General features: G+C 42.4%; 12 protein-coding genes and 1 long non-coding RNA gene across 66 annotated transcripts in view; 6 read left to right on the forward strand and 7 right to left on the reverse strand.

The window, feature by feature from the left end:
- Positions 1 to 5,650: 5,650 nt before the first annotated feature.
- Positions 5,651 to 9,932, reverse strand: LOC127369397 (uncharacterized). The gene is made up of 4 exons (XM_051410702.1): positions 9,674 to 9,932; positions 6,810 to 8,945; positions 6,607 to 6,708; positions 5,651 to 5,755 (listed from the first exon to the last, which is right to left on the reverse strand). Exons 1-4 carry the CDS (start codon positions 9,924 to 9,926, stop codon positions 5,727 to 5,729), a joined length of 2,520 nt encoding a protein of 839 aa, XP_051266662.1. The 5' UTR covers positions 9,927 to 9,932; the 3' UTR covers positions 5,651 to 5,726.
- A 1,608-nt stretch (positions 9,933 to 11,540) lies between these two features.
- LOC127369402 (bucky ball-like) lies at positions 11,541 to 17,800 on the reverse strand. 3 transcript variants are annotated; one of them, XM_051410764.1, is made up of 9 exons: positions 17,433 to 17,800; positions 16,888 to 17,351; positions 15,388 to 16,835; positions 15,120 to 15,269; positions 13,552 to 15,036; positions 13,330 to 13,431; positions 12,344 to 12,433; positions 11,820 to 11,889; positions 11,541 to 11,697 (listed from the first exon to the last, which is right to left on the reverse strand). In XM_051410764.1, exons 3-8 carry the CDS (start codon positions 15,392 to 15,394, stop codon positions 11,858 to 11,860), a joined length of 1,866 nt encoding a protein of 621 aa, XP_051266724.1. In that variant the 5' UTR covers positions 15,395 to 16,835; positions 16,888 to 17,351; positions 17,433 to 17,800; the 3' UTR covers positions 11,541 to 11,697; positions 11,820 to 11,857. The 3 variants fall into 3 exon arrangements, with proteins under 3 accessions (XP_051266724.1, XP_051266726.1, XP_051266725.1); XM_051410766.1 differs by having other exon boundaries at positions 15,388 to 15,423; positions 15,569 to 17,351; XM_051410765.1 differs by having other exon boundaries at positions 15,388 to 17,351; positions 17,540 to 17,553.
- A 13-nt stretch (positions 17,801 to 17,813) lies between these two features.
- Positions 17,814 to 28,022, forward strand: kbtbd2 (kelch repeat and BTB (POZ) domain containing 2). The gene is made up of 4 exons (XM_051410762.1): positions 17,814 to 17,989; positions 19,036 to 19,642; positions 23,145 to 23,310; positions 23,827 to 28,022. Exons 2-4 carry the CDS (start codon positions 19,470 to 19,472, stop codon positions 25,384 to 25,386), a joined length of 1,899 nt encoding a protein of 632 aa, XP_051266722.1. The 5' UTR covers positions 17,814 to 17,989; positions 19,036 to 19,469; the 3' UTR covers positions 25,387 to 28,022.
- Positions 28,023 to 29,305: 1,283 nt separating this feature from the next.
- Positions 29,306 to 52,561, reverse strand: avl9 (AVL9 homolog (S. cerevisiase)). Its single transcript, XM_051410761.1, has 16 exons — positions 52,247 to 52,561; positions 49,478 to 49,598; positions 45,278 to 45,363; positions 44,846 to 44,917; positions 43,440 to 43,529; positions 43,280 to 43,346; positions 42,638 to 42,678; positions 42,503 to 42,541; positions 42,329 to 42,398; positions 41,294 to 41,781; positions 40,765 to 40,899; positions 40,441 to 40,660; positions 39,870 to 39,987; positions 38,232 to 38,285; positions 32,061 to 32,149; positions 29,306 to 31,450 (listed from the first exon to the last, which is right to left on the reverse strand). The coding sequence occupies exons 1-16, from the start codon at positions 52,328 to 52,330 to the stop codon at positions 31,323 to 31,325; spliced, it is 1,902 nt and encodes a 633-aa protein (XP_051266721.1). The 5' UTR covers positions 52,331 to 52,561; the 3' UTR covers positions 29,306 to 31,322.
- Positions 52,562 to 53,906: 1,345 nt separating this feature from the next.
- lsm5 (LSM5 homolog, U6 small nuclear RNA and mRNA degradation associated) lies at positions 53,907 to 55,725 on the forward strand. Its single transcript, XM_051410786.1, has 5 exons — positions 53,907 to 54,049; positions 54,937 to 55,032; positions 55,168 to 55,195; positions 55,308 to 55,380; positions 55,478 to 55,725. The coding sequence occupies exons 1-5, from the start codon at positions 54,004 to 54,006 to the stop codon at positions 55,508 to 55,510; spliced, it is 276 nt and encodes a 91-aa protein (XP_051266746.1). The 5' UTR covers positions 53,907 to 54,003; the 3' UTR covers positions 55,511 to 55,725.
- On the reverse strand, positions 55,712 to 58,941 carry psme2 (proteasome activator subunit 2). Its single transcript, XM_051410776.1, has 11 exons — positions 58,748 to 58,941; positions 58,435 to 58,467; positions 58,289 to 58,351; positions 57,935 to 58,021; positions 57,495 to 57,543; positions 57,314 to 57,411; positions 57,157 to 57,225; positions 57,000 to 57,067; positions 56,730 to 56,784; positions 56,170 to 56,256; positions 55,712 to 56,073 (listed from the first exon to the last, which is right to left on the reverse strand). Exons 1-11 carry the CDS (start codon positions 58,793 to 58,795, stop codon positions 55,993 to 55,995), a joined length of 738 nt encoding a protein of 245 aa, XP_051266736.1. The 5' UTR covers positions 58,796 to 58,941; the 3' UTR covers positions 55,712 to 55,992.
- A 1,133-nt stretch (positions 58,942 to 60,074) lies between these two features.
- Positions 60,075 to 75,052, forward strand: LOC127369396 (E3 ubiquitin-protein ligase RNF31). Its single transcript, XM_051410701.1, has 24 exons — positions 60,075 to 60,272; positions 61,545 to 61,750; positions 62,681 to 62,827; positions 63,000 to 63,155; positions 63,273 to 63,329; positions 63,747 to 63,912; positions 64,245 to 64,406; positions 64,535 to 64,685; positions 65,200 to 65,351; positions 65,452 to 65,594; positions 66,742 to 67,020; positions 67,830 to 68,171; positions 69,087 to 69,272; positions 69,447 to 69,653; positions 69,832 to 70,005; positions 70,822 to 70,920; positions 71,793 to 71,882; positions 72,031 to 72,145; positions 72,326 to 72,438; positions 72,703 to 72,816; positions 73,169 to 73,217; positions 73,357 to 73,453; positions 74,306 to 74,471; positions 74,563 to 75,052. The coding sequence occupies exons 2-24, from the start codon at positions 61,547 to 61,549 to the stop codon at positions 74,608 to 74,610; spliced, it is 3,417 nt and encodes a 1,138-aa protein (XP_051266661.1). The 5' UTR covers positions 60,075 to 60,272; positions 61,545 to 61,546; the 3' UTR covers positions 74,611 to 75,052.
- Positions 75,053 to 76,177: 1,125 nt separating this feature from the next.
- Positions 76,178 to 84,413, forward strand: irf9 (interferon regulatory factor 9). 3 transcript variants are annotated; one of them, XM_051410769.1, is made up of 10 exons: positions 76,178 to 76,309; positions 76,719 to 76,785; positions 77,960 to 78,082; positions 78,172 to 78,352; positions 79,850 to 79,992; positions 80,105 to 80,177; positions 80,687 to 80,746; positions 80,981 to 81,370; positions 81,915 to 82,036; positions 82,511 to 84,413. In XM_051410769.1, exons 2-10 carry the CDS (start codon positions 76,729 to 76,731, stop codon positions 82,676 to 82,678), a joined length of 1,317 nt encoding a protein of 438 aa, XP_051266729.1. In that variant the 5' UTR covers positions 76,178 to 76,309; positions 76,719 to 76,728; the 3' UTR covers positions 82,679 to 84,413. The 3 variants fall into 3 exon arrangements, with proteins under 3 accessions (XP_051266729.1, XP_051266731.1, XP_051266730.1); XM_051410771.1 differs by having other exon boundaries at positions 81,915 to 82,030; XM_051410770.1 differs by lacking the exon at positions 76,178 to 76,309 and adding an exon at positions 76,368 to 76,388.
- On the reverse strand, positions 83,332 to 88,973 carry emc9 (ER membrane protein complex subunit 9). The gene is made up of 6 exons (XM_051410780.1): positions 88,810 to 88,973; positions 88,334 to 88,536; positions 85,930 to 86,006; positions 85,723 to 85,792; positions 85,478 to 85,572; positions 83,332 to 84,666 (listed from the first exon to the last, which is right to left on the reverse strand). Exons 2-6 carry the CDS (start codon positions 88,526 to 88,528, stop codon positions 84,486 to 84,488), a joined length of 618 nt encoding a protein of 205 aa, XP_051266740.1. The 5' UTR covers positions 88,529 to 88,536; positions 88,810 to 88,973; the 3' UTR covers positions 83,332 to 84,485.
- Positions 88,974 to 89,866: 893 nt separating this feature from the next.
- LOC127369398 (uncharacterized) lies at positions 89,867 to 112,521 on the reverse strand. Of its 50 annotated transcripts, none has more exons than XM_051410734.1 (18): positions 111,758 to 112,521; positions 111,628 to 111,674; positions 111,416 to 111,561; positions 110,844 to 111,311; positions 110,494 to 110,604; positions 107,047 to 107,238; positions 95,578 to 95,646; positions 91,731 to 91,769; positions 91,515 to 91,652; positions 91,329 to 91,484; positions 91,113 to 91,190; positions 90,888 to 91,082; positions 90,771 to 90,857; positions 90,663 to 90,740; positions 90,321 to 90,545; positions 90,261 to 90,290; positions 90,019 to 90,230; positions 89,867 to 89,951 (listed from the first exon to the last, which is right to left on the reverse strand). In XM_051410734.1, the coding sequence occupies exons 1-17, from the start codon at positions 111,772 to 111,774 to the stop codon at positions 90,033 to 90,035; spliced, it is 2,274 nt and encodes a 757-aa protein (XP_051266694.1). In that variant the 5' UTR covers positions 111,775 to 112,521; the 3' UTR covers positions 89,867 to 89,951; positions 90,019 to 90,032. The 50 variants fall into 50 exon arrangements, with proteins under 50 accessions (XP_051266694.1, XP_051266688.1, XP_051266668.1 ...); XM_051410728.1 differs by having other exon boundaries at positions 90,321 to 90,584; XM_051410708.1 differs by having other exon boundaries at positions 90,321 to 90,857; positions 110,844 to 110,936; positions 110,976 to 111,311.
- LOC127369416 (uncharacterized) lies at positions 103,585 to 103,945 on the reverse strand. Its single transcript, XR_007886070.1, has 3 exons — positions 103,928 to 103,945; positions 103,798 to 103,844; positions 103,585 to 103,731 (listed from the first exon to the last, which is right to left on the reverse strand). It is a non-coding gene; the product is annotated as an uncharacterized LOC127369416 (long non-coding RNA).
- Positions 112,522 to 112,629: 108 nt separating the features above from the next.
- On the forward strand, positions 112,630 to 118,018 carry LOC127369405 (neutral cholesterol ester hydrolase 1). The gene is made up of 5 exons (XM_051410773.1): positions 112,630 to 112,851; positions 114,237 to 114,459; positions 114,662 to 114,731; positions 115,213 to 115,384; positions 115,976 to 118,018. Exons 1-5 carry the CDS (start codon positions 112,717 to 112,719, stop codon positions 116,594 to 116,596), a joined length of 1,221 nt encoding a protein of 406 aa, XP_051266733.1. The 5' UTR covers positions 112,630 to 112,716; the 3' UTR covers positions 116,597 to 118,018.
- Positions 118,019 to 129,994: 11,976 nt separating this feature from the next.
- tnfsf10 (TNF superfamily member 10) overlaps positions 129,995 to 138,943 on the forward strand; it is a 9,476-nt gene continuing 527 nt past the window's right edge. Inside the window, exons 1-6 of the mRNA XM_051410775.1 lie at positions 129,995 to 130,226; positions 131,219 to 131,344; positions 134,257 to 134,302; positions 134,728 to 134,844; positions 134,938 to 135,182; positions 136,716 to 138,943. The exon at positions 136,716 to 138,943 is cut by the window's right edge and continues 527 nt beyond it. Of these exons, the coding sequence (XP_051266735.1) occupies positions 130,119 to 130,226; positions 131,219 to 131,344; positions 134,257 to 134,302; positions 134,728 to 134,844; positions 134,938 to 135,182; positions 136,716 to 136,925 (852 nt within the window). The 5' untranslated portion in view covers positions 129,995 to 130,118 and the 3' untranslated portion in view covers positions 136,926 to 138,943. The remainder of the gene's footprint in view (positions 130,227 to 131,218; positions 131,345 to 134,256; positions 134,303 to 134,727; positions 134,845 to 134,937; positions 135,183 to 136,715) is intronic.

A 138,943-nucleotide genomic window follows, 5' to 3' on the forward strand; every position in this document is an offset into this window, starting at 1 on the left:
GGGCCACCCGGTGGAAATCAAACCCTCAACCCTGCCGATGTCAGTGCCACTGAACCACACAGGACCACCTCTCCACTGAAAAATGACCACACACTGTACAACGACACACACACACACACACATGCCGACACACACTTTCACTGTATTCCTACAGGACACTTTGTTTTTAATAAATGTACCATTTTCTGGTGTTTTTTCGGAGCTCCACCATGCAGACGGTCTGCAAAGGCATTAGCACGCACACTGGAGAGAACTACAGCATCTGCCGTCCTCACAGAGTCGCTTTTGTTGCAGTGACCAATGGGCTACAGCCAGAAAGTCAGTGTGGTCCACTGAGTGAGTGATGCTGCCCTCCTACCTCTCAGTCCGGAGTGGCCAGCCGTAGCCGGGCCCTAATTGGGCATCTGGATGACAGAAGGGATCCTTCAAAGCAGCATCCATCATGTCCTTCAGGAGCCGCAGAGAGCAGACGGCGCTGTCACGACACCGGCCGGGTGTTTGTCTTCGGCTAAAGGAGAGAGTGAGGAGCTGATACACAGTTTTTACTCCCAGACGAACTTTATTCTTACAGTACAGGTGTAAAGAAACACACACACATACTTTAATTGACGTTTGCTGACAGTCAATGTGTCTCTTAATAAACTGTTTTAACTTCAGTTACCAACCGAGTTAGCCTGCCGGCTAGAGCCACTGTGCATGTTCCTAGCTGGCTAGCATGTTAGCAGTTAACTGGCCAGCTACAGTAGTTTTGTTTTTGGGCATTCGCCTTCATTTATAGCGATAATAGATAATAGAACGTAAAGAGAGACGGGGGGTCACAGGCCAGAATTGAAACAAGGTCAATCCAATTAGGCAAATTATTATATTAATTATAATGCAAATCATTTGTTTTTTGGCCACTAGGGGGCAGAATAACTCCAAAACAAACTTGATGACTGATGGGATACACCTTAGTGTGTTGGTACAGCTAACATGTTAGCCAACATTTGTGTATTTACACATTCAGAAGACACAAAGCAACATTATCATTCCAAGAAGAAAGAACCAAAGCTTTTTTGCCTTTATTGGATCGGACTCAAGAGCGAGAGTGGATGACGCAGCAAAGGGCCACAGGTCGGATCTGAAACCCGTGACCACTGCAGCGAGGACTCAAAGATTATCACCTTCAAATCAACAGCTGAAACACCTGTAAGAAATATTGTGGGCGATACTCTATTTACCAAACTTATGTTTTGCTGTGATTTAGTTCAGGGTTATTTTTATTTCCCTGTAAAAGGAGCAAAGAGCACTCGACAAAAACTCTCCTCTAAACTAATCTTGTGTTGTGATACCACTTAGTCATCTATGAGACGTCTGTCGATGAGGAGCATTTCAAAACACTTGAACCGTGTGGCACGCGCTCTGCTGTTCTCCAGGAAAACCGACAGCTTGACAGGATCACTCCGAACTGTTAAGGAGGCAGAATAGATGCTCTTAACCTCCCACGGCTCTTAAAGACATCTCAAGCAGCTATGCACACCCACACAGGCTGCGCACACACGCACATGCAGAGGCACACACTGACACTAACTGCTGAAACACACGAAGAAGTTTTCATCTTTTATACATCTGTAAATACACAGATATGCATGAGTGTATTTATGGCAAACAAGACGTATCCATCTCATCTGTCATCTTATCTCATTGACCCTCCACCTTCTACAGCTACAGCCATAAATTAGACCCTTAAAGGGATTTATATTCAACATACTGGGAAATACAGTTTATTTCCCAGAGCGAGGTTAGGTTACGGAGCTGGAGTCAGGACGCGGTTAGCCTGGATTAGCATAATGACTGGAAGCAGGGAGAAACAACAAGCCTGGCTCTGTCCGAAGTCCATAAATACACCTCTAAAGCTCACTAATTAACACATGTCTCATTTGGTTAACCAGTACATAAACTGCACTGTAAAATCTGCAGTTTGTGATTTTATGGGGATGAAAATGTTGAACTATTCCTTTAAAGCAGTGGTCGCCAAAGCTTTGTGATGGGTTGTGAGATTTTAAGGGGTGTAGGAAAAATATACACAGCAGGCTTATATCTCAGCATTTGGTTCACTTCTGTGAAGAAATCTAAATTTAAATGTAGAGTAAATTGTCTAATAGAACAATGGCCAAGTAAATACTAAATTTGTCCACAAAAAAAAGCCTATTAAGTCTGTATGATTATTAAAAATGACTTAAAATACATAACACAGACAGAGAATTGTATAAAAAGTTCCCTAAACAGGAAATAATCTGCTCAGAATTCATCCAAATCACTTGTTTTACACAAACTCCCTGCAGTTACTGAGTTCACTGTTTTGGTTCATTGTACAGTTTTGAATATAATATGAAATATCCATAAAATATGTCACTTAATCAGCGCTTGTCAGTTTAAGACACGATAGAAAAAAGGGTCCCTTAAGGACAAAGGTTGGGAACCACTGCTTTAAAGGACCATGCTGCTGATTTTTGTGTGTTGTTAAAATAGCTCCTTTCTAACCAAAGTTGCAAAGCGCTTTACAGTAAAACCACAGATGAAAACAGAGAAAAACAGCAGAATTGTGCTAAATTAATAAGATGAAAATATGAAATAGTACAGAAAATAGTACAGTACAAAACCCACAGAACATTAAATATAAAAATAACAAAGGTTAACTAAAGTAACTTTTAATATGAAAGAAACTTCTGTTCCTGTTCCTCAGCGGGAGTAAGTTTGTGATTTAGATGAATCAACTCTTTAAAGGATGCGACTTCATAATGAACCCTTTTTAAAACATCCATATTTGTGTGTTTGTGCTGTTTTATTTATCAAGTTCATACAAACAGTGCATTTAAAAGTGCTGCTGCTGAAGTGAGAAACTGTAAAATGTCCTTACTTCTGAGACTTTTCTCCATTTTTCTATCCTTAAGAGGAAATGATGGTGTTCATGCCCCTGAATACATCGACTCACACCGGTCCTGTAAAGGGAAATCATCAGTGCAGGATGTTTTTTCCACAGAGGCCCAGACTGTTTATGTCGTGCTGTATGAAATATATAAGACTCCTCCAGCTTTACGTGATACACACGGCATATCAGACATCCTGCCACCACCACCACCACCTCATACTGTAAATCCCCTCGGGAGCCAATCACGCTGAAGCCTTTCACATTTACCCATAATGCAGGCGTCATGAAGATGGAGCAGCAGCGTGGAGAAGGAGTCGACGAGATATGAGCTCTGAGACCGTCCAAACGGCGCTGTCCATCCCCGCCGTGAAAACTGAAAAAAATCTGAGGGGAAATCATGTGTTGCGCTCCAGTGCCGCAACTTTCCTCATCCCATCTGGCCTCCTCCTCCACACATTGTTAGCTTCAAAAGAACCTCTTGGTCCCGTTAGCCAGAAATCACTTATGAGGGTTGTTTGAAATTGCAAAAAAGCTTTCCCTCTGTCTTCTGTTTCAAACAATGCACCAAAGCAGGCCTTTCTTTCCTCTGAACACCGCACATTGTGTGGGCTTTCTGTGCACATCTCTCCGTGGACGATGAGGAGAAGAAAGCAACAAAACAAAAAAAAAAAGCAATCTGAGGCAAAGTGAGCATTTGTTGGCTCGGTGAGAGACCCTGAAAATAACGCACACACACACACACACACACACATATCGACTCCCACAATTCTCTCACATGAAGCATCTGACAGAAACATGCACTCTACATCCCTGGTATTTACCTCCCCTCCAGCCAGGGAAGCTATTATTGCTGCATATGTCATTACATGTTTCATTTGGAACAGTGTCAGTAAGATTGGTTTCATTACCTGGTATCACAAGCCTGCTGAACACTGCATAAACTCTAATGGTCTGGTCCAACACTATTCATTATTTATTCAATACATTTGTGTGTTTTTTCCCCCCCTTGGGGAGCGACGTTACATATAATCAGTCAATAATGGGGTTTGCGGTCACCTTCACAGCATGAAAACAAATACTATGACTCTAATAATGTCCTTTTTTGACTATTAATTCAATATATTGAGGATAAATTTTTTTAGCACTGTGCTTTCATGTTTTAGCTGACACAGTCAGAAACAGGTCTGAGAGTCCACAGCGGCTTTGTGACGCTGTACAGCACAGTGATACGTTTAGCTAAATCAGCACGCAAACATGCTGACAGTGACAACGCTAGCAGGTGGAATCACGTGTGAACCTATCGTGACGTCACCCACGTCTGGAGTACGTAAGGTAGCTCCGCCCTAAAACATACCCTGCTTTATGGTCTATTTTACTCTAAATGGGACTATAATTTACTAAATGAACATCATGCTGTATGGAAGAAGACTTGAAACTAGAGATTGAGACCATAAACTTATTATGAAACGGTTTACTGAGCTCATAAATCAAGTGAGAAGTCGGCTCTATCGTCATAAGAATCCATTCCCAGTAGCTTGCTGGTAGTTTAATTTCAAGTTTAACTTCATTTTTGTGTCGTCAACGACTGGCTAACACTAACAATTTTAGGCCATGAAAGGAATGACTTTTTCATTTTAATCATTTCTCTACGGTAACTGAACCCCCTTTAACCAGCCTCATACCATTTTCTCTCATCCTGACCGCTGTGAGCATGCCTAGGCAACGCATTCATCAGGCAGCAACCACCACACACTAGACCTTTGTGTAGTGCATGTGCAAAAGGGCGGGCGCTGCTCAGTGCTCACACAGCGACGGCGTCATCACGGATAACCCGATGAGTCTCCGTGGTCATACTTGAGCATAACACTGACTACCCTCCAGCACTCTCAGCTTCATGGTGGCACGACAGGAAACGTAGGAAAAGTAGAAGTCATACTCTGGGGACTGCAAATATTTCATCCAGTAGTTTAGAGTCACACTACAAGCATAGCTTTATCACAAGACATGAAACCATGTGAAACTGCTTTGAAACCAGTAAAGCTACCAGCCTTATTAAGACAAGCTACAGGCCTACTCTGTTATCAAAAGGTCACAGGTTTGATCCCCCAGAAAACAGTCTTCAGACTCACCTGAACACAAACACCCACTGAAAGTCATTCTAGATAAGAGTGTCAGTTTAAAAAGGTCTTATGCAAATATGTGATCACAGCGGCATGTTTAATGAATTATGTGCAAACCAGAGATGAAAGCTGTCAGATGTTCACCTAAAAGGTGGAACTGGTTATAATGGACAAGAGGAAGATGGAGCAGTATCCACCTTTAAGGAAAGAACATGACAGACTGCATGAGGTTTCATTATCTTACCTCCAAACTGTCCTATATCAACTTTTATATAAAATATTTCCATTTAAATTCAGCTTATCAAAGACTACTTTGAACATTTTCCTGTAGCATTTGCATTATTTATACATGTTTATTATTCTGAGTCAAAAAATAAAAGCTGAATTTTGACATTTATCATCTGATGGGTTGTGTAGTTCATGTAGAAATACTTCCACCTAGTGTACAAACGCAATTACTGCATCTTTTAACCACAATTTTACACCAGAAACATTAAAAGCTGGAAGTGCAGGTGCAAAAAGAGAAAACAAACAAGGACTATCATAAATCTGTGTTTATTATGTTAATAAATAGTGAACATAGTGATTTATTATACAATTCATTTACGTGGAAATAATTTAAATTAAGTGTACAACTTTTTTTTAATAAAAAAACAAAGTGTTTTTCACTTTGTTAAATTGTGCTCATGTGCAAATCAGCATCTTGTGTCTTTTCTACGACTTCCTGTGGAGAGAAAGACAAATTAAACAGTTGCAACTTCATCTCTCCATATTCATCATTACATACCCTTTAAATCTGACCTGAAATTTCATACACTGGATCTGTTTGCCACATAATGATGGATGCAGGAGGAAAAATATATATTTAAGATATCCTCCAAAAGTACCAAAGTTTAAAAACTACATCAGGTGGTGTATTACTGGGTGAACAGAGCCATGTTTATGAGAGTCGTGTCATTAAAAGGCAAAAATAGGTATGTCAATCTATAATAAATGTAAAGTGACAAATACATTTTTAAAGAAATAACAATATGTACATGAGTCTTAACATTGCTAATCTTATAGTTGCACAATTCCTTATCATGAAGCTGCTAGTAGGGGTAAGAAAGCTTTCACTGGGTGGAAATTCAACATTTTGTCTTTCAAAGCAGAAAGGGGAATAAAATCACAAGTTCTGCCAAGTTTTTCTTAAAGTGAGCAGAGGACAAATGTTATTTTACTTTTTTAAGCATACAGACATTGTTCTGTTCTATAAAATACTTTGATATTTATGTTTTTTAATTTACATTTTTGGTTTTGAGGTAATGCAAAAGAAGCTAATCAAGTTACATTAGTTTAATGTTGTCATACTTTGATTAGGTTACGGACTACATTTTTTAACAGGTAATTAGTAATTTTATTGGATTACATGGGAGGCACTTCTTCCAAGCCTTTTGTGTCCCTCGTGTCAATTTACACCTGTATTTGTGTACATACAAGCGTTCAAAGGCTCTTTTATCCTGTGTAAATCTGGATTTAAATGACTCGTGTTGTGCTGGCGTTAGAGCACAGTAAAGTGAAAAGCTGAAAGCAAACCTTGTGATTGTGGTTGTGATTTCTTGTGTTTATTCAAGTGCTGTGATCTGGCTTCATTCTTGGAGCTGTCAGGGTTAGGCATCATCGCTTTCCATGACTTCTCTGTCGGACGATGCAGTTACAGAGAAAAGGTTAGTGAGTTACAGAACAGCATGTTAAGGGTTAATTTGTCCTGATATAAAAAGAGAAAACCATTCGCTTACCTGTTTGCCACCTGTGTGGCAGGTAAATCTGATCCATGTTCCTCCATTTGTCCTGAAGGGAAATCGGCACTGCACGGTTCTCATCCATTTCTCGGATGGCGTTGCCGTGGGGACAGTGGTGCAGCCTCTCCCATCCAACAGACTGATGCTGTGGCTCATTACACATACAGTTCTTCTCCCTCAGCTTTGGGTATGTTGCTGGAGGATATTTCTCCAAGTTTTGTTTGGAGGCCAGCGGCCTCTTGAGATCGTTGAGCCTCCTGGGATCATCAACTGCCCTCCATTTTGACCCCGTGCGACATGAGCTGTTCTCAGAAGATTCTCCCTCAGTGTCATTTCCATGAGGATGGCCACGAACATCAGGACTGGAACCTGTCTTCATCGGTTGTTTCTTGGAGTGAGATTTACAGGCTTCACATGTCGGTAAGAGTGCGTCATTCCTTTGTTGGAAAGGAACAGCTTTTCTTTTTAAGGTCCGACCTTCGAGTCCTGGACTGGCGGAGGAGCAGATCCTGCGCTTTGTCAGACATCTGGTGCAAAGTCGTTCCCTCTTCGGTGCATAAGGGGCGAATGCGTTCTCATTGAAATTTCTGCTAAGGCAGCATTCGTGGTCAGAGAAGCTTCGCCGATCCACCTTGCCTTTGGGTTTGTATCTCTCCTTTGGCTTGCGAACCGTAGGTGGTTCCTTGAACTCTAGGTCTAGTTTTCTTCTTCTGGAAGGCACATCTAAGCCACGGCTGTTCAGAGGTCTGTTGTGCTTCTTGGGAGTCGGCGGCAACTTGCTACAATAGTAGACATTGTCAAAATCAGCTAGCCAGCTGGTTGAGGGAAGGTAGGCAGGCAATGATTCGAATGAAGTGTCTTGGTGATCCTGAACATTCGTGTCTCGTCTATGTTGGTTTCTATCTGCCTTAAGAGGGGAATTATCCAACAGCAGCAAATAAGGTGCATGGGCCACCACTGCTGTGTGCGTCATCTCAGTTACAGGACTTTCCTCTGCAACGTCCATCATATGGCACCTATTAGCTTCAGACACCATCTCATCCCCTGGACCCTCTACAGTGGGGACCATGTCCTCCAGTTCATCTTCTGTCAGAGGAGGTAACTCAATCATGGGGACAACCTCTTCTGCAAGAGTCTCTCTCATCATCAGCACATCTGTTGAAGGTACTTCAGCAGCCAGTATTTCATCAAGAGACTCTGTGTGGCTTTGAATCAGCGATTCAGGGGAGGAAATCAAAGTTTCCCCCATTGACCAGACTGTAGACTCCATCTTCCTCAGCTCATCCAGGTACTTGGGATCAAAGGGCAGGTGAACAACTTTGAAGTGAAAATTCTTGGATGTCATATTGAAATCTTTCTCACTGCTCGTCTCCTGAACATCTTCATGAGGTGCTGATCGGGAAACAAAGTTTGAGGCAACAGTCGCAGAGTCTGTCTGGTTCCTGGACTCCTCTGGAGCAGGGATCTTCTCACCACTGCTGGGATTCCCGACTAACAGGATGTCAGGACAAGCTTGGAGGGCCTGCTCTGACTGTTCTGCAGGAAGGTGCAGTTCCTCGTCCTGCAGCACATGACCCTGGAAGGTGGAGCTACACTGGACCACATCTTGGGAAAAGCTGTGGGATACTTCTGCAGTCTCATGAGAGTGCAGGAGTTGTAGTCCCACCGGTGTGGTGCAGCATTCAATCCTCACCTCCTCTGTCTGAATCACAAAGCTGGAATTTGGTGGCGTCCTGGTTGAAGAAGAGGGCACCATGTCCTTTAGCTCCAGAGATTGATCCCCCTTCTGTACAGCCAGAGCTGGTGAGAGTGGCTGACTGGTGGGGCTACCAGGGCTGTTGTTGCTGCGGACTGGGAGGCCACGAGAGGCCTCAACATCGCTGGAACCTGGGGTGCTAGTCCTCTGGGTTGCCAACAGTGGCTCGGTTTGAACCTCAGAGCTGGTCATTTCTCTGGTCTGGCTGTTGTGTTGGTAGCGGAACCTGCGGGAGTGGTACGCCATGGTCTGGTAATACTGAGGGTTGAGCATGCGTCTGTAGTCCATCAAGTGGAGGTGGGTATGGGGTACAACAAAGCCAGGGGGCTCCATGTACGGATTTGGCTGATAATTGGGCATCACTGGCATGCCATAACCTTTAATAAAAGACAAAAAGCACATCTTATTAAACATTTAAGATTTTTAAAGTCACACTAAAGTAGAGTTCTGCTACCCAACTCAACAAGTATTTCAGATTAAACTGCTGCATAACCCTTCTGGCTTAGGTTTGGTCATTTATCAATGCAATTTATCAAGAATTCCCTCACATTTCTTTGTGTCTCTGAGCTAAAAGAGGGGAAGAGGGACAATATATTGCATTAGCCTGGCGAGCAATGGATGAAATAAAGCATAAAATATAGGGCAGCTTTTGGTTTCTGAGCCTGTGTGAACCTAAGTGCCAATTAGGTTGAGTTAGGTTACAAACAGTTAAAGCTCTAGTCTCAGTTTAAGGCCTGTGCAAAACTTTACACCAAGAGAAATTAATGGCGTCACTTCAACAGCAAAATAAGATACAAAAATAATAGTTTAAAATAACACTACACTGCAGCCACATATCAGTTCTGTGAGGATGTATTTAGGCACAGTGGGGATTTTAACTAAAAACATCATCATGCTAACATGCTAAGATGCTGCTGTTTGATCTAGTCATTTTTCTAAATAGCATGAAAAAACATTGTACAAGTACATAAAAATAACAAGTTGCAGTTTATATAATTTGTGATATAAGCAACAGTATTCAGAATACACAAGATAAGTATTTTCAGGGAATTTTCACCCTTGAAATCCACCAAATAGACACAGATGTCGGATTAATGGCCCTTACCTAAACCAGGGTAGCCATAATATGGGTTGTAGGACACGGGCATGGGCACTGGCACAGGCCACTGTAGACTCTGCATGGGCAGGTATGGCTGCGAGGGTTGTATGTAGAAGAATGGTTTATGGTGCTGCTGGTGCTGCTCCTCAGGACGTTGTCCTCCAGAAGGCCCTGGAGCCGGCTGATGGGGCCCCTGGCCCTGCTGAGCTCCATATGCTGGGTTCGGACCCCGAGGGCCCAGACCGAAAGTGTGTTGCATGGTAGATGTGGCTGCCTCCATATCTGACAAAGAGACGAGAAGCTAGTTGAAATAGTTATTTTGGTCTTTGTTGGCAAAATAGCTGCAAGAGATTGTTTAAGAGAATTCTCTGACAACAAAACACTCACTGAACAAATAGAAGATTACCACTAACAAACCAACATGGCTTTCAAGGTACGTTTTAAATCGGAAATCAAAGGTGTGGACTCATGATACACGGTAGCTTGTCAAATGCTGCACTGATTGGCTAGGTTTTTGTTCCAGGTGACATTGGTCCAATTAGAGTTTAATGAGCTTCTTTTAAAGCCAATGAATGTTTCCCACTGATTACCTCCCACTGTGGTGCATCAACTCACCTGAGGATAGGTAGACAATCGATCAGAGATAGGTGAAAGAGCAGGGTTGGCTTTAATTAAGGACTACAGACCTGCAGCTTGTCAGAACCACTGGCACAGGTCACAGGTACGTGGCTCAAAGTGGTGCATCCTCTCCTTTTCAGCATCTTTGTGAAGCTCAGGGGTTATTTTCTTGAAGACCGCCTCATTTGCAGGTGAGCAGAGCGAAAGATTCTCTAAAATGTAAGGCACATATTCAACACAGCCTGTGTTGAGATGCAGGTTTGACCCCTGAAGAGCCAATTAGGAGGTTAGATGATAGCTTGTTTGGTAGCCTGGAGCAGTATTTATAGACAGTATTATCTGTGAAGAATAAACATGCTCTGTTTGAGACTGATTTTAAATCTTTGCTGCTGTTTAAAGAGGTTTTCTGGTGGGTGTGCTTTCAGGATGGAGCCATGATATCTACTTTTGCTGGTCATATTGGTCAGAGGAGAAGACGTTTTGTCATAAAACCATAAAGAATGATTAGCTGTAGTGTACAAAAACATGTTTAAAACATCCATTGATGATTAACTGATTAATTGTTTGGTCTCTCAAATGTACAGTGTACAGTGAAAAAGGCCAAATGCAATTTCTTTCTTTTTTTAACCCAAATATATTCAATTTTCAATAATGTAAAACAGAAACATTGACACATTTGAGTGTCACAAAACAATAAAATAAAAAAAAATTACTTAAATGATTAATTTCCTCTCAAACGACCAATCCATTAAAGCATCTAATGAAACAGTTCAAGTAAGGTTAGCCAGAGGGGTGTAAGGGACGTTTGACCAACTTTACAGGAGAGAAACAAAACAAAGATCAAACTTTCTTCTGACTTTATTCAATTCAATCTTAATATTAAAACTTGTGGAAGAAAACATCATGAACAATATTGACATTTATTGCACTTTTGGTCCCCTGGAGAGTGTTCAGGGCTTTGTTGTTGGTGTTTGATTAGTAACTCCTTTTGATTGGTTTAAATTTGATCACTGTCACCCAAAATGTCACCTAGACATCGGAATAACTCACATTATCCCTCATTATACAAAAGTGTAAATCTGAGCACAATGTGAACAGCTGTTAAGATGTTATAATATAAAAATGATTCAACACAACGTTTAAATAATGACAATATTTTATTGGACTGGCCCCAAACAGTGGCACACCATCATCTGCAACACAACCTTTTCAGCCCATTTGCCTGTTTGTGAAATTCATAAATCATGAATAGTGCACGGCAGTGTCACTGCAGAAACTTTATACATTCCTTTTACCATTTTTTTTTTTTACTTTTATCTAACATAAAGAGGCTTTCTGTGCAGTGCATTTCACCTGGTGCTCTAAATATTAAATTACATTATCCTGGAACAAATACACCTTTTGGGGGGGACCTGAGGAGGAAAGAAAACATTTAGTTAAAAGTGGATTTTTGACGAGAGAGAAGTTTGAACATATTGAAAAGTGTGTGTGAACTGATCCCCTGTAGAGTTAATGTTTCATCTTCTTCACCTACAGTTCAACACGTTTTGTTCGAAAGTCAATCCGGGGGCATCAACATCTTGGTTCTCCTCTCACGGTAGAGCCTGACAAAGAATAAAATCACATTCAGAGAAATGAAAGCAAGGTCAGAGATAACAATGTCCCTTGTTTGCCAAAGTTAGGCATTCTGGGTATTTATCCAAGTGATTTTATTGCTAAGAAGAGCGACAAACCACCCATGTCCCAAGCAAGCTAAGAGAGCAATAGCTACACGACGGAAAGACGTCAAGTATGGATCAGTATATTAAGGATCTATCATCATGTGTCGCTATGGAAAAATTAAATCTCTTAAGGAAAGCTGGAGTTTTATGATACAGTAATGATCAATAAATAAAGAGACTGAGGTAGCTGCAATTACTGTATCATCTGTATATTTACCTGTATTTTAATAACTGTTTTTGTTTACTTGCCTTTTCATTTGATGATATATTGTATCTGCTGCCGAGACTGAGCATTAAAATAAAAAAATAAAAAAAATTACAATGATCAGATATTAACCTCTCTCCCAGTGTAATGGTGGCGGCTCATCGTCATCATTGTCCTCGTCTCTTGGCCTGTGGTACATCACTTTCCTCTGAGTGCTCATCTCTATAGAATAAAATAGCAGAGACACAACAATGAAAAGTTATCTGTAATTTGAAGAATGAATTAAAAAGGGAAGAGAAGAAGCATGTGTTATATACAATTTGAAAATGGAAACTGAAACTCTTGTGAGCAGTTTCTTTCAACCGAACTACACCTGCTACATCACAGTCTGTGTGTTATCTTTTATAAAGAGGTCCTGATTTATAAGAGACATTTCTGTTGAGTCTTTCAAAAGTATTTTTTTGGCACCACAAGCCGACGGCCGTCTGGTTCCGTGATATTGGAGAGTCGGCAGACATCTCTACGGCCATTATCTCCAATATTCAGCAACTCACACCAAAACAATCTAGGTGGATTAAGAGCACTACAGGTATGAGGTTAAATGTGTTTGATTTTGGGTTTTAAAGCTGTAAAGTTATAAATTACATCTTCGGACAGATTTCTAACAAAATTTAACTGAATTCATAGGTGTGAGTCATGCTGTATTACAAAAACAGTAGCTTGTTCACAAATTAACTATTTTCTACAGGAAAAAAAAACAGTTTGAGCAATAAACTATGAATCATTTTGTGGCTTAAATTCAGTCACTCAACATAAATATAGTGCAATAAGTACTGCAGCCATTTTTTGGGACCTTTGCTGAGATAATCTTTGGAGCTGGTAGCTGGTTGAATATTGTGCTCACAACTTTAGACTCTGTGGTTCCATCTCAGCATTTCACAAACATTAAAAAAAAGGGGTAAATTAATACGTTTTGGAACAAAACTGCTCTAACTTGGCTGCAAAATTCTAATTATGCTGCACAAGCTGTTTGGGCAGATTGATTAAGACATGCAAAATGATGAGCCGAGTAAACTTTTGTTAGTTTAGGAAACTTTGTTCGAGCGGCTAAATTCAACCTTGTCGTTGAAGAGGGGTTGCTTGTCTCCTCCTGGGAATCACGTCACCGTCTCCCCACCTGCCCTGGTCGGACGTGGTCACATCTTCTCTGCAGAGTCTGTCTACAGAAGAGCTCACACATTCAGCACATGACTCGAACACGATAACACAATTAAAACACATATCTAGGATAGAAGTCGACTGAAGACGTCAAAGAAAAGACATTTGTGGCAGAGACTTACCCTGGCATGTTCTGCACTGCAGCTCACTACTAGTCAACTCTCCAATCTCGCCATCGGCTGGCTCCTGCTGACAAAGATCATGACCTTCCTCCTGGTTGACCGGCTCTACTGGATCTTTGTACTGGCCTCTTTTATACCAAGGTTTTGCAGCATGTCTCAGTGGGGCAGAATGGGGCTTCCTGGGCGCAGTGTGCTTCCTCACAACCACTCTGACGGGCTGCTCACACCCTCTTCCATATCGGCTTTCCTCCTCGGAGTCTCCGGCTTCATCCCTGTACATCTTGGAGGTGTGGACTTTGCTCCTGCTCACCCCTTTAGCGAGGCTTTTCCCACAGCAGGCGCACATGAACCTCTTTGAACCAGGTGGCCACACAGGTTCTGCTTCTTCGGCAGCCTGCGGAGACCCGCCTACGACTTCTGCAAGCCTCCTGCCTGTATACACGCGTTTCGGGAAGAGATCCGTATCGTCCAGGTCTGTGGAGAACATCTCGTCTCTGGAGGAAAGCTCGTCCAGCGACGGACTGAGCACGCTCATCCGCTCATGGGTGGTGTGCATGACGGGGTAGTTGTAGAAGTAGGGCGCAGCGGGGGAAGAGAGGTGGCCGACTGCAGCATCTCCAGGGGTCAAAACCCTCTCGAAGGGCAGCTTGAGGATCTGGTAGTTTTGATCGGCTTTCTGATGTTCTGGTTTTGAGGCTTTTTCACCACTTTTGGTGTCTCGGAGCGCTGGCTGGCAGGCGGTAAAGGAAGATGGCACTGATGGGGTTAAAGGCAGGGTTGGATCCCCTCTTTGCTTCTGGAGCTCTTCAGTATGGCATTTGGGAACGCTTGGATCGGTCACCGAGGTATCTGACTGGATATCCGTGGCCTCCGCTTTTTCAAGAGCGAGGAAGCGTTCATCTGCTGCGGGCTGCTCAAGCTCAGAGCACTCTTCGTGAACAGAGGAGGTGTCGAGAGGCAACTCCTCTTCCAGTCCTCCTGACCAACATTCCTGAGGGCTCAGGCCATCTAAGCTCCTTTGGCTGGACTCGCCGTCGTACACCGCCGTCGTGGAGTCACTGAAGGTCACAGCCGGAGACTCCAAACGGCTGCTGTCATGCGCCGAGGGCAGGACGTGACCCTGCTCCTCTCTTTTCTTATCCTCTCCTGGAGAAAACATCCCCGAGGACTGTGAGGCGACACCAGAGTCCAGTTCTCTCTCGGCTCCCTGCAGCTCACCACCTCGAATCTTATCCAGGCACTCGATGAGCTTGGTTATGGCGTCGCTGGGGTCGGTCTGAGCCTCTGAACAGGCCATTTCTCGCCGGCCGTGAGGCTGCGGGTGATACTGCTGGCGGGGCACGTCACCCCAGGGAGGAGGAGCGTGGAACCGAGGTTCAAACATTCGCCTATGGTCCATTGGATATATCGGGGCGTGTGGGAAAACAAACCCAGGGTACTGCATGTACTGGTAGGGGTTCATGCAGGGACGGCCAAAGTTAAAACCTAGGGAACGTAGATGAGAGTTAGATTTCAGACAATAAAGACTTGTTTAATACAATAAAGAGAAAGTTTAAATAGCTTGATACCTCCAGGAAAACCATACTGACTGTATGGGTTGTTCATCTGCCAGTGCTGGTAGAGGTAGTAAGGCTGAGACGGTGGCTGCACGTAGAAAAAAGGTCTGGGATGTTGAGTTCTCTGTTGTCCGCCAAATGTGTGTGGTTGTTTGCTTCCATCTGCAGGAAGCAGCAGTTTTAAATGTTAGTTTCAAGCACAGTTTACATAGTTTACACAACTCAAACGTTATTAAACCAGTATTTTTAATGTGTAATTACAAAAAGAAAAACCCTTTACCGTCCATTTTCTCTCCCTCTCTCGTGTTTGCTCAACCTGTCAGAAATAAAACGCCGCAGAGGAAAGAAACCCGGTGAACGTCAGCCAGCGTCGGACGAGCAGAGGGAAACTTTACAGTCGATTCTTCGATAAACAAACAGAAGTAGAAACGCTTCACTCTCAGGTGCGCATATCGTCCTACCAACAAAAGCCCCAACATCTCCGCTCATTAAGTCATATAGGAAACACCTGCTGCGGCCTTCAAGTGCAGGCGGACACGTCAGTGCTGAGGGGTTCAATAAGGCCACTTAAAGCAGGATCAGATGGAGATGTTGGATGGAGCAACAAAAACATGAAATAGAGACAATAAAAATCCTGGAGGGAAAAAAAAAAACCACATTTAATTTTAACAGCTTTTTTTTTTTTATATGTCCAAATTGTCTTTTAAAATGTTGGCTGCATCATAAAATGTGTTGGCTGCACAATGGCTTATAAAAACCACATCATAATCGATGCATCAAGGCACCAAATAAACCACATGTTCAATTGTATTTTCTTTCTACAGAGGACAACAATGTCATTATATTTTGGCAGCCAATTTTAGCATAAAAATCCCCCAAAATTACGATTTGCAATAAAGAGAAAACCCCAACAGAAGACCTCTATTTGATTCAAAGTACAAAGCATTCACTTATTTATTGTTATTTTTTTGTCTTTCTTTCTACATTTCTTTCATTTTTGTTATATTGGTGTTTAAAATAGTTTTTTTAATATATATATTTCTCATTCTGTGTTGTCTGACCTAGATACACAAAAAAACCCTAAATCAATAATATATAATAATAATACCAGGCTTTCAGAAATATTCCATACACTTTTACCAAACGCCAAAAATAAAGAATCTTTTTAATCATTATTTTGTTTTTTTAAATGTATTAACTAATATATATCTTAGTGTATTCACTTTAATCTGTTCATACTTCATATATCTTGCTAGCATATTCATATATATATTCTTTTTTATATCCCTGTACATATGTACATTACTCTGCACAAACTTTTTATATTTAAGTTGCACATGTGCAGTTTAGTTTTTAGTCAAACATGCTCAGATATTTGCACCATTTTTACTTGCATATTGCACATTGTGTATATACTTTTAATTTATAGTCTGTATAAACAATCTCTTCGATTGTAGTTTGTAATATTCTTATTTTGTGATCTCTTATTGTACTTCAATACTACGTCTGTACTCTTGCAGAATTCCTCCTACTCTTTCGTCCCCCTGGTCATCAGACTGTACATACAGCGCTTACAATTTCCTCCTCCATTCGCACCATTTGCACTGTTCTTATTTTAATTTGAATGTTAATTTTAATTGTAATGTATGTTTAACGCATGTATGTATCTAGTGTATGCTGCTACCGGATGCTTGAATTTCCCTCTGGATAAATAAAGTATCTATCTATCTATCTATCTATCTATCTATCTATCTATCTATCTATCTACCTATCTATCTACCTATCTATCTATCTATCTATCTATCTATCTATCTATCTATCTATCTATCTATCTACCTATCTATCTATCTATCTATATTGTTTATCTTATACTGTATTCTTTTATACCTCTTTTATTTTCTATACAAGTGTTTTGTAAGCTGCTGGAAATCCAGTTTCCTCAAGGGAGTCATCCCAAAGGGATCAATAAAGTCTAAGTCTATCTATCTATCTATCTATCTATCTATCTATCTATCTATCTATCTATCTATCTATCTATCTATCTACAGGGATCAATAAAGTCTAAGTCTATCGATCTATCTATCTATCTATCTATCTATCTATCTATCTATCTATCTATCTATCTATCTATCTATCTATCTATCTATCTACAGGGATCAATAAAGTCTAAGTCTATCTATCTATCTATCTATCTATCTATCTATCTATCTATCTATCTATCTATCTATCTATCTATCTATCTATCTACAGGGATCAATAAAGTCTAAGTCTATCGATCTATCTATCTATCTATCTATCTATCTATCTATCTATCTATCGATCTACAGGGATCAATAAAGTCTAAGTCTAAGTCTATCTATCTATCTATCTATCTATCTATCTATCTATCTATCTATCTATCTATCTATCTATCTATCTATCTATCTATCTACAGGGATCAATAAAGGAACATCTTATCTAAAGTTGAATGTAACATAATAACTGCTGTAAAATGTCCTTTTTATGGTGCAGTAGAATTATTAACGTGTCTAATACTTGGCCTGAATATAAAGCACAATGAAACTGTGAATCCTCTTCATAAACTCCTCTGTGGTAGTTGTTTTCAAAACTCCCTCATCCGTCCAGCAGAGGTCGCTGTTCCTCTCCTATCCGGGGTACTCGGCGCATGCGCAGTACCCTGATCTGGCCTGTGGTCTTTGCAGGCGCGGAGAGGTTGTCCGCTGCTCGGCGCTTCCACACAAACACTTTAATGTCTGAACTCGGCTTCAGGAGCTCACTCGGCCCTTCCTGCTGAAGAGAGACGGCATCGGGTCGGTCCCCCGGGGGGTTGTGCGGTCCGCCCTGCCCCGCACCCTGAACGCGGGTTCAGCCTCGTTCTGGAGGTAAACTTAAAAAAACAGAAGAGGCTCATTCAGGTTGGCTAGCTTAGGTTTATTTAGCTCTTCTAGCTAGTTGTAGCTAGCAGCATGGCCGCTGTCTCTTTTTTTTTTGTGGGGGGTGAGGTTGGGTGAGGTTGGGTGAGGTTGGGGTGGGGGGGCTTTAAGTGTAATTTGTGGAAACAGTTTTGTCTCAGTTTAGCTGATGCTTCAGTTTGCTAGCGCGCATCAACAGCCTGGCTACCTCGTTAGCAGCTAACAGCTAACGTTACGTTACCCCGGAACTGTGCAGCGAGGGGGGGTAGGGGGGGTGGGGGGTGCTTACGAGCTACCGTAGTTAACGTAACGCTACATCGAAGCCAGCTGATCAGGTTGTGTTGGTCGGGTTGATTAAAACAAAAAGGAGAGAGAGAGAGAGAGACGAGGATGGAGGGGAAGCTAAGCTACAGGGAGTGTGTGTGTGTGCGTGTGTGTGCGTGTGTGTGTGCGTGTGTGTGTGTTGTTGTTGTTGTTGTTGTTGTTTACCATGTTTTTAAGGTAGCAGACAGGGTTTGTTGTGATGGTGGAAAGTGCTAACGCCTCCTCCTCTTTGTGTCTTCATGTTTGTTTTTCTCTGATTAGATATTTAAACTCCACATCATAACACACACACACACACACACACACACACACACACACATTTATATATTTATATAAAGGTATTCTGACTCTCAACGGAGGTGTTGAAGATGACACCAGGTAGGAGGTCTGTGGAGGTATCAGACCTGCTCACAGACGTCCCTCCCCCGGTGCTTTGTGCTTTGTGTTGTGGCTCAAAGTCATTTAGTTTGTGTGTGATTCACTCTTGAGCGATGTCTTATTTTATGTAAGGTCAATCGATAGGTAATTGCCCTCCTTGTAAGATACTCGGTGCCCAGAGACGGGATGGAGGGAGGGTGACCTGCAGAGGGAGTCCAGATTCGGGATGTTTGTTGCTCTGATGTTCCCGAAACTAAAACTTCTTCTCAAACTCATCATTGTTCTCTTTCTCTTTCTCCTCCTGTGTGTTTCAGACGAGCACTGATGTAGCAGTATTGCGACAGTGCTCTCCCTCTACCTCCGCCTCCCCAGTGCCTCGCCGCATGACCTCAGACGGCTAGATAGATCCACGACCGGAGGGGGGGGAAACGCCCCTTTCCTCACCCAGGACGCCGATCCTCCGGACGCCTGACTGTGACGACGCCACCGCCTTCCTCATCTCATCTTTCAAACTCCTCTCCAAGCGGAGGAACCAGCTGAATTGTTGTTTTTTTTTCTCCACATAGGAGTTGAACACCTCCACATGGGCCAGTGGAGGTGTTGAAGAGCTCTCCCCCACCCCCTGCCCCCCCCCTCGCCCGGTTTATCCTTTATTACATCTTTTTTTTTCTTCTCCTGGTTGGCTTGAGTCCGGTTCTGCCGGCCGTGAGACTTTTCAAAACTGGGGCGCGATTCATGGGATGCAACCATGTCGGATCTCAGTGAGCGCAGGCCGGTCAACACGGACTACGCTGTCTCCCTGCTGGAGCAGCTCAAGTTCTTTTACGAACAGAAATTACTGACTGACGTTGTGCTGCTGGTGGAGGACACGGAGTTCCCGTGTCACAAGATGGTCCTGGCCACATGTAGCTCCTATTTCAGGTGAGTGCGACCACACCGATGTCAGCCCCAGTGTGGAATAACTCACGTCGTACGTCGGGGGATTTGTGTTTTTATTGTGGCCATGCTTTGTGTGCTTAGAGCTCATCTGAATTTGTCTCCTACAGTTTCAATAAATAATGCACCGTACAACGTTGGACAGCAATTATTCCCCCTCGGTCTGATTACGACGAGGTGTAGCGACGCTGTCATTATGTAGCACACTTTGTTATGTCTGTAAGTGCAACAACCTCCTACGGTTACAATGAATAATGCACCACATTGTAGAGCAAGTGTTCGCCGCTCCATACGTGGAGGATGGAAACCAAGAGGATGGTGTTTCCTTGAAAGCCGGGGCTCGAGTCTCCCTCTTGCGCCGGTCGTTTTCCGTCTCTGATACATTCCTACACGGAATAAATGAAGCTATCTCTAACCTGTAGTTGCACAGACGTATCCCTCAAGGCCCCAGGGAGGCCTCATTTGTACGCACAACATTGCATAATGAAGTGTGTGTGTGCACTGCGGTGAATATGACAGAGCAGCAGCAGCAGCAGCAGCAGCAGCAGCCCCGGCTCTGGGAATAGTCCATCTGTACATGACAGGAGCTCATGCTGCATTTGAACACCCTGTCTAGCTCTCTGTCTCACCCTTCCCTCCCTACCTCCCTCCCTCCCCTTCCACTGCACACTCACGCACGCATTCCAAGAAAAGGTCCCGACAACTCGATGCCTCTCTCACACCCACCTCGCCGCGATCTTCCCCACCGTTTCCCACGCACTCGTTATCTGGTGCGAACACGCAAAGCATTTCCCCCTCCAGGGTTCAGAGGTGTCACAGCGCTTCCTCTAAACCCGCTACTCCTTCCTTCTTTCTCTCTCTTTCTCTTTCTCTGTGTTGCCTCTCCTTCTACCTCCCCTCTCTCCTCGCACGCCTTGCTTCAGGGGAAAAGGGGGGAGGGTGGGGGAGACTCTGGAGAGAGCTTGTGTTGTGGAGGGGAAAGTCTGGTCACGTAGGTCTTGGTGAGAGATGGAGAGAAAGGGGAAGAAAGAGAGGAAAAACAGGGAGGGGGGTGCAGGGGTATGCCTGCAGGGTTGCGTAATAGGGCCTGGCAGGTTCAGCCCCTGCTGCGAGCAACACATTGACACAGCCACAAACCCCCGTACAGCAGGGCAGAGCTTGTTTTACAGACAAATCATTGGTTAAGAGTAAAATATATATCATCATCGTCTAATCTGTCTTTTAATTTTTCAATTAATCCTTAATCTCATTTATAAAATGTCAGAAATTGTAGAAAAATATAACATAAGAACTTCAAATGAACTGCTTTCAAGTGCTGCCACTCATTATTGATTAATCTGCCGGTTCCTTTCTGGTGTTTTGTCTACAAAATGTCAGGAAGTTGTGAAATATACCCATCGCAACTTCCCAGAGCCCCAAAACAACGTCTACAAATGTCTTGTTTTGCTGACCAACAGTTCATAACCCAAAAATATCCAGTTTACCTTCCTGTAAGACAATGAAAACACATCATTTGAGACCATCTTTACTTAAAATTCCACAAATTATTGGTCGATTATCTCAATTGTTTCTCAATTTACAATAATATTAAAGAGGAAATGGCAGCAGGAACAACACATTTCTGACACCTTTCCTCATCGCCTAATCAATTTGAGGATATTCCCCCTGAAATAAATCTATATTTAATTCACACGATCGTTCAGCGCCCTTCCCTTGGAGCCGTTTACCCGTTGGAAGTGATGTGTTTATACATTCCTCAGCAGCGGTTGTATCTTCTGTGGAATAAACAGAAGAATTGCGTAGTTTGGCAACGATGAAGCTACTGACAGACCCTCAAAATCAGAAAACACAAACAATGAAAGCCAGTATCGCTGGTGCCGGGTCTTTGACGTGTTACTGACAGACACAGCGTGGCGTCGACACATCGCTGCAGACGCGAGCGTTCGGCACCAGAAGACGTCGCCGCGGTGAATGCAAATGATCGGTTTCGAGCCAATAACCGCTCCACAGAGGCATAAAATGCGGGGAAATCGATGTGGTGAAAGAGGTTAAAGAGGCTCTGACTCACTCCGAGCTCCGGTGAATGACAACGTGGAAGTGTAGGCGGCTCGCCAAGGCTGCAGCAACATGGGAGTCGGAGCAGAGAGAAGCCCAGCTGGAGCGAAACTGTGCACAGTTAGCCCGCCAGACAGGTGCCGACTGTCCCTTTTTGTAATTGAGTATTAGGAAACTGGGTTGGTGGACTCTGTAATCAGTGTACAAGAGCTGTCGAGCATCAAGTCAGCCGTAACATCTGCTCCTAATAAAGCAGTGGTATTCAGTCCTGCTCTTTGAGACCAAGTCCAGTGTTGTCTGCTTATAGTATGGCTCTGAGTCAATGACAATAACCGGATCAATAGTTTCTAAAGGAAGAAGAACTCATTAGGAATGTGGAAATGGTGGCCACTGTTTAATTTCACACTCTTAATACGTTTAAGATAACTTTAACTTTGCTTGAAAGTTGTTTTTAAAATCAAAAAAACACCAAAAATGAATTGGATACCAGCTTCTCGTCAGTAAATATGTGCTGGTTTTCTTCATCTTCTGTGAGAGCAGCTGGAGTATCGTTGGGTTGACATCTCATTGACCCAACGGTTAACTGATTAATCAATAATGCTCACCTTGCCTTTGCTGTTCTCTCTTTTCACCGAACTAATTTATGATTAAAGATAAAAACTCTACAAAGTAAATGCTGAGATTTAAGCCTGACATGAACTGCGAGCTGCTTGTCTGTTTTACGTGTTGTATCTTTGTTTTTGATCAAACAAAGACAAATGTCCACCTCTGGATAATAAAGATAAGTTACTTGCTGTCCTATTAGCTTTTGAAACGATACCACAAATGTATCACAATATCCCAAAAGCATCTGGTGTCGTATCAGAGTTTTACACTCTAGATCTTTCTAGTAACAGTGAGTCAACGTTGGGTTTTGCTTTTCGGAGGACTTGGAAAAAGCATTGCTGCAGCAGCCGATTACAGGTCCCCTGATTCTGGTTGGTAACTTTGTCTGTTTTTACAGCCACTTTGGCGAGTGGCCAGCTGTCATTAGGAGGCTCTGTTTATTTAAAAGAAAAACTTTGGAGAGAAAAACAGCAAACAAGACTTGAATTTGGAGTTTCATCACCCGCTGTACTCTTTAAAAAGTCCTCCAGTTTTACGTGTTTATCATGAAGTCAGGACCAAACAGTTTGGAATTAAAATAGAACCCAAGTAAATAAACTAATTTCTCCTCGTTTAAACACATCTTAAACCAACCGTGCCTTCATCACTGTGACTTTGTCTCTTAATCTAAAATCACCACTGGGTTTTATCTCCATTCTGCTGCACAGAAGTATATCTGAAGTGATGTTAAAGTTGTTAAAGTCCGGTTTCACTAAAAGAAATCCGGTGCTGAAAGTTATTACAACACAGTTAACACAATGTGGTGTTGTTGTCTTTGTTCCTGCAGGGCGATGTTCATGAGTGGCCTCAGTGAGAGCAAACAGACCCACGTCCACCTGAGGAACGTGGACCCGGCCACCCTGCAGATCATCATCACCTACGCCTACACGGGCAACCTGGCCATCAGCGACAGCACCGTGGAGCCGCTCTACGAGACCGCCTGCTTCCTGCAGGTCTGAGTTATATTTTTTTTGTCAACAAATCCCATGAAAAGAAAAATATTAACAATGAATTGATGCGGCTAACGGATACATATCTTATTCCTCTGTGCTGCTGAATGGTTATTAATACACCACAGAAAATAGTCCCCAGCAAAGTTTCCTTTCCAGTTAAAGCAAATTACTGAACCTTTTTTAAAATAAATGAAACTTTATAGTAGTTTTGAAAGATTTATGTCTTCATCAGTAACTAATGTATAAGTGGTAGAGAAGTCAGAAACATATTGAGAGATGGACTTACATAAAACATGTCCTTTAAATATGAATGTGATATGAAAATCAAGAAACCTTCATTGTTTCACATTTTGTATCGTAAGAAGTTATTTTTATGAATGCTAAAACAAACCTGGTATGCTTTCAGTATAAGTGTATTCTACCAAGTGGCCAACATTTAGTTATTTACATCTTTTAAACTGGTATGTTCTACTTTTGTGTGTCTGACTGTCGTCTCTTGTCCTCGCTCTCATTCAGGTGGAGGACGTCTTGCTGCAGTGCAGAGACTATCTGGTGAAGAAGATAAACGCTGAGAACTGCGTCCGCATGCTGAGCATCGGCGACCTGTTCAGTTGCAGCGAGCTAAAGCAGAGCGCCAAGCGCATGGTGGAGCACAAGTTCCCCGTGGTCTACAGGCAGGAGTCCTTCCTTCAGCTCTCCCACGAGCTGTTGATAGACGTCCTGAGCAGCGACAACCTCAACGTGGAGAAGGAGGAGACGGTGCGCGAGGCGGCCATGCTGTGGTTGGAGTACAACATGGAGGCGCGCTCGCAGCACCTGTCCTCCGTGCTCAGTCAGATCCGCATCGACGCGCTGTCCGAGGTGACGCAGCGCGCCTGGTTCCAGGGTCTGCCTCCCAACGACAAGTCCGTGGTGGTGCAGGGCCTCTACAAGTCCATGCCCAAGTTCTTCAAACCCCGGTTAGGCATGACGAAGGAGGAGATGCTGATCTTCATGGAGGCCATGTCAGAAACGCAACACGAGGGATATGTAATGCCCGCATCCTTGCCTTATACGGTAGTGTGTTACAGCCCGCAGGCGGAGAAAGTGTACAAGCTCAGCAACCCCCCCGGAGACCTGCAGAAGGTGGGCACCCTCGTTACGCCAGACAACGACGTGTTCATCGCCGGTGGACAGATCCCTCTCAAAAACACTATCACCAACCACGGCAAGAGTGGAAAGTTACAGGCCGTCTTCCACTCGGTCGATAGCTTCTTTTGGTTCGACGCCCAGCAGAACGCGTGGGTACCCAAAACCCCCATGCTGTGTGCCCGAATCAAGCCCTCGCTGGTCTACTGCGAGGGCTACATCTATGCAATCGGCGGCGATAACGTCGGAGGGGAGCTGAACAAGCGCACGGTGGAGCGCTACGACTGCGAGAAGGACGAGTGGAGCATGATGAGCCCCCTGCCCTTCGCCTGGAACTGGAGCACCTCCGTGGTGGCGCACGACTGCATCTACGTGATGACCCACGACCTGATGTACTGCTACTTCCCCCGAGCCGACACCTGGGTGGAGATGGCCATGCGCAAGACCAGCCGCTGCTTCGCCTCCGCGGCTGCCTTCGGCGACCTCATTTTCTACATCGGCGGCCTCCACGTGGTCAGCAACTCCGGCATCCGCCTGCCCACGAGCACCATCGACGGCTCCTCCATCACCGTGGAGATCTACGACGTCAACAAGAACGAGTGGCGCCTGGCCGCCAACATCCCCGCCAAGCGTTACTCGGACCCGTGCGTGCGGGCGGTGGTCCTGCTCAACTCGCTTTGCATTTTCATGCGTGAAACCCACATGAACGAGCGCGCCAAGTACGCCATCTACCAGTACGACCTGGAGCTGGACCGCTGGTACCTGCGGCAGCCCGTGTCCGAACGCGTGCTCTGGGATCTGGGCAAGGACTTCCGATGTGCGGTGGGGAAGCTGTATCCCTCCTGCCTGGAGGAGTCCCCCTGGAAACCCCCAACCTACCTCTTCTCCCCCGACGGAGCCGAGGAGTTCGAGGTGGACGGGGAGCTGGTGACCCTCCCTCACGTATAGCTCTTAACCTCCGCTCCCCTACCTCGCTGACTGAACCAGGAAATCTGTACCGCTGAGGGATGAACACGAAGGGGGAGGGGGGGGGGGGGCAGATCGGATCTCTCGAGATATAAAAGGGTTTGACGTTTGTCCGTGTTGTGGAGGGATCTCTGGACGTTCGGAGGCTGTCGCTGGTGAACAATGCAGCCCAGAAAGATGCCCCTCAGAAATACTAGTAATCTGAAAAGTTTTTTTTTTTCTTCTTATTTTGTCAGTTGTGACATCTGTTAGATATTAAAAGTCTGTCATACTGTTTCTACAATGTGATAATCTAAACGTCAGCTGATTTTTATTTTTTTTGTGATGATGATGAGGGTGATGATGCACTTAACTGGTAAACCTTGGAATGACAATGGCAACTGTACCAAAATCCCCCAGCCCCTCCGATTGTGGCGTCTCTCTCTTCCCTCCTCCTCCTCCTCCTGCTCTTTTTCTCTTCTCTCACCACTGATGAAGGAACACGCCGCTGACAATCTATCGTTTGAGTATCAAAGTCGTTCCCTGTAGGTTTGAGAAAGGTAAACGGGTTCCAGTGGCGAATAATAATAATAAAGTATTTTGATAAATATATAAATATAAACATCAAAATACTCCGTAGAAACTCCTCCAACCACTCCTCCTCTCGCTGTCAGTAAGTCGTTCGATGTGCTACGTTGTAGTGGAGCTTTGTTTCGAAGGACTACGTGGATCGATGGCGTAGACGTCGATAAAGCAGCAGGAGTGGTTCGACAAGTTTGTGTCGATGTGGAGCTTTAAAGGTTCACTACCAGGGTGGGTCTACCAGCTGCTGATGAATAAATGTTCAAACTCACCAGCCACTCAGTAGTCAATAATCATATTCTGTCTGAAATCTACCAGCTGCTCTCATGTACCAGCATTCGGCTGATTTCCCACCCTGCACTGCTCCAGTTTGACTTTATCACACCATTAAATGCGTTTTTTTTTTTTATTGTCCGAGGAGGTAAATTTGTTTCCAGAACCCGTCGATGCTCATAAGACAGTCACTCTCTATTAATACTATGTCTTGACTAAAGCTGCACGGAGGGTTCATCTGCCCACATTTATTCTAATTTCTGTTTATGAAATGTCAGAAATGTTCAAAAGCAAACCTCCACAAGTCGCCAAAAGCCCAAAGCTTTAATCTTTAAGTAGCTTTATCCATCCGACCGACAGTCAGAATCCAAAATCTTAAAACTAAATTCTCCCGTGAGAAGTTCGGACTCGAACAACGTCATCGTTTAAAGTCGTTTCTCAAGCAAAAACTCTGGCCCAGCTTCTCAAACGTGACGATTTTAGATTGAATAACGTCGACTGTCGGTCGGACAGGATGTGAAATAACTCACCAGCCCGCTCAGCAGTGAATCATTACGTCGTGTTCGATCTCTACCAGCCGCTTTACCAGCAGTCGTTCTGGTGCTAACGTCCCACCCACAATGCATCCGGTTGAACTTCTTTTTGTGCTATTTTCTGACATTTTATAGAGCGAACCGTTGATCAGAAGTGAGAATAACCGTTAGTTGTAGCTCCACTTTGGATTATTACTCGATTGAGACGCTGACTGATGTAATCCAGGCCCGCTGCGTCCACTGAAAACAACTAGAAGAGCCACTTTTAAAGCTCACAGGTGCGAGCGTTTGATCCTCGGAGAGATAGATTTCAGAGCGTTTCCTTTTGTTTAAAAAAAAACAGGATCCATCTCTCTGTCTTCACGAGGCCTCGCAGACGAGAGGAAACGGAGGCTGCCGGTTTGTTTTTGTTTGTTTTCTCCGGAAGGGGGCGGGAGGACCGACGGGGGAAACTAGTGAGAGGAGGAGAGGGGTTTAAAAGAGGGGCGACTGCAGGTCCGGTCACCCATCACCTCTCCTCCCTCACCGCTCTGTCCTCCACCCCCGACTCCACTATACCGTCTGTCTGTCTGTGTCTGTCTGTCTGCACACAGGTCTTCCACACAGCTAGCAGTTTACACCTCACTCCATCCATCGTCACACGATCATGATGTTTTCCTCTCTGCAAACACACACACACACACACACACCCCTCCACTCTCAGTACAAACATAGGTTTCGGGCTCATGCATTTTTATTATTATTTTTTTTTTTTCCAAGCTGCTGAAATATATAAATATATATAATAAAATATATATTTTTCATAACTGTTTTAGTGTGGGGAAAATAACCAGGTCTATTTTGTAATTAGTGTCTTTTATTTTTTAATTTAATATCAGACATTACTGTAGTGTGATTGTGGGTAGAAATCCATTTTCCTATCAGATTTAATTTTTTTTTTTTTTTCTCGAGTGAATATTGAGGAATCTTTGCTGCTGATTGGTTGTGAGAGGAGAGGGCTGGCCCACGGCTGTTGCTATGGAAATCGTCTCGGCAACCGCCAGCAGCGATGGAGAGGGGCGGGTTGGGGAGGGACGGGGTCTTCCTCCTACCTTTAAAAAAAAACAAAAACAAAAAAAAAAAAAAAAAAACATGAGCACAGGTGCTTCATGACGAACCTTACTAGCATGTTTGGCTGCATCATATTCCTTTGGCACTGTATTTTGAATGAACGTTAATTTATTAAAAAACATACCAAAAACGTTCCTGAAACCGACTCCTCGTTGCTTTTTGTTAAGTAAACATGTTTACTTGTTTATTTGAAGTGGTCAGTAAGGTTATGGGGGGTTGAATCTCAAAACATTTGCTGTCAAACTGTTCAGGTACCTAAAAGTTGGTATTGAATCTGGACAGATTTTCATGTTTGTTTACTTTGTTTTCAAGCAAAAATTAACAATTATTAAAAAAAATGCAAGTATTACTGTTTTATTGAGGCAGAGTTCGTCTACGTGTGCTTGTGTGAAATAAAAAGCAGGGTTTTGTATTAAAAAACGTATATTTCTGTAAGTAAAGTGTTGGAAAAAGTATAATTTATTACAGAATATCAGGCATCATATTGACATTTCAAACATTAACCTGCAAAGTTAAAAGTGTTAAACACTGTAATTTCAATTCAATTTTAAAAACTAGTTTTATAATTGATCAAGGCAATGAGAACTGAAGTAATAATTTCTGCTGCTACAACTTAAAATGTCTTAAATACGATTAATGATCTTTAAAAATGACTGGATTAATGAAGTTAATGTGTAACGTTGTATTTTTCTCGTTTTTAAATGTGTATTTTTTGGGGGGAAACATTAACACTGATCGACATGCAACCAGCACCGACTGTCCATCGTATCCTTTGTGAGGTTGTCACATATTTAAAATGATACAATACGATCAATCGATAGTATTAAAAGCACAAAAGCTAGAAAACAAACTGACGGCTGCACAGAATTTTAACTCCACCTCAGTGTGTTCACTCATTTTGCTCCCCCAGCATTGTTTGCAGCTTTTCCCCAAAAAAATCTTTCTTTGTATTATGGTATTAAAAGAGGTATTTAGTATAGTTTTTTATAAAAGTATTGTATTGAAGTTAAAAAGTCTGCTATTGCGACATGAAATAGGCCTTAAACTGCATTAATAATGGTCCTAAGTTGAACATTTTTTTGACTTTCTCATGAGACAGAATGAAAATGTGCACTGGCTGTCAGTCAGGATTACTGGGTGTGAATCTCTTAAGGTCGCTGGGTTCACGTGTCCCTGTGACGCCACCGCCACCACCGAATTGTTGTCGGACAGCACATGGGTGCGTTTTTGGGAGGCCACGTGCTTCCACCACAACAACCCTCTCTCCACACACACACACACACACACACACACACACACACACACACATAGAGGCCACCACTTTGTTTGGCTGACCTACATTTGTACCCAGACACACGAACCCAGAGGGATAGAAGAAATGTTCCGGTGTTGTTCGCTAAAAATAAGAAAAAGTCTGCGGTGTATTTCTTTAATTATATTTTTAATACAGCAATATAGTAGTAGAGTATCACTTTCTTCTCAAATACATTAAAAGCATCTGTCAAGAAAATATTCTGTGAATTTTAGTTCACCAATACATTCATATTTTTTTTTTTTTTTTTTAAATACAAAATGAAAATATATCATCAGAGGATAAAAAAAACAAAGAAAAGAAACAAAAAAGCAGCTTTTAACAGCCGATATTTTCTTAAACTTTATCCAGAAATCAAAAAGTCGATGACCAAAGAAGATTTTTAGAAGCGTGAAAACAAGAAATAAAGATATTAAAAGAGTTTTAAAGACAAGAGGATGAAACACGAATTACAGCTGTAAAACTGGACTGGACAGAGCATGCTCACTGGACCACTTTTAATCCAACTGTCGTCGAATATTTGTAGCATGGAGGGAAACAAGATCTTGTAAGCACCTCAAAAGTTACAGTTATACAAGATAAAGAGTCACATAAATAGAATATAATGGCTGCTTTCTGCAAATACACACAGTGGTCCGCAGATTAGGACTTGATCCAGTGTTGTCATGACAAAAAACATGGATATTTATGAGATTACACGTTTATACACAACAAATAAATAAGATATATCTTTAAACTATCTTCAGATTCACTAAATATAGTTCTCCCAATATATATATATATATATATTCTGACAGTACAAAAAGGCCTGGGTGAGCCGGGTGCAGGTTTCCTTCATAGTTTGGGGAGGTTTTTATCACGTTTATCAGGGCACAGAATCAGGCATTAGGTACAAAAGGATTGTAGTAATAACATTGTGGTTATTGTAGTAACAGTATTCAGATTCAGAGCTGGAATAATTAGTGAAGTAATCAGTTTAATTTTCACATTTTAGGTCGTTTATCATGAAAAATGTCAAACATTCAGTTTAAAATTCAACATTTTAGTGGTTTTTGGGCCGTTGGGTACGAGTAATTTAAAAGACGTCTAAGGAGCCCAGAAACTGTCGCATGATCATATCAATAAATAATACTGTTAATTAAATATTTAAAATAAAGAGTAAAAGGAAATATAAACCTTTGTACTTTTCCTTTAAGATCCAATCTGTTGGTAAAAATAGCAAAATAAATGACATTTTCTTTCCGTTTCTAGCAAACATTAAAATTGCATAGTAAAGTAATTTTCCAAAAAAAAGGCTCCTGATTCTGATTATGTTTGAGACATTTGTGTTAAATGCACAACTAGAAACAGGGAAGTGAGTTTAATGACGTATGATTCACTTTTTCGTGCAGAAAAGTTGCAGCGATTAGATAAAAACTGGTTGAATGTGCGTTAACTGTTGCTGGAGGGACTGACTTTTACTACATTTCGTCAGTTTCAGGGCTCCATAGATATATATTGTATATTTCTACACATAAAAAATAACCCACACTGTTACCACGACAACCCCAATGTTACTACAGAGGCATCACTGAACATGAGCTAATTTAAAAACTGTTAAAATCTTCAAGGTGCCACAGCTCATGCTGTCCTGTCAAAATCCTGCAACACGGATGTATTTATTTATTTATTTATTATTATTATTATTATTTATTATTTTTAAACATTATTTCTCAGCAAAATAATCGGCTATATAGATCAAACTCTAGAAATATGCAGCAAAAGAGTGAACACCGCAAACCCAACGACAGCATCTTTAGTGTCTCACAGGAAAGCATCCAGCAATACGAACGGCAGCAGAGACAGACAGACAGACAGACAGACAGGATGCAGCCCGCTGTATTTTCTGGGTTTTGATCGATATCGCCTCACAGTGGATCTGGGCTGTACAGTTAGTGTAACGCTGCCTTCCTGTCTCTTCCTGTTTGCCTCTCAGGTTTTATGGTTCCGACTTTAAACTCGTTGATTCTGAAGATGATGATGATTTTCTCTGCTCACACTCTTCACACGAAGCAGCTCTCGCTCCTCTGACCCTTCAGCCAGAAGCTCAGAGGACGAGGAGACGGTCAGAGAGGAGGAGGGGTTTGGTTTCAGGGTTTGACCTCGGTGGCGGGCTCCGGGCAGCCCGGGGGGGTTACTGCGGCGGGCTGGGCCAGCGTGGAGAACCAGGAGGACATGGCCGACTTGGCGCTGGTCAAAGCTCCGCCCACCGACTGACCTGAGAGCGGAGGGCAAAGCGAGAACAAGACACTTACACATCTCTGCATGTACCTTAACAATGAGACGAGTTTTAGACAACATTTTAAACCAAAAGAAAGAAAAGTGCCAGGAACAGACCTACAGCACAGGGCTCCCACTCTTTTTAAGAAACCCTTTTCCAGGGCTTTTCCAGGACCTTTTCCAGGAGTTTTTCTTGACAACACAGGGCAGCACTTGCTCACAATGGTGGTCAGCGTTTATGGGACGCTCGGCTGTTCTCACCAGAGCCAACTTTTCCTCCGCGGCGTCAGCGGAGCGGAGCTGTTGTCTCTGATAGACAGACTACTTTATTTTTATCTGGTAAACCCAGAAGTGTCCCAGTGTGCAGATTATCCTATCAAAAGTCTAGTTTCAAACTGAATATGCACCCAGGTTTAGGTAATCTAGGTGAGGGGCTAGAATACAATTAAGATTTTTCCAGGATGTTTGGCAATTTTAAATCAGGTTTCTACATTTCCAGATTTTCCAGGAAGCGTGGGAGCCCTGACAGCTTCCTCAGACGATGAAGAGAATGTCTTACTGTGGTTGAACTTCAGTAACTTTCACACTGTAAGTCTGAGCTTTCTTACCCACTACCTTCCCCGTCTGGACCATGCTGCGACTGGTGGTGATCATGGCGTTTCCGATCTTCTTCCCTCTCTCGCTGTTCTGCACCGAACTGCAGTGGAAATAAAGCAGGAGGGGGGGAGACAAACAAACAAAGGGTTCATAAACCATGTACGCATGCACTCCCCTTCCCCTCACCTCCCTCTCTCCCGGTGTGACATTGTACGAATTCTTCCTCCTTTCCGGGAAACAAACTACACAAAAGTGCCACTGCTAAATGTTGCGCCGACCTGTTAGAGAGGATTATGTAACGGAGCTGAGCCGCAGTCACAGGTGGACGATCTGATGATCAGAGCCGACCTGAGAGCGGAAACGGGTTGTTGGACTGCGTTTCACAACAAACGGCACGGCTAAATGCGGCCCCCGCCTGGCTTCATCTGACCAGCGGCCTGGTGCGAGGCCAACGCGCAACCTTTCCCCATGGATTCCCCCCCCCAGCCCCCCGAGCTGACCTGACATTCAGCAGGAATCTCGGCTCTGCATCATCCGGGTCAAACGCTGTTAGAAAGACGGCGTGGATGTGTGTCAGCAGCTGCCACCCTGGGCCTTCACACCCTCTAATGAGCCAATTATTTCATCTGAAAATAAACCACCGGTACACTTCGCACAGTTTGTAATGTGGAAAAATGCTCCTCTAGAGATCCAATCATATGGAAAACCTGGAAGCATCTTCCGAGGTTACTTAAAGAAGTCCAATCAATCAATCAATCAATCACTTATTTCCTCATTCAGTTAAATCAATTTCTCTCCCTAACTGACCGTCCAGTGAGCTTACCAACATGAAATTATGTCACATTTGTTCATTTAGGGCATTTCTTTACAAAAACAGGCAATAAAATGTGCATTAGAGCCCGACTGATCATCACCGAATATCAATATGGCTGCTGATATATTGAATATTTGAGCTGGAATGCAAAATAAACAGATTTGGCACCAATATAAAGGCACTCAGTAGGCTGCTCTCTTAAACAAATAACTATATTAAAGAATATTGAAGTTAAATATTTAATGTAACATGTTAAATAATTTAACATACAGACACACACTGTCAACCAATTCTAGGAACAAACACTGAGTAAATGAACTCAACAGGACTCCCTTTCATATTGGAGCACGTCGGATGACGTAAACGCCAAAATACCGAAACTACATAACAAAATCAAATAAAACATTCTACAAATAAAAAGATAGGAAAACATAATGAAAGACCAAACAACAAAAATGTGAATTAATTGAAGGTTTCAGCACAATTTTCTGTATTTGGACATAAAAAAAAAAAAAAGGGAGCAGCATCAATCTGAGGAGGCGCAGACGTAAAAAGTGATGAAGTCTAAAGGAGATCTTCAGCACATAAAGTCAGTGAATGAAACCTAAAACCAAAGAGAAAGTGAGACTGCTGTCATTCCCACACACACACACACACACACACACACACACACAGTGTTTATCTGACTACAGCACCAACATGACACCGCTCTGTGCACAACGGGCCCGGCGGAGCGTGAACTGGCACCGCGACTCGCTGCCTCTGTGGCGTCTCGGAGCCCGTGGCGGAGGTCCTGCGGCGTCCTGTCACTCACGGGACACCGAGTGGATCCACCAAAAACAAGCTGCGGTTGCTAGGCGCTTGTTGCTAGGATCAATAATCCAGCAGCTCCCACCGGCTGCACATCCACCAGGAATCTGTCCTCGCTGTGCCAACTTCCTTTTGTCTTTATTTTCAAAGTAAGAGACCCGCTGTTGTGCATTCCCAGCAGTGCTGAGAGGCTTAGGCTGTTTTTGTCATTCAGTTTAAAGCCTCTGGGTGTAGGTTTTTGTATCTATTCTGACGGCAGTAGCTTTTTCTCTGCGTGTTAGTGCAGTTTAAGTGTGCTCAGAAAGTTGAAGCTGTTGAGTGGAAATGTGGGTGGAATAATGGAAACTGTGGTAAAAAGATCCCATTTTAACTTTATTATTACCCCCCAACAATCTCATGATAACATCAGTGTTTCCCCTGAGCTACTGTGCACACTGTCAGCTCAGAGAGGAGCCCCCGGCGGACACACGGCGGACTCTCCATCTCGCCAGGCTGACCCAAATAAACAGCTCCTTATGCGGCGCAGTGTGGTTCGCTGACAATAAAGAAAGATTCCTCTAACAGCGAGTGTCCGCCTGCAGCCGTGCAGCTCGTCACATGACTCTTGTTTTCTGAGAGAACATCTCTGCCACCGGCTTGCTCTTTGTCCCGACGCTGATGACGGGGGACACATGAAAAGGGGTCGGCCGTGTCCGCCCCCACAGTGCCTCCATAATACACATGCAACACAGCACATTTAGAAGGATGCGTGGGGGGGGCTAGTTTTTAAATGTATAAATAGAGCGGAGACGGCAGGGCAGCAGTGGATGGACTTTCCTCTTTTACTTTCTCAACCAGCAATCTGACAAGTGGGATAACATCAAACCAGTCTGTCCCACTAACCCCAGTTTGCCCCCCCAACATCATCCAGCCTCAAGTTGCAGAAAAAACGCTCGATGTTTACTGATGCAGGAAAACAGACAAGCGAGAGGGAGAGAGAAAGAGAGAGAGAGCGACGCTGTGGGGTCGGACTCAAGACTGATGGACACACAAAAAAGAAAAACACATTGTAAATCTAATCTCAGTGGAGGGGGAGCAGGAGGGGCCGAGGTTAAGCAAGGACCCAGGTGATAAGATGCTCAGAAAGTGGACATACTGGGTTAGACGTATACTGTAACGCCGTCACCATTACAGAGTTCGCTCTTGACACAACTTCTGCACACAACCAAGCCAAGCATAGGCCTTTCCCACCAACAGGGAACCAGCTCCGTTCTGGTTCGTGCACTTATTTTAAAAACCGTTCGGAGCATTTCCACCAAAAATAAATTGGTGGAACCTGAAAAGTTGGTTCCCAGCTGGTTTTTCCTTGGGAATCAAAGTGATATTCTACAGGTCGTTGTGCATTATAACAGCTCGATTACAATGGATCCACTAAAAAGTGCAAGAACCAGAAAAATTTGGTGGAAAAAACAGGAAGAATCTGTTTTTACGGAGTCGCTGTGATTGGCAAATTACAAGCAACGTAACCCTGATTGGTTGTTTGATTCAGACCCAGTCTTAATAAAGTATCGGACGCTCACAGGCACATATTTATCTCACAGTTAGTGGCATGCAATGGTCAACATTATGATAGAATAATGTTGCCTACTACTTATTCTGATTCCAGTAGCCAAGACAATTAGATGTCCTGTTCATTAATGTGATTAAACCAGCCAATAACAGCTTGTAGAAGCATGTTGGTTATCCTTTTATAGTATGTCAGAACCATGTAAGTACAACATGTCTACTAAGACAAAGCAGATCTGATTGAAGAACTCCACATCCGTATATTTTTATCCTTGATGCAGTGTGTTTAGTTTTTTGTCTGGGTGAGGAGGATTTCAACATCCCTCAGAGACGTCTGCGAGGCTCGAAGCTTCTGACACTCAATAAACACTCGTCTCTGATGTTCAAGGTCGCGGTGGAGTCTGAGCTGTTTATCTGCCGCCGTGCTCTCGCGTCTCCGCTTAGGGAACACGTGTAGGAAAACACACACACACACACACACACTTTTCCAGACCGGCAGAATCCCCTCCTGTTTTAGAGCCCTGCATCTGACACAAAGCCGAGGCAGGAACTGAGACACGTTTATTCCTGAGAAGATCCGATGACCGAGTGCCAAACTTCCTGCCTGCACCCCCACATCATCCCTGCCTTTCTATATCCAGAGTTTTATAGTGCAGCGAGGGCCAGCCGTGCCCCTTCAACCCCACTCCCGGGTCCATAAACACACACCCTGCTCTGACCCCGTCAACACTTTTCAAAATCCTCTCATAAGACAAAGAATCTCATCTCTCCATCATCCGAGATCTGACGAGTGTAAGGATCGCAGTCGAGGCTGGATGACCGGCAGTGGTGTGTCAGTTGGTTTCTAGTTGGTAGTTCAATAATTTTAATGTTCGTTTGATTGAGAGTCCAAGATTTCATATTCAAATTGCTTTTTTTGTTGTTGGACTAACTGTGAAAAATCCAAAGATATTTTGGATGTTTTCCTGTCAAAGAAGAAAAATTTTCATTTTTTACATTAGAAAAGTGGATTTTTTTCTCATTTCTGCTTTAAAAATGATGATTAATCGAGTTTTTTATTTTTATTTTCAATCAGCTAATTGTTTCGGCTCTACACACAATATCAAACTGCAATGTTCAGGGTTGAAGAAGAAGCCCTGCGTTGTTACCTCACCATTAAGCAGTGAGTTATAGTAGGCTAAAACTCAAGCTTTAAGAACAGTATTTAAATACTGTTCGTACATGGTGAAAATGTATGAATAAAATTGTGTTTTGGGGTTGTTGTGTTGTGTTTTTTTTTGCACACAGCAAACCTGTGGAGGTTGCGCTGGTTGTTAAGTATAATGTTGTCATGTGTAGTTTGCATTAAATGGGTATTTGGAGGTGATGGGATAGTTACAAATGTAAAATTAAAATCTTGAATATTTCTGTTATTATAAAAAGTGTTTCTGAATGTATCAACAATGTATTAAAACTGTTATTAAAAGTGCTGAATAAACCTACATATTCATCATGTGTGGCTCAATTTTTGGGGGTTTTTAACACAGAATTTACTCTTTTTTAGGTGCAGATACACTAAACTACAGTTTTTTTCTGTGTGTTTGTTCACTGGAGATTTACAACAAAGTTCACAGAGGCCATGTCACCGAACACCCGGAGGTAAAGTGAGAGCTCCGAGTATCACAGCCAAACAGATCTGCCCGTGTCCTCGCCGTAAAGCTAAGTTAGGGATGGAGGCACACTCAGTCCTCTGTGTGTGTGTGTGTGTGTGTGTGTGTGTGTGTGTGTGTGTGTGTGTGTGTGCTGGGGGCATTTATCTGACGCGTAACACGAGAAGCGGCGCTCCAGCTGTGGTCGGAGTCGCCTTTCATCCACACTCTCCTGGAATGAAACCGGAGCTGAAGCTGAAGAAGTCTCCAGCTCTGTTTTTGAGAATGAAACTCGCTCATAATTAATGACTTCAGCTGATATGAGACCCCCCCCGCCATCCCATGCTGCCGCCACAAAACCACAAACCCCCACGTTCAACATGAGTCCAGTCAGCTGCTACATCCACCACACAAACACAGCATGTAGTAACTGCCTGCTGCTCTCTCCGTGACAGAAAGTATCCATAAAGTATTCACAGTTGGGTGTTAGAGTGCACTGAGAGAGACAACGTTTGGAAATTTAATCATTAGTGGTCTAAAAAGGGTTTAGACAGGACAGCAGCAGTAAGGTATCAACTTAAAAAACTATTTCAGTGACTTTTTCTTTATTTATTTACTGTTTTATTTTAAGAACACCAGTGTTAAAATAAGTTTTTCCCAGTTTAAATCTTTCTCCAGTCTTTTATTTTGAAAGTACAGAGACTAATAATCCTCAAGGACAAAAACTAATTTCTGCTCTTAAAAAGCTTAATTCTTGCTCTCAAATGAATACTCTCTGTGCATGAATCAACAGAAAATACTGCTGAACTGTATTGTTAATATTTTAACAGATATTTAAGGGGTGCAGAAGAGTTTTAGACAAAATCAGATAAAGATATTTCCACATATTTATGTCCAAAAACAAAACAGGAATGAATTAAACCGTCTCAGATCAGGACATGCTGAGGATGCTAGCTCCTTCAAAGTAAAAGCACAGGTGTCTGACAGCAAAGTTGATGGCAGAAAAACAGGATTTACAACTAATTCAAATATTTTACAGTAACTTCTTACATTATATTTTAAAAAGGGACACTGGAATAAAGTGAAAGCCACATTTTATTTTACTGATAAACCTGCCAAATGTCTTCTTTCCAGTGTCATGTTTACTGGCATCTTGTCACCACGAGAGGGCAGCAACACGAATGTTTTAGGGAGCACTACATCAACTGAGCTGGGAAATAAATAGGTCACAGCTCTTCCAGTGTGTCCACATGCTGTTGTTTGAGGCTCTGTGTCTCAAGGTTGCAGTATTTTATGCTGCTGAGGTGTAGCCAAAGACAGATTTCCTCTACAGTGAATATAAAGTTGAATGTAAGCAGTAGTAGAAGTAGTAGTGTAGTACTCACTGTGAGAGTCGTAGTTTCACATCAGCAACACTGTACTGGCCCTGGAACGGGTGTCTATAACAAAAAAAGAGCCACAGAGATCACACATAAATAATATGTAGTAGATTATCTTTCAGCAAACACCTAGAATTAATCAGATTTGTTTTGTAACACATGCACACAAGTCTGGATGATAAATCCAAGCTCTTAACCAGTGAGTGAGCAGTAAACCTTTAAACTGTTCAAACTCCTGTAAAAAGGTCTGTGTTTTCCACAAGAACAAATTATTCACTTCAAACAAATGATGAATGCTTTTAAAATCCATTTGCTCCTTTAAAACAAACATTTGAAACAGCGTGTCCAATCCAATAATCCAGGCCTTAAATCTGCATCTGCTCTAAGAACGACAAAAGGAACCAACATGGAACCGATACAGATTTCTCTTGATACTCTTTGAACTTTTTCTTTGCCAGTATGGATGTAAAATGTCTTAAATTGTCTTCATAATGTTCTTAAAAAGGTCTTTAACCTGGTGAAACCTGCAGAAACCCTCGAACACACTGTGTATTTCATGTGAGGCAATTACATGTTTTGCATGCTGACATCTGACGTTTTATTTCTTTATCTTCAACCACAGCAGAGTGTCAGGGCTCCAGAGTGCGACCAATTTGGTCGCACATGCGACCCAAATTTTTAAGAGTGCGACTAATAATTTTTCTAGGTCGCACTGGTGCACCTGACGCTGCCCAGGTGAAAACATCAATTAATTTCGCAAGCGCATCATCTCTCTGTATTCTCCTGTGACCGAACTCACACACTCATGGTAGGATCATATCGTGTTCTAAACCAATTACAGACAGAGCTCGGGCGGGTCTTTGCCTCTGATTGGCTGTGGTCCTGTTCACCACGCTAAATTGTGTGTGTTTAAAAATTGCCGAGCCCCGGTCCTTCGGCGACAGCATCAGACTCGGAACCAGAGGAGGAGACAACCGAGTCTGGGATAGAGCCCGGCTCCGAGACCCCATTTTAAAACGGCCAAAATATATTCCTTCAAACAGGACTGGCTGAAACAATTTCCCTGGCTGAGGTAGAACAAAGGACATAACACAATGCACTGCGTGTACTGTCAGGAGTGCTTAGTGTTTTAGTTTGAAATTTAGTTTCTATTTCAGCTCAGTGAAGCACTTTAAACACTTTATTTTTCTTTTTATATATAATTGTGCTTCAAATAAAGACAAGCATTTCTCTTCACCTTCTTGTTTAAAAATCATTCACATTATATAAAAGTTATGGAGAGCGATAAAAAGGTGACCTTATCGCGTTAAAGGTGACGCAATGAAAAATTTGGGTGCACCTACTTTTTGTGCTGGTGCACCTAAAAAAAAAAGTTAGGCGCACCACTGCAACCAATGCAAACAGTTAGTCTGGAGCCCTGAGTGTGTTTACATCCGAATGTGACGACCAGAGGAATTCACTGGTTGTAATGAAGAGCTGATTTGTTGCACAATTTTTAATCTTTGGGTCAACTTAAGTACCAGACATTTGGTAACAAGCGTCATTAAGACTTTCTATTCAAATAAAACTCTTCCAGGTTCCTGGTGACTTTAGAGATCTCTCTGGTTCCCTTTCAGTGGTCAGTGTCTCCTCCTGTTCACCTACCCTGGGGTGATGGCGGCCATGGCGGGGTGCTTGTTGCTGTACCACACCCGGTAGTTGTGTGTGATCTTCCAGGCTGTGACGAAAGGCGCGCCGTAATCAGCCAGCAGCCTCTCGTTATCTGAACGGAAACAAGAGAACGAGAGAGAAGAGCGTAACTGGATTTACTGTCATTTTCTCAACAGAGTCAATTACGTGTGATGATCTCTGCGCATGACGCAACCATTACAGCCGCAATCATACTGGTAATTAGTAATGCCTCTGAAGATTACGAGCTCTTTACAGACAGAAAATACAATATTAATGTGGAATGTGTAAAGTAGCTTAGTCCATCCTCCAGTTCTTTACTTTCAAAATGTTAATAATAATAACTTTTCATTTATAAAAGCAGCTTTTAAAAGGACCCATATATGGATTGTGAAAAAAATAAGGTTATAATTTTACTTAATTTTTGATTATTTAAAGATTTATTGAACTTTTTAAAGCCTGCAGGTGCTTTGGATTAACGGGTGAGTAAAATAAGCCCTTAATTAGGAAGCGAGAGGGAAGGAAAGAATGACACGAGTGATCCCACCTTGTTGTAACGCAGAGGACAGTAAGGAGTGGAGGTAGAGGGTGAACTGGGCTCTGATCCACTCGTCTCCGCCCTCCCAGCCTGTCCCGTCCAGGAAAACGTCGTCGCGGTTCTCCGTCACGTGTTTGACCAGGTAGTCGGCGAAACGCAGGTCCGCCGTCGTCAGGCTCAGGATCTTCCGGAGCTCGGGGTCCTGGATATGCACGCCAGCTTCCTCCACCTACAACGCAAATTAAATTAAACATTAAAAAATAGACTTTAAAGTTAAATTAAAGCCCACAATATCTACATTTTTCCATCAAAATAAAAATATTCTATACGTACGTCAACAACGGCATCACTGAGGTGCCTCTGCTGGCGGAAGAGGATGTTGGTCGCCCCGGCAACAAAGCCGCGCACCGTCACGTCTGACAGGAGGTGATGCTGCTGCAGGGCCATGTAGGGCAGACACAGGTAACCCTGGCAACCAGAGGCAAAGGTCAGTGTGTTTATCAGACACACACACACACACAGAGGACAAAGGAGAAGCTGTTTAAAGTGTTAAATCTGAACTAATATTAACTTATTTGGTTATTTATAAACTAATATTGATCTTTTATTAACTGGTGTCTGCAAAACATTCAGTTTCACCTTCACATTCACAGTTTTATGACTAAAATCTCTTCTCTGCCGTTTGAAATGTGTGATTTACAAGGCGATTGTTTATTTTTGGCCACTGGACCGCTTCCTTGTTCCTAAATATGTTTTGAGGAATCAAACTTGTTGAGGCCCTGGTTGCCTTGAACTACACATTTATAGATGTGTAGTGTTGTCTCTCTAATGTCAAATCAGAGATTGTACAGGCGAGTGTTACCTTAGTGAAGATGGGGAGCGGCAGGCCGTACTGATCCTCCTCCAGACCGGACACCAGACCCTGGACGACCGCTCCCTGACCGCCGGCGGCCTGCGGCTGCACAGTGATGGGCGTCCCCGGCTTGGAGTCGAAGGCGTCTGGGAGCTCCGACTCTGTCTCCTTCCCCTCAGCTGCCTCTTTAGAGCCATTTTCCTCTAACACGCTGGGGTCCAGAGTCTCCCAGTCGCTCTCGGAGGAGTCTGGGGAGGTGCGCGACGGCGGTTTGAGGAGGTGGTTGTCCCCCTCGGCGCTGTTCCCGGAGGACAGAGATTCGGCGGCAGGCTGGGCGGTCTCCACCCCCTCCAGCGTGGTGTTGGCGATGATGTCGGTGACGGACACGGAGACGAACTCCTCGGCTCCTGAGACGCTCTCCACCAGACTCAGGTCCTCTGACACGCTGCTCTTGGGCCTGTAGTGGGACGAGTCCACCAGGCCGTGTTCGATCATACCTGCACAAATCAGACAGAACGAAGACGTCAGTCTTTATTTCATTCAGTCACACTTTATCTCCACTAATCCATCTGCCTTTTGCTGTCTGCTAGTTTTCTGTTAGTCAGGTTGCAGGGTTTCTCTAATTAATTCATTTTCCAGACTTCAAAGTGAGACTATGGGATGTTTTAGGAAGAAATAACTAATTTAAATAGATCTTTCTGTGCAACTGTAATTGCCGATTCGATGACTTTTCTCTGGTTGTGTTACACTTTACTACCGTGCTCCTGTTTTAATTTACCATTTATCTCGCATTAAATGTTTTCCGCTTTTTCCAAAATGTTACATAAAGATTTTGGTTGGTTTTTATGGGATTATTTGATTATGCTGATGCAATGAACATATGTTATAACAACATATTTCCATACTTTTAAAACCTTTTTCTCAATTTTTTAAACAGTTTTTCCAGTTTTTTGAAATCTTTTTATAAAAAAAAAAGAAGTAGAAGAAATTTTAAGAGTAAGAGGAGAAAACAGTGTTTTCTTTCTTTCTGGTGGAGTTGCTGACCTGGAAACAGTGATAAAACTGTCATCAGAGCTCCAACCAGCCTGTTGACAGGAGACACATAGAACAGGACCTGCAAGGCATAAGAAACACAAAAATAAAAACAGACATTCGGGGTCATTTTTCAAACCTTCTGACTTGCTAAGAAAGGAGAAAAGCTTTCTTTGTGAGTCGTACCTTCTTCTCCAGCAGAATAAGCTTGAAGAGGATGAGAACCTGTGAAGGTAAAATGAATAAAATTAAAATAATTACTTACATAACTTCTGTTACACAACCGGCAGAAACAATATTGTTCAATCTTTAATTTCCCACCTTGTGTCGAAACTGCAGTATTAAATCTCTTGGTGATAACCCTGCGGGGAAGAAAACAAGCAGAGCATCAACAAATGAGGAATTTGCCCTCAGATACAAATGCATGAACAGTTTTGTCACATGGTCACAGGCCTGACAAGACAAATAACCACAAATATGTTCTATTTATCTGTTGAAAGAATATCTGCATCTCTCTTGGAGCAAACTCACTGTTTTTTAATAACTGTTCAGTCACTTTACTCCTTTACAGACGACTGAGATGTGGTGTAAAGAAGTTATACTAGATCTAAATCTATGAATATGCAAATTGCGTTCATTTCTAAAGCTTTCCTGCTGGGCACAAGATGTCTCCTACTTCACCGTAAAGTCCACTGTGGCTTCAAGTTTCACACATAATAGTCACACATGATTATAAGTTCCCTAATGGACCGGGAGTGACTTCCTAAACTGTTTGTGATGTTACAAATCATGCCTTTCAAATCAGTTTTTCCAGTGAGCAGCAGAGAAACTTTCCGCTTTTCAGCAGATGAATGTGAACACAGCCTTCTAGTGTCAAACCTCTGCACGTGCATCAATCCGCACAGCGACGCTCTAACATTCAGCTAGGGGAACGGGAAGAAGAACACGTGTTCTCGAACCTACCGAGATAAACCTGTGATCCGTCCAGAGCCGAACCCCTCAGAGATCCGTTCATGTGGTCGTACAGTTCCTGCGGGGTCGGAGGAAGGAAGGAGGGTTTATTTAATAATGATAAACAGAAAAAAGGGCTAAAATAATAATTAACAAACAGATGCTTTCTCACCTTTAAAATGGAGATCTGTGAAAAGTCTTTCTCCTCGAAGTAGGCGTGCGTGATGAGCTGTAGCTTCGCTTGAAGCAGACCGTAGAGAGGCTGGAAATGAAAACAAACGCCGTCAGCAGCCGATCATATGTGTGTGTGTTAATAATGCCTGAGTCATTTACAGCATGACCCATAAAAAACACACACTGTGAGCCAGTTTCTCCTCACAGGGACAACCAACTCCATCACACCTCCTGTTTTCTTTCTTTTTACCAGGAAATGGCCAAACATGACGAACTCTATTGTTTTTAGTATTGTGCTCATTTAACTTCTCTCAGGAAAAGTGTGGAGTGGCTGATGGCTGGCTTTCAGTAGCTCATATATCCCAGGTTTTTTTTTCACAGTAAAGGACATTCACTTCATGCAAAGCACCCACTCTTTCTAAGAAATCGTTTTCCATGATGCTAACTTGCATATGTTGGGCAACTTGCATAATTATATTATTATATTTCCACATGTGTTTGTTTTTGCTGTGCAGAACTGTGTCATTGACCTGTGTCTTTGTATTAAGCATATAAATACTCAACTCCCAGTGGGCTGAACTTGAGGTTATTTATATGCTTAATGCATAAGTGCAGCAGTAAAGACAAGGTTACTGGCAAAATGCTACATGGCAAAAGAAAAAGCAGAACTGAAGAAGTTTGAGGAAATATTACGTCTAAACATTCCCACCAATAACACTGAGCTCTCTTGTTTCCAATATGCATCTATTAAGTATATAAATGACCTCAAAATGAATCCAAATCAGCACACCGGGAGTTAAAATGTCACCTCTTCCGCTCTAAAAGGTTATTTTGTACTTCTCAGAAATAGATTCACAATCCCTGATGATGCTTATTAATGTTAACGATGCAATTAACATATTGCAAGTTCGCAACTGTACATTTCTAACATAAAACATCAAAGTTGGCTCTCCTGGCCGGCTAACAAACAATAAACCTGCGGACGGTGCAGGATTTCACCAAGAAACTTTGGAATAAAACAAGATTTCTTCTCTGACGTTCAGCTCAGAATATCTACCGGCTCATTCAGCATCACGTAATTGTTTCAGAGCCTGCAGCGCCAACGTAAATATACCTCACAGCTTTAAAACGGTGACTGCAAGTCACTCAAAGCTCTGTGGGGACACATGAAAGAGAATTTTACTTCTTTTATCACTCTGTATGAGAGGAGACGGACACTTTGGAGCCTCACTGGATTCACATTAGAGGAGAATATAGCAGAAAATAAAAAGTCCTTATAGACGCTGATTAATTTAAAGCCTTTCCTGCTATCATATAATCACTGCATTATTTCATATATAACTCTTATAAGCTACAGAGAGTGAAATCTTATTCTAATGTGCTGTAAGGTAACGGCTGACTCACCACTCGACTGAGGACGCAGACGCTCTTCTGAACGGTCTCCCTGGTGACGTCAGCCTGTCGGACCTTTAGGGCCTGAAGAGGGATTAAAAACATTCATACGTAAATAAATATAAAAGGCCACAAACCAAACGTTGTGAGGCCGCTGTGTGACCTCTTAAAATAAACTGATGTCATGAGAGACAGAAAATAGAACATGTTGTCATTTTATTTGCTCTGTTTGCTTCAAATCAAATCAAGAACACACACAAAAAAGAGAGCAGTGGTGTTTTGTGTACACCGTACTACTTATTTCATTATTTAATTTAAAAGATGTGAGCTCCCGCCACTGTTGTCTACATACTTTTGGCCATACAGTAAAAATATAAGATGTATTTTCTGAGCTAGACAATAAAATCAAGGCTCCGGCGTTAATAAAAACTACATTCAACTGACCTTTGCTTCTATTTGGCGATAACAGGAAACTCCGTAGACACACTTCATGTCTCCGCTGAGCGGCGGCAGGTGAAAATACACAGTGTCTGCAAAACAACAAGAGGGGTCATGTTAAAATGCATTCTTTCATATAAGGATCTGCAAAATACTCCTTCATGAGATTCAGCAGCCAGTTAGATAAGATACACTGTGTGTGTGTGTGTGTGTGTGTGTGTGTGTGTGTGTGTGTGTGTGTGTAGGATTTAAACTGCGCTCACACTGCAGAATAAGCTTCAGCAACCTGACAGTGAGTTCAGAGAGAGGATGGTGGTTATATAAAAGAGAAGGTACAAGAGGAGAGAGCAGCTGAGGAGGGACGTTTCAGTGGTTATTTTACAGCAGGGCTTTTAAAACCAGCCGTCTATTCGCTGTCAAACTGGATAAACTTGACCAAATTGACAAGCTTTTCATTCCTGGCTTATTTCCAAGCTGTCAACCAACCGATTAGCTTCAGTTAGAGAACCAAAACGAGTTGTTCTGCATGTTTAACTACAACTACAAAGGGCAATTACTCAAGTTAATATACTTGTGTACACATCTGAGGCCCTTTCTTGTCTTTCTTTTCTACTTATATTCAACTACATTTCAGAATTATTGTACTTTTTACTTCACAAATAATATCTGACAGCTATTTTTACAAACAAAATATTCAATTCAATTCAATTCAATTTTATTTGTATAGCACCAATTCATAACAGAAGTTATCTCAGGACACTTTTCAAATAGAGCAGGTCTAGACCGAACTCTTTATAACATTATATGTTACATATATACAAAATATGATCTTTTGTTATAGATTAAAACTACCCAACAGTGTATAGAAGCACAGCTTTCTCACCATTTTTACAAACCAAACAATCTTTTAATTATGGAGAAAACAATCAGATCAATCCATAATGAAAACAGTCGTTCGTCCACTTCATCAGTCATGTTGTTTTGAGTCGGGTTTGTCTTCTGAACTGATTCGTTTTGGTGCATTCAAAGACATCTGAGACACCTTCTTGCTGCTTTTAGCAAAGTTTGTTTATTGTTTGTCTTAAGGTTTTATTTCCTCATGAATAAAATACTGTTCTGGCAGCTGACTCTCACATTTTGGATATTAGAGCTCTCCAAAAACACAAAAAGTTAAGTATAAATGCTTTATCAAGCAGTGCAAATGCTGCAGTAAACTGTCACTGTGATGGATTTCCTACTGACTTTCCTCCGGTCTGCAGGTTAATTTCCATACTGTACTGAAATAAACACAAACTGGTGCTTATGTGGAATCTAAAACCTCGAGTACAAAGATTTGGAACATGGCCAGCAATAACGTAACATATGGTACAGTTGTTAAAGCTGGGGATGCACTACAAAACTACAGAGATAAACCTCTCTGCCTTGAGAGCTGAACGGCCCGCTCACTGTCCGTGCCGCCGCGTGGAGCACATCTGTGTTTGTGTGCAATTTGTACCAGTGTTGGAAAACGGAGGTGATTTATTTCTCATCACAGACTGCCTGAAGCTCCTTTAACAGAAGAACAACAAAGTTAGCAGTGAAGGGAAATGCCACAAGTGCCGGCGCTCATTCCATCTGAGGGGAGGATGAAGAGCGTTTAATAATGTGGTTTAAGATCTTCCTCTGGATGAGACGACAGCAGAGAGTCACAAAGGTTAGACTGCGGACGTCAGAGATTAACCAGAGCCGGGAGGGGAGGCGGGGTTCAGGCTGGGCAGCAACAGGGCATCTGGACAGAGGCCACAGCTGCATTATGCCAAAACACAGCCTTCAACTCTGCCTTACAGTTTAAATTCCCTTTTTTAGAGCTGGAGTTAATTCAGCTTTCTGAAAGCTGCTTCCAAAAAAGATGCAGGAGATACGAAGAAGAGCCCGCGGAAGGGAAATGAGACTGAAACATCTGAGACCCGCAGACATGGCTTTGCTTCTAGGTTTTAGTTTTAGTCTGGTGGTTCCCGAGATTGCGAGATTATCATCAAAGATGGGAGAACAGAAAATAACCCACAGTGGTTGTGAAACATGTAATATGCTGCTACGATGTTACGGTGTGTTCAGATGGTTATTAGGTAGTGAAAGGAAGCTCTATGGTTCGGTTTACATCCAAAAACTGGTTTCTTTGGAGGTGCCATTTGCGAGATAGTGATTGGATTTTTCTATTTAATGTGTATTTTCCTTATCTGCTGTGTTGTATCTGGAGCTGCTGTAGCGAGTGAATTTCCCAAGTATCCTTCCAGGTTTGGATCTCAGATTTTAGGGAAGCATACAGACACCTCCCCTTTCAGTAGAGAGATGTGAAAACCCCTCTTTTTGTGACAAACTCTGCACAGATACAAGCCAGTAAAGTCAAGGTTTGACATTTTAGGTGACATAAACATAAGAAAAACAGCTTTAGTCCAGCTTCACCTCCTCCAACAGCAGGTAAAATGACAGCAGAGAAGCAAGTTGGGAGACTAAAATGGCTCCAAATCTGCTTTAGAGCAAAGTCAGGAAACATACTTGCACATTTGTCTTTTTAATGAAAGATGCAGGAAGATGGGACGGGTCAAAACAATGAAAAAATATGCCTGAAGAGCAGCTACAGCTTAAAAAGAAGCAGTCTTATTTAATATAAGGTGTGTGTTCTCATGTGATGATTCTGTTCATCTTTAGCAGTATTTCCTGCAGTGTCTTCCTCTGTAACCAACACCCAGTCATATCAGTGTGACTGCTGTTTATGAGCCGCAGTGCAGAGGGAGGGAGTCGGTCACATCAATAGTGTTTGTTCTTTTTTTTTTTTTCCCCCAATCAGCTAACAGCCTGCTGTGGCAGCGACACACACTGGAGCAGCAGAAACAAAGGACACAAAAGATGAAGGAATATGCGGCGGGGATCGATTCACATCTTCAATTTAAAGATGTGAATGCGAGAGGCATCCTGAGGGGCTGATATTGAGCTCACGGGTTGTTTAAAAGCAAAGATTTCCCCTCATGTATTCTCCGTCCTTCAGGCTGATGGATGCATCTGCTCTGGGAAGATTTTGCTTTTTCTTGCACACATGAAAACCTTAATTGTTTTCATTCCCTAGTCAGAGCTGACCAGACAGAAACACTGTTCATGGGTGGAGTTTTAGTTGAAAGTCGGCATGTGAACTCTGACTCAGTTCCTATTTGCCTTCGCGGGACAGGATGAGAGGTAGTGGTGAGCCACAGGACTGTCACATGACGGCAGCCACAACACACGGGACAGTTTGCCAAGAAGGCAGAGCTGGCTCGCTCTCACTGCAGGGACAGCAGAGTCCTGCCCTCTTCTCTTTACAGCCGGTTTATCTGTTCAAAAGCGACACCTGCTTTTACAAAACCAACAGAGCTGAAGGCAAACAGTATCACATCATCTGTTCACTGACAGCTGCCATAGGAGGATCTAAACAACACTTCATTTTCCATGTTTAAAAACTCAATAATGGACTCAAAGTGACATTTTTACACCAAATAGATGCATAAAACCTTTAAATAGACGCCATATAAAAGGGCAATTATTACTGAGTGCTCAAAGCCATGTTCAACCGCCCAGAAGTGACAATCTCATGCTCTAGATAATGTTTTTTTTGCCTTTTTGGAGTTTCTCCTACATGCTTGTAAGGCTCAGCTGTATTCAAATGGTTTGCAATCTACAATTTTAAAAGGGGTATCAGTTGCCCCAAAACACTGAACAACAGTTTGTGATTAACTCTGGGAACAACTAGATTATCTTTCCTCTTTTTCCCCCAAGGTTTGCAGCAGAAATATGGAGATCACTTAATCTACCAGGGATGTGCGCTAGCATGTATGTGATTGGTCAACACAGCGGCTCGCGAGGTGGCTTTGTTTGTTCACACAGGGCTCAAGTCTGTCTGCACGCGGGCCTTTGAGTTAGCCTAAAGACATTAATCAGGGCAAAAAAGCACAACCATTTCCTCTGCAAAATGCAAAAAGCCGTATCTAGAGTGAGTGTTTGGTTTGTCCCTTCTGGGCTCCACTATCTGTAGATAAAAACGTCTCATTCTAAGGTTACAAAAACACAACAATTCTTATTTTCAGATGCTTACAGACTAATAAAAACACACCTATGAATATTATATTCCCTTTCTGCCAATAGATCCTCCTAAATATTAAACGCCGGACCTTTAAAGATCTATAAACTCTGCAGTACCTTCCTGGTAGTTGTGCGCCCCGTCCGGTAGAGCCAGGAAAGGGAGGTACTTCCACTCTTCTGGCAGCAGGTTGCTGTCATGGCCCTCATCTGGCATCAGCGGCGGGTAGGAGAATTCAACCTGATGGTGGCGGAGGAGGGAAAGACAGTCAGCAACTTTTCCTGAACTTTTAATTCTTAATCCTGTGAGTGTTTCCTCCACATGCACCGGTTTCCTCCTGCAAGGTTAGAGGATCTACAGACTGTAATCCTCCCTGAACTCTCAATATGGACGATAGGTTTCTTCTCTTCCCACCATTAAAGCAGTTGTCTTCTCTTTTTGTTCTTTATTGCTTATCTTTATAATACTTTTATCATCTTATCATTTCTTTTTCTTATTCATGGGGGCTCTTTGCATGTTATATGTTGCTCTAAAGAGCGTTCTTTGTTCCTATATGTCAAATATATAAAGGAATAAAGAAAATATTCAACATTTAAAACTGGTAAGAAATCCAGAAAGAAACTCTAGGTACTTAACAGCATTACACACTAATCACACACAGTGTCTGAAACCTTGATCCACAGAATACATGCTCACATGTTCAGCAGCTATGTTTACAATGATAACCATCTTAGTTTGGTGTGTAACAATCAGCTCTTCACACAAAGAACATGTGAGCCTGATTTACTGATAGTAAAGTGAAGGATTAATGCTTCATCATCATCAGGAATATCTGTAGTAAGTTTCATGGAAATCCATCCAAACTGGGCAAACTACGAGTAACTCCCTCCAATATTTGGATAGTTGACACACAATTTGGGCATTTCTAAAATTTCTGTCACCAACCATCTGAAAACAGAAACTTTCCCATCACAAAACTGAAAGTTATACAACCTGTTTTACATGATGGTGAAGCTCAATGTACGTTTGGCTTCCAACAAGATTAACCTGAAACCTGCTGGTCGCCACACACACACACACACACACACACACACCCAGCAGTGCACTCCCTCAGGGCGAAGCACTACTACAGACTCTGGAGAAGTGATGCTCTTCATAAAAACCCGCACATGTCTCTTTAATAAGCCAGAAGACACAGACGGGTGGCAGGTGAATAAAAGGTGGAAGGGGGGGGTCGAGAGAGAGGCATTCAGAGTGTAAGAGAAGAGGGATTAAAGAGCCAGGAACTCAATCTGATACCCAGCAGGAGATCGCTGACCCCTATCAGATAACCTCCACCACCGCCAGAGGCAACAGGCCTGAAACAAAGAGAGGGCACTGTCTGCTTTCTCTTTTTTACATCCGAAAATGTCTTTTTTTTTTCATCTTTGGGCTCGAACAGCAGCTGCTGGCGGGGGGCCACTGAGTCGAGATAAACAGGCCACAGAAAGACGGGTGCCTTCATCTTTTGGGACAGATGGAGAGCAGCGACAGCGAGGAGGCGCGGCACGTTCAGGATTTACGGCCTGTAAATTTAATGAATGAATTGAATTTTGAGGAAGAAGAGGAGAGCGTTCATTAGAAGATGCATTAGAGGCTCTTAGGGGCGAGTGGCACACATGCACTTTCACTGATTAGCAGGTGTTAAACGCTGCTTTGTGTCATGCAAGAGGCGCAAAAGGCCAACGTGTGAGGGGCGAAATGTTCATCTTTGCAAAACAGGTTTGAGGCAGAATGTGAGATTTGTCTGCGAGTCAAAAAAGAAATTTAAAAAAATGAGGCTTTGTGGAGAAAAATGGTTCAATGGTTGAACAAAAGCGGTTCAGGAAGAGCCTGGAGAGATAGTTGTTTTCATCATTTCATTGTGATCTGACGGTGGGTTTTCGTGTTTAATCACAATAAATGAATTTTCATGAGACAATCTATGAGTTACATAATGTTTTCCAACTTTATAGACTAGGTTTTGTTGAAAAAAAACCACATTAAAATGCCCTTAAATTAAGAAATCTAGCAGGTATTTGTAGCGAAACTCTGCAAAAAGTAGAAACATTTGTTATGGTATTTAAATATTTACAGTAACAGTGTACGTCATTACACAATTATTATCATTATTATTACTATTTTCACCAGTTACACCGCCCTTACAGCTGTCGCAAGATGCTTCATAAGACTGGAAAGACACAAAATCTGTCTGAGAAGGAAGAATCATTCATTGTTTGAACTTGAAGTCAGTATTTGGGTTGGAAAGGTTGGGAAAGTCTGAGTCAGTGAGCCTCACTCAGACTGAGATCTCTGTTGCAAGGGGGGAGTCTCCCACACATTTCTATGTCTTGTTTTGTCCCAGACGCACAGACGTTCAGGTTAAAATGATAAAAAAAATGAAGTGACCAATCATCGACACAAGAACTTGAGGGACGTAGAGAACCTCGGAAACCTCAAACTTCCTTCTGATAACTTCAGAAAACGTTGTCTTTCGCAGATACGCAAAGCTACTCTATGAAACTGCTGAGCTTTTATCTATCAAACTCTCTTTCTACAGGGGAAAAAACTTGAACACACACACACACACACACAGAAACCCTAACAAGAGACAGATTAAAAGCAGACTTAATAATGCAAAACATAATAATAATAATAATAATAATAATAATAGCTGCAGCTGGGTTAAAGTGGGAGCAGAGCACATTGTTATATAACCCTGTGAGCCAGGCCCCAGTATCATCATCATTATTATTATTATTATTAGTATTATTATTGTTATTATTGTTATTATTATTGTTATTATTAGTATTAATAGTGTCCGGATCGGTCCCACCGCAGTTCGAGAGCCCCCACAGACCCACAGCTACCTGACAGCCCTTCTTATGGTGGAATCCAACCACCGCGATGTGCAGCACCGGTCCTTTCACTTCGTCTCTGCCGTGAGGCTCCATCCCGGCTCCCGTATTCTTCTGCTGCTGCTGCTGCTTGTTGTTGTTGTTTGTTGTTGTTTGTTGTTTATTCACTACACAATAATATGTGCTACCCCCCCCTCCCCTTTCCTCGAAGTTGAATCGATGCCGTCCGCAGTAGCCAGAGAGAGAGAGAGAGAGAGAGAGAGAGAGAGAGAGAGAGAGAGAGAGGTTTTTCTCTTCCGCTTCGACCCACTGCGCAGGAAGAGCGAGCAGCGTGAGAGAGTTCACTCCGGCGCGCTTCCGCGTACGTCATCACAACACGTGATTTATTTATTTATTTATTTTTTTTTACATTTATTTTGAAAATATTTTTATTTTTATTTATTTTTAATTTGTACTCTATCTTTGATTTATTTATTATGTATGTCGCCGATTGTTATTTTATACCTTTTAGTTTTATACATTTAAATTGTTCAATAAAAAAACATTTATTTTGAAAATATTTTTATTATTATTATTATTATTATTATTTATTTTTATTTGTACTCTATCTTTGATTTATTTATTATGTATGTCACCGATTGTTATTTTATAGCTTGTAGTTTTATACATTTAAATTGTTCAATAAAAAAACATTTATTTTGAAAATATTTTTATTATTATTATTATTATTATTATTATTATTTATTTTTATTTGTACTCTATCTTTGATTTATTTATTATGTATGTCGACGATTGTTATTGTATACCTTTTAGTTTTATACATGTAAATTGTTCAATAAAAAAAACATTTATTTTGAAAATATTTTTATTATTATTATTATTATTATTATTTATTTTTATTTGTACTCTATCTTTGATTTATTTATTATGTATGTCACCGATTGTTATTTTATAGCTTGTAGTTTTATACATTTAAATTGTTCAATAAAAAAACATTTATTTTGAAAATCGCCTGTGAACTGGATGTAAACTTTAAATAAAACTTATTATATAAGAGATAAAGCCAGAGTGTATAAAAATAGTTAAATAATAAATCAATAAGATAAATTAACGTAATACATTAATTAATAACACAATATTACAGGATTTTACCGTTTTATAAATACTGATCTAAACATTTGTTTAATTCAATTATTTTCTTTCTCTTTCTATATAAAGTATATAAATATAAATATATATATATATATTTGGTGTTTTTAACTTCCCAGAAACAAAACTGAAGACAAACCTCACTGCACATAATGTTTGATAACGTATTGATTGTTTTCTCTTAGAATAATTTGTTATTTTACCAAAGAGATATTATATATTATAAGTTTTAATTTCTCTTTAATTTTAATGTTGCAGCACATTTTTATTTTTTTACAAACTATATCAATAAGTCATATTGTGTAGATAAAATATCGATTTCCAGCTGTCACATACATTAAATGTCTAAAAAAAGATTTATATTCTCCTCTGAAACAGTTAAACAGAGATATTAGGCGGCCTGTACGACTACGGAAACTGCGGAGGGTCATTTATCTCAGCGCAGTGCAGGTGGACCAGCACAACTGGCGCCGCCACGTGGAAACAGAATCGATAACAAATCAATAAAAAAATCCGCAGACGCTGATATCGATGAGTCAGGTGCGATTGCTTTAGTCTGGAGAACTCACGCTCCTCTATCGATTGCTTTCTGGCTGCGCGCGCACTCCACTGATTTGAACATGGCGGCGACTCCGGCGACCAACCCGTCCCAGTTGCTCCCTCTCGGTGTGTAAAACTCTTAATTAATCGAGTTTCTGTGTGCGCAGAGGTGATTATTGGTTAGCATCGACTAGTATTGATTAGTGTGGAGAAAGCTCAGGCTGTGTGTGGCGGGATTATCCCGTCTATTGATCTTTAATTGGAGATTCGTGCAGTTAGCTGGCGAGTTAGCGTTAGCATCACGCTTTGAGATCACAGTGGTAAAATCAAAACATACTTATTGACAGTTTTATTTAGGTTTATAAAGGATATTAAAGGTTATTTATATACATTATAATTGTATACATATTAGGAAGGGGATGTATTGTCCCAAATATCAGACATTCATTCAGTTTATGCTCATTTAAGAGGAATTAGTGTTGAATCTTTGTCCTTTTTCTTATTAATTACAATATAATCTTATTTTATCAGGTCTGATTGAGGTTATTGTTTTAATTTATTACATATTTTAAGTGATCGCAATCCAAAAAGGCTTAATAACTACAAAGTGAAGTCATTTTTTGGAGCTTAATATTAATATTGTTCTGATTATTAACTGAATCTCCTTGTTTTTAGGGACTGTTGGTCGAATAAAACAAGTGATTTGAAGACGTTACTGTCTGGGAATTAGATTTTTAAATAACGTAAACAATCGATTAAAAGGAAAACTTGATAAAGAAAGAATTAGTAATTGAGTCTATAGAAGTTAAATCTCTCATATACCACAAAGAGGCAAATGCTCCTGTTTTAAGAAGCTTTAATCGGCAAAAGTTTGGTGTTTTTATAATAATAATGTATAATAATAATTCTAATAAACGGTGCAATGTAAAAAAAACCTGATAATTTTATAAAAACTGTAGAAAAATGACTTTCTGTCTGATTTTCCTCTTTGTTTTCCACCTTTTTCTCTTTAGAGCTCGTGGACAAATGTATCGGCTCCCGAATTCACATCGTCATGAAAACCGACAAAGAGATCGTCGGCACCCTGCTGGGCTTCGATGACTTTGTCAGTATCCTTTCCAGTTTGCAGTCTAATCACAGAAACCACACACACACACACACGAGTTTAAACCTCTGCGTGATTTCACTTTATCGTTCGCTCTGAATATTTGTCCCAGATCTCTTCCTCAACTCCCCGTTTTCAGATATGGTGCTGGAAGATGTGACAGAATTGTAAGCACACTTTGTTTTTTTTTTTTTTATTTACGTTTGCATTAATAAATCCACTCGTTTGCCTTTTTCTCCTGTTTTATTGAATGAACGCGTTGTTGTATGTGTGTCTCAGTGAAATCACACCAGAGGGAAGGAGGATAACCAAACTGGACCAGATCCTCCTCAACGGCAATAACATCACCATGGTGTGTAAATAATCCTGTGGCTCATATCTGACCCGGTACTGTTGTTTTTTTAGACCTTTACAGTTTAATTTATATTCATATATGTTCTGGTTTGCAGCTCATACCTGGAGGAGAAGGTCCTGAAGTATGAGAATCATCACTTGAGTGCGGAGACAGTTTTTTTTTTTTCCCTTTTTTGTGTTCCTGAGTTGATTATGACGTTGTTGTTGTTTTTGGATCAATCCTTCTCGATCTTGAGGGAGAATATTTTTGTATATGTTTTGGAAAAACAAAAGTGTCGTGAACCACACGTGACAAAAATTCCTTTTACAAATAAATGAGAACGAAACAGTTTGAAAAAAAAAACCTTCTTTATTTGTATTTTTTTTTTCTAAACTCATAGTTGTACAACTTTTAAATTTAGTGCAAGTGTCGGTACGAAGTGTCGTCGCACCACAGCAGTGATAAAACCTGGATCCAGTTGTGTTCTATGTTTTTGAGAAGAATAAGAAAAGACTGAACAGAGAGAGAGTTGATTTATATTGAATCCACCCAGTGAACTTTAAAACAACAGAGGGGGTTGTAGAATCTGTCCCTGTGGTTCCTCCTCCTCCTCCTCCTCCTCTCCAGCTTTCAGTACATGGATGGTTTCTCCTCTCCTTTCGGGTTGGTCACCTTCTCCAGATTCTTGTTGATGATGTCGTACAGCTCGGCCTGTAAACGGGTAGGGGAAAGAAAACGGGTTTAAGTTTTCCTCCTGAGTGACGGTATGGTGGGAAATACCTCTCGACTCAGGTCAGTCTGACTTACGTAGAAGCCGCGAATGTCGAGAACGATCACTCTGATCTCAGAGAAGATGGTCTCGTCCTTTTCGTGGACAAGCGAGCGGTAGTCCATCTGGAGGAGGAGAAGTTAAAAGGTATTTATTAAAGCCTTTTAAAGAACACTGCTGGTGTTTTATATTTTTCTTATTGTCAACAAATCCTATGACAACAAAAACCGACACCTCTCAGTGCTTTCTGACGCCCCTAATCTGATAAATATATATTGTTTAATTCCTTCAAAGGCTCAGTAGTGTCCTAAAACATCTGGTCACTGTAGTTTTTAACAACAAAACAAGAAACGGTGCATTTTTGGGGACTATTTTCAGCGGCGGATGCATCCACATTTGGTGCTCTAGTGAGTATTTGGTGCGGCAGGACGTTGTTTGTGGGATTGTGTCAAAATAAACTACAGTGTGTGTGTTCGTGGTAATGAAAGAATGTGTCTCAGTGCGGCTCATTGATGTGTTTTTAGTAGCTTTTGGTCTTTTTATTGGATTTGTTGACACCTACATTATCCTTTAAAATACAGACATAGTGAACACTCACCACATGAGTGTCTTTGGAAGCTTTTGCGACAGCATCTCCCCTCTCTGAAAAATACCTGGACGATTGAAAAGAAATGGTTTTATAAGTCACAGTCAGGAAAATGTACCTGTAAATCTGTTGATTTCAACCAAAATCACCACAAAAAATGACGTTTTCTGATTCTGGAACAGTTTAAAAACACTGGATTCTTAATAAAAGTAAAATAAAACTTAAACAAGACACAATCTTAAAGTTTTTGGAGGGTTCATGGTCCATTTATATCCAACCTACTTGTTGATGTTGGTCTGAAAACCGTCGACTTTAGTCTTCACTGCAGCAATTCTCTCCAAGATTTTCTCCTGCGGTGAGAAAATAATTCGCCATGAACTCAACCCTTCACGCAATTTCATCGACACTGTGCGTGAACAGGATGCACACGTGTACGTACCTGGATGGCGACACCGAAGTCATTTCCATCTTCTATTTTGGGGATGAGGTGCTGAATCCAGCAGGAGACCTACAGCGGCGGGACGTGAGTCAATTCAGCGTTATGGAGAATAATCTTGAGTCAGCATTAATCCTAACAGTGAGTGTGATTCACTTACAACGATGATGGTCTCTCTAAGAGCAACGATCTCCGGTTTCACCCTCTCTAGAAGCATTAAAATCTTCTCATTGCCTTTGATGAAGCCACATTTTGGAGCTGAACGACAGGGAGGAGAAATTAGTTGTATTGTCACGTATGTTTGTGTCCAGATGCCACAAAAACAAACACTTTTTTTTTACCTTTCTTCTTTTTCTTCTCATCGTCTTCATTCTTATCTGTCTCCATTTCCTGAGGAGATCAGATTCACACGGTCAACAATGTGATGTAACCTCAGGCCTCATTAACCAAGTTACTAATTGATACATGCATAAATCCCTGTTTTATAGGTATACCCAGATAACATTAGTGCAGTCTAATACAACAATCCTGCTTTAAATCATGAAGGTTTTAATGTTTTTGTTCTGCAGAGGAATGTATGATCATTTTGGAGGATGTAGTTTGTGCTTCCCTTGAACTATATTGTATATATTGTTACATAAAAACATTAAACCCTCCATGAAGGGAAGACATATTAAAGAACTGCTGTTTAATATTAAAAAGGTATTAAAATGAGGTATTTTGTGCTGTACAGTGGTGCACACACTTTCAACCACACACACTGTTACTCATACGCTCTCACCTCGTCCTCTGTGGGAGGAGGGTCCGGTATGGGGATGTCCAGGGGAGCCTGGAGCGAGGTCATGTCTGTGATACTGAGGGCGTCATCCTGAAAACACACACACACACACACACACACAGGATGAGGAGACCACAAGCTGCAGAAGCTCGCTTTTATTTGCATAATCTGCTCCTCTTCTGTGGGTAATGTGGAGCTCATAATGATCCTTAGTGTTTGCAGAAGTTAAATGACAATGTGCAAACACTACTGGTCCGTTTGTGGGCGTTTATCTGCTTTAAATAAAAACTGTGGAGCATCAATTAAGTAAGTTATCGAGACGTGCTGCAGCTTTAGGGCCCGCTGAGCTCTACTGACCCTGAGCAGAGCATCCAGCTGCACAATCTTCAGAGGGATGCAGTTGGAGAACAAATTCTCAGCCTGAAAAACACAAACAAAAATAAGTTTCAGCTGCTGGTTTTCAACCAAAAGTGTCATTAAAAATGTTTCAAAACTCCACAAACCTCATGATACAGCGACTGGCGGAAGTTTTCCACCTGTAGAAGATGTAAAAACAGATTGTTTAAAGCTGCTGACTCATGTTACTGTAGAGGAGCTTTTAGGATTTTTACTTTCGTTTTCCTCTCAGAGGGACTTTCCGTCTTTACACCGGACTGTTTAAAACATGTTTGTTGTTCATGTTTCAGAAACTATCCGCATTAAATTAACTCCCTTATAAATATATATATATATATATATCTTCCTCTATTTTAAACTCTTGTAGCATAATGCTAACTCATGTAGCCTGAACGGAGCGCGTGAACACGTCAACCTCACCTTAAGTGCGCTCGCGCTGTTGATCTTCAGGGTTGACGTCTTCGACATTATCGATTATCGATCAGACTTTTTTTTTTGCAGCTGAGAGACACAGAAACACGTCGGTTGCAGTCTCAGACGGCTCAGTGGAGGACAATATGTCTGACCTGTGTGATTTTCTTTTATTTCCTCCTTCGGTTTACTTTCGATTTGATGTCGGGTGATGCAGTTTGCGCCCTCCCACTGCCTCCCTCTGCCTCCCTCCTCTTCCTCAATAGTACGGTGCTTTCCTCCTCTTAATGTCTGCAGCGTTACAACTTCAGCAAGAGGACACGTTGTGGATTTAAAGGTCAATAATTAATCATAATAATTAGAAGAAATGTCTTTAATGTCTCAATAAGACTGTAAAAACACTGGGTTTTGCATTAGTAGTTATAATATTACTATAATTTCCCCAGTAACTTGTAGTGTAACTGATTACTATTACATTTCAGGAGTTGGCATTCCTCCCACTGACAATCACATCCTTATAAATATTCTCATTTATTTAATTTTAACAAACAAAACTGGATTTTTTTTAGAAAAAGACACCAAAAACAATTTTATGGGGAATAGCAGGAAAGTAATGTAACTAATTACTGTGACAGGGAGTAATTAAAGTACTTTTTAATAGAGTAATAAACATTATTACAGTGCACATCGCTTTGGGAATGTTACTTAATTAAAAGTATTATCAGAAAGGTGTATAAAGTATTAAAGGTATATGTGATTGTTATATATTTATATATTATATCATTAGATTTTAATATAAAGTAAAAGTAGAAAGTAAGCTCTAATGCTACTAGTACAAGTACCTCAAATGTGTACTTAAGTACAGTATTTATTCAAATTGTGGTGAGTGTCTGAAGAATAATAATATTTCATATTTCTGTTGAGGCTTCAATAAAATGTTTATAATAATATACAAATAAATTTAAATCACTGTAGGACAGTTCTGCGATCAGTGGAATAGACAACACATTTTATGATTTCACACACACTCTTTTATTATTTTCATTTAATATGTAGATAAAACACATTATAAGAACATATATATGAATATATATTTATCTATGTATCTGGAGCTGCTGTAACATGTGAATTTCCCCCAATGTGGGATCAATAAAGTCTTTAGTATTTTTCTTTCCCCTGCAATTATATTTAAATACTTAGTAACTAGTTAAACTGTTAGTTACTGGGTTATTTGAGTTACAACTAAAAGCTGTTTTGGAAAATCCTGCAAAGTTTTATTGTTGGACATCCGATTTTATTTTGAAAACTAGAATCCAACCGGAAGTAGAACCGGAACTTAAACCCGTCGTTCCGCATTTGAAGCTAGCTCCAGAGCCAGTGTCGGTACAAACGGAGCAGGAGCGACATTAACCGCTGATATGGACTTAAAAACGAGTTATTCTCATTAATGGCAACATAAAGACTTTAATCCAACACCTGGAAGGACTTTAATGACTGCGTAAAGCTCGTGAAGACGGTGATTTAAATGCCGCAGGTATGTTGTTGTAACGCTTCTTCTTCTTCTTCACGAACTTTTAAAGTTTCGGTTTCAACGAGCGATAATTGTTATTTTAATCTTTTCACCTTTTTAAACCGCGCTAACTCGTTATAAGATGAGATTATTGTTATTTGTGAGTGTTTGTGCTTTAGTGTTTACTGTAAGTGCAGCTGTCAGTGAGTTAGCCCGGACTTTCCCCCTTAAAAAGTCGTTAATGGGGAATTAAAAGTGAAATTGTTGTTTACATTTTGTCCCTAAAAATGAAAATGAAAAATGTTCTGCTGCCACTTGCTCACAACTTCTATCTTTAAATAAATGCTATGTTATTTGCATTAAAACCCGCTTTTTAGTGAAGTTTTTTTAGGGAGTTTCCTGGTTTAATTCACCTCCAGGTTGATGACTTTCTCTTATTATTATTTATTATTTGTTTGTACAATTCACTTATTAACTATATAAATATATAAATACCTTATAATCGATAGGTGTCACATCTCTAATTCCTTTTAATCTCTTGTTTTACTTCTATAAATATTCCTTTTATCTGTTTTCTCACCTTTTTATAGGCATTAATGATGTTTTGTTTATTTGTTGTTTACCATGTAAAGCTGGTATTTAATGTTTTTATTGTTTCTTAGTGAATTATTTATTGATTAATTATTGACTTTTCTGTCGATCGACTAGTCAATAAGGTCAATTTGAAGATGTCGGTTTTTGGGGAGATTAGAAAATGAAAGTTTAATTCAGATTGATATCTAATGATTTAAAATTGGGAACTGGCATTGATCAGTTTAAAATTCATATAATACTTAATTTAATATATTTCACATGTTTCCAAACAACTTTTTCAGGCTCACAAGTTCTTTCTGCTTTAATTTTTAAATCTTCCTGCCGTCACAAATCAAAGATTTTCCTCTGAAATTGAACCAACTTTCAGATTAGAAGGAGAAAAAAAAGCCACTTTTCAGTTTGTTTTAATGAATTAAAGTTTCCTTCTTCTTCTTTTGGGATAATTGAGCTTCCTACCAGCATATAAACATCCGGGGTTTATTAATCTATTGGTTATTTATCTGATTAATCATTTAGTTTGTGATATAATAATTCCCCAGAGCCCCAAACTGATGCCTTTTAAATTCCTTATTCATTCCAACCTAACGTTCAGTTATACAACGATAAACAACAACAGAGAAAAGCAGCAAATTCTCACATGTGAGAGTGAAATTTAAACAGTTAATTGATCATCAAAACAAACTTCTCTCCTCTTCCTGACAGCAATGAGCGGCAGCCCTGCGTACCTCCAGATGGAGGAGGTCAGGAGGAGATCGAACTCCCTCCTGTCCTCCTCGGGTTTGGCCCAGGATGTGAAGGCGGAGGTCCAGACGATGGCCGGCATCCCGCTGCCTCTGTCGGAGAAGTACCTTCACTTTGGAGTGGAGGCCATGTTGAAGGAGAACACGACCGGCCGCAACAGACAGGAGGTAAAGTTTTCTTCATCTGGCGTACCATGAACACAACTTCATTCAAGTTTACTGAACAGGAAAAGATATGTAGATAGGAGAGACACTGGCAAATGTTATTGGACAATATGAAACAGCCCAATGAGAGATTGTAGTTCATAGGTTTCACTCTTAATCAGCTGAAGTATAAACAGTTATGCAAATAACAAAATATAACCAGATTCTCGCAGATTCCTGAGACTAGATTTTATCAAATATAGTTGAGAACCACTGAAACTGAGAACTATTGAATACTGAAATAAACTGAATAAGAAGAAAAAGAGCAAAACAGGAAGAGGAAACAGTAAATTGTGTCAAAGATGAACACAAAACGAAAGAAAAATGACTTTAATCTATTTATCCTGTACAAAGTGATTAGTGGTATTTGACCACTAGGTGGCAGAAATATACAAACAAAGAGCTTCAATACTCTATACACACATGAGATTACACCAATTAAATAGTTTCAGTGTTAATATCCACAATAATTTGAAACACTCTCTAAATCAAGGAAGTTTCCCCCCCAGAATTATTATTTTATTATCATTATAATTTTATTTTAATACTACAGAAAGTGCAGTGTAGTAAAATAAATTACATAAATGAAAATAACACAAAAATATGAAATCTGTGTAAGTTCTATATAAAAAAGAGCTTTTCTTTTACACAGAAATGTGTGTTTTGGGAACATAAATAAACATAAACAACAGACACTGACTCAGCTTGAATATTTTAATGTGCAGCTGCATAAAAAAAATCTTCTTTTAGGAACTTAAAACGTAAGAAAATAAAGGTTCACACTCAGTTTTTAATTTCTAAATCAGTCAGTAAAAGCCAACCACTGCCACATATCTTTACATCCTTAATGTAGGTCACACGTAGCAACAAATCACATTTCTGTCTGTACTTCAGGTCCTGGAGTCCTTGAACAGACTGGTCAAGGCCTTGAGTATCCTGGAGAAGTACGGCTGTAACCTGACCAGTCCCACCAGGCCCAGATACTGGAGGAGCGTCAAGCACAACAACCCGGTGTTCAGAACGACCGTGGACGCCATCAAGGTGAGCGAGTGTTCTGCTTTATATGGACATTTGTAGTCGTAAGATTTGTTTGAATTTAAAGCTTCTTGGTGTGAATAAGAAAGATTTTCTCTTAGAAATTATTAACTTATCTGCGAATACAAAGTCTAAAGGTCTAAAGCTAAATATTTGCATCCCTTGTTGTCCTCCACAGGGAGGGCGGAGAGTCCTCTACCTGTACGGTTACACCAATCAGCAGATAGACGGCCTCAGTTTCCCGGATGAAGTCACCGAACCAGACACGGAAAAAGTGGCCGCGGTGACGCTGGAGGTCATGACCTTACGCACAGAGGTGGACATGATCGTCAAGGTTTGTGTTTGTTTTGTGAGCGTTGTTGTTGTTGTTGTTGTTTTTGTTCGCCTGCGTTTTGTTTTGTGTAAGAAATTCACTGTATTTCCATTTCTTCTATCTCTTTTGTTTGTGTAGGGCACCCATCCTCACCTAGAACACTTCAAAGATATCATCCCATTTGTCATCCAGCAGGTCTGTACGAACGTCTCCTGTGGCTCTGGACTCGAATATGTGTCATTAAATTTAAATAGATTTAACTTTTGTATCAGTGTTGGAGAAATAAGACTAAAACAGAAAGAGAAATGACATATATTTGAACACATGTGACATATTCTCACATAGTCACACATCCCGTTATTGTACACACAGTAATAAATTGTATAAACATAGAAAACTACGAATAAGGTGTGTAAAATCAGCTGTTTTTGGAAAAGTATGTTTGATTTAAGACAACAAATCCTCTTGTCTTCTTGGGAAACAATAACATTTAAACGTTAAATAAAGACTACATAAAACAAATCCTTAACTATAAGTAAGTATGAGGCTTTCAGGTGGTTCGTTTTTCGCTGTCTGCTGCGTGTTTAAAGTGTGTTTACTGTGTTTCTTCAGGACAAGCTGGTGAGTGACGCTGTGGTCATCCCGGCTGGAGAGGAGCAGCAGAGAGACAAACCCCAGGTTGTGACTCCTCCTCAGGTTGTGACTCCTCCTCAGGTTGTGACTCCTCCACCTAAACCTGCTCAGAGTCCCGGAGGACAACCTCTGAAACCGTTGACAGGTTAGCCGCCACCACCACTCCTCACCATTGTCTCTTTTTGATGCCACAAATGATCTATCTATCTATATCTGTGTGCTTTGAACACGTCTCAACGTGTGGCAACATGTACCTAGAAGCCTAAATACTGGAGCTGCAGGATAATTATCGTCCAATAATGGAAATTTACATTATTATGTGTTAGTCCGATGATTAAATGACAGTCGATAAATTATCGGTTGATGATTTTTGTTCTATAAAAGCCAAAGAAAGTTTTTTTTTTTTAAATGTATTTTCTAGTTTACTAACAGTATTAGATTGTTGGTTAACATCTTAACGTCTTTCTTTACGTGCAGGCTCTCCGGCAGTGAGTGAGTGTAATCTCTGTGGCGGTCCTTCGTCTCTGGTTTGCCCGTCTTGTGACAGTCGGCCTTTCTGTGACGCGTGCGATGACCTCTTCCACCGCCACCCCGCCAGAGCCAATCACAAGAGAGAAAAAATACTGAAAGACAAACAGGGTAAACCAGATTTCAGGAGACTTTAAAAAAAACAGGAATGCATGAAGCTAGGAATGTTTTTATTTTACCTGCTTTGTGTGTGTGTGTGTGTGTGTGTGTGTGTGTGTGTGTGTGTGTGTGTGCTTTAGAGAGCTGCAGCATCTGTGGGATTTCCTCCGTGCACGCTCAGTGCTCCACTTGTGTCCAGAGATTGTGTTTGAACTGTGACAAGCTTTTCCACTCTCACCCTGACCGCAAAGGACACAACAGAACCATTATGACTCCAGCTAAAACATCCAGGTGAGGAGAACAGGAACCATTTCACTTCCTCATTGGGCAGCAGTGTGGTCGAATGATCAGAGCTGTGGTATTAAATTCTTACTCAACACTTTCCCTTTAGTGAACGTTGTGGAGCAGTATCCTCCAAAAAAACATCTTAGTATGAGCGAATCTAAGAAAAAGCTGGATACAAACAACATAGTTTGCTCCAGAAAACTCTTGTATTTCATGTGGAGATAAAGAATAAGAGAATAATTGTCCAGTGAGATGCACTTTACTACCTGTAATAACCTCTGTAAAACGGCGTTTTAATGTTTTGCTGCACTCAAACTTTAGCAGGATTTGAGCTGGACCACCTGGTGTCTAATTTATTTATTTGCAATGGTTAGATCTTTTACTGTCCCATGTACACCCACCCAAAATAAAGTAAACTGCCCTTGTTGCTCCAGTGGAGCTTAAATGAATGAATGAATAACGATCCAGCAGCTAGAATACACCATTAACGTAATTTAATTCCCTCTCTGTCGCCTTCCAGTCTGTCTCTGTCGCCCTGGGAGTGCGGTCATTGCACTACAGTGAACGAGATGCGAGCCGTCCTCTGCGCGACCTGCGAGCGGCCTCGACTCGCTACAGCCGCGTCCGCCGTTCAAGAAAGCCCGATGTCGGTTCCCACATCTCCCAACACAGGTGAGACGAGTACAACAAAGCAATAAAGCTCCGCCGTCTCCAGGAAACGAAGGTGTACTGACGGACTGTGGTGTAAATATCTGTGCTCTGATCCCCTCAGAGTGGCAGTGTAAGAGCTGTACCGTCGTGAATCAAGGCAGCAGCATCCTCTGTGAGGTGTGCGAGCGCCCTCGTCTGGCCACTCGCCCGCCTGCCACACCGGCGCTGTCCTGCCCCGGATCTCTGTCTGACTCCGGAACGAAGGTTTGTCTCACTGAAAGGTTTTCCTCTCAATTTTTTTATGTTTCCGGACATTTCTGCAAAGTTTTTATGTTGTTTTGAACAACAACAATGTGACACATTGAGCTGTTTTAGCTCATTGGTTATCTGCCTTCACTCTCACTGCTCTCATAGCGTTGTTTCAGCCGCACCAAGCAGCTGTTTTTAATGAAAAAGCTGCCTTAAACTACCTGCTCAGCAGCAAACAGCAGGCAGACCCAGTCAGAGACTAAGATGGAGAACGTAGTGGAGCATTTAGGAGCTCGTTGTGGCTTCTTTCCTTTGCCTCAATGCACCTTTGTTGATATCTGAACCCAGAATGGTGACACAGACTCACAGAAGATGAAGAAAACTGATCATTTCACTCCACCTGTGAGGTTTATTGAGTTTTTTTGAGGACGTGAACAAAGAAAGAAACCACTTACTTCTGTCTTTCTTTCCCATCCTAAAGTCAGCTTCAAGGTTGTCTCGCCCCAAATTCTACCCGTACTCACTACATCCCCTTATTGTGCTTTACGGGCAGCAGTTATTTCATAAACCTGGTTCACCCCTCTCTCTCTCTCTCTCTGTTCCTCCCTTATTTAACATACATCAAAGCTTATCACCTACAGACAGTTTTATTCCCTTTGTAAGCAATAAACATGTCCCGTATTAATATAAATTCGCTACACATATGTGGGATTTCCCTCAGTATCTTATATATATATTATATTATATTCATCAGGAGGATGCAAACTTGACTCCAGATGAATAATATTGTTGCTCTGTCGGCACTGAGATGTGGAGATAAGCAACCGTTTGCTGTTGAGTTCTAACAAATAAAATTATCTTAAAGCCTTTATAAAGAGCTAAACTTACTGTAGATCATTTAGATCCCTTTTTATTAATCTTTAGAGCTGCTGTTGAGGGATTTCCTGTCTCTTCTTCCTCTAATGTAAGTGTATATATTATGTTAAGTATCTGTATGGAGCAATTTACTGCAGATAACTGGAGGATTTTGTAAAAAACAAGCAGTTGACCGATGGGCTACTCTCTTAAAAATGTAGTATATTCCTTTAAAGCATCTCATACGTATTTTAGTCTAGCTCTGTCGACATGTATAATTTCTTTTCTTTGTCTCTCTCTTTCACAGTGGATGTGTCAGTTCTGCACGTACATGAACACCAAGCCCACTCTGGTGTGTGAGATGTGCAACCTGTCGGGTAAAGACTCGGCTGGAGTTTCTCTGCCTCAGTCCCTCCAGCAGACTCCGTCCAGCGCTAAAGAGCCACCCCAGCCGGGCGTGAAGCCCCAACCGGGCGCGAACCCTCAGCCGGGCGTGAAGCCTCAGCCAAAGCCCAGAGTCAACCCGGAGCTGAGGAGACAGAACATGATGAAGGAGGACGGGCTCATTCTCATCCACCAGATCAGAGTAAGTCAACACGGACACATCGGCGGGCTGAATAACTCGTCTGCTGCATAACTAACAAATAATCATTTTATTTTGATCAACAAATAGAGAGAAACACGTCTTAAGGTGAACCAACAGTCTAAAGTCCAAATATATTTACTTTACTTTAATGTAAGACAGGAAAAAGCTTTGAGATGCTTTAACTAAGAGATGTTATTTTATGTTTATTTTCTGTCAGTCGATTATTTAATCTCTGTAAGTGGTTGAGTCAACACAAAGTTGAGTGACAGTCAAGTAATTGTTTTTATTTGTTTTGAATGTAATAATACATGATTAATAAATTGTATATCTCTGGGTTTTGACAACTTTAAAGGTCTTTTATCAAACATTTTCTGACATTTTATAGATCAAATATTTCACTTATTAATCAGAAAAATAACCCGCAGGTTAAGAAGCCTTCATTTATTTGCAGTGATCCATTCATTTTATAGATTAATCAATTAATTCAAAGAAATTATAGTAATGAACTTAATGAAACAGCCTCACCTTTAAACTGCTTAGAAGAAAGGCTCCAACTAACTATTATTTTCATTATCTGATGATTATTTTCTTGTTTTCTGGTCTTTAAATGTCTGAAAGCGAGAGGAGAAATCTCCAAATGTCTTGTTTTGTCCAACCTACAGTCCAAAGCCTCAAAAATATTCAGTTTACCATCAAATAAGACAAAAAAAAAAGGTATTTTTACTTTAAAAATGACTCATTTTCTTTTGATCCACTAACAGATTATCATTAAGCATCCATGGAGATTCACTCCTGTTTCTCCTTCGTAGGAAGCAGAAAAGAGTGGCGTGAGTCCCGAGGAGGTGTACGCAGCCCTCTGCGTGTGCGGCGGCAGCAACACGAACCCCTCTGATTGGCTGACGTCGGAGCTGCCTCACCTGCTGGATGAAATCTGCGCCATGGCGGCGTCCGTCCAGCTAAACTACAAAGCAGGGGATTCTGGGACGCAACCCGCGGTGGAGAGAGACGGCGTGGAGCCGGAGCAGAGCGCTCCTAACGTCACGGGCGGAGGTGTGAAGCTGTCCAGAGCCGAGGCCAAGGTGGCGTGGTTGACGGCGGGAGGAGACGCAGACAAAGCAGTGAGACAGCTGCTGAGAGACAGACAGTTCAAGGTAGGATAACATTAGAATTACTCAAACACAGTTCATTCAAAAAGAGGAAGATTTTAGCTGTAATTTCTGCATTTTACATCAGCAGCTTCCACCTTTACCTGCGCTGCTTTTTCCTTCCAGAGTTTAGAGACGGATGTTATTTAAAGTCGACTGAAGAATACTTTGTTTTTAACTCCCCACTGTCAGAAATACTAACGTGTTCTTCTACAAAACACTCAGATCTCTAGAGCGATCGCACCAGACTAGAACCTTTCTGCTGTCTATCAACAGCTAAATCACATCACAGTTTACTTGTTTTAAATTTACATTTTAATGTTTTTAAGAGGTTGATTGTAGCCGTTAACAGATTCTCTACAACTTTTGTGTTTGTTTTCCAAAAAGCTCAGCAGCACTCTAGTGGTTAACAAATGTCTCACATTAAAACATTATTTTATTTTACCATGAGTGCCACCAAACGAAGCACATTTCCTCTTATGTTTTTCAACAAGCACAGAAATAAACGTCCTCCCTAACAACACTACAAGAATGATGATACAATCTCTTTAATCATTTATATGCTGGTGTTGTGTTATCACCTCTTTATTCATCCATGGACGCCTCTAGGGTGTCTCCTGGCTTTCTGACCTTGAAGGAAAACTCAGACCAAAGAAAGTTGGGAGTGACATGTATGTGAGTGTTGCACGGCCTTGACATACAACTGAACAGTAAATCTCATAGGCTTATACGGACTTACGCAGGTTCACTCCCTTAAAACAACAAAATCTGATTCAGTCTTTATGTTAATCTTCCCTTCAGGCAGTGGAAAAGCAGCAATCCTGAGACCAAAACTCAAAGCAGCAGCAGTGTATGGATCAAATAAACTTTTATTTACTGCAAACATTTAGCCTGTAATGTCCCTCCCCCCGCTGTGTGCAGATGAAGGCGCTGCAGTCTCTGGGCTTCAGAGACGCGTTGCAGTGTGAGGAGGCCCTTCGGCTGAGCGGAGGGGAGTTGAAGGGGGCTTTGTCTCTGCTTCAGCGACCACTCCTGGAGCCCTTCCACCAGCGCATCTGGGCCGACCAGCCGGAGCCGCCGATTGATCCGAAGAACCCAGACAAACAGGTTAGGCTGCACCGCCGAGGGCTTTTAGAGCGCATACCTGGTGCCTGTGCTGACGTGAGAGTAGCATGATTTCATGTAATTACAATGCCTGTGTGTATTTGAGGTGTGGTGTGTTCTTCTATTAATAGTCCTTTTTGCAATCACATTAAATCGTTGTTGTTGTCGTCTCCTCAGAGGATGTGCAGGCGTCTGCTGGCGCTGTACGACCTGCCCAGCTGGGGGCGCTGCGAGCTCGTCCTCTCCTTGCTTCAGGAGCCGGACGTCACCTACTCTCTGGAGGACGTAGTGCAAGCTGTGAAAGAGTCGCACGACAAAGATTTCATCAGGCGTCTGCTCAACAACGAGTGCCCCATCTGTCTGTCCATCTTCCCCCGCAGCAAGGTGGGTGAGGGGACGAGGGCGGTGACGGCACAGTCAATGTCTAAGCATCTTATACATGAGGCATAATGCCAGACGAGGTGTCCGTTATCCGATTTGTGGTCAGTTGCTCTGAAATTAACCTTCATCATTTCCTCTCACTGCTAGTTTCAGATTTATTTCTCCTCTCTCCGTGTTTCAGATGCAGTCTCTGACTTCCTGTCAGTGCTCCGTGTGTCACGACTGCTTCGGGCAGCACTTCACCATCGCCATCAGAGACAAACACATCCGAGACATGGTGTGTCCCGTCTGCAGCGGGCCGGACATCAACGACCCCGAACAACTCGACAGCTACTTCTCCACGCTGGACATACAGGTACACACAGAGAGAGTTTATAGGTCTCACAACTGTCCCACTTAACATTTAGACTTTAATGGGGATTAATTGATTTCTTTTACTCATAAGGTCATGAAGTCCTTTGTATCTCTTACGTTTCTTATTAGTATTTACATTAAACAAAGCAGGAACATTTCCATCTTTCCATTTAAATGCTATTTAAAGTCGAGTGTTTTTTTTAAACAAGTAGAACTACTTAAAGTTACAGCAAGCATATTGATTATTATACTGAAAACATTAAAGCTCCTACCAGACCAACTGAGAGTGTTGAATTAGTTTTATTTCTTATGGATTCAAGTTGTAGCATTAAATTGTTTTATTTCTGCATTTAAAAGTTACATAGTTTAACTTTAAAGTTAAGGAACAAACATATAAATTGTGTAAAAGGGAAACAAAAACTTGGAGAAAGGAGGGTTGAAGACGTGTTGCTGCTGTGTAGTAATCCATGCAAAGAATCTCACTTGTGATTTGCATTTAGCTCGCAGCAAAGGCACCAAATGGGATCGTATGTAACCTCGTTAGTTTACTTCAGGCAGAGATCTTAATCTCAGTGAGACTCCCTGATTAAATAAATAAATAAAATCTGCCCTAAAGACCGGATACTGAACATAAATGTATGGCACAGATATGTCTCAGAGCATCTCTCATGTTACTTGCACACAGAGAGAAAGTTACACTTTTAAATGAAAGTACAATGAACTAATGTCAAAACACATATGAAATGAACTGCAACAGGTTAATACATCCGGATAATAATGTGCTGAATTGTTCTCTCGTCGTGTTTTGTTTTTACAGCTGCGTGACTGCCTGGAGACGGACGTGTACAATCTGTATCATAAAAAGTTGACCGAGCACGCTCTGATGAAAGATCCAAAGTTCCTGTGGTGTTATCACGTGAGCTCTTCAGTCCACTTGTTGTCCCTTTATCCGCTCTCGCGATCTGATTTCCTCCTCCACCTGTAGTTTGCGTTCCCTGCTTTTCATACTTCCCTATAATTAGTTTTGCTTATTTTTAGCTTTGTGTGTGTGTGTGTGTGTGTGTGTGTGTGTTTAGTGGGTTTATTTCTGCTGCGTTTAAACACAGAGGAGGAAGTGATGGATGCTCACAGGACTTCTGCTTAGTTTTGGAGATTGTTCAGGTTGGATTGACACTCAATATCGGCGGGGAGACGATATTTCATAAACACAAACACAATCATACAGCACAATAGCTCCACACATCAACCACAGAAATAAAAACTGAATGTAGCTCTTGTGGTTAGAGAGACGAGGGACGTAGTGAAATTGACTCCTTTTTCCAGATTAGTTAGGCCTCTTGATGGATCTAAGATTGTATGTATTAGTGCATATATACACGGGTAATCTGCCCAGAATGGCTTTGTACATTAATATATAACAGTGTTGCATCCTGTAGCCTCAGTTAGAAAGCAGCTGATGATAAAGTGGGTCAAGTAAGAGCAAACTAGTAGGGCGAGCAGAACAAAGATGACTTTATCCTGTATAAAGGACACTCTTGTGTTCACATTTATTCAAGATTTTCGGTCCTTTTTTAAATAATTTTTCCCTCCTTTTTGTACTGTTTTATCTTTAAATACCTACTATTATAATCTTTTTTTGTAATCCCTCTTTTATATATAAAAAAAGAGAACAAACAGAAACAAAATCACCACCGTTAGAACGTCATGTGGAGGAGAAAAAATCCAGGGAGGAAATTATCAAAAGATAAAAAATAAAGCATGCATTAACGATCAGCGTGTCTTCCTCAGTGCACCTCCGGGTTCATCAACGAAGGAGACCAGCTGAAGGTCACCTGCCTGTCTTGCCGCAAGAGTTTCTGCGCTCAGTGCAAGAAACCTGTGAGTATGAGCAGCGTCTGCTTCCCATCTGCCCAAAACCTTATCTTACTTTATGAGGAGAAGCCTCACACAGCCTTGAAAACTTTGGCAGCTCTTCAGAGAAGTAACTCACTCATCGTTCTCTCTCTCTCTCTCTCTCTGGTCTCAGTGGGAGCCTCAGCACCAGGATCTGTCCTGTGAGCAGTTCCAGCAGTGGAAGAGGGAGAACGATCCGGAGTACCAGAGGCAGGGCCTCGCCGGCTACCTGAGAGACAACGGCATCAGTGAGGACTTTGACCTACAACCACAAGTTTCATTTCAGCTTTAAACCACAGAGTTTATTTATATCCTCCATTATATTTATTGCACAAAGGCACACAGCTGTTTCCATCCTTCATTAAAGCTACAGTAGTAATAGTAGTAGGCAGTTAAAGATTGACCAGGATGTGTCGTCCCTCTTGCAGCCTGCCCTCACTGCAGGTACCAGTACGCTCTGGCGAAAGGCGGCTGCATGCACTTCAGCTGCTCCCAGTGCAGGTACCAGTTCTGCAGCGGCTGCAACAACCCCTACCACAAGGTGAGATCGAGCTACGACATCAAGAGAAAGATCACAAAAAGTTCACACACACACACACACACACACGTCTGAATATAGACGTCCACGTGCTTCATGTGACACTTTTTTGACTACGTTACCGGCCTCTAACTTTAAATACCGTCTGAAGATGCAAACACACAACAGAGTATTTTGCAAACAACAGGACATTTCTTAATTATACGAGAATTGTAGACTCTCCTTCATCCTGTGTTCGTTCTGTATTCGTTTCCTTCTCTCCGGCAGATGGGATGTAAAGTGGCCCAGTGCCCTTTCACCGGTCTACATGCTCATCACCCGCGCGACTGTCTCTTCTATCTCCGGGACTGGGAGCCGGCCAGACTACAGGACCTGCTGCAGGTACGGACACGGTTTGTGTTTACACGCTAGGAGGGAGATAAACTACATTTAAAAGTCTGGATTATTGATCCCATTGTGATTTTTAAGCCTTTACGTGTCTTTAAGAAGGCGGTCGCTAACAAGTGGCTTAGTGAGACTACAGAGGTTGACGTACTCACTAATCCGCCTTTACAACCTCTTTGTGTTTACACTCGCGCTCTTGCACGATTCTAACTCTTGACTTTGTTTGTCAGTCTTACGACTTTTACTTCCTGGACAACAATAGTTTAGAGGTTATGTAATGGCAGACATACTCCTGTTTGTTTGAATAAATGTACAAAAGTTTCTGAATTGTTCCTTTTTCCCCCCTCAGAGGAGCGGTGTGGAGTTCAACACGGATCCTTCTACTGGAACCCAAACTGGTAAATATGTCTAAAAGATTTAGTAAAACAAATGTCCTGGAAAAGTTCCTCCTCGTGTTTCATCATCTGTTTTTAATTCAGTAAAAACCCAGAATACATGAGGTCTGTCGCTGACTCTGTCCCACCCTCTGTGACACAGACGCCTGTTGTGTGATGGAGCAGAAAGATGAAGCAGGTCAGCAGATTGATTCTCCGTGTGGCATCCAAACACAGCCGGGACAAGCTGGACTCTGCGAGTGAGTGTCTGACTGAAAGCTGGTTTAAAAATGTCTTTTTGTTTACTTTTTTTTTTAAATCAGATAACATTTGTTTAGTAGGTTCTATACCGGCAGAAAACGGAAATAACTCAACTCTCTCTTGGGGAGCAAACACACATCCTGTTGGCTCGCAGTGTCTCTTGTGGGGGAGGTCTGCTGTTGATCCTGTCCCAAAAAAACAAGCACAATCTTTCCATGTTAGCTCATCGTAGTCTTCACTTAGTCTAGAGTCATTTGGTGAGAGTTGAATGAAGTCTTCCAGAATTAAAACATGTTTTGTTACAGTAAAAAAACGAACATAATCTACTGAACTGTAGTAAAAATGTGCTTTAAATCCAGTTTCTCATTCAACTCTCTCGGGCTTAAAGCGGCTATAATCAATATGTTTACACTAACCCTCATTCGCACAGAGAATTATGAGCTGAATCTGCAGATACGAGGATTTATAGTGAGTTTCAGCTCGTAGTTTTCAGACTAAAAGCAGTAAAAAGACACTGCAAACTACCTGTCAGACACACTTACACCATATATATATAAAGCTTTATTTAAACGCAGGTAAACTCCGTCGTTCAGATGCCAGTAAACAGGGTTAGTAAACAGTAAAAAGCAACATTTATTGCTCGTCTTGGTCATCTCACACAGCCAGACGAAGGGCTGTTTCCTCTTCCTCTTCCAATCAGGAGAAGCTCACCTCACTGTCAGTACACAGTGCTAAGAACAAAACTGCTGTTTGCACATTGACAAGACAAATAATGTCGAAAGAGCTAAAGAGAGAGAGACCATAAACTATGCTGTGCTTCTTCTCTAGCATAACCGGGTTTGTTCCTGCAGGAAGCACTACAAGGAGTACCTGGTGAGTCTGATAAACGCCCACTCTCTGGACCCGGCTCTGCTCTACGACGCCCAGGAGGTGATTCGGGCCTGTGAGAGATACCAGGTGGACGCGCAGAGAGGAGAGAACGAGGACGACAACGCGTACGGCGCTCGGATGCTGAAGGTCGGATACAAACGTGTGTCTCAGAGAGGAACAAACTCTTCTGTGTAGTTAGATTGTTGATTGTTGTGTGTTTTTGTTGTCGCCCTCACAGAAACTGATGGAGGTTCCTCTCGGAGAAAAAGTTCCTCGAAACAAATAAATAAAGAAAGCTTCGTCAGCAGAAAATCACCAGCCTCCTGAAATCACCCCCCCCCCAAAAAACACTGACAGAGAATTTTGTTGAAGCCGGACGTTCATCGACTTCTATTAGCAGACAGTTTGTTTGTTTGTATTTGTGTTTTTCTTTCCTCGTTGTTGATCAGTCCGAACAGGTCGAGCTGCTTCTTCTCCGTGATTTTAATCTCAGTTTTGCAAAACTTTTTTTTTTTTTTTTCTTTAAAGAAGGAATTTATTTGCGGTATTGGTTTGTTGTTGTTGTTGTTGTTGTTGTTGTTGTTGTTTTAATCTCAGAATATTGTAGCAGTACTACAGATTATACAAACATATACAGAGAGAGATTAAACATTCGCTGTCTGTCGGAGGTTTCTCTTTATATGTGATGGATGAATCAGACTCCATAAATAAAGATGATTATTTTGAAATTTTTGTGGGTTTTTATTTCATTTCAAATATGTAAATATGCATGAAAACTGAGAGTAATACATTATATTATTAAACAAAGTTTGTTTTTGGTGATAAAAATTACCTAAAGTGGTTACTTTTAATATTTATTTCCTACTTTTATTGTCTCTATTTATATTTTTTCTATGTTTATTGTTATGCACTAAATTACCAAGGCACATTCCTTGTATGGGAAAGGCCTTCTTGAGTTTAATTAGTGCAAGAAAATGTAAAAAATATACATAAAGGAGGCCTAAATCTCTGCTTTTTGGTTCAGTTCTGTGAAGAGAAGTAAATGTAAATAGTCTAACAGAACAATGTCTCAACATCAGGGACAAGAAAACAGTTTGTCCAAAAAAAGAAGCCTATTAAGTCTGTATTATTGTTAAACAATAAAAAAAAACACATAATACAGACAGAGAATTGTATTAAAAATTCCTTAAACAGTCATGAAAATGCATCTCTGATCAATATTTACAGGAAATAATCTGCTTAAATTTCCTCCAAATCACTTGTTTCGCACAAACTTAACCCACTAACCCTAACCCAGTGCAGTTCTCATTCACTTTGTTATATTTATTGTCTCTATTTCTATCTTTATTTATATTTTTCTATGTTTATTGTTGTGCACCTTGGATGGGAAACACCTTCTTGAGTTTAATTAGTGCAAGAAAACATTAAAATACACATAAAGGAGGCCTAAATTTGTGCTTTCGGTTCATTTCTGTGAAGAAAACAATGGTGAAAACATCAAGAACAAGAAAACCGTGAAAAAAAGCCTATTAAGTCTGTATTATTGTTAAAAAATATATAAATATATATAAAAAAAACACAATACAGACAGAGAATTGTATAAAAAGAGGAAAGAAATCACTAATTCCCTGCAGTTTGGAGTTCACTATTTGGATTAATTGTACAGTTTTTAATATAATATGAAAATATATCACCTATTCAGTTCAATAAATGATAGAAAAGTGGTTAATTAAAGTAAAACGTGTGTTTTATATATATATATATATATATATATATATGTGTGTGTGTGTGTGTGTCTCCGTTGGCGCCCCCTGGCGGCCGCCGCACTGACAGTTTCTCTAAAATCACGTGACTTCTGGGAAAAGGAGCGTCTGCTGAAGAGAGAGAGACATACAGAGAGAGTCCGGACCGCAGAGCCCGGAGAGCAGACTGTGAACCTGAACCCTGACAGTCCGCAAACGCACCGCGGAGGAAACGCAACCGAGGTAAACGAAACTTAACAATCTACTTCCTTAATTTGAACAAGTGTGATCCATTAAACCCTATAAATATCAGCAGAAACAGGTGAGAGCAGACGGCGCTTTTTAGTCGTTCCTGAACCAGACTGCGTTTAAAAAAGAGTCGATTTAAGAAACGGGAGTGTTTTTTTTCGTACGTGTGTGTGTTTGTGTGCTCGTGTGAGTGTGTGTGTGTGTGTGAGAGTGTGTGTGTGTTTTCGGGTGAAGTTAAAAAAAAAGCAGTATTTGTAATTAAAACATATTATTGGTGGGGGCTTTTAAATGGGTTATAATGAAAGAAAGGGAGTTTATTAAAGTGGGAGGTTGTTGTTGACATTCATCTGATGGTGGTTTGTTTATTTGTTTGTGTCTCTCTGTTGTTGTTTTTTTTCTATAGTTTTTTAATCATGGCAGGAGGGAAAATGCGATCCACTCGCAGACTGCGCTCCTGGATCGTCGAACAGGTGTGTGTGCGTGTTTAAAACTGTGTGTGTGTGTGTGTGTTTAAAAGTGTGTGTGTGTGTGTGTGTGAGGGTGTGGGTGAGAGAGTGAGGGAGGGGGGGAGACGGAAAGGGAAACCGTGCATGTTTACAGGGCTACAGATTCCATCCACAGGCTGCAGGAGGTGTTTAAAAACATCATGTTGTGGATTATTTTCTGACACATATGATTCACAATTAGTGGGAATTAACATTGTTGCATGGTAATTTTCATTTTGGCCGAAATAAAACCTTTTAAAGTGACATTTTGTACCAAACATCTAACTTATTTCGTGTCTGTAGGACAAGATTTGTAGGCCGGGATGCCTCTGCAGCACTGCGGTGCTTCACTATAATGTGTTTTTGTCTCATATTTTACATTAAGCACAACTAAATTACAGCTTAATAGTAAAACAAAACATAATACAGACACAGAATTGGATAAAAAGCTCCTTAAAATCAATATTCAAAGGCCTGTGTTACACAAACTTATACAGTTTTTATTTACTTTATGTATATGTTTATATATTATTAATATTGAAAACCTATTTGTGCCATGGGGATCTTGTGTACATTTAGTCTGTTATTAACATTTGATTCATGCATTATGTCAGATTCATCATTAATTCACTTTAATGAAGATTATTGCCTCATTTAATAATGACAGAATCTATAAAATAAGCAAATGTTGGTAATTATAGCTTCATTTAGGAGAATATTATAATGATCAAATATACATTTTAATGTAGATTAAATGTGTTTTTGTCTCATATTTTACATTTATTACAACTAAATTGCAGCTTAATAACAAATAAAAACAAAAAACAGACTGAGAACTTCATAAAAAGCTCCTTAAAATGTCAAAAATCTATATTCTCAGGAAATAATCTGCTTAAAATTGCTTGTTTTTACACAAATTTATGCAGTTTTTATTTACTCTATGTATATATTTATATATTATTCATATTGAAAACTCACTTAATAATGACAGAATCTATAAAATAAGCAAATGTTGTTAATATATTCACTTTTTTTTTATATTATAGCTTCATTTATAATGATCAAATATACATTTTAATGTAGATTAAATGTGTTTTGTCCATCCTGAGTATTTGTCTGCAGGTGTTCCTTAAATTAAACAACAGTTGGCTGTTTGCAGGTCAGCAGTGGGAAGTACCCGGGGCTGGTGTGGGACGACGAGGCCAAAACCATGTTCCGCATCCCGTGGAAACACGCCGGGAAACAGGACTTCCGCAAGGACGAAGACGCCGCCATTTTCAAGGTCAAGATGCGTCTCTTGGACTCTAAACTAGAGAGGGGGGGGGGGGGTCGAGCTCTTCTGACTAACCCGTCTCTCTCTGACCTCCGCAGGCGTGGGCAGAGTTCAAAGGCAAGCTGACGGACGGGAGTCAGGACAACCCGGCGTCCTGGAAGACCCGCCTGCGCTGCGCCCTCAACAAGAGTCCAGAGTTCATGGAGGTGATGGAGCGAGCGCAGCTGGACATCTCGGAGCCCTACAAGGTCTACCGCCTGGTCCCCATCAACGAGCAAGGTGAGACACTCTGGAGGCTGGAACAGTATTTATTATCTAATCTGAGCAAAAATGCCTCTCGAATGTGAGGATCTGCTGCTTTTCTGTGTAATCTCTTGTTTTAAATTGGATATTTGGTGTTTTTATGAATGAAGACGTCACCGTAAAACAAAAACACGTCTTTACCTTTTTAGTTGCTATCAGCTTAATTTCTTCCAGTTTAAATAATCCAGACACCTGATGAAGTATAAAGACACATTCACATGTTTCTGCCACTAAATCAATGAATTCATGTTTGTTTTTAAAGATTATAAAGTAGATTAAAGTGAACAAAACAGAATACAAACCAAACAATCGATGGATTAACGGGGGGAAATTGTTCAGGTTATTTTCCAATAACTCACCTTTGGATTAAATAATCCAGCGTACATTCCCAATTTAATATAGTTACATATCAACATTCACACTCACACACCTGATTGTCCAGCAATGCGCCACCTAGTGTTTAATGGCAGAACTGCAGGTGTAATAATAATAATAATAATAATAATAATAATAAGATCTAAGAGTGGAATTATTCACTTTTTTATGTTTTCTGTGTGGATTTTACACCGAAACAAATCCTCAACCAAAGGACAGATTCTAAACATTAATACTGAGAAAATAAAGACTATCACTGGTCTTTGCAGGTTTTATTACGCTGTACTTTGTAGACGGACTCTCCGCCCTGTTATGTGGAAACCATCAGCACAAACCACCGATTATATAAAGTTACACAATGTGACTTTACAAACCTCTCCCACTTGTGTTGCAATGAATTTTCCTTTCCCCATCACTCCTCCTCCTAACCTTCGTAACCTCTTAGAATTACTAGAATCTCTCCCGTTTTAGCTCGTCTCTGTTATGTAACACCGGCGTGATTCTGACTCGTGGTTCCTTAAATGTTTAGTTTAAATGTAAAAATGTCCGTACTGTATGTTTCTACCTGATATCAGCTGAAAGGGATTTACAAGCTGTGTTATTTGCTCTCTGGTTCCATTGTTTTTGCTGACGTCCATCTGCTTTTGAGTCTGAATCATCACAATTAAATGTATTGATTCAGTTTCTACTCATTACTGGACTTTACCTCCTCTCCTGCTGAGGCTTTTAAAAGCTGTGTTATTGTGTAAATAACCAAGCCTTACTGTACACGGTCAGAAACAGAGCCTGACTGACGTTGATTTGGTGCATTTTCTTACTTATTTATGAATTATTCTGGTATTAAATCCAATTAAATAAGTAAAAAACAGCTTTTTTTGCTTGTTTTTGTTGTTTTTTGGACTGTTGCTGGATGGAGTGACGCTGTCTTAACAAAAGTGTGGCGATGATTCATTAAAACCACCAGACAAAAGGCCAAAACAGGTCGAATGAGTCGTTGTTGTTTCTGCTGAGTCAGCGGGGGGATTGGAGCGACTTCCTTTGTGTTCTGAACCGTAAATATCGGTTGTTTACGACGACAGATCTCCGTCTGTTTTTCAGGAGTGGTGGTTCCCGAAAAGAAATGCAGAGTGAAAGCCGCCAAGAGGCCGAAGAGGAGGAGGAGGAGCAGCAGCAGTGACTCGGAGAGCGACGATGGCGGCGTGGGGAAGCAGATAAAGACGGAGGAGGTCACGTCGCAGCTGGTGAGTGGATGTTAGAGAGGGATTTCTTACATTTCTCTCTTAAATCTTGATGCTTGAGCTGCTGTTCAGACGTCTAGAGGAAATAAAAATAACCTCTTTGTGTGATTCTCAGTCTGTGGAAGAGACTCACGTCACCGTTCTGACAGAGGAACCGGCTCAGCACAGCAACGCCATCCAGAGAGACGGTGAGTTTTAGTTTAGTTTATTCTGAAGCAGCCACAGCGGAGGATGATGGGGCGGGGAACCGAGTCCATCAGTACGATAATAAGAGTCCGATATGTTCCTGAACTTCCTGATATCTGTACGGGATCAATTAAAGGGATTTTTTAGTTAAATTATTGACCTAAAACAAGCTTTTCTCGTATAGTTTGTGTTGTTTTTGTGTTCATGTGGACTAATAATGTCCAATTAAAGAAGTACCGTTACCTCTGAGGAAGGAAGGTTTTACCTGCATCAATCAGGATTAAAGAAACCAGATTTCAGCAGCTATGTTTCTCAGCCGGTCTCTGAGTCACGAACACAGAAATCAAATTACCGAGCTGCTGCCTGTAAGAAGGTTACTACAGTGCATGTAAAACGTGGAGTCCTCAGAGCAACCTGTGATATCATGTCAGTGATAACAAAGTATCTGCCAACAAAGCTTCAGGATTCAACCCCTGAAAACCTCTCTCTCTCTCTTTCTCTCTCTCTGCAGTGGTTGATGAGATCAGGTTGGACGTGCGGATCGAGGAGAGCGTCGCCGCTCCGACGGAAGGTAATAAAACTGTAACACACGTACAGCTGAGCAGGTCGTTGTTGATGTACAACCTAATTTATTAGTTTTTACCCAGTTTAAAGATTTAGAACTTCTCCAACAATCTGTCTGTTTTTAGGACTGTTGAATACTTCAGTTTAAAGCCAAGCAGCAACTTTATGTGGCTTTAAGAGAAGAGATTAGTATTAAAAGTTTATTTTATTTTGAAAGTCTGCTCTGTTCCTGTCTCCCCAGGCCAGGACTCCTTCAGTGTGGTGGTTCATTATTTAGGACAGGAGGTTCTCAAGCGTCAGATCCAGGGCACTGATGTCAGGATAACGTACCTGCCTTCCTCTCTCGTCCCCCCGACTTCGGCCGCCCTGAAGGCCCGGTTTCCCCGCATCCCGCTGCCGGAGCCGCCCTCCACGCTGCCGGTCGGCCAGGAGCGGCAGGCCCTCGCCACTCTGCTGCCCTTCATGGAGAAAGGGGTGGTGCTGACCTCCACGCCGCAGGGAGTCTACGGCAAGCGGTTCTGCCAGGGGCGGGTCTTCTGGACGGGGCCGCACACGACCGCGCCGGGGCTGCACAAGATGGAGAGGAACACGGAGCCGGTGATGCTGTTCAGTAAAGACGCCTTCAAACAGCGTGAGTGGCTTTAATTCATCGTTATATTGATTATTTCAACCCAGAATCAGGTTATTTGATTGACTGACTTTTGGTTAAGTGTTGATTGGTCTACTTTAAGATTGCTGTTTGAATTAGATTTTAAAAAATAGTCTTATTTGATAAAAACAGAACAATATTTACACATATTGCTGCCGGTCGAAAATTATCATTTATAAAGCAAAAATGTCAAACTTCTGCTTCTGAATTGTGGTGGATATCTTTCCGTTTTAAGCACATATGATCGCAAACTAGTTATATTTTGGGGTTTTGAACGGTTTATAAGGAAAACAAGCAATTTGGCAACCCCACCTTGGACTTTTAGAACTTATAATGTGCATTTTTTATTGTTTTCTAACATTAAATAGATGAAAAAAATGAGAAAATCTATTAAATTCAGTTGTAACTCGAAACTCTTCTATGAAAATCCACAGTTTTCGTCATTTTCCAGCTCTGTTGCACATGAACTAATAAATAATAATAAATAATTATACATTTATCTCCCTTTTCTCTCCCTCCCAATCAGAACTGGATAATTTCCGTTCAAACGGCGGCGTGCCTCCTCAGTGCGGCGTCACTCTGTGTTTCGGGGAAGAACTGAGTAACACTGAAGACCCGTCTGGAAAACTCATTATTGTTCAGGTAAAGGTAATTCACTACTCATTTTTATATATATAAGCATTTATTTATGTAGTCATGAAGCTTTTGTTCTCTGATCGGCTTTCAACACTCGGTATTTATATTATTTTATATTGTTTGATTATGACTTTGGCACCAAAATACCATCATAAAAGACACAAGCGCATTAATTAACTTTACCTCTGGAAAAGATTACTCACATTATTAAAGGTTAAAAAATCTGTCCATGATACAATATATTGATTTAAGTTGATTTTAAGATACACACAGTAGGCCTAAATCTCAAAATGTCATTAATTTCTGCAAGAAAAAACTAAATAAATAATTATTTCTAAGGTTTCAAGTATTATTTAAGGTAGAAATGTTAAAGACCTGAACACAAAACACAGAATTTGTCAAAAAAAAAAGACCTATAATATTTATAGGAAACGACTCCCAGTGACGAATTAAATGACCTACTCTCGTCCTGTCGCTGCTCTGCAGATCACTTTACCGTGGGCGGAAGAGCAGGTCCAGACCGCCCAGTCCTTCATCGAGTCCATCAGCATCCTCCAGTCTCTGGCCAGTCAGTCTCCGCTGGGAGAAATAACTCTAAACCTGGTCAGCGTGGACTCTCCGATGTCTGAGACCATCATCTGTGGCTCCTTCTGAGCGCCTTGCCCCAATTAGAAAGGGCTTCAAATTTCAACATAAGAGACCTTCCTAACTTTGAAACCCATTCTTGTGATACAAAAGAATACAGTGAGGAACAACTTCACTCTAAATGCATCATCCAAAATTAGTCTTAAAAAGATTAATTACTGAGTCCAGAGTCTCAGATAAACACATTATATAGCTGATAGCCAAATAAAAGCCAGTAGTTTATGTGGTAATTGTATTTTGAGCCCAAACAGATTTCTAGCACATTTCACTTTCTTTTTTTTTTGTTGCCCTGAAACAAATACTGGAGTTTCTGGGAGGGACTTTTGTTCCCCTCGTGTTCCTCGTAGACATTAGTCAGCGTACTGGAAGCACTACATGTAAACCAACACTGAGAAGTCGTCTTCAGAGCTGCAACCAATAAGTCGACTGACAGAGTCCGATTGTCTCTATATAACAGACAACAAAATGAAATGTTAGTTGCAGCTCTTGTCGTCTTTCTTCGCTGGGTTTTTTTTTTGCAGCCAGTAACGGGCCTCAAAGGTGCTGTGGATGTTTATTTTAATGGGGGTCACAACCTAAAACAGGTTGGGAACCACCGCTCTCTGCAACTGTACAGTGCTGTACTCGTCGTCCTTGAAGCTGCAAATAATAGTCCAGTAGAGTAGTGAGCAAAAGATGTATCTTTGTTTTTTAATGTGCTGCCTGTTAATCTACTCAAATCCAACTTTAGATTAGTCATTTCTTTTCACGTTAGTCTCTTTTGTGGGTAAACACATTGATACACGTACAGATGTGTGTTGATAGTCGTCCGGTGACAGGTGCTCAGTCAGAACCAATCAAAGGACGAAGTCTTTCTATACTCCGCTGTTATTATGTGAGAAAAACTAATCTACTTTACAAGAGTGTACATTTAGATTAGTGTTTTAGAGAGTTACGCCAAATTCGGACACTGCGGTAGACAATTTTTAAAAGTTGGTTTGTGTATGTGTGAGGGGGCAAACTGAAGTACATTTCAATACAGAAGTCTTGCAGTAATTACAGGCTGCTGACGCTCAGAATATTTGGTTTTTGGGGGGGTTGTCAGAGGCATTTATACAACTCTTTTTTTAAAAGGTGGTAGTTTGGTGTGATTTCCTGTGAGGTTTGTGTATATTTCCTCTTTTAAAAAAAGGACATAATGTTTGTAGAGTTTGCCACTAATGCACCGCTCAGGCAGGGAATACCGTACTGGAGGTTAGAAAAGGCAGCTACACACACACAAAGTACAAAGTGGCGAACAGAAGTGTCTTAGGCACTATAAAGACATTTAATAAATGGTTTATAACTCACTATAATGTAGTTGTATCCATGTTTACATACTGTACAACACAAACTACCACCTTAATCATGATTCTCAACCTGAATACCTCACAGTCTGACCAAAAACCTAACATTTTAAGCCTCAACAAATTTGTATTTACTGCAGGGCTTCAGTATTACAGTGCACACAGGAATGACAATAATACAACAACAGAGCATAACATTGGACCAAAAATACCACAGGTGCATGGCAGTGGTGTTAAAATGTGTTATTAAGGTGGATTTAAATCAGCCTGGTGTTGGGTTGAACCACAACCACAAAGGCACACGGGGGGGGGGGGGGGTTGAGAGGGACTGTAAATATATTGTTATTTATGCATGTTCTATGTTATGTCCTGTCCAGTTTGGGAAAATGCATTAAAAATAAACGGATTCTTACACTCTGTGTGTGTGTGTCGTGGTTCAGTCAGAACATAAATAAAAGTGAGGTCTACAAACGGATGCTACTGTGTTGGCTCTACATGCTGCCGTTGGCCGGCGAGGTGAGCTCCGCTATCTTGGTGTTCAGTTTCTGATTGGTCCAGTCCTTTGTAATGTCGTCCAAGTGGCTGTCAAAATCCACCAATAGCGTGTGATCGCCGGACTCCAGCAGCTGAGTGGCTATGGCCCGAGTCTCCTCCCACTGTCTCAGCATTATCCTGTAGGAAACAACAAGGGGGCAGGGGCAGCGAGGACTCATTCAGTGGCTGGAAATATTCCCATTACTTAAGATTTTAATGAACAAAGCTACAAGAGACAAAGAACTAACGAAGCTTGTGGCTGAATATGTGGTGGATGAAGTGTTTGATAGACAGATTCTTGGGAAAATAACAGTCACAGGCTTAAAAGAAAAGACTCAAGTTGCTAAAATGTTGTGTCTTTTATCAGTTTGAGGGAGGTGTGTGTTTCATCTAGCCTGTAAATTTGATTAATTCAAAAGGTTGCAGGGTAAAAAGCTGCTAGTTTGAAGCCTTTCATTACTGTTTTTAATGAATGAATGTGTCTGCTCTGATTCACATGTGCCCTGCTGCTGTTTATATGAGCCACAAGTTCCACTCTGGGGTTTGTTTGTTTTTTTTTAAATTTGACATGAACTGAAAACACACATGCAAAAAACAGGCGGATGGAAACGACTAACAACAGCTTCACTCCACGTAAACCACGTGCAAACCGCCACTGGTGCAGTGTGACAGTAAGTACGTTTTCATTCTGAATCACCAACGATGACGAGAGACTGTTTCACCACGATTAACATCAGAGCTCGACAGAAAACATGAGTCAGTGTTCGATTAGGTGTGTCTAATCAAAATAGGTCAATAACATGTTTATTCTTTAGTGCACCTACGTGTGAGAAAGACTCCGCTATCAGTACACTTAATCGTGAGCTGATTGTGAAGAGAGCATGAAACTGGGAAACCCCTACTGTTTGCTACTGAGCTGCAGTGTTTGTTTACACCGGCTGTGCCTTACGTGTGTTTGTCTTTGAGCATCCATCTTGAGTCTTTGCGCTCGTACATCACGATGGGAGGAACGCGATAGTCCGGAGACATCTTACTGCCATCGAGCTGTGACGCAATACAGAGAAAAACATCAATAAAAATCTGTTAAGAACTGCTTAATAACTTAAAATATATTCAGTTTCAAGTGATTTTAAAGCAGATTGATCCCCGTTTTTTTGTTCCATACGAGCCAACGGGTGTCGAGTTTATTCTCACCATCAACAGAACTGCGTTGTCAAACTGCTCAGAAATCTTATCGGCTATCTTCAGCGCACACGGCGTCGGGCTGTAGAGGTCAAAGTTAGGAAAGTTTACACTAAAATGTGAGTTATATATATATATATACACACAATGTAAGATAACAGGTAACATTAAAGGTGAAGTGCAGCTGAAATGAAACGGGGCTGTTTGGAGGAAACTCACCTGCTATCTGACACACAGGCATTGGCTTGATAGTATCCCACTATCCTCTGCTGAGTCTGTGAACACCACACGTCCACCTGACAACAGGAGAACACTTTAAAACATCTTTTTTTTTTACATAAATCTAGAAATCTCCTCCAGGTCTGTGTTGTGCTCGTCGACCCTCTCAGCCCTCGTGTCTCGGTGGTTTGTCTTATTTCTCTACCGGTTGCTCCTGATATCAGTTTATACTATCTCATAATGGCCTGTTTAATGTAAATCCAGCTGTAAACTGCCTTAATGTGTGTAAAACTGTTCATGAATGAGCCAGACGTGCTACAAGAAGTGTTATATATAATATATTTGTGGTTGATTTCCCTGTTTTTAAAAAGGAATTAACTAAAGTAGAAGCTTAAATTAAATGTAGACAGCACTAGTAACGGTGCACTGGGTACTTTTATATATTCCTTTTCGCTGACGTCCTATTGTTGAAATATCTAATTTATATTGTGAATTAATGATGAATCACACGTCAGTAACAACCTACATTCCCACAGGATCCATGATGATGAAGATATAGAAAACATTTTTAGTTTTTGTGTAAAAGATGCAATTTTTAGCAGATTATTTCCTGTAAATACAGATTTTTTTTTAGTTTTTGTGTAAAAGAAGCAATTTTTAGCAGATTATTTCCTGTAAATACAGATTTTTTTTTGGTTTATGTGTAAAAGAAGCAAATTTTAGCAGATTATTTCCTGTAAATACCGATTCTTTTTTAGTTTTTGTGTAAAAGAAGCAATTTTTAGCAGATTATTTCCTGTAAATACAGATTTCTTTTTAGTTTTTGTGTAAAAGAAGCAAAATTTTAGCAGATTATTTCCTGTAAATACTGATTTATTTTTAGTTTTTGTGTAAAAGACGCAATTTTTAGCAGATTGTTTCCTGTAAATACAGATTATTTTTTAGTTTTTGTGTAAAAGACGCAAATTTTAGCAGATTATTTCCAGTAAATACAGATTATTTTTTAGTTTTTTTGTAAAAGACGCAATTTTTAGCAGATTATTTCCTGTAAATACTGATTATTTTTTAGTTTTTGTGTAAAAGAAGCAATTTTTAGCAGATTATTTCCTGTAAATTCAGATTTTTTTTTAGTTTTTGTGTAAAAGAAGCAATTTTTAGCAGATTATTTCCTGTAAATACTGATTATTTTTTAGTTTTTGTGTAAAAGAAGCAATTTTTAGCAGATTATTTCCTGTAAATAGAGATTTTTTAAGTTTTTGTGTAAAAGAAGCAATTTTTAGCAGATTATTTCCTGTAAATACAGATTTCTTTTTGTTTTTGTGTAAAAGAAGCAATTTTTAGCAGATTATTTCCTGTAAATACAGATTTCTTTTTAGTTTATGTGTAAAAGAAGCAAATTTTAGCAGATTATTTCCTGTAAATGCAGATTTTTTTTGGTTTTGTGTAAAAGAAGCAATTTTTAGCAGATTATTTCCTGTAAATACAGATTATTTTTAGTTTTTGTGTAAAAGAAGCAAATTTTAGCAGATTATTTCCTGTAAATAGAGATTTTTTTAAAAGTTTTTGTGTAAAAGAAGCAAATTTTAGCAGATTATTTCCTGTAAATACAGATTTATTTTTAGTTTCTGTGTAAAAGAAGCAATTTTTAGCAGATTATTTCCTGTAAATACAGATTTTTTTTAGTTTTTGTGTAAAAGAAGCAATTTTTAGCAGATTATTTCCTGTAAATACAGATTTTTTAAAAAGTTTTTGTGTAAAAGAAGCAATTTTTAGCAGATTATTTCCTGTAAATACAGATTTTTTTTTAGTTTTTGTGTAAAAGAAGCAAATTTTTAGCAGATTATTTCCTGTAAATACAGATTATTTTTTAGTTTTTGTGTAAAAGAAGCAAATTTTAGCAGATTATTTCCTGTAAATACAGATTTTTTTTTAGTTTTTGTGTAAAAGAAGCAAATTTTTAGCAGATTATTTCCTGTAAATACAGATTTCTTTTTAGTTTTTGTGTAAAAGAAGCAAATTTTAGCAGATTATTTCCTGTAAATACAGATTATTTTTTAGTTTTTGTGTAAAAGAAGCAATTTTTAGCAGATTATTTCCTGTAAATACAGATTTTTTTTAGTTTTTGTGTAAAAGAAGCAATTTTTAGCAGATTATTTCCTGTAAATACGGATTTTTTTTTGTTTTTGTGTAAAAGAAGCAAAATTTTAGCAGATTATTTCCAGTAAATACAGATTTTTTTTTGTTTTTGTGTAAAAGAAGCAAATTTTAGCAGATTATTTCCTGTAAATACAGATTTCTTTGAGTTTTAAAACAGTCCAAGGAGCTTTTGATCCACTCCTCTGTCAGTATAGTGTATAACCGTGTGTGGAGCTAACCCCACCTGTCCACCACACCTGTGCGCTACCTGTGTGAGGGCCAGCTGAGTGATGGGAGCCAGGGGCAGGTGGGAGTGAAGCAGCGGCACGCAGTCTGTCACGCACACAGCGCCACCTGTCGGGCTGGACGACAACAGCAGCCCGTTGATGCTGCACCGTGGAAACAGACAGGAGTGCAGGTACATCTTCACATACGCCCGACAGCACAGCTCCACCTCGCCCATGATGACCACTGAGAGCACGGACAGCGACAAAGAGGCAGAAAAAAGGGCTTTAAAAGAGGCTGAATGTACATAATTAAACACATACGAACTCCTGGGAAGGGTTTCTGAATCAAAAGAAGCAGCTGTTATCCCGCTTTTTGTGATATTTTACAGAAAATGAGGCAGAAATCGCGCACGGTTGTGTTTTTATTCAAGGAGGTGTAGCCAGCTGTTAGCTAGCCGGCTGCTGCTTCTACAGTGTGTGTTTCGCATCAGGAAACTCGCTGACTACACAAACTTACCTGGAGAGGAATAAAACCCAGTCAACGTAGCCTCAACAAACAAACAAACACGGTTGTTTTTTTCGCGCTATTTTTTCTAAATATATCTGTTAATCTAGATTTCTTTCCAGAGAGCTGTAACGGCTAACTGGCTCACTTGACAGCTATTACCAACAGCCACTTCCGGTCCCGCCCACTAGCGTTAAATGTAATCATCTGATTGGCGGAGACGTCGCCCCCCTCGGTTTTGTGTAATCCCATTGGAGCAACTGAAGTGCCAATCATTCTTCCAGCCGCTGCGTCATGCTGGTGCTCCACAGCAGTGCGCCCTCCAGCGGAGAGGACTTAGTGTGTAATTATTGTGTAATTATTGTGTTTTTGGACAGTTTGAAGGGTTTAAAACGTTAATTATATTCAGAAATAAAAAAACTACTATTTTTTCCCCCACCTCCTCAACTTCAAATGTTTTTCAGCTAATCTGGAAAAAGGTTTTAATGCCTAAAGAAGAGCCCAATAAACTATACTTGAAGATCTTGTGAAGCACATTTGTCTTGTTTGAGTCCATTCCTGCTTTTAGTTAATTATTTTAGATGCAGATTTTAAAAGGAAAATAGTACAACAGTAATTGGAATTAAGGCAAATATGTTATATATCAGAATGCAATAATATTTACTACGCAACAAATGATCAAATGTCCTTTTGTAAGCAATAATGTGCATTAAAACTTGGAAAATGTGTGAATAATGGGCTGTTGTGTTTAGTTAAGACATTTGAAATATACAGAGGGGTATTTTAGATAAGTCGACTCATCCACTCACTCTGTATGAGCCCAAACTTTACCTCGTCACCATGTTACTTGCACCGATTGCTTTTCAGCAATTAAAGTGTGTTTAATTTACAGCAGGTAAGAAACCAGATTAAGAGTAACTTTGTCCATGTGAGTTTTTTAATACACATCTTGTTCTTAAATAGAAATTAGCATGAACGTGTCCCATGAACTGACCACTGAGTAATTACTGAGCAGAGAATAAAGTTTACAGTTTTCTACAAGAAAAAGACCAGAAACATCAAAAACATGGCAGAATACAAGGTTCGTTTATTTTAAATTTCACAAGTCAATACAAAGGCTCAGTTGTGTCGTCAATGCTTCAGTGTTGTAGTTCCTAAGGAAGAGAAATATATTCAGTGTTTGAAAACTTGACTCATCAATGGCTGAGTGAAAGTACATACTTGGGCTGCTGAGGTTAAGGCTGCTTGGGTGGGTATCCAGGCTGCTGGGGCACCTGGGGCTGCTGGGGCACCTGGGGCTGCTGGGGCAGTTGTGGTCTCCATGGTTGGTAGAAAAGCTTTTTCATAACTTGTGGCTTGATCTTGACCTGGTACAAAGGCCCCATGAGCGGGTAAATAGGCACCTGGGGCAGGTAGCTAGGCACCTGGGGCACCTGGGGCAACTTGGGCCGGTAGCGAGGCACCTGGGGCAACTTGGGCCGGTAGCTAGGCACCTGGGGCACCTGGGGCTGGTAGCTAGGCACCTGGGGTTGCTGGGGCAACTTGGGCTGCTGGGGCAACTTGGGCTGGTAGCTAGGCACCTGGGGCAACTTGGGCTGGTAGCTAGGCACCTGGGGCTGCTGGGGCAACTTGGGCTGGTAGCTAGGCACCTGGGGCACCTGGGGCTGGTAGCTAGGCACCTGGGGCACCTGGGGCTGGTAGCTAGGCACCTGGGGCACCTGGGGCACCTGGGGCTGGTAGCTAGGCACCTGGGGCACCTGGGGCACCTGGGGCTGGTAGCTAGGCACCTGGGGCACCTGGGGCACCTGGGGCTGGTAGCTAGGCACCTGGGGCACCTGGGGCAACTTGGGCTGGTAGCTAGGCACCTGGGGCACCTGGGGCAACTTGGGCTGGTAGCTAGGCACCTGGGGCACCTGGGGCAACTTGGGCTGGTAGCTAGGCACCTGGGGCAACTTGGGCCGGTAGCTAGGCACCTGGGGCACCTGGGGCAACTTGGGCTGGTAGCTAGGCACCTGGGGCACCTGGGGCAACTTGGGCTGGTAGCTAGGCACCTGGGGCACCTGGGGCAACTTGGGCTGGTAGCTAGGCACCTGGGGCAACTTGGGCTGGTAGCTAGGCACCTGGGGCACCTGGGGCAACTTGGGCTGGTAGCTAGGCACCTGGGGCACCTGGGGCAACTTGGGCTGGTAGCTAGGCACCTGGGGCACCTGGGGCAACTTGGGCTGGTAGCTAGGCACCTGGGGCACCTGGGGCAACTTGGGCTGGTAGCTAGGCACCTGGGGCACCTGGGGCACCTTGGGCTGGTAGCTAGGCACCTGGGGCACCTTGGGCTGGTAGCTAGGCACCTGGGGCACCTGGGGCACCTTGGGCTGGTAGCTAGGCACCTGGGGCACCTGGGGCACCTTGGGCTGGTAGCTAGGCACCTGGGGCACCTGGGGCACCTTGGGCTGGTAGCTAGGCACCTGGGGCACCTGGGGCAACTTGGGCTGGTAGCTAGGCACCTGGGGCAACTTGGGCTGGTAGCTAGGCACCTGGGGCAACTTGGGCTGGTAGCTAGGCACCTGGGGCACCTGGGGCAACTTGGGCTGGTAGCTAGGCACCTGGGGCACCTGGGGCAACTTGGGCTGGTAGCTAGGCACCTGGGGCACCTGGGGCAACTTGGGCTGGTAGCTAGGCACCTGGGGCACCTGGGGCAACTTGGGCTGGTAGCTAGGCACCTGGGGCAACTTGGGCTGGTAGCTAGGCACCTGGGGCACCTGGGGCAACTTGGGCTGGTAGCTAGGCACCTGGGGCAACTTGGGCTGGTAGCTAGGCACCTGGGGCACCTGGGGCAACTTGGGCTGGTAACTAGGCACCTGGGGCACCTGGGGCACCTTGGGCTGGTAACTAGGCACCTGGGGCACCTGGGGCACCTTGGGCTGGTAGCTAGGCACCTGGGGCTGCTGGGGCACCTGGGTCTGGTAACTAGGCACCTGGGGCACCTTGGGCTGGTAACTAGGCACCTGGGGCACCTGGGGCTGCTGGGGCAACTTGGGCTGGTGGCTAGGCACCTGAGGCTGGTAGCTAGGCACCTGGGGCACCTGGGGCTGCTGGGGCACCTGGGGCTGCTGGGGTAGATATTTAGGCTGCTGTGGTATCTGCGGCTGCTGGTAGGTCAGCCCTTGAGGCTGCTGGGGCAGATAAGACTCTGCTACCTGGATGGTTTAAGGAGAACTGAATGAAACCTTGAATTCTGATTTGGTTCCTGTGATTCAGCTTCAGGCTGTAACTAACGGTCAGTTGTGTTAAAGCTACTTGCCTCATTTGTATCTGATGTTGAACCACCAGCAGCTGGTCCAGTGCTCCATGAAGAGTCGTCTCCAGTGTTTAAGCTATCTGAATCTGGTCGATAGCCTTCAACTGGCACGTTACCTCCATACTTCCCAGCAGATCCAGTTCTGTAAGCTGCCAAGCAAATGTTTTAGACCATGCTTACAGCCAATGTGAGTTTCACTATTCGACTAGACTTACCATCTGCCTGATGCCTTCCAACAGCTAGCAAGGACAACAGTAACCATCTATGCAAGACATCCCCGAGTTAGTGTATGCTTTAATAATCAGTTGAACAAACAAAGAATAAAACACAACCTTTAAAACTCACCTTAAGAGAAAGCCCATGGCTCCGATGAAGCAGCAAACTCTGTTCAATCAGCTCCTACCAAACCACACAACTGAGCTAAACAGAAAACAGTAACTCACTGAGGTGACTGGAACTCTTTCTAGGTCGTCCACTCTTACCTTGCTGATTACCTGGACACAGGTGTGAGTAGTTGAAGGTGGGTGTGGCTAATAAAAAGGCAGGAGAGGTCAGAATAAACTCACATCAGCAAAATTCTGTGAAATCTGTTTATATAATATGAATCCCCAGATGGGAAATTCATTCAGCGACATCAGGACATAAATAGGTACAGATAAATAGAAGAAAGCAAATAATAAACAATTCAAGATATATACAATTAAAATAGAAGTAAAAATAGTAGCTGGAAGAGGGCAATTCAACTTTGTGAATAGTAGCAGCAAAGTCAGCAAGTCTAGTATAATAATAATAATAATAATAATAATACATATTATTTATTAGTGCTTTTCTAGATACTCAAAGACACTGTACATAAAAGCAGCAAAACAACATCAAATAGTAAAACATTAAAAACACATCGGACTAAGCTAAACATTAAAAGCAATTTTAAAAAGGTGAGTTTTTGTCATTGATTTGAATGCTGGAGGGTCGGTGTTATGCAGATGATACGCAGTTATATCTATCGATCAAGCCCGATGAAATTAATCAATTATCTAAATTACAAACATGTCTTAAGGACATAAAATCCTGGATGAGCTGTAATTTTCTGATGTTAAACTCAGAAAAAAACAAAATTCTTGTTCTTGGCCCCAAAAACCTTAGAGACTCACTGTCTAAAGATATAGTTACTCTAGATGGCATTACCTTGGCCTCTAGCACCACTGTCAGGAATCTTGGAGTTATCTTTGATCAGGATTTGTCTTTTAACTCCCACATAAAGCAGACCTCTAGGACTGCCTTCTTTCATTTACGTAATATTAGAAAAATTAGACACATACTATCACAGACAGATGCAGAAAAACTAATCCATGCATTTGTTACTTCAAGGCTGGATTACTGCAACTCTTTATTATCAGGTTGCCACAATAAGTACATTAAAACGCTCCAATTAATTCAGAACGCTGCAGCACGAGTACTGACAGGAACTAGAAAAAGAGATCACATCTCTCCTGTACTAGCTTCTCTGCACTGGCTCCCTGTAAAATATAGAATAGAATTTAAAATCCTCCTCCTCACCTATAAAGCTCTTCATGGTCAGGCCCCTTCATATCTTAAAGAGCTCATAGTACCCTATTACCCCACTAGAACACTACGTTCTCTGAATGCTGGGCTACTTGTGGTTCCTATAGTCTCTAAAAGTAGAACAGGAGCCAGAGCCTTCAGTTACCAAGCTTCTCTCCTGTGGAACCAGCTTCCAGTTGTGGTTCGGGAGGCAGACACCCTCTCCACATTCAAGAGTAGGCTTAAGACATTCCTCTTCGATAAAGCTTATAGTTAGGGCTGGATCAGGTGAGTCCTGAACCATCCCTTAGTTGTGCTGCTATAGGCCTAGACTATCAGGGGATTTCCCATGGTGCACTGAGCTCCTCTCTTTCTGCACTCATTCATGTTCCATTAATGCATGTTACTAACTTCACTTCTTCCTCGGAGTTCTTGTGCTTTCTCGTCTCGCAGGTTCTTATCGATCCTTGTGGAGCCTCCTGCCATGGTCCTGCTAGATTGCCATTGCCAATACTGTTGTTGCTGTGCACCTGTCTGTCTGATCGAGGCAGACGACCACTCACCTAGAGCCGAAGGATCTGTCCTAGGTTTCTGCCTTTTTACAGGCAGTTTTTCCCTTGCCCTTGTCGCCAAGTGCTTGCTCATGGTGGTACTGTTGGGTCTCTGTTAATGTTTTAAAGAGTTCGGTCTAGACCTGCTCTATTTGAAAAGTGTCCTGAGATAACTTCTGTTATGAATTGGCGCTATACAAATAAAATTGAATTGAATATTAGTTTTTACATTTCTCAAACTCACGAAGATGCAGCACACTGAATACGGGGGGAGGGGGTACAGGTCACACTGCTGATACGACGACGCCAACGAATAACCAGTGGTATCGGAGGGGCGGCAGATTGAGAGAACTGGACTACAGAGGGGTAATTTCGATAAGTTGACTCATCCACTCACTCTGTATGAGCCCAAACTTTAACTCGTCACCATGTTACTTGCACCGATTGCTTTTCAGCAATTAAAGTGTGTTTAATTTACAGCAGGTAAGAAACCAGATTAAGAGTAACTTTGTCCATGTGAGTGTTTTAATACACATCTTGTTCTTAAATAGAAATTAGCATGAACGTGTCCCATGAACTGACCACTGAGTAATTACTGAGCAGAGAATACAAAGTTTACAGTTCTACAAGAAAAAGACCAGAAACATCAAAACATGGCAGAATACAAGGTTCGTTTATTTTAAATTTGACAAGTCAATACAAAGGCTCAGTTGTGTCGTCAATGCTTCAGTGTTGTAGTTCCTAAGGAAGAGAAATATATTCAGTGTTTGAAAACTTGACTCATCAATGGCTGAGTGAAAGTACATACTTGGGCTGCTGAGGTTAAGGCTGCTTGGGTGGGTATCCAGGCTGCTGGGGCACCTGGGGCTGCTGGGGCACCTGGGGCTGCTGGGGCACCTGGGGCTGGTAGCTAGGCAGCTGGGGCAGCTGGGGCAACTTGAGCAAGTAGCTAAGCACCTGGGGCCGCTGGAGCTGCTGGGGCTGCTGGGGCACCTGGGGCACCTGGGGCTGCTGGGGCTGGTAGCTAGGTAGCTGGGGCTGCTGGGGCACCTGGGGCTGCTGGGGCTGGTAGCTAGGCACCTGGGGCAACTTGAGCAAGTAGCTAGGCACCTGGGGCCGCTGGAGCTGCTGGGGCTGCTGGGGCTGCTGGGGCACGCTGCTAGGCACCTGGGGCACCTGGGGCACGCTGCTAGGCACCTGGGGCACCTGGGGCACCTGGGGCACGCTGCTAGGCACCTGGGGCACGCTGCTAGGCACCTGGGGCTGGTAGCTAGGCACCTGGGGCAACTTGGGCAACTTGAGCAACTTGAGCAACTTGAGCAAGTAGCTAGGCACCTGGGGCCGCTGGAGCTGCTGGGGCTGCTGGGGCATCTGGGGATGGTAGCTAGGCACCTGGGGCTGCTGGGGCACCTGGGGCTGGTAGCTAGGCACCTGGGGCCCCCGGGGCTGGTAGCTAGGCACCTGGGGCTGCTGGGGCAACTTGGGCTGGTAGCTAGGCACCTGGGGCTGCTGGGGCAACTTGGGCTGGTAGCTAGGCACCTGGGGCTGCTGGGGCAACTTGGGCTGGTAGCTAGGCACCTGGGGCCGCTGGGGCAACTTGGGCTGGTAGCTAGGCACCTGGGGCCGCTGGGGCAACTTGGGCTGGTAGCTAGGCACCTGGGGCCGCTGGGGCAACTTGGGCTGGTAGCTAGGCACCTGGGGCCGCTGGGGCAACTTGGGCTGGTAGCTAGGCACCTGGGACCGCTGGGGCAACTTGGGCTGGTAGCTAGGCACCTGGGGCCGCTGGGGCAACTTGGGCTGGTAGCTAGGCACCTGGGGCCGCTGGGGCAACTTGGGCTGGTAGCTAGGCACCTGGGGCCGCTGGGGCAACTTGGGCTGGTAGCTAGGCACCTGGGGCCGCTGGAGCAACTTGGGCTGGTAGCTAGGCACCTGGGGCCGCTGGAGCTGCTGGGGCAGCTGGGGCAACTGGGGCAACTGGGGCAACTGGGGTTGGTAGCTGGACCGCTGGTGCCGCTGGTGCAACTTGGACTGGTAGCTAGGCACCTGGGGCAACTTGGGCTGGTAGCTAGGCACCTGGGGCAACTTGGGCTGGTAGCTAGGCACCTGGGGCAACTTGGGCTGCTTGGGTAGATATTTAGGCTGCTGTGGTATCTGCGGCTGCTGGTAGGTCAGCCCTCGAGGCTGCTGGGGCAGATAAGACTCTGCTACCTGGATGGTTTAAGGAGAACTGAATGAAACCTTGAATTCTGATTTGGTTCCTGTGATTCAGCTTCAGGCTGTAACTAACGGTCAGTTGTGTTAAAGCTACTTGCCTCATTTGTATCTGATGTTGAACCACCAGCAGCTGGTCCAGTGCTCCACGAAGAGTCGTCTCCAGTGTTTAAGCTATCTGAATCTGGTCGATAGCCTTCAACTGGCACGTTACCTCCATACTTCCCAGCAGATCCAGTTCTGTAAGCTGCCAAGCAAATGTTTTAGGCCATGCTTACAGCCAATGTGAGTTTCACTATTCGACTAGACTTACCATCTGCCTGATGCCTTCCAACAGCTAGCAAGGACAACAGTAACCATCTATGCAAGACATCCCCGAGTTAGTGTATGCTTTAATAATCAGTTGAACAAACAAAGAATAAAACACAACCTTTAAAACTCACCTTAAGAGAAAGCCCATGGCTCCGATGAAGCAGCAAACTCTGTTCAATCAGCTCCTACCAAACCACACAACTGAGCTAAACAGAAAACAGTAACTCACTGAGGTGACTGGAACTCTTTCTAGGTTGTCCACTCTTACCTTGCTGATTACCTGGACACAGGTGTGAGTAGTTGAAGGTGGGTGTGGCTAATAAAAAGGCAGGAGAGGTCAGAATAAACTCACATCAGCAAAATTCTGTGAAATCTGTTTATATAATATGAATCCCCAGATGGGAAATTCATTCAGCGACATCAGGACATAAATAGGTACAGATAAATAGAAGAAAGCAAATAATAAACAATTCAAGATATATACAATTAAAATAGAAGTAAAAATAGTAGCTGGAAGAGGGCAATTCAACTTTGTGAATAGTAGCAGCAAAGTCAGCAAGTCTAGTATAATAATAATAATAATAATAATACATATTATTTATTAGCGCTTTTCTAGATACTCAAAGACACTGTACATAAAAGCAGCAAAACAACATCAAATAGTAAAACATTAAAAACACATTGGACTAAGCTAAACATTAAAAGCGATTTTAAAAAGGTGAGTTTTTGTCATTGATTTGAACGCTGGAGGGTCGGTGCAGTCGCGGATGTGTTTGAGGAGAGAATTCCAGAGGGAGGGGGCAGCTACAGAGAAGGCTTTGTTGCCCCAGGTTCGGTGCTTGGTCCTGGGTGGTGGAGTCAGGAGGTTTGAATCGGATGAGCGGAGGCTACGGGATGGATTGTGGCGGTGGAGCAGGTCAGTGATGTAGGAAGGGGCCTGGTTATGGAGTGCTTTGTGTGTGAGGAGGAGGAGGATTTTGAATTGAATTCATTATGGGACCAGGAGCCAGTGGAGGTTCTGGAGGACAGGGGTGATGTGGTCATGGGTGCAGGTGTGGGTGAGCAGACGAGCAGCAGAGTTCTGGATGTACTGGAGTTTATTTAAGGTTTTGGATGGTGTGCCGTAGAGGATGCTGTTGCAGTAGTCGATTCTGGAGGTGATGAAGGTGTGGATGAGGGTTTCTGCAGCAGAGAAGTAGAGTGATAGGCGGAGTCGGCCGGTGTTTTTTTGGTGAAAGAAGGCAGTTCTGGTGATTTGGTTTATGTGGTGTTCAAAGGATAGGTTATTGTCAAAGATGACTCCGAGGTTGCGACTGTGAGGGGATGGAGACAGGGTGGAGGTGTCGACAGTGAGGGAGAAACTGTGAACGGTTTTAGTAATGGATTTGGGGCCGATGATGATCATGTCTGTTTTGTCGCAGTTAAGTTCGAGGAAGTTGGTGTGCATCCAGGATTTAATGTCAGTGAGGCAGTTGGAGAGAGTGGAGTGAGTGGCGGAGGTGATGGATTTGGTGGAGATGTAAAGCTGGACGTCATCGGCATAGCAGTGAAAGTTGAGACCATGGTGGCAAATGATGTTGCCAAGGGGAAGCAGGTAGAGTATGAAGAGGAGAGGACCAAGCACCCAGCCCTGGGGGACGCCTTGGGACAGCGGGGCAGTGGAGGAGGTGCAGTTGTTGATGTGGATGAACTGTTGTCTGTCGGTGAGATAAGATTGGAGCCAGGACAGGGCGGTGCCGGTGAAATGGTTCAAACAGGTCATTTGAGCAGAGGTGGGTTTTGAGTTGTTTGGCGACAGTGCGCTCCAGTATTTTTTACAGAAAGGGGAGATTGGAAATGGGCCGGAAGTTTGACATGACGTCGGGGTTGAGTCCAGGTTTTTTGAGGATGGGGGTGACAGCAGCCAGTTTGAGTGAATGGGGGATTGAGCCAGAACTGAGAGAGGAGTTGATGATTTCTGTGACGAGTGTGGAGATAGCTGGTAAACAGTCCTTGATGAGGTGGGATGGGATGGGGTCCAGGACACATGTAGATGTTTTCATCCCTGTCAAGATATAGTATGAGGTGAAATGTAGTAATATATTGTATAGTAAAACAAACTATACAATATCAATAAAAAAGGCCCTGCTTACCGAAATGCTTGTTTTTCCACCCTATGCTAAATTGTTCTGGAACCGGGCGATTGGATCGTGTAAAGGATCTGAGAAGAAGGAACTGGAGAGCCCGCAGGTGGAACGGACCATAGTGGGCGGCAGTAGTTCAGTGTGTAGGGACTTGGCTTGGGTCCCACAGACCACAGTATTGAGTGTGGACTAGTAGCTGCAGAGTTGCCAGTTTTCACCTCCTGTGCTCTCCTGAGGTGCCCTTGAGCAAGGCACCTAACCCCTAGGCTGCCCACTGCTCCTAATGTATATAGGATGGGTCAAATGCAGAGGCCAAGTTTAATTTTATCTATGTCACAGTGCTGTAAATATGACCAAAAAAATAAATAAAAAATCCTCACCACGTGGACGGCAGTACAGATTGCAGAGAGGGCAACTTGGATCCACGCTAGCCACTGCAGAAGGGCCCAAGAGCCAACATAAAGCATGCATCAACATCAGTAAGTGAGCTGACGCTTTCCCCTTCCTTGTGTTTGCGAGGGAGAGAGGGGTATGGATATCTCTAGGCAGGGGTGCCGCCAGGAATTTTGGGCCCCATGACAAAAAAATCAAATTGGGCCCCCTCTGCGCAGCTGTTGTCACCACATCTCTAGGACCTAACTGTCCCATCAAAAGCTTTACATAACTCTTATTAAAGGCTTGCAACTGTTTTGCTTCTTGTAGTTCAATACTAGTTTATTTGAGGATTTTCAGTCAGGATTTAGAGTTCATCATAGCACAGAGACAGCTCTGGTTAAAGTTAATAATGACCTTCTGATTGCTTCTGACTGTACTTGTATTATTAGATCTTCCACAAGTTCCACAAGGTTCTGTACTTGGACCAATATTATTTACTTTATATATGCTCCCTTTAGGCAACATTATTAGAAATCACTCCATTAACTTTCACTGTTATGCAGATGATACACAGTTATATCTATCGATCAAGCCCGATGAAATTAATCAATTATCTAAATTACAAACATGTCTTAAGGACATAAAATCCTGGATGAGCTGTAATTTTCTGATGTTAAACTCAGAAAAAAACGAAATTCTTGTTCTTGGCCCCAAAAACCTTAGAGACTCACTGTCTAAAGATATAGTTACTCTAGATGGCATTACCTTGGCCTCTAGCACCACTGTCAGGAATCTTGGAGTTATCTTTGATCAGGATTTGTCTTTTAACTCCCACATAAAGCAGACCTCTAGGACTGCCTTCTTTCATTTACGTAATATTAGAAAAATTAGACACATACTATCACAGACAGATGCAGAAAAACTAATCCATGCATTTGTTACTTCAAGGCTGGATTACTGCAACTCTTTATTATCAGGTTGCCCCAATAAGTCCATTAAAACGCTCCAATTAATTCAGAACGCTGCAGCACGAGTACTGACAGGAACTAGAAAAAGAGATCACATCTCTCCTGTACTAGCTTCTCTGCACTGGCTCCCTATAAAATGTAGAATAGAATTTAAAATCCTCCTCCTCACCTATAAAGCTCTTCATGGTCAGGCCCCTTCATATCTTAAAGAGCTCATAGTACCCCATTACCCCACTAGAACACTACGTTCTCTGAATGCTGGGCTACTTGTGGTTCCTATAGTCTCTAAAAGTAGAACAGGAGCCAGAGCCTTCAGTTACCAAGCTTCTCTCCTGTGGAACCAGCTTCCAGTTGTGGTTCGGGAGGCAGACACCCTCTCCACATTCAAGAGTAGGCTTAAGACATTCCTCTTTGATAAAGCTTATAGTTAGGGCTGGATCAGGTGAGTCCTGAACCATCCCTTAGTTATGCTGCTATAGGCCTAGACTATCGGGGGATTTCCCATGGTGCACTGAGCTCCTCTCTTTCTGCACTCATTCATGTTCCATTAATGCATGTTACTAACTTCACTTCTTCCTCGGAGTTCTTGTGCTTTCTCGTCTCGCAGGTTCTTATCGATCCTTGTGGAGCCTCCTGCCATGGTCCTGCTAGATTGCCATTGCCAATACTGTTGTTGCTGTGCACCTGTCTGTCTGATCGAGGCAGACGACCACTCACCTAGAGCCGAAGGATCTTTCCTAGGTTTCTGCCTTTTAACAGGCAGTTTTTCCTTGCCCTTGTCGCCAAGTGCTTGCTCATGGTGGTACTGTTGGGTCTCTGTTAATGTTTTAAAGAGTTCGGTCTAGACCTGCTCTATTTGAAAAGTGTCCTGGGATAACTTCTGTTATGAATTGGCGCTATACAAACAAAATTTAATTGAATATTAGTTTTTACATTTCTCAAACTCATGAAGATGCAGCACACTGAATACGGGGGGAGGGGGTACAGGTCACACTGCTGATACGACGACACCAACGAATAACCAGTGGTATCGGAGGGGCGGCAGATTGAGAGAACTGGACTGCAGAGGGGTAATTTCGATAAGTCGACTCATCCACTCACTCTGTATGATCCCAAACTTTAACTCGTCACCATGTTACTTGCACCGATTGCTTTTCAGCAATTAAAGTGTGTTTAATTTACAGCAGGTAAGAAACCAGATTAAGAGTAACTTTGTCCATGTGAGTGTTTTAATACACATCTTGTTCTTAAATAGAAATTAGCATGAACGTGTCCCATGAACTGACCACTGAGTAATTACTGAGCAGAGAATACAAAGTTTACAGTTCTACAAGAAAAAGACCAGAAATATCAAAAACATGACAGAATACAAGGTTCGTTTATTTAAAATTTGACAAGTCAATACAAAGGCTCAGTTGTGTCGTCAATGCTTCAGTGTTGTAGTTCAATGGCTGAGTGAAAGTACATACTTGGGCTGCTGAGGTTAAGGCTGCTTGGGTGGGTATCCAGGCTGCTGGGGCACCTGGGGCAGGTAGCTAGGCACCTGGGGCAGGTAGCTAGGCACCTGGGGCAACTTGGGCAACTTCAGCAACTTGAGCAACTTGAGCAAGTAGCTAGGCACCTGGGGCCGCTGGAGCTGCTGGGGCTGCTGGGGCACCTGGGGCTGATAGCTAGGCAGCTGGGGCAACTTGAGCAAGTAGCTAGGCACCTGGGGCCCCCGGGGCTGCTGGGGCAACTTGGGCTGGTAGTTAGGCACCTGTGGCCGCTGGAGCTGCTGGGGCACCTGGGGCTGCTGGGGCTGGTAGCTAGGCACCTGGGGCCGTTGGAGCTGCCGGGCCTGCCGGGGCTGGTAGCTAGGCACCTGGGGCCGCTGGAGCTGCTGGAGCTGGTAGCTAGGCACCTGGGGCTGCCGGGGCTGGTAGCTAGGCACCTGGGGCTGCCGGGGCTGGTAGCTAGGCACCTGGGGCTGCCGGGGCTGGTAGCTAGGCACCTGGGGCCGCTGGGGCAACTTGAGCTGGTAGCTAGGCACCTGGGGCCGCTGGGGCAACTTGAGCAGGTAGCTAGGCACCTGGGGCCACTGGGGCTGCTGAGGCACCTGGGGCTGCTGGGGCACCTGGGGCTGCTGGGGCACCTGGGGCTGCTGGGGCACCTGGGGCACCTGGGGCTGCTGAGGCACCTGGGGCTCCTGAGGCTGCTGGGGCTCCTGAGGCTGCTGGGGCACCTGGGGCTGCTGGGGCACCTGGGGCACCTGGGGCTGCTGGGGCACCTGGGGCACCTGGGGCTGCTGGGGCTGCTGAGGCTGCTGGGGCACCTGGGGCTGCTGAGGCTGCTGGGGCTGCTGGGGCACCTGGGGCTGCTGAGGCTGCTGGGGCACCTGGGGCTGCTGAGGCTGCTGAGGCTGCTGGGGCACCTGGGGCTGCTGAGGCACCTGGGGCTGCTGAGGCACCTGGGGCTGCTGAGGCACCTGGGGCTGCTGGGGCTGCTGAGGCAGCTGAGGCACCTGGGGCTGCTGGGGCTGCTGGGGCTGCTGAGGCACCTGGGGCACCTGGGGCTGCTGAGGCACCTGGGGCACCTGGGGCTGCTGAGGCACCTGGGGCACCTGGGGCTGCTGAGGCACCTGGGGCACCTGGGGCTGCTGAGGCACCTGGGGCTGCTGAGGCACCTGGGGCTGCTGGGGCTGCTGAGGCAGCTGAGGCACCTGGGGCTGCTGGGGCTGCTGGGGCTGCTGAGGCTGCTGGGGCACCTGGGGCTGCTGAGGCACCTGGGGCACCTGGGGCTGCTGAGGCACCTGGGGCACCTGGGGCTGCTGAGGCACCTGGGGCACCTGGGGCTGCTGAGGCACCTGGGGCACCTGGGGCTGCTGAGGCACCTGGGGCACCTGGGGCACCTGGGGCTGCTGGGGCTGCTGAGGCACCTGGGGCTGCTGAGGCACCTGGGGCACCTGGGGCTGCTGAGGCACCTGCGGCTGGTAGCTAGGCAGCTGGGGCAACTTGGGCAACTTGAGCAACTTGAGCAACTTGAGCAAGTAGCTAGGCACCTGGGGCCGCTGGGGCTGCTGGGGCTGCTGGGGCACCTGGGGCTGCTGAGGCACCTGGGGCTGCTGAGGCACCTGGGGCTGCTGAGGCACCTGGGGCTGCTGAGGCACCTGGGGCTGCTGAGGCACCTGGGGCTGTTGAGGCAACTTGGACTGGTAGCTAGGCACCTGGGGCTGCTGGGGCTGCTTGGGTAGATATTTAGGCTGCTGTGGTATCTGCGGCTGCTGGTAGGTCAGCCCTCGTGGCTGCTGGGGCAGATAAGACTCTGCTACCTGGATGGTTTAAGGAGAACTGAATGAAACCTTGAATTCTGATTTGGTTCCAGTGATTCAGTTTCAGGCTGTAACTAACGGTCAGTTGTGTTAAAGCTACTTGCCTCATTTGTATTTGATGTTGAACCACCAGCAGCTGGTCCAGTGCTCCACGAAGAGTCGTCTCCAGTGTTTAAGCTATCTGAATCTGGTCGATAGCCTTCAACTGGCACGTTACCTCCATACTTCCCAGCAGATCCAGTTCTGTAAGCTGCCAAGCAAATGTTTTAGACCATGCTTACAGCCAATGTGAGTTTCACTATTCGACTAGACTTACCATCTGCCTGATGCCTTCCAACAGCTAGCAAGGACAACAGTAACCATCTATGCAAGACATCCCCGAGTTAGTGTATGCTTTAATAATCAGTTGAACAAACAAAGAATAAAACACAACCTTTAAAACTCACCTTAAGAGAAAGCCCATGGCTCTGATGAAGCAGCAAACTCTGTTCAATCAGCTCCTACCAAACCACACAACTGAGCTAAACAGAAAACAGTAACTCACTGAGGTGACTGGAACTCTTTCTAGGTTGTCCACTCTTACCTTGCTGATTACCTGGACACAGGTGTGAGTAGTTGAAGGTGGGTGTGGCTAATAAAAAGGCAGGAGAGGTCAGAATAAACTCACATCAGCAAAATTCTGTGAAATCTGTTTATATAATATGAATCCCAAGATGGGAAATTCATTCAGCGACATCAGGACATAAATAGGTACAGATAAATAGAAGAAAGCAAATAATAAACAATTCAAGATATATACAATTAAAATAGAAGTAAAAATAGTAGCTGGAAGAGGGCAATTCAACTTTGTGAATAGTAGCAGCAAAGTCAGCAAGTCTAGTATAATAATAATAATAATAATAATAATAATAATAATACATATTATTTATTCGTGCTTTTCTAGATACTCAAAGACACTGTACATAAAAGCAGCAAAACAACATCAAATAGTAAAACATTAAAAACACATCGGACTAAGCTAAACATTAAAAGCAATTTTAAAAAGGTGAGTTTTTGTCATTGATTTGAACGCTGGAGGGTCGGTGTTATGCAGATGATACGCAGTTATATCTATCGATCAAGCCCGATGAAATTAATCAATTATCTAAATTACAAACATGTCTTAAGGACATAAAATCCTGGATGAGCTGTAATTTTCTGATGTCAAACTCAGAAAAAAACAAAATTCTTGTTCTTGGCCCCAAAAACCTTAGAGACTCATTGTCTAAAGATATAGTTACTCTAGATGGCATTACCTTGGCCTCTAGCACCACTGTCAGGAATCTTGGAGTTATCTTTGATCAGGATTTGTCTTTTAACTCCCACATAAAGCAGACCTCTAGGACTGCCTTCTTTCATTTACGTAATATTACAAAAATTAGACACATACTATCACAGACAGATGCAGAAAAACTAATCCATGCATTTGTTACTTCAAGGCTGGATTACTGCAACTCTTTATTATCAGGTTGCCCCAATAAGTCCATTAAAACGCTCCAATTAATTCAGAACGCTGCAGCACGAGTACTGACAGGAACTAGAAAAAGAGATCACATCTCTCCTGTACTAGCTTCTCTGCACTGGCTCCCTGTAAAATATAGAATAGAATTTAAAATCCTCCTCCTCACCTATAAAGCTCTTCATGGTCAGGCCCCTTCATATCTTAAAGAGCTCATAGTACCCTATTACCCCACTAGAACACTACGTTCTCTGAATGCTGGGCTACTTGTGGTTCCTATAGTCTCTAAAAGTAGAACAGGAGCCAGAGCCTTCAGTTACCAAGCTTCTCTCCTGTGGAACCAGCTTCCAGTTGTGGTTCGGGAGGCAGACACCCTCTCCACATTCAAGAATAGGCTTAAGACATTCCTCTTTGATAAAGCTTATAGTTAGGGCTGGATCAGGTGAGTCCTGAACCATCCCTTAGTTATGCTGCTATAGGCCTAGACTATCGGGGGATTTCCCATGGTGCACTGAGCTCCTCTCTCTTTCTGCACTCATTCATGTTCCATTAATGCATGTTACTAACTTCACTTCTTCCCCGGAGTTCTTGTGCTTTCTCATCTCGCAAGTTCTTATCGATCCTGGTGGAGCCTCCTGCCATGGTCCTGCTAGATTGCCATTGCCAATACTGTTGTTGCTGTGCACCTGTCTGTCTGTCTCTCTTTCTCTCTCTCTCACGCCAACTGGTCGAGACAGACGACCACCCAACTAGAGCCGAAGGTGCTTGCTCATGGTGGTACTGTTGGGTCTCTGTAAATAATGTTATGAAGAGTTCGGTCTAGACCTGCTCTATTTGAAAAGTGTCCTGAGATAACTTCTGTTATGAATTGGCGCTATACAAATAAAATTGAATATTAGTTTTTACATTTCTCAAACTCACGAAGATGCAGCACACTGAATACGGGGGGAGGGGGTAAAGGTCACACTGCTGATACGACGACGCCAACGAATAACCAGTGGTATCGGAGGGGCGGAAGATTGAGAGAACTGGACTACAGAGGGGTAATTTCGATAAGTCGACTCATCCACTCACTCTGTATGAGCCCAAACTTTAACTCGTCACCATGTTACTTGCAACGATTGCTTTTTAGCAATTAAAGTGTGTTTAATTTACAGCAGGTAAGAAACCAGATTAAGAGTAACTTTGTCCATGTGAGTGTTTTAATACACATCTAGTTCTTAAATAGAAATTAGCATGAATGTGTCCCATGAACTGACCACTGAGTAATTACTGAGCAGAGAATACAAAGTTTACAGTTTTCTACAAGAAAAAGACCAGACACATCAAAACATGGCAGAATACAAGGTTCGTTTATTTTAAATTTGACAAGTCAATACAAAGGCTCAGTTGTGTCGTCAATGCTTCAGTGTTGTAGTTCCTAAGGAAGAGAAATATATTCAGTATTTGAAAACTTGACTCATCAATGGCTGAGTGAAAGTACATACTTGGGCTGCTGAGGTTAAGGCTGCTTGGGTGGGTATCCAGGCTGCTGGGGCGGGTATCCAGGCTGCTGGGGCGGGTATCCAGGCTGCTGGGGCGGGTATCCAGGCTGCTGGGGCGGGTATCCAGGCTGCTGGGGCACCTGGGGCTGCTGGGGCACCTGGGGCTGCTGGGGCACCTGGGGCTGCTGGGGCACCTGGGGCTGGTAGCTAGGCAGCTGGGGCAACTTGAGCAACTTGAGCAGCTGGGGCAACTTGAGCAAGTAGCTAGGCACCTGGGGCCGCTGGAGCTGCTGGGGCTGCTGGAGCTGCTGGGGCACCTGGGGCACCTGGGGCTGCTGGGGCCCCCCGGGGCTGCTGGGGCCCCCGGGGCTGCTGGGGCCCCCGGGGCTGCTGGGGCATGTAGCTAGGTACCTGGGGCAACTTGGGCAACTTGAGCAACTTGAGCAAGTTGAGCAAGTTGAGCAAGTAGCTAGGCACCTGGGGCCGATGGAGCTGCTGGGGCACCTGGGGCCCCCCGGGGCTGCTGGGGCTGGTAGCTAGGCACCTGGGGCCCACGGGGCTGCTGGGGCTGGTAGCTAGGCACCTGGGGCCCCCGGGGCTGCTGGGGCTGGTAGCTAGGCACCTGGGGCCCCCGGGGCTGGTAGCTAGGCACCTGGGGCCCCCGGGGCTGGTAGCTAGGCACCTGGGGCCCCCGGGGCTGCTGGGGCAACTTGAGCAAGTAGCTAGGCTGCTGGGGCACCTGGGGCTGCTGGGGCACCTGGGGCTGCTGGGGCACCTTGGGCTGCTGGGGCACCTTGGGCTGCTGGGGCACCTTGGGCTGCTGGGGCACCTTGGGCTGCTGGGGCAACTTGGGCTTGTAGCTGGACCGCTGGTGCCGCTGGTGCAACTTGGACTGGTAGCTAGGCACCTGGGGCAACTTGGGCTGGTAGCTAGGCTGCTGTGGTATCTGCGGCTGCTGGTAGGTCAGCCCTTGAGGCTGCTGGGGCAGATAAGACTCTGCTACCTGGATGGTTTAAGGAGAACTGAATGAAACCTTGAATTCTAATTTGGTTCCTGTGATTCAGCTTCAGGCTGTAACTAACGGTCAGTTGTGTTAAAGCTACTTGCCTCATTTGTATCTGATGTTGAACCACCAGCAGCTGGTCCAGTGCTCCACGAAGAGTCGTCTCCAGTGTTTAAGCTATCTGAATCTGGTCGATAGCCTTCAACTGGCACGTTACCTCCATACTTCCCAGCAGATCCAGTTCTGTAAGCTGCCAAGCAAATGTTTTAGACCATGCTTACAGCCAATGTGAGTTTCACTATTCGACTAGACTTACCATATGCCTGATGCCTTCCAACAGCTAGCAAGGACAACAGTAACCATCTATGCAAGACATCCCCGAGTTAGTGTATGCTTTAATAATCAGTTGAACAAACAAAGAATAAAACACAACCTTTAAAACTCACCTTAAGAGAAAGCCCATGGCTCCGATGAAGCAGCAAACTCTGTTCAATCAGCTCCTACCAAACCACACAACTGAGCTAAACAGAAAACAGTAACTCACTGAGGTGACTGGAACTCTTTCTAGGTTGTCCACTCTTACCTTGCTGATTACCTGGACACAGGTGTGAGTAGTTGAAGGTGGGTGTGGCTAATAAAAAGGCAGGAGAGGTCAGAATAAACTCACATCAGCAAAATTCTGTGAAATCTGTTTATATAATATGAATCCCCAGATGGGAAATTCATTCAGCGACATCAGGACATAAATAGGTACAGATAAATAGAAGAAAGCAAATAATAAACAATTCAAGATATATACAATTAAAATAGAAGTAAAAATAGTAGCTGGAAGAGGGCAATTCAACTTTGTGAATAGTAGCAGCAAAGTCAGCAAGTCTAGTATAATAATAATAATAATAATAATACATATTATTTATTAGTGCTTTTCTAGATACTCAAAGACACTGTACATAAAAGCAGCAAAACAACATCAAATAGTAAAACATTAAAAACACATTGGACTAAGCTAAACATTAAAAGCGATTTTAAAAAGGTGAGTTTTTGTCATTGATTTGAACCCTGGAGGGTCGGTGTTATGCAGATGATACGCAGTTATATCTATCGATCAAGCCCGATGAAATTAATCAATTATCTAAATTACAAACATGTCTTAAGGACATAAAATCCTGGATGAGCTGTAATTTTCTGATGTTAAACTCAGAAAAAAACAAAATTCTTGTTCTTGGCCCCAAAAACCTTAGAGACTCACTGTCATAAGATATAGTTACTCTAGATGGCATTAACTCAGGAATCTTGGAGTTATCTTTGATCAGGATTTGTCATTTAACTCCCACATAAAGCAGACCTCTAGGACTGCCTTCTTTAATTTACGTAATATTAGAAAAATTAGACACATACTATCACAGACAGATGCAGAAAAACTAATCCATGCATTTGTTACTTCAAGGCTGGATTACTGCAACTCTTTATTATCAGGTTGCCCCAATAAGTCCATTAAAACGCTCCAATTAATTCAGAACGCTGCAGCACGAGTACTGACAGGAACTAGAAAAAGAGATCACATCTCTCCTGTACTAGCTTCTCTGCATTGGCTCCCTGTAAAATGTAGAATAGAATTTAAAATCCTCCTCCTCACCTATAAAGCTCTTCATGGTCAGGCCCCTTCATATCTTAAAGAGCTCATAGTACCCTATTACCCCACTAGAACACTACGTTCTCTGAATGCTGGGCTACTTGTGGTTCCTATAGTCTCTAAAAGTAGAACAGGAGCCAGAGCCTTCAGTTACCAAGCTTCTCTCCTGTGGAACCAGCTTCCAGTTGTGGTTCGGGAGGCAGACACCCTCTCCACATTCAAGAGTAGGCTTAAGACATTCCTCTTTGATAAAGCTTATAGTTAGGGCTGGATCAGGTGAGTCCTGAACCATCCCTTAGTTATGCTGCTATAGGCCTAGACTATCAGGGGATTTCCCATGGTGCACTGAGCTCCTCTCTTTCTGCACTCATTCATGTTCCATTAATGCATGTTACTAACTTCACTTCTTCCTCGGAGTTCTTGTGCTTTCTCGTCTCGCAGGTTCTTATCGATCCTTGTGGAGCCTCCTGCCATGGTCCTGCTAGATTGCCATTGCCAATACTGTTGTTGCTGTGCACCTTTCTGTCTGATCGAGGCAGACGACCACTCACCTAGAGCCGAAGGATCCGTCCTAGGTTTCTGCCTTTTAACAGGCAGTTTTTCCTTGCCCTTGTCGCCAAGTGCTGCTCATGGTGGTACTGTTGGGTCTCTGTTAATGTTTTAAAGAGTTCGGTCTAGACCTGCTCTATTTGAAAAGTGTCCTGAGATAACTTCTGTTATGAATTGGCGCTATACAAATAAAATTGAATATTAGTTTTTACATTTCTCAAACTCACGAAGATGCAGCACACTGAATACGGGGGGAGGGGGTAAAGGTCACACTGCTGATACGACGACGCCAACGAATAACCAGTGGTATCGGAGGGGCGGCAGATTGAGAGAACTGGACTACAGAGGGGTAATTTCGATAAGTCGACTCATCCACTCACTCTGTATGAGCCCAAACTTTACCTCGTCACCATGTTACTTGCACCGATTGCTTTTTAGCAATTAAAGTGTGTTTAATTTACAGCAGGTAAGAAACCAGATTAAGAGTAACTTTGTCCATGTGAGTTTTTTAATACACATCTAGTTCTTAAATAGAAATTAGCATGTACGTGTCCCATGAACTGACCACAGAGTAATTACTGAGCAGAGAATAAAGTTTACAGTTTTCTACAAGAAAAAGACCAGAAATATCAAAAACATGACAGAATACAAGGTTCGTTTATTTTAAATTTGACAAGTCAATACAAAGGCTCAGTTGTGTCGTCAATGGTTCAGTGTTGTAGTTCCTAAGGAAGAGAAATATATTCAGTGTCTGAAAACTTGACTCATCAATGGCTGAGTGAAAGTACATACTTGGACTGCTGAGGTTAAGGCTGCTTGGGTGGGTATCCAGGCTGCTGGGGCACCTGGGGCTGCTGGGGCACCTGGGGCTGCTGGGGCACCTGGGGCTGCTGGGGCACCTGGGGCTGCTGGGGCACCTGGGGCTGCTGGGGCACCTGGGGCTGGTAGCTAGGCAGCTGGGGCAACTTTGGCAACTTGAGCAGCTGGGGCAACTTGAGCAAGTAGCTAGGCACCTGGGGCCGCGGGAGCTGCTGGGGCTGCTGGAGCTCCTGGGGCCCCCGGGCTGCTGGGGCCCCCGGGGCTGCTGGGGCACGTAGCTAGGCACCTGGGGCTGCTGGGGCACGTAGCTAGGCACCTGGGGCTGCTGGGGCACGTAGCTAGGCACCTGGGGCTGCTGGGGCACGTAGCTAGGCACCTGGGGCAACTTGGGCAACTTGAGCAAGTTGAGCAACTTGAGCAAGTAGCTAGGCACCTGGGGCCGATGGAGCTGCTGGGGCTGCTGGGGCACCTGGGGCCCCCGGGGCTGCTGGGGCTGGTAGCTAGGCACCTGGGGCCCCCGGGGCTGCTGGGGCTGGTAGCTAGGCACCCGGGGCCCCCGGGGCTGCTGGGGCTGGTAGCTAGGCACCTGGGGCTGCTGGGGCAACTTGAGCAAGTAGCTAGGCTGCTGGGGCACCTGGGGCTGCTGGGGCACCTGGGGCACCTTGGGCTGCTGGGGCAACTTGGGCTTGTAGCTGGACCGCTGGTGCCGCTGGTGCAACTTGGACTGGTAGCTAGGCACCTGGGGCACCTGGGGCTGCTGGGGTAGATATTTAGGCTGCTGTGGTATCTGCGGCTGCTGGTAGGTCAGCCCTTGAGGCTGCTGGGGCAGATAAGACTCTGCTACCTGGATGGTTTAAGGAGAACTGAATGAAACCTTGAATTCTGATTTGGTTCCTGTGATTCAGCTTCAGGCTGTAACTAACGGTCAGTTGTGTTAAAGCTACTTGCCTCATTTGTATCTGATGTTGAACCACCAGCAGCTGGTCCAGTGCTCCACGAAGAGTCGTCTCCAGTGTTTAAGCTATCTGAATCTGGTCGATAGCCTTCAACTGGCACGTTACCTCCATACTTCCCAGCAGATCCAGTTCTGTAAGCTGCCAAGCAAATGTTTTAGACCATGCTTACAGCCAATGTGAGTTTCACTATTCGACTAGACTTACCATATGCCTGATGCCTTCCAACAGCTAGCAAGGACAACAGTAACCATCTATGCAAGACATCCCCGAGTTAGTGTATGCTTTAATAATCAGTTGAACAAACAAAGAATAAAACACAACCTTTAAAACTCACCTTAAGAGAAAGCCCATGGCTCCGATGAAGCAGCAAACTCTGTTCAATCAGCTCCTACCAAACCACACAACTGAGCTAAACAGAAAACAGTAACTCACTGAGGTGACTGGAACTCTTTCTAGGTTGTCCACTCTTACCTTGCTGATTACCTGGACACAGGTGTGAGTAGTTGAAGGTGGGTGTGGCTAATAAAAAGGCAGGAGAGGTCAGAATAAACTCACATCAGCAGAATTCTGTGAATTTATGAAATGTGTTTATATAATATGAATATAATATATAAATATAGATAATTCAAGATACATACAACTAGAACAAGAAATAAAAATGGTAGCCGGAAGAGGGCAAGTAATTAGTGATTGATTGTTTAGTAGCAGCAAAGTCAGCAAGTCTAGTATGTAAACAGCATACAAGAGACTATTACATAATATGATTAAGTAATGATATGTAAATATAGCATGGGATAAAAGAATGGGAAGATATAGTATGAGGTGAAATGTAGTAATATATTGTATAGTAAAACAATAAACTATATAATACTGTATGTTAATAGTATAGTGCAATAAATTATACACGTAGTATAATATTTAAGAAAATATAAACTTTTTTTTTTAAATTATCTTTATAAATAAAAACAATGTAGATATTTTAAGTTTTTGTCAGTGTTTTTTTTTTTTTTCGTGTGTGTCCCTTTAAGAACTACATTTCCTATCAGCAACCACGTTACACAACGCGAACGCTACTTCCTGGAACGAAATTCCAAAATAAGAACACGTTCGAATGTCGTTCGCTATCTCCGCCACGGATTAGAACGCGAACCTAAAACCCGGCTTTTATTTTGAAATCAAGGTCATTCCTCCGCGTTTCGTCGCTCTCTGGCGGAGCCACTGATCGCCCGGGACCGGCCGAGTGTAATCCTGCATGAAACCGTGCGGCTTTTCAGGCAAGCACAGTCCGCCGCGATGAAGCTTCCTTTGGCCGGGGCCGTGCTGCTGTCGGCGGCCGCCTACTACGTCTACCTGCCGCTACCGAGCGGCGTGAGCGAGCCGTGGAAGCTGATGCTGCTGGACGCGCTGTTCCGGAGCTTCATGAAGGCGGTGAGAGCTGGAGGATGCACCGACAGGAGAGCAGAGGAGGACAGGTTGATGAGAGAGAGAGAGAGGGGGGGGAGGAGAGAGGTGGCAGGGTTAGAAAAACAAGAGTGTATTGGAATATAATTTATACTTTAATAGAGAAACTGTGGCATGAAACAGAGATAATATTCGAGATAATATTCGAGATATCAGTATTGCATTGATATTTGTGGAATAGCACAACCTGGTGTAGAGAATATATATATGTGGAATAGAAGAAAATAGAGTAGAAAACAGTAGAATTTGATAATACAGAGATTTTGAAATCATTAGATTCAGTAAATTTACCAGAATAAGAGATCAGATTCAGTAAGAATAGAGTAAAACATCAATACTATACTATATTATACAAGTTATAGTATAATATACAGTATAATTTAATGCTATATACTATGTATATGTAATTGAAAAGAATAGAATAGAGCACAAGTGGGCTGGGGAATACAGTATAACTTGATTTGAACGTTTTAAGGTAATTTTGAGGACTAAGTTTTGCTTCATGGGTTGAGAAACTTGCATTATCATCCATATAAAGACCTTTAACCCGGCTGCTGAGCGGCCTGCAACCTGCATCAACCTTGTGCACATGTGACAGAGCTGTAATTCCTATATAACATGTTCGATTTAACTTTTAAGCTCTTAAGCTCACCAAGTGGCACACCCTTAAAACTCTTTTCAGTCTTGCAGTGCGACAGGTTTTCACACCCTGCTCACTCTCTCCCTGCAGCAGTGCAGACTCCCACCTTTATTCCAGGGTTTTAATACTCAACACAACGGCAGGGAGAGACTCCGGATCACCTTTACAAACAAATACATAACAAGTTGTAAGTTTAAGGGCGTAAAACCAAGTGGTGGAAGTACTTTTACTCACATTTTCTGCCACTTTATCTACTACATTACTGCATTCGTTCATATTTATGATACAAAACATGTCAACAAATACACTATTATGTAATATTATTGATTAAGATAGAACTTTATTGATCCCTGAAGGGAAAGTCACAAGCTACGTAACAGATAAAATATATATGCAGCAACAATAAAGAACTTTTGTGTTGATTCTGGCGCCCCCTGTGGACTGAGGCGGTAGTGAAATAGCCAATTTTAGTACTGATGGTCTCCTGTGTGTATCTGAGTCATATAGAGGCAAACTGAGACTATTTCAGTTAAAAACTCCTCGTTCGTTTAAGTAAAAGATCTGAGTTCTTCTTCCACCTCTGATTTAAAACATTTCTGCTTCCACTCAAAGAAAACAAACTCTTCTAAAACTTTCCTCAAGTTGCTTTGACAGATGTTTAAAACTCAGCATGTAATAACTGACATGTGTGTGTGTTTGTTTGTGTTTCCAGAGTGACGTGGCTCACGCGCTGGGCGTGTGCCATCGGGTCCACCTGTTGAACCAGGTGGTGTCCTGGGTGGAGGTGATCGAGGCTCGCTCCGGCCCCACGGTGCTCGTGGCTGACTCCACGCTGGGCGGCGTGCCCACCCGGGTCTTCCAGCCGAAGGCGGGGAAGCAGCTGAAAAGAGGAGTCGTATACTTCCACGGAGGAGGATGGGCCCTCGGCAGTGGACGTGAGTGCTGAGTTTAAAACCCTAAAAGCAGCAGAAAAAGAAGATTTCTTTACTTTTTTAATAACTGTAGTCAAATTGTATTCCCACTTACAGTTTAGTCTGATAATAAAAAGCAACATTCATCACTGTGGAATATGATATGTGGGCTACATTAGTGTTTACAGGATATCGTGATCACTTACTGAGTCTGTCTGCGTCACAGGGATGCGATCATATGACCTGCTTTGTCGGAAGATGGCGGAGGACCTGGACTCTGTTGTCATGTCTGTGGAGTAAGTTCTGTCACATTACAGCGAAAGAAGGAAATGTTGTATTTGAGCCTCTAGTTGGTATTTTACAGTAACAAAGGTTTTTATTTCATCCATTATAATTCATTTGTGATTTCCAATGAAAGGCCAATATTGACATTTAGCAGTTCTTTAAATAGTGTATCTGAAAACACGTTTGTTCCCAAAGGTGGATGAAAGCTTCTTAAAAAAACTGTGTGAAAAAGGAGAACATTTGAATTAAAAATGACATATTTGGGGCTTTTCAAATCACTTTGTATTATATAAACTATAATTTGAGCTGCACTTGTCACAAAAAAAAAACAGTTTACAGTTAACTGCAGTGACCAGTGTCTACTAACATCAGAATTTGGGGACAAATATGGAAGAAAAATACATTTAAACCAATGAAGAAGCGCCCACTTTGCCCTTTAAAGTCTTATATAACACAATCATTCTGTCCTCCTGTGATGTCCTGTTGCTATAGTTACCGTCTCGCTCCAGAGGCCGTGTTCCCAGATCAGTACCACGATGCGTTAGCGGCGTCGCGGGCCTTCCTGTCCCCCGAGGTTTTAGAGCGCTACAGCATCGATCCGGAGAGGGTGTGTGTGTCCGGAGACAGCGCCGGAGGAAACCTCGCAGCTGCTGTGGCACAGGAGGTAAACAAAACAAACGCACACACGGAAATCTCACTCGAGGTGAGAGCTTAAAATTCTTCATCTGAAAGCTTAACACAAAGGTTTACAGCTCTTGTTTGTAAGGCTATTACTGTTTCTCAATCCTGGCTGGAAAAAAACCCAAGAAATGTTGATGTGATTGAAGTGCAGACAGCAGATCAGAGTCTCTCTGACACCAGCTGGGGTCAAAATGTGTGTTAGGTCAGCCAGAAATTATATTCTGAGGCATTTTACGCCCTGATAACAAGACAGTTGTGGTTGAAACACAAAGTTTTAAAGGCACTATGTGAAGTAAACTTACATCTTACACACAAAGTGGCATCCCAGATATTGAAGGTATTAAGTAATAAGGCCCTGTTTACACGCGTGGGTGGACGATGAACTGGGGTTGTTACTCATAGGGAACATAAAGCATCAAAGTGTATCTACTGGGCAACGTTTCCAACGATTACAGTCTGGGACTGGATTTAAAAAGTTTGTGCTTTCAGGCTCCCAAACCGCCGTTGTCGTGTAAACATAGTTATAGTTATATAGTTATATCATCTGTAATTTGATCTACAACCTGTCCCACAGCTCAGCTCAGATGACAGTCTGACAGTGAAGTTCAAGGTCCAGGCTCTGATCTACCCGGTGCTGCAGGCGCTCGACTTCTACACCCCGTCCTACCAGCAGAACCAGGCCGTGCCCATCCTCTACAGGCCCTACATGGCTCGTTTCTGGCTGCAGTACCTGGGCGCCGACTCCTCCCTGGAGCCCCTCCTGCTCGCTAACAACCACAGCTCCCTGGACCAGCCGACCATCAGCGCCAGCACCCGCTCCAAGCTGGACTGGACCGCTTTGCTCCCGGCTAAACGCAGGAAACACTTCCGGCCGGTCGTCAAAGAAACGGGATCGCCGGGGGTGATGGGCGAGCTGCCGGAGCTGATGGACGTGAGGGCGGCACCGCTGCTGGCGGAGCAAGGGGTTCTGGGTCGGACGCCTAAAGCATACGTGATGACCTGCGAGTATGACGTGCTGAGGGATGACGGGTTGATGTACGTCAGGCGCCTGCAGGACGCCGGCGTCACGGTGACCAGCGATCACTACGAGGACGGTTTTCACGGCTGCATGGTGTTTGCGTTCCTGCCGATGATGTCTAGCGTTGGACAGAGGAGCATGAACAACTACATCCACTGGCTGGAGCAGAATCTGTAGACAATCAATACAATCCAGGATCTGTATGGTCCGTGTGCGGAACCAAAGATGTCCTGGAGCAGAAAGTCTGGTACTTGAGAGCTCCTTGTTGGACCTGCAGAAAGACTTTGGTTATCATAAATGTAATCGTGGTCGATTCATTCCTGGTGAGAACTGATTACGCAGAATGTAAACATGGAGGAGGTCACTATAGTGTTAATGTTGGAAGATCTTAATAACATCTCGTGGATGTGCAGCGATTAAAGCCGCAAACGTGCATTCAAACACGTCTTTTATGAGCAAATAAATCAACGCAGTGTAGTTTAAAATCTGGAATTCGAATGGACCACAAAGCGTCCTCGCTGGACCCTGAAACCAAAATGTTTTCCAATCAAATGTAACCAAAGAAAGTGACGCTTTCACACTTACGTCAAAGGCCATAAATCCAATGCAACAGTTTGGAGAGTGACAGTATACTTCAACGCTCATTATTTTCAAGACAAACAAAAATCCTGGAGTTTACAGAAGGGCTAACGAGGTTTATGTTCAATAACAGAACATTGTTAAAACACTAGAGCTACAGGACGCTCTCTAGTAAAACCACTGCTATTAGTATCAGTTTTTAAAAATGTCTACACTTACTGTACGTAGATATAATACGGGCTAGGCTCATCTGTGTTGAACAGACAACCAAATTTTGAAGATGTTACAAGATAAAAGTGACATATAATCACACTAAAATTAGTTTTCAGGTGTAACTAGCTAGCTCACGATTGATGTAGAATAGTCAGTTATCATCGACATATACAGATAGATGGACCTTGCGTCTCCACTTTCTGCCACTGTACGCAAGTGAAAACAAAATATTCTGGTTATGGCCGCTGCTATCTTGCGCTGGTAGCGTCATTTGAGTCAGAATTAAAACTTATAATAAAAAGCGAACACTCGAACACATCAACGTAATAAAAATTACCTAAAAATTACCTAAAAAAAGCTTAGCACACAGCATATCTGAGTACAGGGAAGGAGAAAGTTGCCATTGGAGTTTTAAAATCATGAACACAAACACATCAGAGTCGTCCGGTTAAACTGTCTGTTACGGTTGTTAATGGTGTTTATTTGATGTTTAATAAACAGATAAAACATTGGATATAAAGCATCGATATAAAAGTCAACAACCTTCGAGGGGAAACATCTGGACAAATTAAAACTCTGGTATGATTTTGTAAGTAACTGTAAATGATGAGCTTTGAATAAGTTGCCTAACAGACTAGTCTTAGAGCTCAAAGTCACTCTTCAAGTTTATCTTCAGCTTTTATTCTTTTACGATGCACTGAGACACTGAAACAGTTTGCTCACACACACACAAACAGGCCAGTCAAGGTTACAGTGTGTGTGTGTGTGTGTGTGTGTGTGTGTGTGTGTGTGTGTGTGTTCGTGTGTGTGTAAAAGTATGCCAGAGTTCACATCTGTCACTGGATTGTGCAATATTGTATGTTTAAAAGTATCCCTCGCCCTCTGTAACTCCACTCTCTGATGACCACTGTACTGCAGAGCCAATGCAATGACGACGACGACGACGATGATGATGATGATGATGACGATGATGATAGCTGTGAAATTTATGCGAGAATTACTGTATCACCACGACAGAAGAGATCCCAAATGGACTATCATGTTCCCCCTCCCCTCAGCCGCTGCTGGCCCCAAAACTAATATAATGAACCGACGACAGCGAGCGTCAGACAGACTCGGTGTTTGGCTTTCGGCCCACGAACGCAGCGAGCCAAGAGCGTAGCAGAAACACTGAGCCGAGTGTGGTCATTACAAGGGCTTCACATTATTCAGAAAGAACATGTTGGAAGTGTATCAGCGACTGTCAGGAGGTTTTCTTCTTTCCTTAAAAGTAAAATAAGTCACTCATGAATAAGAAATGTGGATTTTTGAGGCGACTGTGGAGAAGAGACTTTTTGAATGTTTCTCAAGTGCTGTGATTTTTTTTTTAATGCTGTATGTGAAATTACGCATTAAATGGGTTTTATACTGTATAAATAAGGTTTTAATACGAGTCGGGTTTGGCAACAGGTTGTTTCAGTCGAGCAAATATAGAAAACTGGCCCCAGATGTGCTCCTGCAGCGCTAATAAAGCCCATAAGTTAGCTGCTTTATTGGCTTCTGTGACAACTCTAGTGGTTTATAGGGAGCAGGATCACAATATTTCTTGTTTTCTTTATGTTATTGTTTTAATAATGTACTGTATAATCCGGTGAGGATGTCAGTGCACACACACACACACACGTATACATACACATATATATATATATATGTATACGTGTGTGAAAGCATAACAGTGTTTAACTATGATTACGAGGACTAAGAGCTGCTGCGCCTGTAGAGGGCGTCCGGTGGCCATATTGGAGGTTAAACAGAGCATTTGGCATTTGATATAAGAGCTTAAAGCACAAGTGATCATTTAGTCACAATTAGCTAAATTAAATGTTTTTAAAAAAGTGCTGATGTGCTTTTTAGTTCTACAGTATAAATTGCTTAAATTTTGCTCTTAAAAAAACATGTATATGTAAATTTATGACACAAAGAGCTGTAATAATTAGTTAATTGAGAATGAATCAGCAACGTTTGAGTCCTATTTCAAGAAAAATGTGTCAAGAAGAAACGTTTGCTGCTCAAATGTGAAGATTTTCTCCTTTTTTCTTTCTTTTAAACTCACTGTAAACTGAATATCTTTGGACTTTTGACATTATTCCTTATTTGCTGTTGCTGCTGTTCAAGTATTAATTTTAAATAATCATTAGTTGCAGCTGTAATCACGTTAAACACCATTTCATGTCACACTGAGCAGCATTTTACATGATTAATTCAGATTTAAACGTTGGGGGTTTCCAGACATTTCCCATGCATTTTAAACCTCCAGTGAAGTACATGTTAAATGCTTGATACCTACCCATATTAATGAGACCAAGATGTAGATATTTGGTTAAAATAAGAATATTTAAAGTCTTTACCATCCTGTTATGGTTCAGTTTTTATGTTTTTTTGTTTAGAAAGTGAGTGTCAACCTCCAGAATGGCTCCAGATGTAGGTCGTTTGGTGATTTGAGACGCTGTAATTGCATTTAATTCCTCTATATTGTACTAATTGATTGAATTGTGATGTAACGGGGGCTTAAGTGGGAAAACCTACTGTATCTGCACACAATGTAAAAATGTTCACAATTTACTATTTTTTATGATTTATTTATGAAAAACAAAGATTATAATGACACATATAGAGATGTTTTTGTTGCTTGTTCTGTGCAAAAATCACAAATCACACAAATAAAGTTAATATCCCTAATAAACAGCCTGTAAGTGTACTTTGTGTAAGACTACAAATCAGTAGTTATTAACTATTAGGTTTTTGTTTATCATTACTGATGGAATTAATAACTTCAAAAACTAATTTTTAATGATAGTTTATATGGTTATCAATAACATATATATTAGTGGGTATTAAATATATAGTTGTTTTTAATAAAGTTAATTTTACTTATTAATTATTACAAATATAGCAATTCTATTAATAAATGTGTTGTATTATGTCACTATTTATAATTATCAGTTATCATATGTACAATTATTTATGATTATTTATGATTATTGGTTACCATGGATATCAAATATATTGTATTTTTAATTAAAACCACTGGTATTAGTGACTAAATCACAGTTTAGTTAAGTTATTAGTTATGTTATCGTTATTATATATCACTATTAATAATTATTAGTTATAAAAGTTATAAAAAATTAATTGTTCATTAAAAAACAATTATGTAATTATTAATTGACAGTTATTGATTATAGAGATTATAGAGGTTTTTATGGGTCAGTATCTAATTTCAAAATAAAAGTCTGACACGGGAGATGGCGCCAAATCCTCCTCCTCCTCTGCACCGGCCTCCCATCAGTAAATCAGCTGTTATAAATAAGTGAAGATATCATTTATCAGAGGAATCATCTGTGTTTTATTCCTTTTGTTCTCCCTTTTCATGTCAGATTTATGAAGACCATAAAATTTAAGGGTTTTTCTGTGATGGATTTACACTTCAATACTTTTTTTTTAATCCCTGGATTCAGACGTTGGTTGTGATTTATGCCTGTGATCTGTGAACTTTCTCCATGTGTCATCCTGGTGGAAGTTTCCTCACCTCTCGCTGGATATCAAAAGAGACAAAACCCCCACTTCTGTTTCTGTCCTTCTCCGTGCTTCACTTCTATCTCCTACTGACACAAGCTCTAGCTCTCTTCAAGTCAAAGCCTGCAGAGGGAACAGAAACCAAATCCATCAGGTCATCGCGTGACAGAATGCAACGTGCCTGTCAGATCATGTGATCAGGAAAGGTGAGCAGAAAACACGCTTCTCCTGACAGACAGGTTTTGTTGTTTGTGTGCCATTAGCAGCCAAAAACCCAGCATCACCAGACTCGCATCTGGAGTGGCCACGGGGCATTTGCTCGGTGTTTGTCTGCTCACATCTAACACAGTTGATTAGTGTGCGATTGCCCATCAGGACCTGATTACTGTGTGTGTGGGTGGTGGATCTGCAACGCTGCAGCCTGCTGCCAAACAGGCCGCACGACTGAGTGCTTAGTTCTGTACGAGTATCCACTCAGCCATTGTTTTTCCATAACCACTAAATCCCATTTAGATTCACAGCAGAGCAGAGAGCTTATCCCAGCATGCACTTTGTTCACGGATCAAGAGGGTGGATCTTTTAAAGTCCACAATTCAAGATAGAATAAGTTATAGGAGGTCAGCAAGAGTCTGAGACATGCAGATTTATTTCTTTTTAGCCTGAATTTAGAGGAAACATTAGGTTTAACCCTTGCAGCTCTCGGTATCCCCTAACCCACGCGGCCTGCCTCTAGCGGCACGCTGAGGGATCGGAAATATATATGTTTTAATTAAATAAAACTGAGATCACTGCAGTGTAATTTCTAATAAGTTTTGCATTTATATTCTTGTAATTTGTAATATTTTGTTACAGTATCAGCGTGCTACGTAGTCACGTTCATGCCCGTAGCGCACGCAGACATCCAGAACAGCCTTCAATACTCACATTTAAGAAGCTGGAAGCAGATAATCTTTAGCATTTTTGCTTAAAAAACCACTGAAACAACAGTTTGATTATTTTATTAGTTAACCAACCAATCTAATAATGTTTTTAAATGAAATTAATTCATAAAAAAAAACACATAATAATATCAAAATACTACAAAATTTCAAATGAAAATACTAAACTGAGATCACAGCAGTGTCATTTAAAATAAGTTTTGCATTTCCTGTTTCCAGGTTTCAATATCAGCCTGCTACGTAGTCACATTCATGCACGTAGTGTACGCATACATGCATGATTAGTTACAATCTTAAATGTGATGGTAATATGGTAAACAGAGGTCAAATTAACGGCTGAAAAACCGAGAAATCTAGCATCCAAACGGGGAACTACTGGGAAGAGAAGTGTGGACCAGGAGGATTTAGGATTTAACAACAGTGAGCCATAAATAATCTTATTATTAGGAATAAACCGGCCTCCTGTATGAACTAGCTGTAGCTGAACAGGTCCGGCCTGAGATTGTACGCCGGTGTTAAAAGCTTGAGAAACACTGCTGTACTGTACTTGTGGATCTGTGTGCACTGTACCTGATTACTAAATGACAGGATATATAGTGCAGGGGGGAGGAGGGAGCTCATATATTGCTCCAGGGCCCCCTTTGAGCATAATCCATCCATACCTCAGGGTCTCATATGCAGACATTTCCACTCCACCCAGGCGGGAATTTAAACAAAAAAACACTTTCATGCAACTTTTCACACTGACGTTAATTAAAAAAAAACATCAGGTGTGACACACAGGAGAAGATTAAAAAACAGTGATGTGACGCTCGGCTGTAGTGTGAACATATATTTAGTGCATGTCTGTGTTTGACCCCGTGGAGGCCCGACTTCCTCCCTGCCCCCTGGTGCCACTCGTTAATCACCGGGTGCAGAGATGATCATTTCTAAGAAAAACAGAGGCGCCGGGAGCGAAAACAAACCGGCGAGAATGTGAAAGGAAAGCCGGAGCGGCGGGGAATTCATGAGGGAGAATGTTATCGCTGCGAGTAAAGGTCATATTGTTCACTTCTTCCTGACAGGCGGAGAGAGAGAGAGAGAGAGAGAGAGAGAGAGAGAGAGAGAGAGAGAGAGAGGGGAGGGAGTGTAAGTCAATTTGGAAAGAGGTGGAGGGGGCGAGCAAGGGAGGGTGAGACTGCAAAAAGGGGAAAGAGAGAGAGAGAGAGAGAGGGAGGACAGAGAAAGATTGGTGGGGAGGAAACCACAATGTGGGGCCTCAAACTGCACAAGGACACATTCTGTATGTTTGCACACACAAAGACATGGACTCCACACACACATGGCCAAAAGTATGTGGACACCTGAGTATCATGTGATTGCAGAACTGTTATCAATCTGCTGCTCTAACAGCCTCCTGGTTTCAGACTTTCAACCAGATTTTAAAACCAGGCTGCAAGGGATTTGATCCCATTCAGACACACGTGTGCAGGCTACTTTTTTTATGTGTTTTGGACTTTGGTAATGTTGTCTACGTGCTTCTTGTACACTACAACCGAGTCTGGTTCCCATACTCTATTCCCATTGTATGCCTACAGTTTGGTAGACTGACTGAAGTCTACGTAGAAAACTTCAGGTCTCTTAAGTCTTTGTACTCAAGTCCTATTTTGAGTTTGGAGTCCTAAAGAAGGCCAATGCAGTATTCACCAAATTTAATGCCATTTAACAACCGGAATGAAATTATTTTTTTCCAACTCTGAAACCTGATTGGCTGCTGTCTGATTGGTTCAAACAAAGAATTAAGTGTTGACCTGCTGGGATTGAATAAAGATAACTGTTTTTGGACTTGGCGGAAGGTGTCAAGTCTTCTCAAGTTAAAAAAGGCTCAAGTCCAAGTGAAGATAGAGTCATTGATGTTAGAGTCAAGTTGCAAGTTGAGGCTAAAGTCATCAAATTTGTATATCGAGTCTGACTCCAAGTCCAAGTCATGTGACCACATGAGTCCGAGCCTCTAGTTCAATGCATATTTATTCAGGGAAAAAGGCTCCCTGGACTAATCTGCAGAGCGTACTACATTTTAATAATCTCGTTCCTTTGGAATAATTTAAACCCACATTCTATGTAATTGGATTTAGTCTCACCCATCTGTGTTTGATGTCTGTTGTGTTTTATTTCTAGTTAACTGATGTGCTATCAGGTCTTTCTTTGGAAAAAGAGATTTCAATCTCAAGGGACCTCCAGGTCAAGCAAAAAATTACAAAGAGCATTAGTGACGTTGGGTCATAAGGTTGGTTCACCCCAAAGCGTTGGATGGCGTTGAGGTCAGTCAGAGCTCTGTGAAGAGGAAGATCTTAAAGATGACATTGTGTTTAACAGTACAGTCACATCTCTAAGTCCAAGATCAAACTAATACCGTATCATATCCAAGCAATCCGACAGTGAGATTAAAGGCATGAATCGAGACCACAAATTAATAAATCGTGCACAACAATTTGGTTTTTTTTAACACGTTGAGCCCAAACCACGACGAAGCTCTCAGTCTCTCTAGAAATTATATCACAATTTACACTCAGTGTCAACAGTCAACCAGTGCAGGAAGTAGCCCGTTTATATATCGAGGAGGAAAGTGAGGGCGTGGAGCCTGGTGGTGGATGGACGACTCTGACTTTAATAGAGGAGATGCAGGAGTTCGTGTCCCCTCACATAAAAGCTTAACCTCAACCATATTGTAGTCGCCATGTGTGTTGAATACAATAATTTAAAACCCATTAGATGTAATTTGGGGGTTTGCTCTTATGTGGTGATTTCAGTTGTGAAACACAGATGTAGACCAGAAGACAGCGGTGTCCACATACCTTTGACCATGTAGAGCAGATAAAGACAAAAAAATAAGCATGTTCACACATGTACTGGCATGTAAACACCTCGGACACGACGGCTCACTTCAGAGGACATTGACTTACAGACTCTAACAGTAACTTTAACCACTGCCTGTCTAACCATAACTTTAAACATATTCACCCTAAAATTTAACATTATTGGGACTTTTTGTCCCCAAAAAGGAGGGCGAGTCCCCACAATGTGACTGTGTAAACTGACTCATGTCCCCACAACATGATAAATACATGTTCAGATTTTAGTAACTGTATCTGGAGGGGGGTCTCTCTCTCTCTCTCTCTCTCTCTCTCTCTCTCTCTCTGTCTCTCTCTCTCGGGAGTGGCAGCCTCCTTGATCGCCCTCTTCCTTCTGAACTCCTGATTCCTGAAATGAAATGAAGCAGTGAGTGAGCAGCCTTTAACACACACACACACACACACACACACACGTACACACACACACACACACACACACACACACGAACGTCAACATAAAAAATAAAAATCTGACAAAAGAAGCAAGTGGAGCCAAAAAAAGTTTGGAAACTTTGGAAAGTCCCCAAAAGTTTCCTGTTTTCTCATTGGTCAGCTGTCGGGTTCTTGTGTGCCCATTGGTCGCCTCGGTTGTCCCACCTCTCCCTTCCCGAGGTGTGTGTGTGTGTGTGTGTGTGTGTGTGTGTGTGTGTGTGTGTGTGTGTGTGTGTGTGTGTGTGTGTGTGGGAGTGCGTGTGTTTGTGCCAGATATCAGTGATATTGTTAGGTCCTGTGTTCTTTCTAATGGGAGGGTTAAAATTAATACAGTGTGTGTGTGTGTGTGTGTGTGTGTGTGTGTGTGTGTGTGTGTGTGTGTGCAAGTAGGGTGTTTACCTTGGCAAGCACTCAGGGAGAGAAAGAGAGAGTGACTTAAATTTAGAGTATGTTAGTTTTCACAGTTGTTTTAATAGATAATATCTATGTTTATATTAATAATCTTTAATTTCCACAAACACTACAACGATGCGGACGGTTTACTGTTCACACACTTACTCTAAAGTAAGTCTGAAATAAAAAATATTCATGTTTTTTTGACCCAAAGTCCCCATAGTGTGAAAGTGTAAACACATTTTTGTCCCCCCGACATGATTAATACACACATTCATCTTTCTTAACCATGATGAAGTTCTTTTCCATTAATATAGATTCATTGCTTCATTAATTTCCCTGCTTTGGCAATGTTGACGTTTATGTGAGTAAAACTGATTTGAGTTCAGTCAGACGGAGAATTATGGATTTTAAAAAGTCCCCTCGATTGCCAGCAACAAATACCGAACACCTCATTAAACAAGCTTATGAACTCAGCTAAAGAAAAACAACAACAGCAAGTAAAGAAAAGATGAAGCACTAACACGGTTCAATGCACCGCCTGTCTCTAAATTCAAGTTCTATCTTGTCTTCCAACAACTTAACAGGTCCAGAAAACATTTACTTTATCATTTATTTAGCCAGAAAATAAACAACTCTGAGCATCGCACTGTAGGCCGACACCACATCACCGTTCCTCTACCAGTACAAGTACTAGCTACCTTTACATGGAGCCTAATATTAAGATTATAATCGATTTAATCATCTCGACGTAAATGCGTGGGGACGTACATTTCTCCACTTCAAGGAGAATTTGTTCCTGATACAAATTCTTACAGATCTTAACTTTACTGGACGCCGCGACGGTAGAAAAACACCTGAAATAACGACATATTCAAATAAAGTCCACACATAAGTTAAAGAAGCACACAGTTGTTCCCATTATGTGCGTCAGTGTATGTAAACACCAGATCGTGTTAGATACACAGTTCGAAATGATTTCTATCAGAATGAACTGTGTGATCTGATCGTCATTGTACACAAAGAACAGCTGAGGTACCTGGGAATCCAGGTGGGCCGCCCCATGAACAACTTTCTGAATTATAATATGTACAATACCCAAGTTTCCAACCACACATAGGTCACATTTTAACTGGATTTTCCAAAAAAATGGCAGAATAAAATGCCAATTTGTGCGTGTTTCCATCCATTACTGTTATGTGAATATTGGGAGTCGGTTCATTGAGATAAGCAGTAGGTAACAAAACATATTTTCCCATCATGAAAAACCTTTCAGTGCCGTTCTCTTCTCTTCTTTCAATGACGAAATACGGACCAGTTCTGATATAACAGACGCTAGCACTGTCACTTCTTACACACACACACACACCTAGCATTAGCTCATAGCTGACAGTAAGAGGGATTCTTGAGGGATTTTGTAATCGATAAACCAACACTTTCCCAGCTCAGCCCCAAGTATAATCTTTTTTTGCAATGTTTTGAGGGTTTTTTAAGTTGTTTTTTTACACGCTAATTGACATTTGGCATGAAAACAGGTGGATTTAAACCCACCTATTAATCTCTGCTTTAGCAAGACCGTCCTATCTCAGGTCAATGCAGCAGATTTGAGAGGAAGCTGAGGGGGTTGGGGGAGAGGTAGAGAGACAGAATAGGAAGACAAAGAGATGGCAAGAAATGGCAGAAGAAAGAGCAAACAAAGAAAAACAAAGAGAGAGTGAGTCAGACACAAAGAGAACGAGAGAGAGGAAGAACGAGGGCAGAGGGGAGTGGAAGACAGAGTTTGGAAGGCGGCTGAAGAGGGAGGGAGTCGACTTTGCGGGGGAGTCGGTCAGTTCTCCTCTCCGTAACCCCATCAAAACTTGGCCGCTGTTCAGAAATACACTCACACTCTGTGTGTTTGGGCCCGTATTAATCACCACACGAGGGACTGAAATCTGTTCACATTAAGGGGACTTAAATGCAATTTCTGGACAAAAAGCTCGTCATCAGAAGGTAAAAGATTCATTTTAGGGTTAAGACTTAGGGTTAGACGTGTAGCGGTGCTGGTTAAGGTTAGGATAAGCCTCCGGGGGGGTTAATATAAATCAATGAAGAGTCCTCTTAAGTGACAAAATCAGGTCAGCGTGTGTGAAAGACAGAATATTTATGTCTCTCTGCAGCTCGTTCTGAGGATGCTCTCATGGTTTCAACGTTGACCTTCACATATTCTCTGTGCTCTTTATCACACAAACACACACACAGCTAACAGACTCCGTTACCCCCAGCAGGCCCTGCGAGGCGTAGCGGTGGAGCGCAGTGAAACCTAAGCGCAGAGCGTCTCCCGGGGGACGGCGGGGCGTAGGAGCCAGATTGAGGCCAGATGTTGCAGATGCAGGAACGAAGCACACTGGACCAGGATCCATTTATAGGCTCAGCCCGTCTCGAAGCACATAAATACACTGATAACGACGAGAGTCATGACTGCTCACTGTGCAAACCTTCTAATTCAAGTCTTTTTCTTTCTGTCTGATTGTACCATCCAACCATGTTCTCTAAAATGCTTCTGTGGTCAGTCTAAAAATAAGGTTTCTTTTCCAGAGTTGTTCAAAGTTGTTTGGGGTTTTCACTGTAAAGCACCATCGAATGGAGTGTTTAGGGGTTCAAAAAGGGTTTTAAAAAATGTAAAAATGTCTAAATAACGGGATATTTGTGGCGTTATAGTGATGTGCAAGATGGGAAAATAAGTTTTTGGAACATTTTTAGTGTTAAAACTGAACATTTTAAATATCTATGATGTAACATTTATGAGGATCTACTGGTATAATATTCAGAGGATTTTTTAAATTAATGTATAATCACCTGAAAATAAGAATCATTGTGTTTTTGTTATCTTAAAATTTGCCCTTTTTGTCCACAGAGGGAGCAGGTCCTCTTTCTACATTAGCCCAGAACGGACAAACTAAACACTGACTCCATATAGGATCTTTAGTTTGTCCTACACACTGGGAAAGCGAGTGGTATTCAAAATGTTTGCAATCTGCAACTTCACTGCTAGATGCCACTAAAACTGGTCCTTTAATTGTATGGATGATTAACTTTAAAGATTTTTATGCTTTTTATTTTACTTGAAGGAGTTGTGATACTTTATTTTGTGTTACTGTTAGTGTACATAAGATATTTACAACTTTGGCAATTTAAACGGGTCTCAAATGTTCTGCTTTCTATCGCTGACTGATACAAGACCACAGAGAGCCAGAAAGCAGAATTTACTGTTCCAAACATTAAAGTGTGAGAAAGGTTTTTCCCTGGGAAAACCCCCGTGGCACAAAGAGAGAAATGATCCTGTTTTAATTTCTAGTTTGTAATAAACAGCAAAAGAAGGACTAGTCAGCAACAACGAACAACAGAACTGAAGAAGCTGAATCTGATGAGCACTCTAACTAGCAAATTGAACTGTACTTTCATTCATTGATGCTAAAATAAATGTACTTGCACCATGATATTCCTCTGTGGATCACTTTCTGACACTACAGCGACTAAAATGAAGAACTTTCTCAAATAAAAACATCACTTTTGACCTCTTTATGTGGGTAATTCTGAGTGGGCATAAATCTTCTGTCATTAATCCTATCTCACAATATCAGAATATACAGTATCAAGACATTGCAGTCAGCTTCAGTGTAATGTAACATTGTCTACAAGACCTAACACACCCAGAGACATTAGACCAAGAGGAGTCAAACAGAGGCTGCAGGTCAACAAGTTATTGTCCGCCTTTTATTTTTGGATGGTTATAGTTCAACAATAAAGGTAAACTAGGTTACAACTGTTTTGTCTTTCATACTGACCTCAAAATTCTTTCACAATGTACTTTATCCTCTAACTGGGTGGACACAATGCTGACTGAACAAGAACATCATGTTTTTGTTACGCAGCCCGATAAAGAAACCCATCAGCTTCCAAGAATCTCCCATCATTCAGTGTCCGTTAATGAGACAGTGACTGAACAAACTGAAAAACAGTAAAGTTTGTGTCCTTAAAAACCCTTTTTTTCCTGACATACTTCACGTCAGAAAGAAACATGATGGATGTACAGTCGGATGGTGATGAAACCTTTTATTCAAAGAACCTGACGTCTTGGTTGCAGTTGCAAATAAAGTCATGTCTGCCAAAGAATCTGAAGAAAAGCTTAATGTATGGTTTATTATTTATGGTTATATTAACTAAATCAGTGTGCTGCCACTCAGTGATGCACAATATATGAATTTATGTCCTAGATTTAATGTAAGTGATTAAAAAACCTGTATTAAAAGTCATGTACGTGCCAAAATCCAGCTGCTGTGCCACTGTGAGCATGTTTTAAAACATTATCTGTGATCATATTCTGAAGTAAACTGTGTTTTTCTCACAGTGAAGCTCAAGCACACAGATCTGCAGCAGTGATATGAGCGTTCACAATAAACTCTAAAGGCTATCTGTGTTTTTCCAGCGCACAAATGAAACAATAATCGCTGCAGGAGAAATTCATAGAGGGAAAAATCTCTTGTTCTCCAGGCCGGCCCCGCCTCCTCCTCCTCCTCCTCCTCCTCCTCCTGCTGCTTGCAGGAGACGGGCAGGGTAGAAGTCAAGGAGTCAGCTCTCTGCCATTGTTCTTGTTCTGGAAGTCTGGGAACGGGACGGGACGACGCTGGACGGGTACCGGACGGCGGGTCTGTCGTTATGACGGGCTCCGGTCCGAAGCTCGGGGTCCTGCTGCTGCTGGCGGTTCTGCTGCAGACTGTGGTCGTCACCATCACGGTGCTGCACTTCACCACTGCTCTAAATTCGGTAAGGAAAAAGTAAAAAACTGAACGGACTGAACCGGAGACGCGCGGAGGCTTTTACGCACCGCCATGCAGCGCGCAGCGCGCACCGCGCCAAGTTGTTCGGCTTTTGAACGCAGCTAAAATAAAACCGCACTTTTTGTTGACCTTGAACACTTGACTGTAATTTCTTGAAGCTTTAGTGAGTCACTTTGTTGCTGACAGTTTTTAAGGGAGACGCTTTGAACTCGTTTTTATGCGCTCTGGTTCTGTTGCTGCGCTCCAGAGCACAAATAGTCCAGGACACGTCTAATTTCCTTTTCTCTTTCTGCACAATGCAAACGCAGGCCACACACTGTATGTTGCTTTCACAGTAAAACTGTTCAGGTTCTGCACAGTGTGGCTTCATGCAATCACACACACACTATGCTGTTTGTTCCCTGCACACAGAGGACGAGGAAGCAACGAGCTCAGGCAGATGCAGCATTTTTTTTATGATTAACTGAGATTATCAGGAAGAGTTTTTACAGGGCTGCATCTGTGTGTGTGTGTGTGTGTGTGTGTGTGTTGGGGGGTGGAGGACTGCTTGTTTTGGTGAAGCCAGAGTCCTTTGGTTACCTGGATTCAGTCCAGTACAACTCTCAGTCTGTGTTTACAGGAGCTAATCATTAACCCAGATGAGATATAGCAGCAGTATGGAGAAATGAAACCCAAACAGATGAAAACAAAGACGAAGGAAAACATGCCAAGAAATTATGTTGACTCAGGAGAAACTTTATGACGGTGATTGCAAGAGTGTAAAAGGTGGTTTAAGCCTTTTTTTTTATCCCAATAAAGCACATAATCATCTAATTACACTGCAAATGTTTGTCCTGAAGCCTGAAAATATGGTAAAATCCAGATAAAGTTTCAGTTTTGACCGACAGACAAAAGGAATAACCTTCCTCGGGCGTGTTTTGACGAGGACTTTAAAGATAACCGTTTGATTGCTCTGTGTGACATTCCCACTCTGCACAGATGAAGGAGACGTTTGCCAGGAGCAGCGTTTCCTGCCTGACGGGAGCTGACCTGCAGAGCATCACGGCGGTTCGGGGGGATCCGTGCTGGCAGGTGACTCAGCAGCTTCATCTGCTCATCGAGAAGGTATGGTGACACAGCAGTAACGCCCCAAAACACCGACCTCTGCACACTCCACACCTGACTGAGCTGTAACGAGTAATGAGTTCACCGCCCCTACGTATCAGCATTTGTTGATCAGTATTAATGACTCAGTGATTATTTGGCCAGCTGCTGAGACGTCTGGCTTTTCAGAGCTCGATTTTTTTCTTCTCAGGCCTGCTCTGGATCAAAAAGTCCCCACCCACTGGAGTTTGGAGACATTATGAACCCCCCCACACTTCAGCTGAAAAAGCCAACAAGGCAAATGATAAAGCAGCTTTATTACTATTATTATTATTCCAGGGTCTCTTGTGTTATCAAACGTTTTACAAGTGGGCGTTTTCTTGTGCTGACGAGGACTTTTCAGTGCAGATTTCATCACAGAAACTAAAAGAGGAGACATTGTTCCACGACACTTTGTCTGTTTTAGAGACCTTTCAGGGTTTGAAAGGACTTCTGTTCTGCCAGTGTGACAAATATTCAGTCACACTGGCAGTAAAGTCAAAGTTTTAACCCATTTAGAGCTGACGATTAGTTGACTTATCCATTAGTCCACCACATACCACCTCAGATTAATTACTAGGCTCTCCAAGTACCATCATTATTAACATATATGTTCGGTGGAAGAGAGGTCCTACTGGTCCATACTTCTCTTCCTAATAGTTCCCATTTGGATTCATGATTACTCTGCTTTTAAACCATTAGTTTGTAACTAATCATGGATGTATATATATATATATATATATATATAGAAACTAAATATTACAGGAAATGCAGAATTACATTTCAATGCTCTCATAGTTTAAGCATTTTCATTCAAAATGTTGTAGTATGTAATGAATTTATTTCACTTAAATAGACATATTTCAGAGCTTCCTCCGTGTACCACTAGAGGCAACTCCACCCTGGTTTGATCCCCAGTGGATTATTCGATCAGCAGATGATTAATCCCCAAACTATTGTGATAATCGATCGGTCGTTTCAGTCGTTTTTCAAGGAAAAGTTCTCTGCTTCGAGCTACTGAGAGCCCTGAATAATGTTCTTTGTCTTACAGCTATGATAGTCGACTGTGTCGGGTGGTTAGTCGGATAAAAGAAGCTTTATAAATCTTATTTTCTGTCATTTTAGGTTCTTCTTTGTGCATAATGATATTTTCTTGCATCATAGCAGCATGAGCAAGAAGTTGCAGTTTATTATTTCTAATTTAAAATGTGAATTTCTGCAAACGCTACTTTGGTTTTGGTCTCTTCGTGAGATTTGCTGACAGGAAACTAAACTAAAAGAAGAAAGCAACAACAAAGTGACATTAGGTCATTCGTAAGTACAGTTTAATGAAGTTATTATTATTATTAATATCATTATCAGGGGTTTCCCGTGCTGCTGATCTGAGCTCTGAACATTAGCAAGAGAAGAAAGGAAAAAAATGCTGAAATGATCCAAATCACTGTCTGCAGACGCACAATGAGCTCCTTCATAGCGGGAGATGTGATGTGATCCTGTGTGGTTTAATCAGCACAGGAATGCCTTCACCTGCCTGCCTCTCTCTCTCCCTCTCTCTCTCACACACACACACACACACACACACACACACACACACACATTATTATTGTTCCATCCCTTAACTTTCTATTTGTGTGTATTGTTTGTTTTTAGTTCCCTTCTCTCTCCGATTCTCCTCCTCTGACTTTGCTGCTCTCATTAATAACACAAGCCGGGTATTTTCTGACTCTGATTAAATTTAGTTCATATAATATAAACATAATACTGGGACAGCTTGAGCCAGAACATCAGTTTGTGCTTTGAACTCAGGACGCAGGGTCACATTTAAAGGTCCAGTGTGTGACATTGAGGAGGATCTAATGGCAGGAACGGGATATAATATTGATAGGTATATTCTCATTAGTGTACAGAATATAGGAATAATTGTGTTTTTGTTACCTTAGAATGAGCTGTTTTTATCTACAGAGGGAGTAAGTCCTCCATGTTGAACCACTAGTTTCTACAGTAGCCCAGAACGGACAAACCAAACACTCGCTCTGTAGTTTCTCCTGCACGTTTAGAACAAGCTACAGAAAGTCTTCCTTTGCAGTCCCCCTCTAAACGAGTCGAATTCTGGTTCCCGCTGACTGAATGCCGGAGAATTGGTCTCTCGTTTGGAGTGATTTTCTTTCACCTTCACTCTCAGTTGTTACTGAAGCTGTAAAAACATTTTTAAGGTGGGAATAATTAACCTCTGCAACCTCTACTGGCAACAGTAAGAAATGCAGCACTCCTTCTAAACAAGTTATTTATTATAATGAATATACAATATTATGGAAAACATCGCTAATACTTTTCAGAACACCTCTCTCTCTCTCTCTTTTTCACCATGTTGTTCCAATTTCAGTTTTTTACGTTTCTGGAAACAAACTAAAGGGAAATAAACACGTCCAGAGTCCACTACAGCTTAGAAAATCGTTTTCATCAGTTTGGCAGAAGTCGCGTCTTTTTGAGCCAATTCATTGTGTAAAAGAACGTAAAACACGAGGAAAGGGGGGGAAGAGGGGTCGATTACCAGAGAAGGATCTGTTACCAACCTGAACATGAAGGCTCCTTTTTATTCAGCGGAGCAAACTTCTTGATCCTGGTGTCAGCACAATTTCAGGGGTTAAAGTCGAACAAAAGGCTGCTGGGTTGACCCGAGGAATCAGCGGGTGGCAGATAAAGTGTTATATATGTTTACTGCATTCAGAAGTTAGTGCTTAGTTTCATCTTTTGGGGTTTTTTTTGTTATTGTTTCGAGGCTCAAGGCTTTAATGCGTCTTTATCAAGGTATCATGGGGCTGCTGTCATTGGTAATGCATTAAAAAAACATTCATGCATTCTTTAATAATTGATTTCCGCTATTTATCCTGCAGTCTCTCTCTCAGCGCTACCAGAGGCAGATTTCATCGGCAGTCAGAGGTAAGAATACCGCACATTACACTGACCCACGACCTCCTGTATGTTTTTAGATGACCTGCAGGAGTACGACGAGGTTGCGGCATCTTATCGGTGCAAAAAAAAAGTTAAATAAACTATTTTACTTGCCACTAGATGTCGCACTAGAGCACCAAAGGCCTAAATAACTGGCGCTACGGCTGACCAGACTCCACTGATTTTTTTGTTATTATATGTGTCTGAGAACATTATTCCTACAGAGTTAGACCTTTTTGTTTAACCAGAAACGGCTGTAATATCGCTCTCTGTCTTTACATAGCAAGTAAGTGTTTGCTGTTATATTAATGTTCTAAATCTCATATATATATAAAGGTCAAATTTCCTTCAAAAACTTCAGAAACTTGTTAACGTATGTGTGTGTGTTCTCTCTCCCTTTCCCCCTGTGTTAGATGAAGTATCTCGGGTGCTGCCCTCACTGGTGATGGTAGACAGGGCTTCACCTCGCCCCAAAGTGGCAGCCCATGTCACCGGCAGCTTCGTGCCCAAACTGGAACGAGAGGGGGGAGGTGAGTCCTGCAGAACCCAGGCTGCAGTTGATCCTTATTGATCGATTATCAGGAGCTTTTCTGATTGTGGTCTCGTTTGTTTGTTCTCCACAGCTCCGGTCGCTGCGGGCCGCCGGGTTCACGGACAGAAGATCTCGTGGTGGGAGGGGCAGAAGGGGCTGGCCTTCCTCCAGGACGTCCAGCTGGTGGACGGGGAGCTGGTGGTGCCGCAGCCCGGCCTCTACTACGTCTACGCCCAGACCTACTTCAGACACACCCACTCCCTGGAGGAGGAGGGCGAGGACGGCGAGGAGGCGGAGGACAGAGGGAGACCCCTGCTGCAGTACGTCTATAAAAAGGTGAGGGGGTCGCCATCATGTTGTCGTTAGCTGAGGCTGGAGCTCATTTTCAGCTGTTTGGTATTGGAAGTATCTCCCAAACTTCTGTCCTGACAAAGGCGTGAAGAGGTTTTTTGTTTCAGGTCAGAACAACAGCTTTGATTATTTTCATTATGGAGGAATCTGCTAATTATTTCTTCCATTAATCGATTGATTGTTTGGTTTTAGTGAGAAATGTCGTCACAATCAATGCTTGTTTTATCCAACCAACCAGTCCAAACCTGGATTTAATGATTCAAAATTGAAAGAATTAAAAGAAAATGATTCACATTTGAGAGAATGAAACAATGATTAAAATGAGTTATTAGTTTTCTGACAGTTGACTAATTGATTAATTGACAAATTGTTTCAGCTGTACTTGTATAAACTGTTGGTTAGTTTGATTTATAACAAACATATATTATAAGCTCTTCATGTGTCAGATTAATGAAGGCACTTTCTCTCTGCATTAATGAGAGCGTAGTTAAATGTTAAAAACAACTTTATTTGATTTTCTACGTCTGATTTTAACATCCAGGTGCTTATTTTGCAACTTCCATCATCACACATATATATATTTTTTGGCATTTGCCAGCACTGAACCAGGGACGTTGTGCATCTTAACCGCTTGGACACAAGGACTCGTGTGCAAATGTGATATAAATCTCATAGTTTTTGTTGCCCTGAAGCATTCGCAGACGGATGAATCAGAGCAGACGACTGACTTCGGCTGGTGAACTCACTTCTCTGAGTCTGACTAATCACATCTTATGACTAATGTGTGTGTTGCATCACAACACGGCACACATCCAATAACAATAACGCTTTCTGCTTTGTCAGATAAAACTAAGATTCAGCTGTTTTGAATCTTCGGCTAACCTTTTATCTTTCTTAATAAAGTAATTAAAACTCTTATCCAGGAAAACAACATGAAAAATGTGTTATTAACGTGAGTTATATGAGATAAACATCGGTTTGACTGAAAGGCGAAGTTCAAACATCAATCTGGCTCATCGTAAAGATCAATACTGAAGGATTCTTCATTATTTAAAGGTTAATTCAGACATTTTTTGACCATAAAATGATGTGATTTTGATCCAAGATGTTTTGTTGGGTTTGTGTATTAAAGGATCCTGCGCTTTAAATATTTTCTTTACATTTGGATCACAGATGTGTGTCTAAACTAAAATGTTATTGTATATTTATATTGGGCCACAAGAGCAGTGCGAAGAATGTTCCTGTTACTCAAAAACCATCTCGCCAGACTTCAAGAGACTATGTGTCCGAACAGAGTGGTTTTAAACCAATCAGCGACCTTCGAGGAACCACTACGAACCATCTTGTGCAGCCATGTTTAGATTTTGCTGTAGTTTTTAACATAAATGATGCCAACTAGCTCATAAACCAGCTGATCACTGACAGATGTTAGCTGGTGTCAGTACGACCTGAACGCGACCTTCATCCGACCCGCCGTCCTCTATCCCATCTCACTCACCTCTGCCTCTCCCTCGCCAGGTGAGCTCCTACCCGGTTCCCATCCTGCTGATGAAGACGAGCCGAACCTCCTGCTGGTCCCGGGGCTCCCAGTTCTCCCTGCACTCCGCCCACCAGGGGGGGCTGTTCCCGCTCGGCAGCGGCGACCGCCTGTTTGTCACCGTGACCAACGCCTCTGCTGTGGACATGGACGAGAAAAGCAGCTTCTTTGGGGCGTTCCTCATCAGCTAGACTCGGGATCGCAGGTTGATCTGGGGGGGGGAACCAACCAGACGCCATCACGTTGTTTTTAATGTTTGTGATGAATCAGTCTGAGGAAAACATCAAACTGTTGCAGCCGCGAGAGACTTAATGAACTCAGAGACTCAAAAACTGCAGCAGCAACTGGTCGGGACAATCTGTCTCTTTTTTTAAAGATCACAAACTAAAAAGAAGAATGTGACAACACTGGTTTCATGATTGATTGACTGATTTGATCTGTGTGTGTGTGTGAGAGAGAGAGCCAGTCAAACTCTGTGACTCTACAGACATTACAATATGTACAAACGTGTCTTTAAGGCAGAATCACAGAGTATTTAGCTTTTTAAAAGTAAATTAAAGTGTTGAGCAACAGATTTTCTAAACTAACCCTTTTTAAGTCCCGCCCCGTTTTTTGCTCTGTCCTCCAATCGCTAAGATTTTTTGTCTTTTTTACTATAAATCCTTGAAACTGTTGTGCGCACAAAAACAACAAGCGAAATCAGACAAAATGACATTGTTGGTTTCTCAAAAATCCTACTTTTTTAGGGGGATTGTCCTCTTTACCTACAATGCGTAATAAACTGGTAGCTCACGACTAATCTGGTGATAATCTGCCATTTGAAAGGTATTTTCAAACTTCTTCTAAATCTCACCTTTAACAGCCACAAGGGGGCACTGTTTTTGACATTGCAAGCTTAGATATACGTGTGCCGACCCGGTGCCACCTGTAGGAAAGAAAAGGTTGTAGCAGTTTAGACCTTTTTCTATAGCTAATGCTGGAGGATTCGTTCTTTACTGAGAAAAAACTGTCTCTGAGAATTGTTTGTACTCGTGATAATCCAGCCACATAAATGTTAGGTGGATGTTTGTGTAAAGATGTAAATATTGTGTTATATTTTGTGTTTTTATTTTTCCAATAAGCCTGTAAATTCCGAATCTGGGAGCTCTCCATGAATCTGCTCTTCATTTCCCCCCCTTCAGTGAGCTGTCGAACATGCACAAACCCAGACAGTCGGGGGAGCGGTTGCCCCGAGGTGTAACATCACCACCTCTTCCTCCATGAGTTTTACAGTAAATTTAAAAAACACTGCTCCTCACTGGGCTGTGTTTTTGTTGGCAGTCTCTCTCTCTCTCTCTCTCTCTCTCTCTCTTTCTTTCTGCTGTCAGTCTTCCAGCATGTTGGCCCGTCCCTCGCAACCGTTCTCCAAATGGTGCATTAAATGCTCCCCGACGGTTGGCGTTCTTGGGCATTCATGTCACGTTGGATTAACTGCAGATGTGACATGCAGACTTTGGAGGAGGATCATTCGTGTGGGGATTATTTTTCTGTAGCTCGTCTGCCTTCCATGTGATTGTGGCCAACACTGCAACAAAATCCACTAATGTTCAAGGACGCATAAACCAAAAATGACCGGTTACATTTGACCGAAAGAGAGTGGGATGAATCAGTGATCCTGGAGATTTAGATAATTGTTGTATGATAAAAGAAATCTTAACTCAAGGTCTACTGTCTAGGTTTCTCCTGGGAGAGTTACAGTATAAGATGTCATATACAACAGTTTCACACAGTTCTTTATACATTAAATTCAAGGGCTTTTTAAAGGAGTTTCCAGGCCCAGTTCCCCTCAAATTCAAGGACCCAACAGCGCACAGTTTGAGACACGGATCCAGGTTAATTACTGAGAGAAACTAATCATTTAAAATGAGAACAAGCAGGCTTTCACAGGCTGCTTTTTTGGAACGGTTGCAGCCTAAAATGTCCGATTTCACTGCAGTTTCTCAAGAAAATTGTGTGAGAAAGTGAAAATTGCACAAAGTTTCGCAATATTTTTTAATAATTAGTTACAAATTGTCTGCAACTTGTTCCAGAAAGAATAAAATCAATAGTCATTTGGTGAATTGGGCTCAACAGTGGCTGGGAACTACAATGATTCATCAAATTTAAGTTGGTTTTCCCTTCAAATTCACAAACTTTAAAGGATCTCAAGGGTCTGCGGACACAATGATGA

The sequence above is a fragment of the Dicentrarchus labrax genome, unplaced genomic scaffold (genome assembly GCF_905237075.1).
Source record: "Dicentrarchus labrax unplaced genomic scaffold, dlabrax2021, whole genome shotgun sequence".
NCBI classification, from domain to species: Eukaryota; Metazoa; Chordata; class Actinopteri; family Moronidae; genus Dicentrarchus; species Dicentrarchus labrax.

Bases quoted from the DNA above. Each gene is read 5' to 3' on its own strand.
- LOC127369398 (XM_051410703.1), bottom strand. The intron at 91,653-91,730 runs GTGCCTAGCTAC...CAGGTGCCCCAG, and splicing joins AGGTGCCCCAGCAGCCCCAG to GTGCCTAGTTACCAGCCCAA. The intron at 91,083-91,112 runs GTGCCTAGCTAC...AAGGTGCCCCAG, and splicing joins ACCAGCCCAAGGTGCCCCAG to GTGCCCCAGGTGCCTAGCTA.
- LOC127369396 (XM_051410701.1), top strand. From the start codon at position 61,547: ATGAGCGGCAGCCCTGCGTACCTCCAGATGGAGGAGGTCAGGAGGAGA. The intron at 65,595-66,741 runs GTTTGTCTCACT...TCTCTTTCACAG, and splicing joins TGTCTGACTCCGGAACGAAG to TGGATGTGTCAGTTCTGCAC. The intron at 69,654-69,831 runs GTGGGTGAGGGG...TCCGTGTTTCAG, and splicing joins CCATCTTCCCCCGCAGCAAG to ATGCAGTCTCTGACTTCCTG.
- psme2 (XM_051410776.1), bottom strand. From the start codon at position 58,795: ATGTCGAAGACGTCAACCCTGAAGATCAACAGCGCGAGCGCACTTAAG. The intron at 57,068-57,156 runs GTACGTACACGT...TTCTCACCGCAG, and splicing joins ACTTCGGTGTCGCCATCCAG to GAGAAAATCTTGGAGAGAAT. The intron at 56,785-56,999 runs GTAGGTTGGATA...TCAATCGTCCAG, and splicing joins TTTCAGACCAACATCAACAA to GTATTTTTCAGAGAGGGGAG.
- irf9 (XM_051410769.1), top strand. From the start codon at position 76,729: ATGGCAGGAGGGAAAATGCGATCCACTCGCAGACTGCGCTCCTGGATC. The intron at 78,083-78,171 runs GTCAAGATGCGT...TGACCTCCGCAG, and splicing joins AAGACGCCGCCATTTTCAAG to GCGTGGGCAGAGTTCAAAGG. The intron at 81,371-81,914 runs GTGAGTGGCTTT...CCTCCCAATCAG, and splicing joins TAAAGACGCCTTCAAACAGC to AACTGGATAATTTCCGTTCA.
- kbtbd2 (XM_051410762.1), top strand. From the start codon at position 19,470: ATGTCGGATCTCAGTGAGCGCAGGCCGGTCAACACGGACTACGCTGTC. The intron at 19,643-23,144 runs GTGAGTGCGACC...TTGTTCCTGCAG, and splicing joins ACATGTAGCTCCTATTTCAG to GGCGATGTTCATGAGTGGCC. The intron at 23,311-23,826 runs GTCTGAGTTATA...GCTCTCATTCAG, and splicing joins AGACCGCCTGCTTCCTGCAG to GTGGAGGACGTCTTGCTGCA.
- emc9 (XM_051410780.1), bottom strand. From the start codon at position 88,528: ATGGGCGAGGTGGAGCTGTGCTGTCGGGCGTATGTGAAGATGTACCTG. The intron at 85,573-85,722 runs GTGAGAATAAAC...ATTGCGTCACAG, and splicing joins ACAACGCAGTTCTGTTGATG to CTCGATGGCAGTAAGATGTC. The intron at 84,667-85,477 runs GTAAGGCACAGC...TGTTTCCTACAG, and splicing joins ATGCTCAAAGACAAACACAC to GATAATGCTGAGACAGTGGG.
- LOC127369402 (XM_051410764.1), bottom strand. The intron at 13,432-13,551 runs GTAAGTCTCTGC...GCTCTTCTGTAG, and splicing joins GCAGTGCAGAACATGCCAGG to ACAGACTCTGCAGAGAAGAT. The intron at 12,434-13,329 runs GTTGAATTTAGC...TTTATTCTATAG, and splicing joins AACCCCTCTTCAACGACAAG to AGATGAGCACTCAGAGGAAA.
- lsm5 (XM_051410786.1), top strand. From the start codon at position 54,004: ATGGCGGCGACTCCGGCGACCAACCCGTCCCAGTTGCTCCCTCTCG. The intron at 55,033-55,167 runs GTATCCTTTCCA...CCCCGTTTTCAG, and splicing joins GGGCTTCGATGACTTTGTCA to ATATGGTGCTGGAAGATGTG. The intron at 55,381-55,477 runs GTGTGTAAATAA...TCTGGTTTGCAG, and splicing joins ACGGCAATAACATCACCATG to CTCATACCTGGAGGAGAAGG.
- LOC127369405 (XM_051410773.1), top strand. From the start codon at position 112,717: ATGAAGCTTCCTTTGGCCGGGGCCGTGCTGCTGTCGGCGGCCGCCTAC. The intron at 114,732-115,212 runs GTAAGTTCTGTC...CTGTTGCTATAG, and splicing joins TCTGTTGTCATGTCTGTGGA to TTACCGTCTCGCTCCAGAGG. The intron at 115,385-115,975 runs GTAAACAAAACA...CCTGTCCCACAG, and splicing joins CAGCTGCTGTGGCACAGGAG to CTCAGCTCAGATGACAGTCT.
- avl9 (XM_051410761.1), bottom strand. From the start codon at position 52,330: ATGGAGCCTCACGGCAGAGACGAAGTGAAAGGACCGGTGCTGCACATC. The intron at 44,918-45,277 runs GTCAGTTGAATG...ATCCCTCTTCAG, and splicing joins ATCGCCAAATAGAAGCAAAG to GCCCTAAAGGTCCGACAGGC. The intron at 42,679-43,279 runs GTAGGTTCGAGA...TCTTCCCCGCAG, and splicing joins CGGATCACAGGTTTATCTCG to GGTTATCACCAAGAGATTTA.
- LOC127369397 (XM_051410702.1), bottom strand. From the start codon at position 9,926: ATGCAACACACTTTCGGTCTGGGCCCTCGGGGTCCGAACCCAGCATAT. The intron at 8,946-9,673 runs GTAAGGGCCATT...CTTTTATTAAAG, and splicing joins TTATGGCTACCCTGGTTTAG to GTTATGGCATGCCAGTGATG. The intron at 5,756-6,606 runs GTTTGCTTTCAG...TTCTCTCCACAG, and splicing joins ATCACAACCACAATCACAAG to GAAGTCGTAGAAAAGACACA.